The following is a 143521-nucleotide window of genomic DNA, read 5'->3' as shown; positions in this document are numbered from 1 at the left end:
TAAAATCTTTGGGAAAAAAAAGAAAATAAAAAAATAACAAAGTGGCTATCTCCTTACAATGCCTTCCTGAAATAAGAAAATAAGGATGGAACTTGAGATTTTATTAGTAAAAGGAAGTTCCAAGTAAAGGAACCGTGGCATCTCTAGTACAATTTACAATGTCAGAGAATTATCTAGTGTAGTGGAAAGTTAAATGACTTGACCTGGGTCATGAAGGCAGTATGGATCAGAGAAGAACTTGAAACCAGATCTTGACTCCTAAACTAACTCTTTTTACTCTACATCAGAAATATTAAAATCCCAGAGCAAAGGAGCATGTTGTCAGTGACATTCCTAATTGCTGAACCTGATTAAAATGTAACTGGGAAATATCTAACATAATAAATTAAATATAATTCAACAGAAAATGTTAATCTGTGGCTAAATCAATATGTAGCCTGTAGGGACATATTTTTCAAACTCAAATGTTTGATACTATTGATGATTTCTACTTCTTATATATCTCAAGTGGACTGCTGACAAGCACAAATTTGGACAATGATCTTAAGGAGAAACACCATAACATAAAGGTTTAACATAAAGAACAGGAAAAAAAGGAGAATATTTTAGGCTTATTGTAAAGGGTCCAACAATAGAATTAAGAAAAATCTCATGCTGAATATGTACTCTGAAACCTTGGCTTGGACAGCTCAACCTGAGAACCATTTATGATGAATCATTTTTCACTTAATGTTTGATGGGAGCTGTGTGGCATTTTTCTCTTTTTTATAATTATTTATTTTCATCCATCTGTTCATATTTATTTTTCAAGTTACAAAATTTCTTTCCATTCTCCCTTACTGCCCTCCCCCAGCAGCAAGCAGTCAGGTTAGCACTGTACATACATATTTTTGACAAACATGTATACAGTTATTTTCTACATGAGGAATTAGGCTTAAGGGAAAGAGATACATAAGAGATAATTTTTATACATCAGATTCTGAAGGATTGGTTGTGTGTGTGTGTGTGTGTGTGTGTGTGTGTGTGTGTGTGTTTTTTGTTTTGTTTAGTTTTCTTTTTCTTCCTCTGGATGGGGATAACATTATCTAAAGTTGGTTCAATACAGTTGTCCTGGCTCTCTGAACTGCTGAGAGGAGCTGCTTTCATCAAGGGTATTCATCTCACAGTGTTGTTGTTAATATGAACATTGTTCTCTTGGGTCTACTTCCTTCACTCAGCTTCAGAGCCTGTAACTCATTCCATGCTTCTCTAGAGTGAAACCATTTATGGTTTCTCATAGAACAATAGTATTCCATAGTATTCATGTACCACAATTTGTTTAGCCATTCCCCAATTGATGGACATCTTCTCAATTTCCAAATCTTTGCTACTATAAAAAGGAGTTCCTGTGAATATTTTGGAACATGTAGGACTTTCATATTTTTTATAATTTCTTCTGGACAGAGACCTAGAATTGGAAGTGCTGGGTCAAAGGGTATGAACAGTTTAATTGCTCTTTGAACATAGTTTCATATTGCTCTCCAGAAAGACTGGATCCATTCACATCTCCACAAGCAAAGCATCAATGTCCCAATCCTCCTACAACATCTCCAACATTGATCATTTCACCTTTTCTGTTCATATCCTTTGACCATTTGTCAGTTGAAGAATGACTAGTGACTTTATAAATTGGATGGAATTCTCTATCTATTTTAGAAATGAGACCTTTATCAGTATACCTTCACCTAATTGTGGATTGTTTCCAAGCTTTCTGCTTTCCTTCTGATTTTTGCAGTATTGATTTTATTATTGCAGAACCTTTTTAATTTAATATAGTCAAAATCATTCATTTTTGCAGTTTATAATATGCTCTAATTCTAGTTTGATCATAAATTTAACCCCTTTCCATAGATCTGATAGATAGAGTATTTCTTGGTCTGTTAATTTATCTATGGTGTTGCTCTTTATGTCTAAATCCAGTACCCATTTTGGCCTTACTTTGGTATAGGGTGTGAGATTTGGCTCTATGTCTAGTTTTTGCCATAATATTTTCCAATTTTCCCAATAATTTTTGTCAAATAGTGAGTTCTTATCCCAGAAACTGATGTGTATTTGGGTTTGTTAAATAATAAATTTCTGTAGTCATTTACTGTGGTTTCTTTTTGAGCCTATTCTAATCCACTGATCCATTACTCTATTTCTTAACTAGTACCAGGCAGTTTTGATGACTGCCACTTTATAAATCTGGTAGAGCTAGGCCATTTTTTTCATCAGTGCCCTTGCTATTCTTGCCCTTTTGTTGCTCCAGATGAATTTTGTTGCTATTTTTTTCTAGTTGGGTAAAGTACTTATTTGGTAGTTAGATTGATATGACACTGAATAAGTAATTTAATTTGGGTAGAATTGTCATTTTTTATTATATTAGCTTGACCTAACCATGAAGCATTGACATTTTCCCAATTATTTAGATCTAACTTTATTTGAGTGAGAAGTACTTTATAATTGTGTTCATATAGTTTCTGGGTTTGTCCTGGTAGGCAGATTCTCAAGTATTTAATGTAGTCTATGGTTATTTTAAATGAAATTTCTTTTTTCTATCTCTTACTCTTGGGCTTTGTTGCTCATATACATATACACATACACACACACACACACACACACACACACACACATATATATATCGTGATGATTTATGTGGGTTTATTTTATATACTGTTACTTTGCTGAATTTGTTAATTGTTTCAAGGAGTTTTTAAGATAATTTTTTCAGGTTCTCTAAGTAAGCCATCATATCATCTGCAAAGAGTGAAAGTTTTTCTTCCTCACTGCCAATTCTGATTCCTTCAATTTCTTTTTCTTCTCTAATTGCTACAGCTAACATTTCTCATACTATATTAAATAGTAATGTGATACTGGACATCCATGTTTTACCCCTGATTTTATTGGAAATGCTTCGAGTTTATTCTCATTACATATAATTTCTTATGGTTTTAGATAGATATTATTTATTATTTCAAGTAAAACCATTTATTCTGAAACTTTCTAGTGTTTTTAATAGGAATGGATGTTGTATTTTTCAAAGGCTTTTTTTTTTAGATTTTGCAAGGCAATGGAGTTAAGTAGCTTGCCCAAGGCCACACAGCTACTTAATTATTAAGTGTCTGAAGCTGGATTTGAATTCAGGTACTCCTGACTCCAGAGCTGGTGCTCTATTCACTGCACCACCTAGTCGCCCCATTCAAAGGCTTTTTTCAGCATCTATTGAGATTATCCTATGATTTCTGTTGGTTTTGCTATTGATATGTGTAATTATATTGAGTGTTTTCCTAATGTTGAATCATCAATGCCTATCTTGTATAAATCCTACCTGATCATGGTGTGTTAACCTAGTAATAACATGCTGTAGACTCACTGATACAATTTTATTTAAGATTTTTGCATCGGGGTGACTAGGTGGCATAGTGGATAAAGCACCAGCCCTGGAGTCAGGCGTACCTGGGTTCAAATCCGGTCTCAGACACTTAATAAATACCTAGCTGTGTGGCCTTGGGCAAGCCGCTTAACTCCGTTTGCCTAAATACCTCACTAGAGCAATAAATAACACCAAGTTATTTCAGAATTTCTAATTTGGTATTTAATTGGGGATATTTATTTTGTTCTTTTACTAACTTTATTAGTTGCGTACCCAATTCATTGATCTGCTCTTTATTTTATTCATATAGGCATTTAGAGATATAAAGTTTCCCCTAAAAACTGTCTTAGCTGCATCCCATAAATTTTGGTATGATGTCTCAGTAATATCATTTTCTTGCATATAATTATCGATTATTTCTATTATTTGCTTGACCCATTTGTTTGATTGACCCACTATTTAAGATTTTAAGTTATTTAGTTTCCAATTAGTTTTTAGTTTCTCTTTCCCTGACCCTTTATTACATGTTTTTTTTATTGCATCATGGTCTGAGAAGTATGTATTTATTATTTCTGCTTTTCTCCATTTGATTATAAGGTTTTTGTGCCCTAGAACATGGTCAGTTTTGGCATAGGTGCCATGTACTGCCAAGAAAAAGGAATATTCTTTTCTGTCCACATTGTTTTCTCCAGAGGTCTATCATATCTAAGTTTTGTAATATTTCATTCAACTTCTTAACTTTCTTTTTGCTTATTTTGCTGTTAGATTTTTCTAGTTCTGAGAGAGGGTGATTGAGGTTTCCCATTGTTAAAGTTTTGCTGTCTATGTCTTCTTGTTAAGTCAGTCTACTTTTTCTCTAAGAATCTGGATGCTAAACCACTAGGTGTATACATATTTAGTAATGATACAGCTTCATTACCAATGATGCCTTTTAAGAAGATGTAGTTTCCTTCCTTATCCTCTTTAATGAGGTTGATCCTTTATGATATTAGGATTGCTATTTCCCAGGTCATTTGTTTTCCCTAAAAGGTGCTTTGCATTTTCTTCAATTTTTTTCAGCCTTCTTATTTTGTTTGATGTAATCTTGTAGTCTTGTAGATTCATTGGTTTCTTTTCATTTAGTTCTAATTTGTAGGGTTTTATTTTCTTCAATTAGCTTTTGTGTTTTTCCTTTTCCAGTTGATTATTTTTACTTTTAATGGAGTTGATTTCTTTGGTCAATTTTTCATAATTTTCCTGCATGGCTTTCATTTCTTTTTTCCATTTTTCTTCTTCCTCTCTTCTTTGGTTTTTAAATTCTGTTTCAAGCTTTTTTTCGAGCTTTTAGATTTGTGTCCACTTTATAGACTGAATTGATACTTCCCCTGTGAGTGATTTTTCACTGCTTTCTTCTTCAGACATGGCATTGTTATCATTTTGTGTGTAAAATAATTTTCTATATTGAGCACTCTTTAAGCTTTTTTGCTCATCCTTCTTGTTTTAGCTCTGCTCCTGCTGTATAGGGAGTATAGATCCAAGCTTTTTTTTTTTTTAACTAGGACAGGATCGCTGGTTTGTTGTAGGCCAAGATGCTGTCTATGCACTCCAGGCCTTGCCTTTGTACAGGTTTGTTTCCTCCTTTATGTTCAGATTCTGACTTAGCCATGGTTTGTTCTTGACCCAGTCTTGTCTTTTGCCCTTGGTGTTCCTAGAATTTAGACTTTGTTTGGTGGTTGGTATCCTCCCTGCTTGCTTGTTATCTAGCTGCCAGGACCTCTGCTGTTGCTAAGCTGTTGGGATCTGGATTGCACTGTGGCTAAAAGTCTCCTGCTGACTTTCCTCACTCTCCTGCCTCCTGGATTTTACTTCTGTTTCCCCAAAGAGACAGACTTTCACTGAAGTTCCTCCATGATATCTACAGTTGAAAACTTCTTTGAATCTTCTCTTTTTCTTGGTGAGATTGAATGTCAGAGTAGAGGCTTCATTTATCTTTGGTAGGGAAAAAACTCCAGTTCCCCCCCCCCCCCCCACAGAAGGCAATTTTCCAGTCTTAACATTGTTTCTATGGTCTACATTGATCCAAATTGAATAGAATGAGAGAGAAATCATATCTTTATGGAAGAAACATAAAGCATAAGAGATAGCAAGATCAGACAATAAGATATCAGTTTTTTTTCTAAATTAAGGGTAATAGTCCTTGGTCTTTGTTCAAACTCCACAGTTCTTTCTCTGGATACAGATGGCATTCTCCATTGTAGACAGCCCCAAATTGTCCCTGATTGTCCCTGATGAGTGAGTCCATCAAGGTTGATCATTGCCCCCAGGTTGCTGTTAGGGTATACAGTGTTTTTCTGGTCCTACTCATTTCACTCAATGGCTATTACTTCTTAGTTTTAATGCCTTCCCTCTGAGATTGTCTCCAATGTATTCTGCATATAACTTGTTTGTACATAGCTGTTTGCATGTTGCCTTCCTCACTGGACTGTAAGCTCCTGGAGAGCAAAGGAGCAAAGACCTTTTTTTTTTCTCTTTGCCTTTCTTTGCTTTTCCAGAATTTGAACAGTTGTTAGTCAATCATTTTCAGTCATGTCCAACTCTTCAAGACCTGCTTTGTTTGGGTTTTCTTGACAAATGAGGAACTAAGGAAAACAGAATTAAGTAATTTGCCCAGGGTTGTTTTTGTTCATGTTTTGTTTTCAAAGATGACTAGTAGAGCCACTAAGTATCTGAGGCTGGATTTGAACTCATGAAAATGAATGTTTTTGACTCCAGGTCTGGCACCCTGTCAGTCCACTGTGTCATCTACCTGTTCCTCATTTAGGACAACATCAGATAAATAACAATTACTTCTGCATCTTGGAGTCTTTGGATTTCTTCAAGACTCAACTCAAGGCACAGTGATTAGAGTTTCACACCTAGAGTCAAGAGAACCAGAATTAAAATCTGGCTTCAGACAGTTCATAACTGTGTGACCCTGGATAAGGCACTTAACCTCAATTGCCTCCAAAAGGAACAAATTAAAACTCAACTCAAATAATTTCTTCTAATTGAAGTCTCTCCTGGTTGTGTCAAATACTAACATTTATCCCTTTACATTATGTTGTCTTATTCATTAGAAGACAAACTCTTTGATGGCAGGGATAGTTTATCTTTTGGTTTTTATATCCTTTTGCCTAGTATATTATGTGACCCATAGCAGGTACTTAATAAATGCTTGCTTGATTCCAGCCAAATGACAGAGAAGCCAGGTACTGTTTTAATCCTTAGAACTGACATAAATCAAGCCTCTTAACAGATTTTGGAGTGACAGAACTCACAAAAGAACAGAGTTGAACATCTTCCAGCAAAATATGTTATGGGGAGTGTGGGCATGTTCAGGGAAGAGAGGAGAAATCCAATGCAAGGGTGGCAAGTGAGGCAGAGAAGAAACCTGAAAAACTCAGCAGTGGGAGTGGTAGCCTTTGTGTATGTGGTGGGCAGACTAGGAGAGTTCTGGCATAGCTACCCAGGACACACATTTGGCCAGCCTGGTGGTTGGCATGGACAGTCTGAAATGGGATCCCCTGTTATTCTTAGAGGAGCCCCTGGTGTTCCTGTGGGAGGGTCAGGTATACCTTGGTACAAACAAAACAGAAACAGTCCTAGGAGTTTGCAACTTTTCCCAAGGCCCCGAGTAGTGGACAATGGACTTTCCAAGGACTGACTATTCAGAAAGAACCTTTGATGTTTCCAACCCTGACAACCTAGCCCAGTAGCAGGATTGCTCTGAGGACAGCCCAGGGTTCTCAGGGTTCTCAGCATTGAGAGTCTGTGAACAAGCCCTCTCCCAACACAAGACCCCAGGGAAAGATATCAAATCCCAAATTGAAGAAAGGTCAGTAAAAGGCAGGGCCTATTAAGTGGGTAGCAGAGTGGATTCAAAACCAGAATCCTACAATATGCTGCGTACAAGAAACACATTTGAAACAGAGAGATACATACAGAGTAAAGGGAAAAGACTAGAGAAGGATATATTACGCTTCAGGTGAAGTGAAAAAAGTAGGGGTAGCAATCCTTATCTCAGACAAAGCAATTACAAAAATAGATCTCATTAAAAGAGTTAAGGAAGGAAACTACATCCTACTAAAAGGTATCATAGACAATGATGTGATTTCAATACTAATTGTGTATGCACCAAGCAATATAGCATCCAAATTCTTAAAGGAGAAGCTAAATGAGTTATAGGAAGACATAGACAGCAAAACTCTACTGGTGTGGGGGGGACCTCAGCCTCTCTCTTTCATAATTAGAGCAATCTAACCATAAAATGACAAGAAGGAAGTTGACAAGGTGAATAATCTGTGAGAAAACTTAGATATGATAGATTGCTGGAGGAAATTGAATGAGAATAGAAATAAATATAACTTTTTTCCTTTGATACATGGCATTCACACAAAAACTGACCACATATTAGGACATAGAAAACCTTACAATCAAATGTGGAAACACAGAAATATTGAATGCATCCTTTTCAGATCATGAAGCAATAAAAACCACTTAAAGGACCATGGAGAGACAGACCTAAAACTAATTGGAAACTAAATAACCTAATTTTAAAGAATGAATGGATCAAACACTAAATCATAGAAAGAATTAATAATTTTATCTAAGACAATGACAATAGTGAGACAACATACCAAAACTTATGGGATACAGCCAAAGCAGTTATTAGGGGAAATAAATCTCTAAGTACCATGAGTAAAACAGAGAAAGCAGAGATTAATGAACTAGCCATGCAACTAAAAAAAGATAAAGAACAAATTAAAAATGCCTAATTAAATAATAAATTAGAAATTCTGAAAATAAATAAACAATAAATAAAAATAAAGTTAATAAATAAATAATAGAATTGAAAGAAAGAAAACTATTGAACTAATAAATAAAACTAAGAGTTAACTTTATGAAAAAATAAAATAGATACACCTTTAGCTAATTTGATTTAAAAAGAAAGAAGAAAACCAAATTATCAGTGTAAAAAGTGAAAAATGTGAATTCAACACCAAAGGAAATTAAGGAAATAATTCAGAATTTTTTTGTCCAATTGTGTGCCAATAAGTTTGACAATCTAAGTGAAATGGATGAATATTTACAAAAATATGAACTGATCAGATTTAAAAAAGAGGAAATAAAATGCTTAATCCCTTCTCAGAAAAAGAAATTGAAAAAGCCATCAATGAACTCCCTAAGAAAAAATCTCCAGGGTGAGATGGATTCACAAGTGAATTCTACCCAAAACTATTTGAAAAAATAAATGAATAAGGAGTTCTGCCAAATTCCTTCTATGACACCAATATGGTGCTGATACCTAAACCAGGAAGAGTCAAAACAGATCAATAAACTTATAGACTAATTTCCCTAATGAACATTTGAAATAAAATTTGAAATAAAATATTAGCAAAGGGATTACAGCAAGTTATCACTAGGATAATATACTATGATCAAGCAGGATTTATCTCAGGAATGCAGGGTTGGTTTAATATTAGGAAAACTATCAATATAATTGACCATATCAATAAGAAACCTAGCAGAAATCATATGATTATCTCAATAGATGCTGAAAAAGATTTTAACAAAATATAGCACCCATTCCTATTAAGAACATTAGAGAGCATAGGAATAACTGGAATGTTTCTTTAAAAGATAAGCAGTATCTATTTAAAACCATCCACAAACAATGTATGTAATGGGGATAGGCTAGAAGCATTCCCAATAAGATCAGGGGTGAAACAAGGATGCCCCATCTCCATTTTTGTTCAATATTTTATTAGAAATATTAGCTTTAGCAATGAGAGAAGAAAAAGAAATTGAAGGAACTAGAATCGGTATTGAAGAAACAAAATTCTCACTCTGCAGGTGATAAGATGATATATCAGAAGACCTAGAAAATCATTTTAAAATTACTGGAAACATTTAGCAACTTCAGAAAAGTTGCAGAATGTAAAATAAACCTACATAAATACTCAGCATTTCTATATATTATGGGAAAAAAACACAGCAACAAGAGATAGAAAAGGGACAGCTAGGTGGTGCAATGGATAAAGCATCAGCCCTGGAGTCAGAAGAACCTGAGTTCAAATGTGACTTCAAACACTTAATAATTACTTAGCTGTGTGACCTTGGCCAAGTTACTTAACCCCATTGCCCGGCAACACCCCCCCTCAAAAGAGATAGAAAGAGAAATTCCATTCAAAATAACTGCAGACAACACAAAATTCTTGGAAAGCTATCAAGGCAGTCTACCTGTCAAAGAAGGCTCTGTATGAAAACAACTATAAAACACTTTTCACACAAAATCAAATCTAAATAACTGGGCAAAGGTCAAGCTAATATAATAAAAAATGACAATTCTACCTAAATTAAATTAGTTATTCCATGCTATGTCAATCAAATTTCCAAAAAAATTATTTTAGTGTGGCTAGAAAAAATGTTAAATTCATATAGAGGAATACAAGGTCAAGAATAACAAGGGAATTAATGGAAAAAATGCAAAGGAAGACAGCCTCGTTATATCAGATCTAAAATTAATAATAAAAAGTATCATTCATCAAAATTGTTTCGTGGCTAAAAATTAGAAAGGTGGATCAGTGGAATAGATTAGCTGCAAAAGAAACAGAAGTAAATAACTATAGTAATTTACTTTTTGATAAACCCAAAGATTCCAGCTTCTGGAATAAAAACTCACTCTGCAAAAAAAAAAAAACCCCAACAAAACTGTTGCAAGATAGTATGAAGAAACTAGGCATGGACCAACATCTCAACCCCATACCAAGATAAAGTCAAAATGGATGCAGGATTTATACATATAAAGAATATTATGAGCCAATTAGGCGAACTTGGAATAGTTTGCCTGTCAGATCTATGGAAAGGGGAGCAGTTTGTGACTAAAGAAGAAATAAAGAGCATTATAAAAAACAAACTGGATAATTTTGATTACATTAAATTAAAAAGGTTTTGTTTGAATAAAACCACTGCAACCAAGATTAAAAGGAATGGAGTAAGTTGGGAAACAATTTTTAAAATTAGTGTTTCTGCCAAAGGTCTCATTTCTAAAATATATAGATGAGTCAAATTTATAAAAAAAAATTAATCCCCCCAATTGACAAATGATCAAAGTATATGGAAAGGTAATTCTCAGATGAAGAAATCAAAGTTATCAATAATCATATGAAAAATTGCTCTAAATCATTATTAATTAGAGAAATGAAAATTAAAAATCTCAGAGGTACCACTTCACACCTCTCAGATTGGCCAATATGATTAGAAAGGAAAATATCAATATTGGAGGGGATGTGGGAAAATTGGGACACTATTGCATTGTTGGTGGAGTTGTGAAATCATTCAGTCTTTCTGGAGAGTAATTTAGAATTATTCCCAAAGGGTAATAAAACTGTGCATAATATCCTTTGATCCAGCAATACCACTACTTGGTCTGTATGCTGAAGAGGTCATGAAAAAAAAGTAAAAGTGTACAAAAGTGTACAAATCTATCCCAAGTGTACAAAAATAGCAGCTCTTTTGTAGTGGCAAAGAATTGGAAAAGGGGATGTCCATCAATTGGAGAATGACTGAACAAATTATGGTATATAAATGTTATGGAGTACTATTGTTCTTTAAGAAACCATGAATGGTTGGACACTAGAGAAGCTTGGAAAAAAGTACAGGGATAAGGAGCTGGTTGGTAGGTGGTATAGTGTATAGAGCACCAGCCCTGGAGTCAGGAGGACCTGAGTTCAAATCTGCCCTGACACTTGATAATTATCTATCTGTGTGACCTTGGGGAAGTCACTTAACCCCATTGCCTTAAAAAAAAGAAAAAATTACATGGATTGATATTGAGGGGAGCAGAACCAAGAGACCATTGTATACATTAACAACAACATTGTGAATTGTTGAACTTTGATTGATGTAGATCCTCTCAGCAGTTCAGAGAATTAGGACAAGCCTGGGAGATCTGTTATGGACAATGTTATCTACATCCAGATGAAGAAAAAAAACCAAAATAACAAAAAAAGCCATGACAAATCTGAATGAACAGAATCTGAAATGAACACAATGTTCACTTTTTATAAATTTGTCCTTTTTATGCATGTGGATGTGGATGAATGTTAAAAACTTACATGACATATAATTGGAAAAATAAAATTAAATATTAGTTGGAAAAATCCCACATGTATAAAAATAGCATCTCATTTTGTAGTGGCAAAGAACTGGAAATTGAGGAGATGCCCATCAATTGGAAAAAAATGGCAGAATAAATTGTGGTATATGAATGTGATTGGAACACTACCGTTCTATAAGAAATCATGAAGGTTGGGATTTCAGAAAAGCCTTGAAAGCCTTGCATGGATTGATGTGAAGTGAAATGAGCAGAACCAGAAGAACATTATACTCACTAGCAACAACATGGGGTGATGATCAACTATGATGGACTTGTTCATTTCAACAGTACAGTTATCAAAGACAACTTTAAAAGACTTGTGATGGAAAATACCTTCCATATTCAGAGAAGTAACTGTGTGGTTTATATAAAGAGCAAAGCTTATTATCTTTAATTTTTAAAAATTGTCTTATGTATTATGCAATTTTTTTCTATTTTCATTTGTCTATTTGAATTTTATTCTTCTCTTACAACATGATCAATATGGATCTATGGTTATATATGTGGGGCCTATATTAGATTGCTTTCTATCAGGGGAAGAAGGGAGGGAGAAAAATGTAAAACTCAAAAACTTGCAAAAATGATTGTGTTGCTTGTCACTGGAAAAGCAAATAAATAAAATATTAAAAAATTCAAAAAGTAAATGCTTGCTTGACTAAAATGTATGTCACTATTTTAATGAATCTTTGTTTTCTTCAATGTGGGTAGTCCCTTTGTTATTTACAGATTACAAACCATCTACATTTTCTCTTCTGCAATTTTAGTTTGTGTTCTAGACTCTACACAACATCTTAGAAGCCTTCTCTTAGGCCGTTTTATATTTGTGGGCACCAGCTTGGTCTGTCCATCTGCTCTCTTTTATTCTCATTCATTCTTTTCCTTTCATACACCTCCTTGATGACATATTTTAGGCTGTTTTGTGTGTGTAGGGCACTATTAGAAATATATTGCATTCTACTTATACCCTCTGTGCTTTACTATATTGATCTTTGGATCATTTGTAATTTTGACTTTCTTAGAAATTGTATCCTAAGATCAACCATCATACAAGATCATTAGACATGTCAGCTTCTGTTAATAAGATTTCTGTGCCAGAGAACAACTTAGTATTACTGAAAGCTTTGAATATATTCTCAAATGCAATTCAACATGCTTTCTTCTTCTTGGTCAATCCATGTTCCAATTCATTATTTATTTAAATGTTCTAAGGAACTAATGTATTGGATAGGCTAACTACACATCCTTGTAGGACATTATCCTTGTAGGACAATGAGCACATTCATTCATTAATTTTTCCAAAAAGAATTCTACTGTTGATTTATTTTCAGTTAATCATGGATCTTATCAAAGGATCTGCAATATTCTGCAACTTGGTATAACTGGCACATTACATTCTTCAAACAGAAGTAGCTGAACACTTCAGTCAATCAGTAAACAAACATTTTATTAGGTACCTTATATACACTAGTTTTACATAATAGATTTGCAGTTTCATATGCAATAATCTTCTTTATTGTACTATGTTATAGAAATACTTATTCCCTGAATTGAAAATAAAAATAATTAATTAATTAAAAATAATGTGTTAGGTGGGACAGCTAGATAGCTTCCCTTTCTGGAGTCAGGAAGATCTAAGTTCAAATCCAGTTTTAGATACTTACTAGAAGGGTGATCTTGAGCAAGTATCTTAACTCCTGTGGTTTTAATCCATTGGAGAAGGCAATGGGAAATCGCTCCAGTATCTTTGACAAGAGAATACAAACAGTATAAAGTATGACCATGGGGTTATGAGTGATTGACTGAACAACCAGTGTTCTAGTAATGCGCTAAATTCTAAGGATACAATGAAAAGAAAAAACATAGTTCTTGTTCTTAAGAAGCTCACTTTCTAAAAGGAGAAACTATGTAGATGCAAGTTATATGGTGTCAATAGAAAATAATCTTAGTGGGAAAGCAATAGCAGTGAGGAGTGAAGAAAGGCTCCCTGTGGAAGGTGGATTTGAGTTAAATCTTGAATGAAACTTGGGAAACTATGAGGGTAGGGGAGAGAATATTTGCTGTATAAGGATTATCTATAAAAAGGTACAAAGTTCAGAAAAATTTTGAATTTTGAATGTTAGGAATAACAAGCAGGCTAGTGTAGATAGATGATGGAATACATGAAAGAGAGAAGCTTGAAGACTGGCAAGGCAGAAAGGGGCAAGTTTATTAATGACTTTAAGAGCCAAATGGAATTTAATATTTGATATTGGAAATAATAGGGAATCATTGGAGTTTGTTGAATGGGAAAGTGAAGTGCTTAGACAATGTATTTGGAGGGAATGGTAGGTCATATATGGTAGATTTGTAATTTCATGTGGAATATTTTTTCAAAAATTTATTTACTGTGTTAGGGAAATGTTTTTTTGTTCCATGAATCAAAAATGATTTTTTAAAAAAAAATTTCAAAAAAAGAAAGAGGAGGCAAAAAAATCTTTAGCATGATGCTTAGTATGCAGGCCCAGATGACTGAAAAAGATGGAGGTTTAAAAGAAAGCTGCTCCCTATCTGCTGGTTGGTTGGTAATTGTCCTTTGTTATTGAAGAAGACCAAAATGACATCACTATGTTTGAGACAAATTACAGTGTGTCTGACTGTGACTGTGACTGATCAGACCAGTATGAGCTCAGACTGTTTTACTACAGGTCAGGTCCAAATAGTCCAGGTGAACACCTGGGGTGCTTACTCTAAACTTACATATGTCATGTTTTCTTTGAGTTACTTCAATTCTGCTCTTCACATAGAGTACAGCACCCTCACTGAAGAGGGCACGCCATGCTGGATGGTCCTGTGCCAGTGTCTCCCATGCTGTACAATCAATTCCTGAGTTCTTAAGGGACCTCCCAAGTGTATTTGTATTGCTTTTTCTGAACCCATTGTGAGCGCTTGCCCTGTGTGAATTCTCCATAGAGATCTCTTTTTTGGCAAACATGTTTCTGGCATGCTTGCAACATAACCAGTCCATAGTAGTTGCATATTCTGCAGGAATGTTGAGCTTCTCTGGGCAACCAAATTTTGACATAATTTTCCATAAGCCCTCAATGACTGATGGTATCAAAGGCCTTGGTCAGATCTACAAACATTGCATCTAGACATCTATTCTGTACCTGGAGTGATTTTTTTTCTGGAGTGTTGGGCACAAACACCATATCAACTGTTTCTTGACTCTTTCTGAAACCACACAGGCTCTCAGAGAGGTGACCATCTTCCAGGTGAAGTATCAATCTATTGAAAAGCACTCTGACAAGAATCTTACCTGTTGGGAGCCAGGGTCTCTAAGCTGTTTGACACAGTTGTGGCAAGAAGTCACACTGCCTGATGGAACAACATTTCCTTCTTCAATATATATAGGGATTCCATTTATACCCATATTTATAGGGCTATTATTGATTGCAAAACTTACTCATCCTAATAGTGGAATGACTATAAAGGAAGGATTTCAGAGAAATTCCTTGAATAAAACAGATTGTGAACTCTGTCCAAATTTAACAGGACTGCCTCTCCCTGAGACATACAAAAGGCTTCAACATTATGAAATCTTTGGAAAATACAGCACTGGGAGTTCCAGGGAGATGTCAGAATATATACAGGGAAACCAGATACAAGATGGGTCAGATAGAATTCCAGGGAAATTAACAATTTTGCCCCCCTTATCATACACAGGAATATATGATAAAGATGGTGAGAGAATAGTTAGTATAGGTAACCAATATGTGAACTCTAACAGCCTTAGTTTATTGGGAAAGAATAAAAAGTCATAGAAACTGTAGTGTCTACCAACAAGGGCTGAAAAGAAAATTGCTTATTGAAGGAGTCAATGGATGGGTGGACAAACATAACTACCCTCATTATAGGTTGTCAAGGGAGCATATCGAAAAACATTACATATGCGGTACAAAAACATAAAAGCATTCCATTAAACAAATTATATCAAAGATTATTATAAGGAAAGTTCTGTTTAATCAATAATTTTACTATGCAGCAACAAACTAAGCAACAGGCAGGTTGAGGTCATCACGGTCTGAGCAGGGACAAGAAAATTAACTACATGATTGATAATCACACTTGTAACCACTACATGATCAAACTTGTAACCATATGAACTATATGATTAATGATGAAAATTGTATACTTTTGTAACCAAGGAAATGATTTTAGTTTGCTTGTTTCATATGATTTTGAGACTATAAAAATAAATCTAAGCAGCTGACAGTCAGTCAACCTGCTTCTGCCTATACCCATTTGTTGACTCAACTCATTTCACCGACTCTGTCCCTCCTGTCAGGTTCCAAGAACCCCATGGAAGCTGGACCCCCGCACTTACCAGCAATGACACCCCTGTGATTGTTATAGGACAGTCTATCCCTTCACCTTTATAGAGACAAATGATAGAGACATCCTTGGATTCTTGAGGGATAACCTCTTCATACAAAATATCTTGGAATATTTCATTCAGTTTTTGGATGAGCAATGGGATGAGCAATGGACACCCCACCTTGTAGATCTCAGTACTTGAAAGGAACCTAATAGCATTTAAAACCTCTTTTTCTATTGGAGCTTAAGTAGGAACAGATTGACTTCAACTTGAGGTAAATGGTCAATGGCTTCTGCATTGATTGATGATGGTCTGTTAAGAATACTATAGAAACATTCAGCACTGGCTATATGTCCTAAACAAATCATTTAATGTCTCTCTGCCTCAATTTCCTCATCAGGAAAGTGGGTACTTCCTTCGGATCTCTATTTGCTACTTACTCTATGACAGTCCAAAGAACTTAGGCAAGCCTATATCTCCCTGCTTTATGCCTCATTGATGTTAATAATCAGAGTTTTGGAAGATAATTATCTCTATAGTTGAATTTTTAAAGGAATCTCAAATTATATTTTAGAGCAGAATCTGGATGGATATGTTTTGCTCTACCAAATTAAATGTTCTCTCTTTAAAAATTGTTATTGATACCATTTTTATACCAAGTATTTTCTGATATGCTCCCCATGTTGAATGATTCCTTTCAACAAAGAAGCCAAACAAACAAAATGACAGCATCCAACACTGTATACAATGTTCTGCACCCTTAGTATCCCACATTTCTACCAAGAAGAATGCTTCATCATCTGTTCATGTTGTTTTTCCTGAGCAGGTTTAGTTCATTTAATTTTTTTAAATTAAAAAATAAACATAGCTTCATACTTTCTGCTGGAATGACTTCCTTTATCTCTTATCCACCTCCAAATTTTATCAATCCTTTAAGACCCATTATAAATTCACCTTCTCCATAAAAAGTCTTTCAAAAATTCTAGTTCAAGGTGATTTCTCTCTCTTTTTTAATTAAAATCACACAGTACTTGTACAACTTAATTCTTCATTTTTTAGAACATTCTTTATGAAGTGCCTATTGTCTGCCTGATATTTGGCTAAGTTTTGTGGGAGAGAGGTAGAAGTATAAGACACACTATCCAGGCTTTCAGGATAGTAGTCAACAAATCAACCAGCATTTATCTGTATTAGGCATGCTTCTAATGTCTTAGGGCTTTTCCCTTAAAATGATGGCTGTAGGATCAACCAGCCTAGCTGTGGGAGAGGATGCAAAAGTGGCAGGAAGTCCAGGGTGGAATGAACTTCCAAAGTGAAGAGGTTTCTCTGATGTTGCAGAGAATATTGGAAGAATCCAGAGTGCAAGGATAGCAGCTGAAGAGTAATAGAGTCATGGTAGCCTGGAGGGACTCTTTAAAATGGAGGCTTTGGCAGGAACCAGTCAATCAGAGGGAGCAGCTGCAGGGGCAAAGTAATTGAAAAGGAGAAGGAAAGAGCAAAACATGTAAAAATAACTATAATGCAAGGTATTGAAGAATTACAGTTTTCAGAAGAAAAAGAAATTACTTTAGGAGAGGGCAAAGAGGAAGGATTGCTTTGTCATCTTTCCATGACTGATAATTTTGTTTCAGCTAAGGTGTAAATCCCTTGGGAGTAGCAGCCATACTTCTTATTGTCTGTTTTTTTAGTACTACCCTTATGTTTCCTCTCTTCCCCTCCCAGCTCAGTCAGTACCTAGTACAAAACAGATGCTCAATAAATGTTTTTCATGTTCAAGAAATAACTCCCTTCATTTCATATCTAAACCGAAGATGACTTCACTATAGCTAGGTTGTCAAAACCACAGGCAGCCCATCTCCCGTGACATAGTAACAAACATGCAATGTGTACATTTATATTGATATTTCCTTTTCCAGAAAGAGGTGCTAAAAGAGCCACCTTTTCTTGTAAAGTGGTATTTAAACCTAAAAGTTGGTCATACTAGATAGCTAAGCTGATTACCAAGCAGGTGTGATGGATTGACTCCCTTCCTCCAGTCCTCACTTTATGGTACCTGAAATAAGGGGACCTGTTATTGCATTGGGGTAAGGAGCTCCTATAGAGCAACTGTCTTTACTAGAGCAGGTTGGCATCTTTTCTACACTTTATAATCTTGGAGAGTTCTTAATACATGGAGAAGTTAAATGTCTCTTGAAAATATTGTAACAAATGAAATCTGGCATATCAGTTTATAAGCAATGCATTCTAATTGCATAACAAATCATGGCCAGACCCTGGCAATATGAACCTCAAATACAAGGGGAGGTAAATACGTATGCATTAAAAGTTAACAATAAGCAGGATGTATAATTAGGTCATCTGATTTCTAAATGGGAGAAAGATATGGGGCTTTCCGAGATGGGAGGAGAAGAGGAAACAGATATATCTTTTCCTGAAATCAGAAAAAGAGGTATCCTATTTCCCCCAAATATCTGTATTCAAGAAACTTGGAAACAGTAACTGACTGATCAGTATAGGGATAGTTTTCAGATAAGACATCTGGGTTGCTTGAGATGTTCAACTGTGAAAAAACTGCTTGCATTAATTTTTGGATCTGATTGGGTTTCTGGTTAGCATAACCTAGGTCCTTAGTTAAGGGTCTCTAAGCAACAAGAAGAGGTGGTCCAGTTTTCCAGTTATGCTGAGTTTAGGTTAAAGAATTGAATTAAGTTTTCTCAAGAGACAGAAAGTGAACTAGACCATAACTGAATAGAAAGGGAACTGAACTGATCCAGAACTGAGTCACAGTTTCCACTCAATTCCCATAATTCCTTCAGCCAGGATGTGAATTCAGATTTTCCTGGCTTCCAGTTCAGTTTTCTACCTACTATACCATATTGCTGGTATGTACAAAATAAATGACTTCCAATTCACAATGCCACTTTCATCACAGGAATCCAGAATGGGAGGGATCCTTGTAGCTTTTTAGTTTACCCCTAACCAGAAACATGATTCCCCTCTGTAATGTCCCTTTACCCCAAACCTTCATTCCCTACAATGAAAACTTCCAAAGACAGGAGGATCACTTCTTTATCCAGACAGCTATTTTTGAATAACTCTAATTTTAGGCAATTTAAAATTAATATTCAGTTGAAATAGAACTGTTACTTCTACCAGTTGGTGAACCCTAGGGCCAAGATGAATGAATCTAGTCTAGCTATCCCTGCAGTAACAGGGAAAGTGGCCAACACGGAGGGCAGCCTGGACCAGTTCCTGAAGGAGGCCTGGGCAAAAGATGCCTATACTGACTATGTCCTTTGCCATCAGTATTATGGTTCTGCCCTTAACTCCCTTAAGCCTCTATATCAAGTACACAGGTATGATCAGCCAGACTTTACCTTACCACTACTCTGTTCCTGTTTGAGAGGATGACAATATGCCTGACATCACCAGTCATCCACAACATCCTCTAGTGCTTGAAGAATCTGTGAATCCTTTATCTATTCTTTGCCCCTCCCCAATGTCCCTGGCTTAAAAAAATGAATCCAATTCATCCTTTTCCTGACCACCTGCCAAATAACTTAATCTTCTCCACCTCCCCCCAGCTAAATTCCTTCATTCCTTCAATTTATCATGTTGACTGGTTCGTGTCCTTCATTATCAAAGAAGAACAAAATGACATCACTATATTAGAGACAAGTTGCAGTATGTCCAGCTGTGCCTAATCAGACCAATATGAGTTTGGTATTTTCCTTCTAAAGTGTGGCATCCAAAGAAGTATGGTTTCTGGTGTCAGAAAGAACTTTTTTCTTCACATTTTCTAAAAATGTATCAAGTGCTGGGGCAATTAGGTAGTGCAGTGGATAGAGAACTGATCTTGGAGTCAGGAAGACGGGAGTTCAAATCCAACCTCAGACACCTGCCACTTAGTAGTTGTATGACCTTGGGCAAGTCACTTAACCCTGCTTGCCTCACTTCCAGAGCCATCTCAGACATACTAATCAGATCTTGCATCCAGTGCTGTCTCCAGTCATCCTGATTCATATCTGGCCATTGAACCCAGATGGCTCTGGAGGATAAAGTGAGGTTTGTAACTTAGCACAGTACCCTCTCACTCAAATTATTTTTTAATTTTATTTTTTTAATTTGAATTTATTTATTTATTTTTGAATTTTACAGTTTTCCCCCAATCTCACGTCCCTCCCCCACCCCCACAGAAGGCATTCTGTTAGTCTTTACATTGTTTCCATGCTAAACATTGATCTAAGTTGAATATGTTGAGAGATATCATATCCTTAAGGAAAAAAATAAAATATATGAGATAGCAAAATTATATAATAAGGTTACAATTTTTTTTAATTAAAGGTAATAATCTTTGGTCTTTGTTCAAACTCCCAATTCTTTCTTTGGATACAGATAGTATTCTTCATCACAGATACCACAATATTGTCTCTGATTGTTGCTGATGGAACAAGCAAGTCCTTTAAGATTGATCATCAGCCCCATGTTGTTATTATGGTGTACAGTGTTCTTCTGGTTTTCATTGTCTCACTCAGCATCAGTTCATGCAGATCCTTCAAGGCTTCTCTGAATTGCCATCCCTCCTGGTTTCTAATAGAACAATAGTGTTCCATAATGTACATATACCACAATTTGTTCAGCTATTTCGCAAGTGATGGACAGCTGCGTGATTTCCAATTCTTTTCCACCACGAACAGAGCTACTATGAATATTTTTGTCCAAGTGATGTTTTTACCCTTTTTAATAATCTCTTCAGGGTATAGACCCAGTATTGCTGAATCAAAGGGTATGCACATTTTATTTCCCTTTGGGCATAATTCCAAATTTTTCTCCAGAAAGTTTGGATGAGTTGACAGCTCCACCAAAAATATATTAATGTTCCAGATTTCCCACACCCCTTCCAACATTGATCATTGTCCTTTCTGGTCATATTGGCCAGTCTGAGAGGTGTGAGTTGGTACCTCAGAGATGCCTTAATTTGCATTTCTCTAATAAGTAATGATTTAAAGCAATTTTACATGTGACTATGGATTGCTTTGATTTCCTCAGCTGTAAATTGCCTCCATATATCCTTTGGCCATTTGTCAATTGGGGAAGAGTTTATTTTTTTTTATAAATTTGACTCAGTTTTCTATATAATTTATATATTTTTTATTTTTGCCAGGCAATGGGGTTAAGTGACTTGCCCAAGGTCATACAGCTAGGCAATTATTAAGTATTTGAGGTTGGATTTGAACTCAGGTCCCCTGACTCCAGGGCCCATGCTCTATCCACTGCACCATTTAGCTGCCCCCTCCCCATCTCACTCAGATTCAATGTATGTGCTTGTCATGGCATCACCTCCTTGATGTCATGTTCTTCTTTGAGAATGAAGGACAAACATCATCAATATCTTTAACTATGTACTGCCTTGACAAAGAGGTAATCACTTTTTAAATCAGGTTTCCTGCCAATTTTTTGTCTGTTTTGATTTTCTTTTCTTTGGGAGTGGACACTCTTATTCCTAACCTATTTCTGAATAATTACTTTCAAGTACCTGAAGAGTTGTCATTAGACTTAGTATGTTTATTTCAGAGGGCAGAACTAAGAACAGTGGGTAAAGTCACAGAATGACAAATTGAGGTCAGATAAAAGGGAAAGTTTCCTCATGATTTTTTTTTTTGGTGATTCTATTGTCTCTGGTCATGCATGATTCCATTTGGAATTTTCTTGTTAAAAATACTAAACTAATTTGCCATTTCCTTCTCCAAGAGGAAACTGAAGCAAACAGAGTTAAATGACAATAAGTTTTGTATCACACAACTAGCAAGTGTCTGATTTGAACTCACAAAGATGAGTATTCCTGATTCTAAGCTCAATACTCCATCTACTGTACCACTTAGCTGCATCTCCTCAAGATTAGAGCTAAACTGTCCAAAAGTTAGATGGGCTCCCATGAAGACATTCTTTTTCACTGAATAGCTTTAACTAAACAACAGATCACAAATCATACATATTGTAGAAGAAATTCCTGAATTGCTTCTGTTTTCTTCTTATTATTATGTGATCTTGTGAAAGGTAGCAAGAACATAATTACACAATGGGTCTTCTAATCTGTGCAGCTATATTCTATTCCCTCTCCTCAATTATTATTTCTTTTTTTCCTTTTTTTTTTGCAAGGCAATAGGGTTAAATGACTTGCCCAAGGTCACCAAGCTAAGTAAGTATTAAGTGTCTGAAGCTGGATTTGACCTCAGGTCCACTGGGGCAGGTACTCTATCCACTGTGCCACCTAGTTGCCCCTCAATTATTATTTCTTGACATTCAGAATGGGAGATTATGGATAGGTACAATCAGGAACTACTTAAGGCAAAACACTTGATGAGTACAAATTCAGAAATAGATGTTTTTATAAGTGCACATTTTAAAAATATTTATTTTTTCCATCTTCAATTTCCAATATACCTTTTCACTTTCTCCACTCCCTTTTACATACCTCACCACTTCATATAACAAATAATAAAAGAGGAAGGATAGGGGGAAGCAGTTCAACAAAAGTACACTTACCCAAATCTGACAGTGTATTCAGTGTTCCACACCTCTGGTCTTTCTGCAATGATGTAGGCAAAATGAATATGATTTTATGTAAGAAAATTCCATATTCTGTGATATGAAAAATCAAGTTGGATGTATGGAAATAAAGGATTTTGGTATAATTTCCTAATTTTAAGACACTACCAGAGCAGGAAACATCTGGTTTTAGCATCATCTCTTGGAGTACTAATCCTGTGTGATTTTATGCAGGTCACTTAAAATCTGTTGGTCTCAGTTTTCTCATATGTAAAAAGGGACTTCATATCTATGTATATGTATATGCATATGGAATACATGGGATAATTGTGTGATTTGAATGAAGTGATGTATATAAATATTATATCATTATAAAACCATAATCTATTATTGTTATTTGTAATTTTTTCCAGACAAGATCTCTAGACACTGAAAATAATTTAGCCTGTTCACCCACACAGGACCTTTCCAATACAGGTAGATTAAAAAAATTTCCATTGTACAAATTTCAATAGTCATTTGGATTAATATTATATAGGCATTATATGTATACTGTATATTATATAGGCAGAAGACAGTTGGACAATGAATTGGATTCAAAAAATTGGACTAAAAAGAACAAGAGAAGTATAGGCTGGATTGTTTTCAGGAAATTATGAAGCTCTTCTATGGGGCTAAAGCTTTATATGAAAGAAAATGCTAATCTTTAATCCTAACATTTTGCCAAGTATTGATTTATGACAGTGAGACATGGAACACCACTGCCTTTGAAGAATAAGACAATGGAGAACTATGTGTTGATTTGAATGGACTGCAACTTTGAAGAAGGAGCATAATGAGTCCTCCAGAAATTTTCCAATAGGAGGAGAAGATGAGTTGGTCACATTGTAAGGGGGAAGGCAGACGAAGTGGTTCCACTGGTACTGTCACAATGTCAGGAGAAGGTAAGGAAGGGCTCCAGGATATTTTTTGATTCTTCTAATGGAAAATTGAGAGGACATAGATAAAAGTCATGCAGGATTGGCAGTCACAGATGGGTTGAGACCTACATCCCAAACATTTGAAGACTATTATTAGAGGAAAGCACCTTATTGTTCTTACTCTCTTTGAGCTTGATTATGCCATTTAACTATCTTTTACTTTCCTTACCTAAAACGTAAGTAAATTGTGCTGAAATTACTTAATTTCTGCTATATATAAGAGAAACAAATGTGGCTCCTGATTGACTGAGAGACCACTGAGCCTGTGGCACTGTCTAAGAGTGGAGAAACTTTGGACAAATGTGGTAAAGAGATGGGTTAAAGAGAAGATGCAGATTTTTTTTGTTATCAATAAACTTTAGTTTATAACATTTTAAAAAGGGAAAGATTGATATTAATAAATTGTGTATAACTGGGAATAGTATCAAATGTAATCATTTAATTTTTGGTATCCATTCTGGGTTATACTTTTTAAAAATTATTTAAATTTTAATTTATGGAATAAAACAAGAATTTCCATAATTAGTATAATAAAAGATGATTGTACATGAAACCATAATTCTATTATATATAATTTGCTATTTCTCTTAAATATATAATAAAGTTATCATGTAAATTTTTTTTCTTTTTTTCTTTCCTGTCCCTCCAACTCAAGTGATAACTACCATTAGCCACAGATATGTATGTATGTCCACATATATCTACATATATATCCAAATAGACAGACATATGTGTACCATGATTCTATACATTTCTATACATGATTCTTTATTATTGAATGGCTAATGGGAACCCTAGAGCCATGGATGTGAAGAAGACAGTTATCAAAACTTGTCTCTCACTCTCAGTGCCTGCATGCCCACATACTACTAGGAATAGACTTCCTCAATGAAGTCATTCTTTTCTCAGTCAAACTGGCATTTTATCTTGCTTTTCATTCTTAAGACTTCATTTCCTTTTATATAGTCTGTCAAGTATTCTGATCTGTGTATCTTCCTTTTTCTGTTTATTGTTTGTTTGAATGTTTAGTGAGGGGGAACTAAAATGGTGAAATTAAATTATTACCCTTTCCTTGGGAATGACCAGAGAAAGTGACTATCACTATGAATCCTTTGAAAGTCCAGGATAAAAATATCTAAAATGTAATAAATAACCCTATGTCACTCTCAGAGATGGAGGAAGAGTGATGACCCAAACACTGTCCTAGATCCTGCCTTTCCCTCCTCAGCAAGGTTACTGCCAATATAACAACTGTACCCCTCCTGTTCCTTACACACACACACACAAATTCCCTTTTTGTGGCAATGAATTCTGAAGGTAGAATGCTCAAGTCCTGTGCATAACTGAACAACTGTCCAAATACAGAATAAACTTTCAAATTCTGATTTCACCCTTTGGAGACTTGCTTTTTTTTTTTAGGGTTGTTTTTGCAAGACAAATGGGTTTAAGTGGCTTGCCCAAGGCCACAATTATTAAGTGTCTGAGCCTGAATTTGAACCCAGATACTCCTGACTCCAGGGCTGGTGCTTTATCCACTGCACCACCTAGCAGCCCCCTTTGGACACTTTCAATCTGAAAGCTCCCTCAACTGGATTTTCCTTTACCAGTGATCATGAACTAAGTTTCCACTTTCACCATCCAAGAACTGAAAAGGGTGAGGAAGATTTCTCAGTTTTCTACTTCTTCTTAGTGGTCTTCCTTCCTCCTGCCCTATCCACTGCAAAACAACCCTCAAAAAATAAGTACATTGGAAAGTACACTGGAAACAAATTATCAAAACCTGAGAAAATTTCAGAGTATTTAAACTTTATTTAGTTGAGTTAAACCATGCTTTATGTTACTTAGACATTTTGATGCACATGAAAAGCATTGACTAGCATCTTCTTTGTACAATCTAATGTTTCTCCCCTTTTCATGAGAGATAAGCCTGAAAGAGACCTTTAACATTAAGTCATAATATGATCAAGCTAGAACTGGAAGAAAACTTCAAAAGACCATCTTGTCCAATTCCTTTATTTTTATACATAAGGAAACAGAGAATTAGAACAGTGAAGAGATTAAGTCAAAAATTTATAGGTACAGAGCACTCTTGACCCTTTTGATACTAGATGTGGGGCCCTTTCCACTATCCTGCACTGCTTTCCAATATGCAGTTCTTTCTTCTAGACCCTCCTTAGGATTTTATTTCTTTTTTGTTAATATTTTTTATGTTCCATCTTCCTGTCTAAGGGAGGGTAATGAATATCTTCATTTTGTTTTTATGCCATGGAGATCTGAAATCTTTCCTTTTCTTTGGTAGATCTGCCCCTTTTGGCATCTGGTCAAAACAGTTGTCCTGGCTATCTCTCACCCCACCAAGTTGGTTGGTGGTCCTGAAGCTTCTGCCCACAGGAAATCTCTTGGTTATGTGCATTCAACATTTTATTCCGTTTCCCTGAGTTAAAACACCAACCTCCATAACCACTTCCTTGGGACTATTCCCTCCCACGCTTTTGTATTTCCTGTTTCTTCTACTCTCTTGTTCATCACAAGTTTATCATAACTCTAGTTCAATCCATAGTCAGGCAAAATCCTTCTCCATCACACCTGACCAAATCTATCTTGAGCCTTTATTTGAAGATCACCAGTCAAGAGGAAGGTAGATTCAAGGCAGTCCATCTAACTTTTGGGATAACTCAAGTTATAACTAAATTTTACTGTTATCAAGCTCAAATTTCCCTACCTCCAGTTTCTACTTAATTCTCTTTGCTTTGACTTCTGAGGCAAAAAATAAAACAAAAACCCAACAATGGAATTTCTCTCAAATGTGGCTCAAATATTTGATGACAATTATTACCAGTTTCACAAGTTTTCTCTTTCCTAGCTTGAAAGGTTTGAAAACTGTTTTAGGCAATGGGTCCTTCCACCTCTCCTTTCTTTTCCCAATTTCTTCTCAGCACCATTAACCCTTCTGACCCACAATAGAAGCCCTCTTGACTCATTGTGGCCACCTTGCTCCAAATGTCAAATTAGAAACTTGGGAAATAGCTTCCCTGTTTTGCAAATTACTACTTGACTTTGGGGCAGTTAGGTGAGCCAAAGGATAGAGTGTCAGGATCCAGAGTCAGGAAGATCCAAGTTCAAAGACAGTCTGTGGGTCACAGACTCATAAGATCATTTAATCTTCATTGTTTCAGTTTCTGTAAAATAAGCTGGAGAAGAAAATTGAGACTACTCCATTATCTCTGCCAAGAAAACCCTCCATCCCAAAGATCACAGAGTCAGAACCAACCAGACACATCACTGGAAAAGGAATTATATATTTCTGGGTCTCAGTTTTTTCATCTATAAGGATAAAATAAAATTAAGGGACTAGACCAAATGATCTTACATTTTATGCACTCCCCTACTCCAAGATTCATGGAATACATTGATATGCTAATGACTATCCTCTCATTATCCTGGCAAGTCCTATTTCATTCTAGCACTATAATGGTTCTGTGTTCTGTGATTTGGTTATTACTCCTAAGGATTCAGATCTGTGAAGCACAACCTTTCCAAGTTTTATTTACATTAATCTTTACAGAATTTAAAATATTTCTGCCTCCATATTTACATTTTATCACATACATGTGTTACAGATTACTTCCTCACACCTTAATACAGTCCCATAGAGATGACTCACTTCTCAAATGAAGTTATTCTAGGTTTTTTTTTTTTTGAGGGGGAGTGGGAATGGGAGACTAGACCAGTGATTTTATTAGTATAAGGCTATGATTTTCAAAGAATAGTCTGGAGATTAAGACCAACAATTGTGAGAAAAATTGGTATTGGGAAATTCCATAAAGAAATTGCCTCTATTACATTAGAAGGATACCTATTCAGTGACATAGTATAATCTTAGGGAACTACCTAGGGGCATTGGGAAGTAAAAGACTTACCACTGGTCATGTAGCTGGTATGTGATCTAGATAAGACTTGAATTCAAGTCTTCTTGATTCAAGGCAAGTTCTTTACTATTATATCAAATTGCCTCTCATAATCAAGAGTCATCTTCTCAAATAACTACAATATGAAAAAAAAGAATTGTGAAAATTTTCAAAATTTAAGATTCTTGAGAATATTCTAGACATATTAATATATAACTATATTAATTATGAAAATTCCTAGGGTTTGCTTCCTTTTTTTAAAAAATGAGAACTGTATTTTGCTGAAATTTTTTGAAAAGTTAAAACAAAATCTCAATCCTCACAAAAACAGAATGTGATAATTTCAAGATGCTGTAGAGATTATGTAGGCCAGCTACCTTGAGAGAGATGCAGTGAGAAATCTACTTTGTTTCTAAACCTTTGTTGCCACAAAAAATGCTACTAGAAATATTATCATATATATTGAATCTTTGTCTTTGTTTTAGCTTGAAATATAAATCCAAGATTATGATTACTTTCATCTTCCTGATATAATTCCAAATTGACTTTCCAAATGATACTAGACCAATTCACAACTCCCACAATAGTGTATTAGTGTACCTATCTTCATTCAACTCACCATAATTAATTCCTTTTTGGGTCATCTTTGTCAGTTTGCTAGATAAAATGTCAGAATGTCAGAATTATTAAATTTTTAAACAATGTGGAAATGTTTACACATGGTCTTTGGTAGCTCACAAATTTTCCTTTCAAAATTGTTTGTTCCTGTCTACCTTATAATATCTATTAGCATGTACTCTTAAAATTTTAATTTCCCACTAGGTGGCAGAAGTTGTCTTCTTTGCTCCTGTAGCTCTTAACTGTATACCCACCTCCCCATCATTGCCCTGTCCCAGTTTAGAGATACAGATCTGTGAAGGGGATCTTGCAGGTTAGTTAGTTCAATCGATTCATTTTACAAATGAGGAAAGAGTACTGGAATTGGTATCTTTAAATTCAAACTTTAGGTCTTCCACTTTCTAATTTTGTGATCATGGGTGGGTTATTAACCTTTTTGGGCATGTGGGTTTTAGAGTAGAAAAAGTGTAGAGTCTTTTTAGTACTAAAATTTGTGATCTTGTGATTCTATGAAACAGACCTAGAGGAGTAAAATGACTTACCCAATATTTCACTGGTAGTGAGTAAAAGAGTTAAGATATGAATACAGGTTTTGTTGTTGTTCCATTGTTTTTCAATCTAGTGTGGCTCTTAGCGACTGTTTTCTTGGCAGAGATACTGGAGTGGTTTGCCATTTCCTTCCCCAACTCATTTATGTAAATGAAGAAACTAAAGTCAACAGAGTTAAGTGACTTGCCCATGGTCACACAGTTAGTAAAAGTCTGAGGCTGGATTTGATTTCAGGAAGATGACTCTCTCTGATTTCAGATTCAGAACATTATCCTCTGTTACCTAGTTGCCTTGAATTCAGGTTCTTGAATTCCAGATCCATCACTTTTTCCACTGGATAACACTACTTTATGTTGATTTGAAAATGAGCAAGCAAAGCAATAATGAATCAAAATTTTGATGAAACAATTACTTCTACATTTCTGTAGTGCTGTTGAATTGAGACTGAAAGGCTTAGTGAATACACTCAAGTTGTGGAAACCACAAATTATTCCATATCCTAGGGGAAGCTGAGAGTAATGAAAGGTCACCCGTGGCTTGTCTCTTGGTTTAGATTTGTCTTTCTTACTGTTCTCCTTAGATATATCCAAAGTGAGAATTCATTGTCTTTTATAAAGAGTGATAGAACTGAAACTGGTGAGAGGATGCTGTCAGAGTATAGAAGTATCACTGAAGTATATGACTAGGTAGATGACTAAGAATCTCAACTCTTAGAGATTATCTAATCCAGCTTCCATAACTACATAGCATAATCATATCAGAGATTCAGAACTGGGAGGATCTTTTAGGTAACTGATTCCAAACTGTTCATTTTACAGATGAGGAAACTGGAACCCTAGAGAGGGAAAGTGATTTGCCTGGGTCAGTTGGCTAGTTAAGTGTCTGAGGCAGTCATATAACAACCTATCAATGACATAATGCTATCTCTAGGTAGAATAACCCAGCAACTCTCTTTGAAAAGCTATTTTCCAACTCCTACTAAGACACTTCGAGTGAGGAGGCATTCAATTCCATTTTAGGATAGCTCTAGTCTAATAATTGGACAACTGTGTGGCACTGCTAGTAGTTAGTAAGGTCCCTGCACATAAATACTTGATGATGATATTGATTCAGTTAAATTGAAATCTATAGCAAACTTGAGTCTCGGTGCTACTGTGCTACTATAATTCAATCTAATTCAATTGAATCCAGTATATACTTTCTTTAAGAAATATAAACATTTTAGAACCAAAGAATCTTAGAGCTAGAAGGTATCTTGAAAAATGTCTAGCATGATCCATTTATTTTAAGGAAGAGAAAGAAGTCCAGAGTGTGAAGTAACTTAACCAAGGTCACTTGTTAGTTAATGGCACAGCCAGATATATAAGAAATACTTAATGAGTGTTGTTGAATGATTGAACCTGTTCTCCAGACTTGCTGTCCAGTGGTACAACTGAACCTCTTTAAATAAAATATTAGGGAGTCAAATTCATTTCAGTCAAAATTAGAAGAAAAAGCAGGAAATGAAAACAGTCTGGTTTTCTTTTAAGCTTCAACCAATATCTTGCACTGTATTCCACAATACATTTTAAATATATAACATTGATATTAAAGATCATAACATAAATTGGAAGAGAAACAGATCTATACTGTTAGAAGCTAACCTAATGCCTACACCTATCAGTTGAATTTTGATGTTAGGATTAAATGAGGCATTTGCAAGTGATTGAACAGTTAACAAAAGGGGAACAATGTTGGTGATCATAGTTCATCATGTAAGATGATTTATGATAATTTTTATTTTTCCCCTTTGTCTACGTAAACAAAAATCTAGGTGGTTGTTTTGGCTCACTGTGGGTTTTTTTTTTAATTAATAACTTGAGTTAAAAATTGCTGATTTAAAAAATTTTTTTGATTATGATTTTCCTAAAGCACAGATCCAAAAACATTTCCTCCATTCTCAATAAACTCCAGTAGCTCTGAATCAGGAAGCCTTCAGGATCTTTGAACTCTAGAATTAAAACACACACACACACACACACACTCTCTCTCTGTCTGTCTCTCTGTCTCTCTCTCTCTTTGATCCAGTGACGTTGGCCTCCTTCATGTTCCCCAAACAAGACTTTCTGTTTCTTGACTCTGAGCATTTTCTCTATTTGTACTTCATGCATAGAATGCTTTCTGTCTGTTCTCATCTTATTTCCTGGCTTCCTTCCAGTTCCAAAATTAAGTCTTTTCTAATCCCTCTTAATTATAGGGTCTTCCCTCTGTTGTCTATTTTCTATTGATCACAAACACACATGTGAATATACATGTTTACATATACATACATACACATTCACACACATATAGTTTGAACACATTTGCTTTCTTGTTGTTTCCTCCATTAGATTTTGAGCTCCTCAAAGACAAAGGCAATCTTTTGTCTTTTTTTTTTTGGATCTCTAGCACTCAACAGTGCCTTAACATAGTAAGTACTTAATAAGGACTTCTTGAGTGATACTGTTTTGGTTTTGTCTATAATTTCATGTGTTCTTATAGTAACTTTAAGAAAAATAACTTTTTTATGAATTTTTTTGGGGGTACCACAGGATATATGATGAGTATCAAGATTAGTAAAATCTAGATTATAATTGCTGTGTTCTTAGAAAATATTTCACTCCTTGCTCAGAGTGGGAAGATATATTTTCACAGGGTAAAGGGGGAAAAGATGTTTTCTGGTCAACTAATCTTCCCCTCACCAAGAAAAAAATATATACCTATCAATTAATGTAAACACAGAAAGCAAGAGTTACACTAGAGTTTTACTGAAGTTTAAATATACTAATGAAGTATAAAGACAGGCACCTGACAAAGTGTGGAAAAGTTTCTCCTTGATGGATTGAGGTTTTTCTTTTGGCTGCAGGAAAATTGGCTGTGCTTCTGCTGGCATTTAGAAAATTGAACTAATTAGCTTTGAAATTCATTTGGGGTTAGAAGTTGTGTATTGGAAAATGACTTCTCTTGCTCATTTTACTTCTGAGTCTCCCAGATATTGATCTGGCTGTGGCAATGTGTGTATTAACCTCATTATCAATATGTACATCTCTGGAAAGTATACTGCCAAGGTAAGTGAACTTATTCACTTTATTCAAATCTTTTATATTTTCTGTAATCACATTGGTTCCATGTATGGATGGTGGAATGGGTGAATGGAAACAATTTGTATCAATAGCCATGAAAGTAGCTATGAAGCTCTTAGAATTCAGTTAGACTTCAAAGTCTAGACTCCAAGGTCTTCCATTGCATCTAGAGCCCATCATCAATCTTCTTGATTCCTGCCACTGGATTGAGATGACTCTGGAAGAGAGTCTGAGGCCAACAACTTCATGCAACTGCCTCACTTAATCAATTTATACATGAATCAAAAGACATCACCTTATACCATTTTGCCATTTTTACTGATCTCAAAGTCCTGTGGTAATAGGCAAGTGATGAAGCAGCAGATGGATACACTGAGAGTTGTGGTCAGAATCCAAAACAGAGGTGACCCAGGACATAGGGTCATCTTTTCATCGAAGCAGCAGAGAGATTCTACAATCCTCCTAGCATCTGAACAACCTTGTAAAGACCATACTGCTCATCCCCTGGTGTGAGGAAGGAGTTAGAAAAGGTGCCCTAAAAATTTTCTGCTTACTTAAACCTGGCCTGATTACCATGGCAGGCAGGGATCCTACCATGGAGTTTAAATATTTAAAAAAAATGTTCAAAAGCTCCTGCAAATTGTTCTCAGTTACTCATACTTGAGGTAGATATCCTTTAACTCACTGATGGGTTTGAGACCCCTTGTTTGCCCTCTTCCTATCTTATCCCATCTGCAAAAATGGTTTGCTGAGGTGTGATCACTGCCTATACAATAGCCTCTTAGAGTTATTGGTGAAAGATAGATGGATCAGGTGGACATCTATAGTGAAAAGCAGATCTGAAAGGGCTTGGCAGTCCTCACATCAAAGGCACTAGTTTTCTCTGATCACACCCTATACCCCACTTCCCTTCTACTACCCTCTTCAAAACCAAGGATTCAATCTGAAAGTGTGAGTATAGAAATGGGGAAGAAGAGGTAAGTCAGATAAAGGGCTATTTTTGCATCATCTGGAACTTTTGCTACTGGTTCATGGATCTTTATTTCACTATTAGAATCTTTGTTGTTAACACTTATGCTTTTTTTCTGTCTTCAAATGTTACTATTCTACATCAAGACCAAAAAAATATTTAAAAATTGACAAAGAATTTAAATGTGCACTGAATTTTTTTATTAATTCTGAAAAGATAGGCCAACAATGAGTTAATTGTGCAACATATATCAATGTGCACAGAAAATAATTGGTTCCAGAGTAATAAGTAGTCACCTCTTAGATCTTGTAATTGAATTTGACCTGTCTCCAAAGGCTCTCTACATCAACCAGATGAACATGATTGTGTAACTATTGTTATTAACAGCAAAATAGTCAGTTTTTTTCCCTATATGTTTGTCTTCTGTTACATACTTTTTTCCTTTTATAGAATAGCTGGGTTTTGTGGAATTCAGATTTGTGTAAAGCTGCTATAAGGAAAATACTGAACATTTTGGAGCAGGGAAATGGTATGATAAAAATTGTATTTTTAGGAAGTTGACTTAGATATACAGGACAGTTTGAAGAGAGAAAAGTCAGGCAAATTCAGAAGGTATTGAAATAATTCAAGCAAGAGGTAATATGAGAGAAAGAGGGAGGCATTAAAAAACATTTTGGAGGAGAAATGATAAAATGTTTGTAGAGACTAATGGAAAAAGAAGATCCAAAGAAGACTCTGAAGTTCTCAGCCTGGAGTCTTTGGAGAATAGATGAGGGGAAGCTGCCTTCCAGATGCTGATTTCTTTAATCAATTTAGTTTGAAGTAATCAAAGGAAAAGTAGATGAAAATGACTGATGTTTGAAGATGTGGGTCAGAAAAGAAGAAATGAGTGGAGAAATAGATTTGAAAGTACTTGAATCCATAAGTTTATAAACTCTTAAAGGAAAAAAGGAGAAGCAGAATAGTGTATCCTATTTAACTGTTGTATTCTGTGGGTCTCTGGGATTTTGGGGTTGGGTGAATGAGAATCTAGAGGTGATTCTATCTTTTTTTTTTTAGGTTTTTGTAAGGCAAATGAGGTTAAGTGGCTTGCCCAAGGCCATGCAGCTAGGTAATTATTAAGTGTCTGAGGTCACATTTGAACTCATGTTCTCCTGACTCCAGGGCCAGTGCTCTATCCACTGTGCCACCTAGCTACTCAAGGTGATTCTATCTTTTGAATGGGTGGTACAACTCTAAATCATTATTGAAGGAAGAGATCTGGGATCCCCCTGTTTTCTATCACTGCCAATTTCCCTCAATCCTTCCTGGAGTCATGTCATATAAATCAAGGGAAAAGATAATAGAATGGAGTTGAGGGCAGAGATAAGGGCTAAATATAGAGCTTGGGGAATCATTTGCATAGAAATGATAAATGAACTCATAGAGCTAGGAGGAATGAGTATAGGACAGAGTCTTTTGAGATACATATAGACTTAGGGGAGTCAGAAATTAAAGGGATCAATGAAGGAAAGAAAGAAGTAATGATCATACAGATAAGAAGAAAACTAGGAAAGGGAAATGTCATGGAAACCCTGGGGAGGAGTAAGGTTATCCCTACCACATCACAGAGTTAGGGGCACTGTGCCCCTGAAATCTGGAAAATTTGTGCAAAAATTTTTTACCTTTTTCACCCAGAGAAGAACTGATTTTTTTTTACTCTTTTAATGGGGTTTTAATTATAAAAGTTGGGTTTAAATATTTGGCCATAGGCTTTATGTCCAACATGCAGTTTCTGCAAAATTCCCCCAAAGTTTTCATTTAATCTTTTTTTAAACCCATTTAATTTCATGTGCTTACTCTTATTAAAACTGCAATGGGAAAAGTTGTAATGTGGAAGGGATAACTGTATAGGATTCAAAAGAAGACATCAAATGCTAATGAAAGACCAGGAAGATGAAGACTAAGAAATTATACTTAGCAAAAGAACATTTACATTGTACTTAGCAAGAGATCATTAATAGTCTTGAAGAGAGCATTAGAAATTAGGTAGATTGGACTTAAGAAATGAATAGTCATTTTCATGAGTTCAAATCTTGCCTCAGATACAAGCTGGTTGTGTGACCCTGAATAAATCAATCATATTTGTCTCACTTCCTCATCTGTGAAATGATTTGGAGAAGGAAATGGCAAACCACTCTAGCATCTCTGCCAAAACCCCAAATGGGGTTTTAGAGAGTCAGGGATGACTGAAAAATGCCTTAATAACAAGAGGGTGGGGAATAGAGAGTGGGTGAAGACTAGCTCTTTCTAGGAGTTTAGCAATGAAGAGAGATATAAGATGATAATTTGATAGACAAATTAAGGCTAATTTTTTTAAAGTAAGGTGGAGACCTGAGCACATTTTAGACAGAAGGAAAGGAGGCAGAAAAATATGAAGAGACTGAAGATGAGAGGAAAGGAATGATTGATGGGAGCAAGGACTATGATGCTAGAGTATTTGAAGAATCATCAGTGTGAATTCATCAACAATGAGGTCAAGAGTTGGGGTGGACAGATAGGTTGAGTTAATTACTGAACTCCTAGAGAGTGAATTGAAGCATCCCCTGCCACCCCTACCCTATATGGCTATTTCTAGCCTGGGTTTCTTTTCTTTGATAACTTTATGTTTATATACTTAGACTACTTTTCAATTGAGGAACTGCCTTTTTTCTTACAAATTTAAATCAATTCCTTAAATATTTTAGATATATAATGGTAGGTATATATATATATATATATATATATATATATATATATGTGTGTGTGTGTGTGTGTGTGTGTGTGTGTGTGTGTGTGCTTATATAAACACATATATATGCTTAGATAATTTGGAAATGATAAATTATCAGGTACATTAATTTTATTTTTCTCAGTTTCCTCATCTATAAAATGGGGATAATAATAGTACCTACCTCCCAGGGTTGTTGTGAAGATCAAATGAGATAATATTTGTAAAGCTCTAGCTCTGTGTCCTGGTACATAATATGTGTTAGATAAATGCTAGCTATTATTATTTTCTAGCTATTTACCGCATCAGCTTTGCTTTATTGGATTTTTTACAAATACATTTTTTAATATTATATAATAGTTATTCAATATAATATTCTGCAATTCTCTGTATTCCTTGTTGGGTCATGAACTTTTCCTCCTATCTAAGATCTGGTAGGTAATTTTTTCATGTTTCATTTGTTTATCATATAACCTTTTATAGCTAGATTTTGCAACCTTTTGGAGCTTATCTTTACATAAGAGGGTGAAGAATTTGTCTTAATCTAATTTCTTCCATATTACTGTCCAATTCTGTCAGCAGTTTATGTTAAATAGTGAATCCTTATTCTGGTAGATTGAAATCCCTCCTAGGAAAAAAAATCCCTCCTAGATAAAAGCAGATCAGAGAAATTCTGAGATTATAACTCAAACCTATCAGAATGATAAAGGTGGAAAAAAAAAGGAAAATGAAAAATGTTAGGGAGCTGTGGGAAAACAGGGGCATTGATGCATTGTTGGTGGACCTGTGGATGGAAAGCATACTGGAATTATACACAAAGAGTTATTAAATAGTGTGTGCCCTTTGACCCAGATATACCCCCTGCTAGGCTTATGTCCAAAAGAGATCAAAGAAAGAGAAGGTCTCTCAAATGCAAAAATGTTCATAGTAGAGGCAGAGCCAAGACAATTTAGGAGGTTGGTAGGAAAGATCAGTTACACAAGGGTGGGAGAGGAGCACAGTCCAGCCCAGGTCGTGCCAGTCCAGCCCAGGTCGTGCCAGCACAGCCCTGACTCCAACAAACCAGGGTCAGACCTTGGGAGTCACTGGATCAGCACCAGCAGCGGCTGCCTCCAGAACTCTCAGCCCACAGACATAAGTTGATTGAACAATGAGTCAGAAGGAGATCTTTGCTAGCACAGAGACAGGACCCTGTTAATTTGCCCCTGCTTGGATTCTGTTCACATTCCTGGGTGGCAAGCTCCTGGCAAAGAGGAACACTCGCACATCAGAGCTTGCAGCTGCAGTGGAGCAGGGACCCTCCTCACAGTTCCAGAGATAAAAGAGTGATTGTGATCATTCACAGGTAAGAGAACAGGCAGGAAAGGAGTAAACACTTTCCCTTAGATCATACCACCTTGGAAGAACTGAAAACTTACAGGTTCCTAGAAGTATCGTCAAAACCCTAGAAACTCAGGACAATGCACTCTATCCTGGAAGCAGAGTCTTAAATTGAACAAAAAGTTCAAATAAAATCATAGGCTGGGATAATGAGAAAACAATAGAAGAAAAGTCTGACCATAGAAAAGTGATAATATATAAATAGTGATAGTGTGCCATAAAAAAATGAGAAAATAGATGGTTTTAAAAAGACATGGAGGGGGCGGTTAGATGGCGCAATGGGGGTGGCTAGGTGGCAGCAGTGGATAAAGCACCAGCCCTGGAGTCAGGAGTACCTGGGTTCAAATCCGGTCTCAGACACTTAATAATTACCTAGCTGTGTGGCCTTGGGCAAGCCACTTAACCCCATTTTCCTTGCAAAAAACCTTAAAAAAAAACATGGAAACACTAATGAGAGCAGAACCAGAAAAAAATCATATTAAAATATCAATATTATAAAATGAACAATTTTGATGACAATGAATGTAATTAGCAGAATCATTGTATAAATTATATAATAACAATCTAGATAGCTGTAAGAATTATGATCAGCACAATAACCATTCATAATTCTAGAAGACTATGATGAGATATGCTATTCTCTAGAGAAATGTGTTGGATGTAGGGTACAGAAGAGACTGTTTTTTTAAGGTATAAAACCATTGAGGGAATTTGTTTTGTTTGATTATGTATATTTGTTATAAGAAATTTACTTTTTCTTTTATTTTTTTGATCATGGCTTTTAGATAGTACAATAACTTTTAAATTATCTCTCCTGGATCTATTTTCCAGGTCAGTTATTTTTTTCTTTGAGGTACTTTTCATTTTCTTCTATTATTCCTGTCATTTGATTTTGTTTGACAGATTCTTGATATTTCATGGTGTTATTAGTTTCCACTTGGCCAATTATAATTTTTTAAGGATTTATTTTCTTCAGTTAGCATTTGCTCATCTTTTTTTTATTTTGTTATTTCTCTTTTTTAAAGGTACTGTTTTTCAGTCAATTTTTGTGCTTCCTTTTCCAAGCTGTTAACTCTATTTTCATAATTCTCCTATATAATACTCAGTTATTTTTTCAATTTTCCTTCTGTCTCTATTATTTGATTTTTAAAAATATTTTCTGACTCTTCCAATAGGACTTTTTGAACTTGAGACCAATCTATAATCCCCTTTGAGACTTCCCATGTAGGCATCTTGCCACAGCTTTCCTCTTCTGTTGCCATAGTAGCTTTCTATGCTTAGGACTCTGTATTTTTTTGCTCATTTTAAAAGTTGAGCTCTGCTCTTGGGACACTTGGGGCACAGTCCCAAACTTCTTGTGCTGGGGGTCAGGAGATCTTTTCACACAGGGGCCTCAGGTGCTGGGAACTTACTCCCTGACTTAATGTAGCCTGTCTCAGTCTACCCAGTGAGCCAGGATTACAGGGTTCACAATGTGCCTTTTATGCTGGGGCAGGGTCTCACTGCTGGCCTACTTCACTGCTGGCCTGCTTTACCACTGGCCTGCCTAGCCAGTTCCCAGGGACCTTGGTTACTAATCTGTGCTGTGGCTAAGAGCCTCCTGCTTCTCCTCACCTGCTCTGGGCTTTTCTGAAGTCTCTTCAAGATATCTTGAGCTGAAAAAAAATGCTTCCACTGTTTTTTTTTTTTTTTGTGGGTTTTGTTGAGATTTTTTGTAGAGGTTTCATTTAAATTTGTTTCAGAAGGATTGGGAAAAGCTCAGGAAACTTCATGGCTTTTTAAAAAAAATGTGATAGGGAACAAAGAGAAAAGAAATAGAAATATGAAAATTTAAAAAGTTGAGAGGTGGGAGGTGCTTGCATTTTCAAGAAATGAAGTAACTAGCTTGTTTTGCTTTAGTTATTACATGAGACCTCACAGAAGTGGAAACTCTATAAATATTTATAATATGAAAACAAAAGACATCAATAAGGATAAGAAAAATTAGAGAGAATGACCTGAAGGTTGAGAGTTGAGAGCAACTATCATCTGGAGATGGAATATAATGAGATGATGTCAACTTCAAAAGAAGAAAGATTACTGAGTAATAGTAGGAGAATCAAGATCTAGAAGTGGCAATGGAGAATAAGAAATGAATAAAGCTTCCTTTTTTATATATATTGCTTTTGCTCATAATCCTTCTATCTAACTATACCTATAATTTTATAGAAGAAGAAATTAAGGCCTAGAAATTTTGGGCTTTGCACAAATAAATTTAATCCCATCTTTTCTGCCATTAAAATTTTGTGCATAAAATATTACAACAGAATATTTGTACTATAGATATTTTTCAGTTGGAAGGAAGGAATTTTTGAGAAGTCCTAATTACAGCATTCTCCTTTTATTCTCTTTCACTCTCTGGACTATGGATGGTTTGCCATGGAAAAGAGAATCTTAACCAGAAAATCTATGAATATATTACTTCAAAAATATCTGGTTACCTGAGAATCCTCCTGGAGATTCTCAATCAATTATAAGTATTTATTAAACACCCGCTATATACCAGACCCTATTTTAAACAGAGGACACAAAGAAAGGTAAAAACAGTTTCTGTTCTATAGGAACTTGTATTCTTTTTTTAAAATTTTATTTTATTTTTAATTTTTGTAATAAAGCAAGCATATAGTATAATAAAAAAGATTGCATATGAAACTGCAGATCTACTGTGTATAACTTGCTAAACTAAAGTTATCATGTAAATTTATCCTTTTTCCCCTCCCATTCTTCCCCTCATCCTAGAGATTGTCACCATTAGACACAAATAGCTTTATACATATATATGTATATATATGTATGTATATTTGGTTTTATATATATATGTTAAATTATATATATATATATATATATTTCTATTTATCAATTCTTTCTCTGGATGTAAATAACAGGAAATTACAGGGATGCCCAGAATTGGGAAATGACTGAACAAGTTGTGTTATATGATTGTGATGGAATATCATTGTACTAAAAGAAAAATTTGGAAAGACTTGCACAAAATAATGAAGAGTGAAATGAGCAAAACCAAGAACTTACATTCTAACTGGGGAGAAACACATACATAAGTAGATATAAGCAAGTCACATCAATGGTCAACATAAGGTAACCTTGGAGGTGAAGGCACTAGTAGCTCAAGAGGACAGGAAATACCTTCTGCACAAAGGACATTAGGACTGGGTATGGGGATTTACCTCAGCATGAGCTGATGCTGAGCAAGATGAGCAGAACCAGAAAAACATTATATACCCTAACAGCGACATGGGAGTGATGATCAACCTTGATGGACTTGCTCATTCCATCAGTGCAACAATCAGGGACAATTTTGGGACATCTGCAATGGAGAATGCCATCTATATCCAGAGAAAGAATTGTGAAGTTTGAACAAAGACTAAAGACTATTACCTTTAGTTTAAATAAAAATTATCTTATTATGTAATTTTGCTATCTCATATTTATTTTTCTTCCTTAAGGTTATGATTTCTCTCTCATTACATTCAACTTAGATCAATGTATACCATGGAAACAATGTAAAGACTAACAGACTTCCTTCTGTGGGGGTGGGGGGAGTGAAGGAAGATTAGGGGAAAAATTGTAAAACTCAAAATAAATAAAATCTTTAAAAAAAAAGAAAAAAAGTCCATCATGGGTTAGCAGGGGTTAGCAAGGAGTACAGAAAGCCCAAACACATTGTTCACATGACTAGACATATCACCCAGTACGGTGTCATGGTCATGGTTGCCATATGTAACTATGTATAACGTTTTGAATAGACTAGTGTGCCTTCTGCTTTCATGGCAGCCATGAAACCCTGGTTATTTGGCCTCACTAGGAAGGAAGCACAAATGGGAGTAGAGACAAGGGAGACTTAAGATGAATTCTCCTTTAGGTGTCAACTTCATGTTCATCTGGAAATTGGACAACTGGGCCTCAATATAAATATCATTATGTGTTACTTATGGATTTGCTCTAATTGATTCAATTGAATTCTATTGGGTAAGAGCCCTGAACTTGGAGTCAGGAAAATTTGATGCAAAATTTTGATGCAAAAACCTTGCATCAACTGTATTAACCTGGGCAAGTCATTTAATCTGATGGTGCAATGCATAGAGCATTGAACCTGGAGTCAAGCAGATCTGAGTTGAAATCAGGCCTCAGACACTCATTTGCTGGGCAAGTCACTTCAGTCTTATTTATTCAGTTCCTCATTTGGAAAATGAGGAGATGGAAACAGCAAACCACTCCAGTATTTTTGCCAAGAAAACAAAGAATCTTATGCAACTGAATGACTAAATAACAAGAAGTGGTTTCAAAGTTTATGGTCTGAAGAAGAGCTTGTGAGGGTGATTGATCATTACATTAAAAAATCAATTATATCTTCCTGAAGATTTTCATATACAGGAGCATAAATGCTAACAGTCAGCAAGGGTGGGCTTTGATCTATGATACAGGAAAGCAGTAGTTGCTTCTTGCTTCCAGTAACCTGAATTATTCATTCTTCTCTTTCCAAGGCTACCTATAGATGATCTATAAAAGTTGAGTAAGCCTAGGTTTTGGGGATTTCACATTACAGAACTCCTGTGTTGTCAGGAGAGAAAACTAAAGAGCCAGGCAGTCTGGTTACTTAATGTGACTATCTCTGGGTTTTTGTTTGTATTTCTCCATGTTCTATGTGCCCCAAAGGAGAGTTTTGTAGAATGGACTGTTTTCCAAGATGCCAAAGGTAGGTCTCAAAACATATCACATCCCAAGAGCTTGGGAAGTGATGTCCCTTTGACACAAGATCACGGACTACTTCATCTGTGATAATGCCTTCAGAACCCTTCCCCATTTTCTAGTGTGTGATTATATAATAGTCTCTAAGGAAATGTAAAAAGTATATTAAATTGTTGGAGCTTCTTTAATTTGGGTAAATGATGGCCCAAAAGGCAGCATGGCATAGGAGATAGATGACCAGCCTTGGACTCCCTCAGACTCCTACTAGCTCTCTTAGACTGGTCTTATCACTCAACTCCCAATTATCCCAGGCAACTCTGTAAGTTACAGCTCTGAATCCATAGAGAATTTCCAGAGTGAGCATTTCCCTCACAAAATGAAATCCTAGTTCCTTCAGACAACTATGCCACCAGACTTCATTCTCTCAAGTTGGAGGTTCAATAGGCAGTGTACCTCGATTTGTCAGATACCACAAAGGTCATGTTGACCTACCTCATAAAGATTTCCCTAAGAAATGTATTTCTGCATTACAAAAGGAATGCTAGGAAGTCTTTGTCAAGTTGGTAAAAAAAATCCAAAGGCCTCCAGATACTTCCTAGGGCTCAGGTCCTTATTCCAAACAATGACCCATCAATAATTTTGTCATCCTCAGAATTAACTATGCATTGTGTAGCATTACTGTGCCTTCCCTCAGAGGCATTTGCCATCACAACTTTGTCTTTGGGAGCTGTCTTGAGTAAATCTATTAAAGGTAGACCAAGGTACATACTCTCAGTATAATCAGTTTATTGACAATGACATGTTAACAAAAGGGATCAGTCTGGTCACCTCAGTAAATCTAGTGACTCCATTGAAGAGAGTTTATTTATTGACCCCCTTTATTGAAAGAAGGGTTCTTGGCAGTTATAGAATATTACAATTGATTATACAAAGTGAGGTGGCCTGGCATTCAGTGAGGCTAATCACTCCTCTTTCTGACAATTAAGGAATTATTGTAATCTTTGCTAGAACAAAACTCCAAGACTTGCTATCCCTTTGGAAGAAAGAAAAAAAAATCTTTCCTAATTGCACAAGGATAGGCAAAGACAGAAGATATATTCTTTGGAGATGATACCAGATTAACTTGTGGTATTTAAAAATAACAAGTATCCCAGGAGCTATCAGTATGAGAGATGTCAAATTTTAAACTGTTTTTAAAACTTACTCAGAGGAAAAGTAGAATTCCTGAGCTTAACTCAAGGACATGGAAAGTAGCTTTAGGTAGATACTAATTCAATTATAAAGTTAATACAGCCAAAGAAAGTTAATCATAAAATTTATATAGTAGAAACTCAAGGTAACATTAATTTTGATCTTTTCAGAGCCCAAGATTTGGAGCTTACAGTGCAGAAAATAGTTTTTGCAATGGCAACATTAATTTTGAAAATCAGATAATAGTTAAACTTCCTGTGTAGGGTAGGGCATGATAAATTCTAATGATTAGGCATATCTGTAGATAGTGGACACAAAGGGCAAACCCCAAGTTGGTAGGAGAACAAGTGAAACTCCAAAAGCCAGGCCAAGTTGGTACCAGGGTATGTTAGAACATTGAAATGTCAGGGGACTGAGAATGAGTGATAAGTCACTTATTAAATGAAGGATTCAAGACCAGCTATCCAGTATTATATCAGGGAGCAATGGAGTGATCATTTGTCTAATCTGATTTCCCACAACTTGTCTTTTCATTGAAACTTTATTTGCTCCCTACCTTTTAAATGCATTTCTGCCCCAAAACAATGAGATTAGATGATTTCTCAAGTTGCTTCTAACATATTGAACAATTCAGTCAATTCTTAGGAACCTGGCTTCTTCTCTTGAAACAGAGGTCATAGTCTTATTGTTCTTTAAAAATAGTAAATTATATTTATGATAATTTTTCAGTATTGAATCAAGGAGAAAAAAGGAGTCAAGAAGAGACAGAAAAGTAGAGGGAAGAGAATAGAGAAGAATAGAAAGGTAAAGAAAAGAGAAGAGTGTAAGGGAAAGAATTCATTTAAAAAGAAAAGTTGATAAGGAGTTGAGTTTATTTATACAAGTTTATGGATATAGGAAGGACACTGTACCTCTCTGGGTCTAGGTTTTCTAATCTGCCAATTGAAGAGGTTGAACTAATGATCTCAAGTCAATAAAGATTAAGCACCCTATAATGTGCCCAATACTGTACTACATGCTGAGTATATAAATATGAAAACTATTTTTTTAAATATATAAATACAATATGAAAAATATTCTGCCTTCAAGGAACATACAGTCTAGTGGGGAGAAGACAGAACACAAAAGGAAGCTGAAAAAGGGAGGAGTGGGAAAGTGCCTGGAACAGGGGCATAATGAAGTCAAAAGGAGTATACTAGGGTGAAAAATTAAGATATGAAAAGACTGGGTGTTCTCCTTAAGGAAGGTTAGGAAGGAGTTTTTTACTTTGCCATCATATAATTCAATCTTCTCATTTTACAAATAAGAAAGGCTAAGGAAATTAAGTGTCTTAGAGTGACAAAAGCAAAATTAAACCCAGATTTTCTGACTCCAAAACCAGGGCTCATTCTATTGAATTTAAGAATTTTCTGGCTGCATTTCCAGAGCCTTCATTAGTTGCCCTCAAAGAATTTCAGGCTTTTAATCATTTGTTGAGGATAACTACTTTTCATGACCAACTAGGAACTTCTTTCCACACAATCTCCAGTTTGAAATGCATGGGTGGGTGATACAGAAGTTTCAAAACATACCCAGTAATCATCTATTTAGTTCTAAAGATAGAAACATAATTGATTTCCATTGTGACAGCTATGAAAGATGGATATGTCAATGGGTAATTAGATTCTGAAGGTACTTCAGAGGTCAAGCCGGATTCTATAACTGAAATATGAGCATACTCTCTTGTTTCAAATCCTCTGATACTATTTTTGTCCATACTTTTGTAACTCAGTGCTTTTGATCATGCTTCTGGTAACCCCAAACTCAAAGCCCATTGGTAAGGGATTCTTTCCTCAATGGTAGTGTTCAATGTCCCTCACATATCTGTGGTGTAGAGTTGGGAGTGGAAGAAATAATTCCTCAATCTTCCTCAAGCTTGAGAGTCTCTTCAGTGTCTTCTGGCTTCCATCTTCAAGAGAGAATATGGAAGATGCCAACTCCACTTCTGACTTCAGAAAGAAAAGATAGTGATCAGAAGCTAACATTTAGCTTGCTACACTAGTGACTTTAGGGAATTTCCCCTTTGGAGAAATTTAGGAGATAATTCAAGAATCTCTCTCTCTCTGTCTCTCTCTGTGTGTGTGTGTGTGTGTGTGTGTGTGTGCATGTCTCAGTTGAGTTGAGTTACTTTGTTCCACTCTATGTTGTCTCGTATGTACTCTCCTATGTATACTTTCTCTAATTTCTGTTTCACTACCAATTTGAATAAATAGACTTTTTGGCCAAGTGTTCAATGTAGAACTAATATTGCATGGAAAAGGAGTCAAGTCCTGAATATAAAGTTTGGGGTCCTGTCCCCCTGATAATGAGCAGCTATAAGAAGTTATATGGACTTGAAAACCATATTCCCAAAACTAACACTATTTAAGGGAGCATACAATATTAGTATAGCCTGATGCCTTCTCTCTCTGAAAGTAGCAGAGTGATAGTCTCTGACCCCAGTTTACTATTTTCCTTCTTGGAAGGAAATAAAATCACCCTTGGAAGATAGTGGGGAATAAAGATGTTAAAATGTCTATTCTGTCTCCCTTTGAACCATTCAACAACATGCTATGTAAGGGACAGCTCTTGCCACACTGATTATCCTAGAATACCTTTCTTCATTCTTTCATAACCCATCTTAAATGCTGCTTCTACCACAACCTGATAACTGGCATTTGCATTTATCTCATGTTCCAAGTTTATCATGTGCTCTGTTTCCTTACATCTGTCTATTCTCATAGTCTTCCCAAATACACATTGTGAAAGGTAACCCCTGAGATTAATATGTCTATTTAATAGGAGCTACTTTATCAGACAGTTGCACTGTACAGAGAATAAGCCTGTTTCCCAACAGTTAGCCTTAGTCTTGTTCACTCCCAGATCGAGTAACCTTGTTGAGCTATGCACCCCAAACCAGTCTAAACCAACCTTGAGGTCAACAGTTACTACTTCTGTGTCCCACTTGTTCCTGAGAAAAACTGTCCATTCTTTACCCTAACTTCTCCCTGAACCTCCCCTATGTGGTTTCAAGCATACATCTCCCCTGCCTCTCCTGGGCTGTGGGTTCCCTTGTATTTTGTACTGGGCTACTTCAACACTAGTATCTAATTTTCTAATAAAACTTTTCTGTTTCCAATTCATATTGGACTCCTCTGAATTTTAAGGGGTGGGCTTTGCCCAGTTTACAACATTCTTCCCTTGTAAAAATTACAGAGATTTTTTTCAATTGAGCCTTGCAGTAACAGATGGAATATGACTGGGCTCTCTAGTATTGCAACGTAGTGGGAAATGAGCATTTATGACACGTCAACCCCTACTTTCCCCCATTCTTTCTGTGAGCATGTACATACTGATTCTCCTAGAACCAGCAGGATTATAAGTTGCAATGATTATTATAAATTGCAAAGTTGTCAGAGACAAATCAGAACTAAGAATTTGTCAGGAATCTTGTTTAAGATTTAGTTCAGACATCCATCCTTTTGACAGCACTGGACAAGTTTTCCTTACCTCCCTTGTCTTACCTTTCCTGCTCTAGTCATAAAGGTACTCAATTTTCTTGAAATTTCTTACTTTCTTACTCAAAAAAAATCTATATTAATTCCCCATAGCTTCTAGGATAAGATACAAATTCCTTAGCCTGACATTTAAAGCTGAATGAAATGAATTTTAAAAAATAATCAAATACTCAATATTTGCCAATTATTGGGAATAAAAATGCAAAAGCAAACAGAGACTGCTCATGTTGCTATCATTTGAACAGGGAGAGAAATAGGGTAGCTGTGGCTTTAGAGGGACACTTTATGATTTCTATTTACCTTTCTAGTCTTATTTCACATTATTCTACTTCATAACATTCTATCTCCTGGTTCAATGTCTTGATACAGGCAGTTCTCAGTCTTAAAAGCAATCTTTCCTTTACCTGCCTTGTGAATACCTCGTGGAATTGCTAATTTCCTTCAAAGGACTTCTTGTATTATCTCCTATTTGGGTTCTTTTCTGGTCCCCCCAGCTATTAGTGCTTTCTGTCTTTTGAAATTTGAATTATTTTCATATAATTTGTGTTTTCCATCTCATTACCTGTTATACTCTCCAAGAGGAGTTTCTCTCCTCTCTCTCTCTCTCTCTCTCTCTCTCTCTCTCTCTCTCTCTCTCTCTCTCTCTCTCTCTCCCTTCCTTCCTTCCTCTTCCTTTCTCTTCTCTCCCTCTCTTCTTTTCTTTCTCTCTCTTTCTTCATCACAATGCGCACATGGTAGGCACCTAATAAATGTTGAACTATATTGCATTGGTTGAATAGGCACAACTTCAGAACTACAGTTAGGTGACACAGAGAACAGAGTGCTAAGTTAAGAAGATTCATCTTCCTGAGTTCAAAACTGGTCTCAGATATTAACTGTAGGTCCCTGGACAAGTCACTTAACCCCATTTGCTTCAGTTCCTCATCTGTAAAATGAAATGGAGAAGGAATAGTAAATTCCATTATCTTTGTCAAGAAAGCCCTGAATAGGATACAACTGAAATGCCTGAACAGCAACAAAGAAACCTTCAAACTCTTATTACTTTCTTCTTGATCTCTGGTATTAAAAAGTTAATGAAAGTGGCCCTCTGAGTATAGGGAGATTTAGAGCTAGAAGGAAACTCAGAGATAATTTAGTCTAACCCAGGAGTTTTTAATGACTTTTTTTTGTATGTCCTGAACCTCCTTAGTAGTTATGCTAGACCTATAGATTCCTCTGAAGAATATTTTTAAATGCATAAAAATACAGAAAATAAAGGATAAAGGAAACCCAGTTTATTGAAAAGCAGTTATCAAAACATTAAGTAAAATTCATAGATACTAATTTTACAGCTAAGGAAACTGATCTTCATTGGTGGGGGGAATTACTGGGAAATTTCCCAATAGAATCACAAATCCAGTTCCTCTTTACTTAACCCTATCTCACATTTAGGTATGGGAAACTCAAGACTTCTGGATTTCCAAATGTCATATTCTAGTAGTAGATTTACATATATATATATATATATATATATATATATATATATATATACATGTAATTTTGTCTAGAGATTATGAAATTTTAAAAATTATATTTGCTAGTACTTTCTTCTAGATCTCCCTTCCTATATTTATGACTAGTGGACTCTACTAGATCTTGGATCCCAGGGAATACAAATTCCATAACTCCAAAAACATAACTAAGGAATTTGAACCTGAGACAAGGAATAGAATGAATAGACATTCACCAAAGAGTCCCCACCCTTATTCCTTTCTTAGTGGATATAAGGATCCTTTCTGGAATGGGCATGGGGGCAGGGGGTAGGAGGCATCTCAACGTCTATGTATTATTTCCAGTGGCTATCTTTAGGAAAGTCTTGATGTTATAGCCAAAATTCTTCTACAAATTCAAGATCAACTAGATTCCATAGCTGCTATAACTTTACAGAACATATAGGGCCTGGACCAACTGACTGTTTGCACCTGATTGAGGAATACTGTTTCTTTCTATATAGACCAGTCTAGATACGTCTGTAATGCTGCTAAAAAAATTGATTGATAGAATCTTATAAATTAGGGAAAAACCAACTGACATCTGGTTCAGCTGTTTCCAGTCTTCCCAATACTCTCTTGGCTTCACCCGCTAATCATAGTCATTTTGAAATTCCTCTTAGGTCCTCCTTTCTTCTGGGTGCTTACATCCTTCATTCATAGGACAGTGACCATTGCAATATCACAGATCACCAAATCCATGATGATACTTTGGGCTCAAAAATACCAATAGATTCACCTTTACCCATCACTGTACCTGAGGAAAAGTGGCCCCTGTTCAACTAGAAGAAACTGCAGAAGAACTGACCTTTGATCCCAATCCCCCTTTGTAAAATTAAAACGAAAAGGTTGGACTGTTGGATCCAGGCCTGGGTTTCACTCTTGCCCAGTAGAGCCCTGTTGAGTATTGCTTCCAGGGAATCGAAACTTAACTGAGAAAGAGAATATTACCCTCCGAAGAAACTCCAAACAACTCTCCTTCTCCAGGGAGAACTCAAACAATCCACATCCTCTATAGAGACTCCAAACAACTCTCAATCCCTATGGAAACCATAACACCCTGTTTCCTATATCACATACTCTATAAAAGGCATATTCTCCCAACTGCCCACTGCCCGAGTCTGCTCAAACCAACCTGCTGTTCAATAAAAATTCTTGCATTCACCTCCATTTGTATTGCTGTCCTCCTTATACTTTTTGACCTTTCATCTCTTTGATCTAGATTTTAGATTAGATTTTAATTCTGATATTCCTGGGAGTTTTCATTTTGGGGTTTTCTTTCAAGAGGTGATCATATCTTTCTATTTCTACTTTTCCCTCTTGTTCTGATCTATCTGGGTAGTTTTCTTTCATGATTTCTTGAAATAAGATATCCAAACTGCTTTCAGGCAGTCCATTGATTCTTGTTATTTTCTTGATTTGTTTTTGAGGTCTTTTTTTATGTTCAATACCTTATATGTTCTATTTTTTCCTGTCTTTTGACTTTATTTTAATATTTCTTCTTATCTAATAGAGTTATTAACTTCTATTTTTGTCTCTTATTTTTCAGGAAATCCGTAGATTAAGACTTTGTAATTTTTGTGCTAAACTGTTATTTCTCTGTTCCACATTTCTAATTTCTTTTCCAATTATTTCCTCTAACTGCTGCTCCCAGTTCATTTATAGTATTATTTTAAAGCCATTTTATAAAACTTTTTGCTTCATTTCTTCTAAGAATTCTAACTGATATTGTGGTCAAGCTATGTTTTTCTTTGAGGTTTTACTTGTGGGTGTTTTGTAGTTATTCTCTTCTTCTGACTTTGTTTTGGACATCCCCGAATCATTAACATTCTTCAGCTCTTCATCTTTCTTAATTATTCATTCTTCCAACCTTACTTCCTGGACTGGGGCTTTGTGACAGGGCTAGGCTCAGAATATTTCTGGTAGACTATCATGGTTTGTATGATCTTAGTCTTTTTTTAATCTGGTTTCCTGCTTTGGGGATAAGAATGATAATCTACAGCCCTGTTCTGTCCCAGGGGCTCATTTCAAGATACTCTTTCTGGGGTCAGAGTGATAATGCAGGATTTGACACAGATCTCCTATCCTAAGTTGAGTGATGGCATCATGATCCTTATACTCAGGATCACTTCTGCTCCAAGGTCTGGCTCTGAAATCCTAGTCATTTCTGTTTTGCAGGTCTCCTGTTATTGTCCTAGTCATGTGCCTGTGAGTTTGCTTTATTGAGTTAGAAGGATGATCCATTGTAGTTACTCAAGATTTCTGAACACTTATCTGACTCTTGAGATTAATTTCTTTAAGTATTGATTAATTTGACCTCCTTTCTTGCCTAAGGACTCTCAAAGTCTCCAGCACCATAATTTTGTAGTGCTCAGCTTTCATTATAGTTCAACTCTTACAGCCCTACATTGCTATTGGAGAAACCATACCTTTAACTACATGGAACTTAGTTGGCAAGATATTGTCTACTTTTTAATATGCTGTCTAGATTTGCCTTAGCTTTCCTTTTTTTTTTTTTTTTTTTTTTTAGGATTTTGCCAGGCAAATGGGGTTAAGTGGCTTGCTCAAGGCCACACAACTAGACAATTATTAAGTGTTTGAGGCCAGATTTGAACTCAGGTACTCCTGACTCCAGGGCTGGTGCTCTATCCACTGTACCACCTAGCCACCCTCCTTAGCTTTCCTTTCAAGGAGCAAGTGTCTTTTAATTTCATGTCTGTAGTCATTGTTTGCAATGATTCCAGTAACACACTTATATAATTGAATATCTGGTTCAAAGTTAGAGAATCAAATTTGTGTCTTGGGGCAAGTTATTTTCTGGTTGGTCTTTTCCTATGAAATTGACTTTTCAGGACTCTCAAAAGGAGTTGGTCCTTGAAAAGGATTCTTTCTAAGATATGGATTGCCTCTAGGGCATCTCAAAGAACTCCATGGCTACATTTTCATGGTCTCTCTCTCTCTCTCTCTCTCTCTCTCTCTCTCTCTCTCTCTCTCCCCTTTATGCTGTCTAAAAAAGGACATAATATGACTTCAATTCAATAGAATTCAATAAATATTTATTAAGTAGTTACTACATAAAATCCCTCAATATTGGGAAAATAAAAATAAAATTTCAAAAATTAAACTCCTAAAGATCCCACTTTACTGTGATCTTTCCTAGAATGTTATAAATATCATTATCTCTTCTTGTTGTAAACATCAAGGAAAAGAAAATTATGTAGGACTTTGCCAAGGAATTTGTCAATGAATTGGACCTATCATCTCAATAGCTTTCCCCTGGCTCACCACTTCTAGAATTATCAGAGCAAAAGGGATAAGGAGAGGGAAAGGAGGTGTTAAATTTGCTTAATGGAAGTTATGAAAAGAGGCTTAAAAAATAAATCCATTATGAAAAATTCACTAAAACCACTCAGGGCACAGATGAAAACCCAGTTCTGTTCCAAAATTGTTTAATTGACACTATAAGAAAATTTACTGACTTTAGCCCAGGCACCCCTGTTGGCGCTGCTGTTTTAGGTATGTACTTTATCAGTCAGTCAGCTTCAGATATCCACAGGAAACTCCAAAACTTAGAACTAGGCCTTAAAACCCTATTACACAAGCTACTGGAAACTGCTTTTAAAGTGTTTAATAATAGAGACAGCACTATTGTGGATGACAGAGACTGCAGAGCTAAGCCTAAGGCACAGGTTCTGGTAGTTACCCATGGAGCTCAAAAGGGCTATTGCTTTCAGTTCAAGAAGCCTGGATATTGGTCAGTGCATTTTTGAGGAATCACTCAGGTGGAAGCCTCCTGGTCCCTTCTAGGTTCCTGTCCCTCCTACATCCCAATGGCCCACTTTCTGGTCCCCTCATAGGTGAGAATGACAGGGCCCTGGGAATGACCTGTTTCCCTGCCAAACCCAGGTGACTAGCAATGAGGCAGGTAATCCTATCAGTTTCCTCATAGACATGGGAGATCACTTTCTCTTTCCTGTCCAGCACCCCAGTCCTACTAGTGTCTCCAAGCAGTCACTAGTGGATCTTGACAGCAAGCCCAGAACAAATAGGAAAACTTTCCCTCTGTCTTACCAATACAAAATCTTCCTTTTTGCCCACCACTTTCTTAATTTCCCATCTTGCTCTTGCCTTTTATTGGGATAAGACTCATATTAAACTAGTCTCCAGAATCATTTTACTACCCCCTGCCTCTACTCTGAGTGCTTGCTTGGCCCACTTATCCAATATTCCTCCTGAGGTCAGGAATTCAGTGGAACCCACAGTTTGGGATACCTGGGATACCTGGTCAAGCCACCCATGCTCTCCCCACTTCAATAAAACTTAAGGATCCATATTCCTTTCCACACTGTTGCCAAAACCAGATCTCTAGAGTCTAAAGCCCCTTATGGATAAATTCCTTCAACACAGTCTCTTAGTTCCATGACAATCTACTTGTAACACACACATATCTCTGATAAGGAAACCAGACAGAAACTGGCATATGGCCCAAGACATGAGGTCTATAAACAAGGTTGTCATTCCTCTCCATGCCGTTGTCCCAAATCCCTATACCCCTTAGCCCAGATACCCCTAAACACCCACTGGTTTTCAGTCAGTCATCTAAACTAGGACCGTCAAAAATGCAGTACAGGGGTGGCTAGGTGGCACAGTGGATAAAGCACTGGCTCTGGAGTCAGGAGTACCTGGGTTCAAATCCGGTCTCATACAGTTAATAATTACTTAGCTGTGTGGCATTGGGTAAGCCATTTAACCCCGTTTGCCTTGCAAAAACCTAAAAAAAAATACAATACAATTTTATGCAGCCCCCTGTGAGTTTACTAAATGCTTTAGTAAATGAAGTCAAGCTACTGCAGAGCTCTCACTAAAATGGCAAATCAAAATATATTGTCTATTGTTTCAATAAAAACCGTTAAAAGTAAGGTTGGACAGCCCTAACCTAAAGGATGCTTTCTTTTGTGTCCCCCTGCATCTTGACTCTCAGTTTCTCTTTATTTTTGAATGGACTCCCTTGGGAGACCCAACTTAACCCCTCCCAGCTCACCTGGACTGTCTTTAGGGATAGCTCATTTGTTTGATTAGGTCTTTGGAAGACATTTGCATGATCTTGCACTATCTCAGGTTATGCTGATCCAGGATGTAGATGACTATTGAACTATAGCTCTTCCCTTGAAACCTCTTTAATAGCAACTACTCAAATCCTAATTTTCTCAGGTCACACAGTCACAAGGCAATTACACCTAAAGTACAAATAGCCTGTCAGTCTTAAACACTTGTGACACTAACTCCCACTTCTTGATCCCTTATGATTGAGAGGAAACAGGTCCTCCCCCTGCAACTCCACATTTTCCTTGACATAACAAGATTCTGCTGAATTTGGATTCCCAACTTGGGCATCCTGGCAAAACCTCTTTATGATTCTATCCAGTGCCCTAACTCCTTACCCCTTATCAGGGGGCCTGATCAGATAATGTGGCTCTCGCCTCTGCTTCTGCATTGGTCTTCCAAACTTTGATAAGCCTTCCTTCTATGTTGATGAGTAATGGATGTGGACAGACACTTGGGCTACTTATACAGTCTTTCGGCCCTGATCTTCACCCCAGATTTGCTCCGGTTGCTCTCTTGCAGCTCAACCATCTCTTTGCACTCTTTACCTCTCTTTGAGTACAGAGCACAGTAGAGTCTAGAGGCCACCATTGACTTTCTAATGATCAACTCACTAAGAATAGGGTTATCTTAGAATCTCCTTACCTCTCCCTCTGTGTCACCCTTCACTCTTCTACTTCTGGAGAGTCTGCCTGCTCCAAAAGGGTTAATTTTGAAGATCCTCCTCTAAATAACTCTGATGAGCAGTGACTCATAGATGGATCCAGCTTCACTGATTATGGAGCTAGAAAATCAGATTATGTCACAGTGTCCCTCCATAGCAAAATAGAAGCAAGACCCCTTCCCTCTAATAATTCTGCTCAGAAGACTGACCTCATCATCCTCCTTCAAGCTCTGGAATTGGGGAAAGGTAAATGCCTTAATATTTATACAGACTCCAAATATGCCTTCTATATTTTATATGCTCATGGATTGATTTGAAGAGGAGATAGTCAACAACCCACAAATTGCCCATGAAACACAGTAAAGAAATCTTACAACTCCTTCAAGCTGTGCATGAGATTGCTGTCATATATTATAAAGGGCACCAGCATGTAGATTCCCCTCATTCCAGAGATAATTCGTTCATAGATAAATCAGCCACCTGTCAGTCAATTGTTGAAGCCCCTACCTTCAGCATTACTGTCTCCTAACTATACAGACTCTGCGTTCCAACAGACCCAAGAATAAAGCCACATAGTCGAACCCTCTGGGAGATATAAAGGTCTTGTTGGCCACATTCAGTAGAAATTTTTCTCTGGTCTTCATCAATCCATTCACCTAGGCAAAAATGTCCTCCTTAGCCTCATAAAATCTATTTTTACAGGACACAAACTGGATGACACTGCTCACCAATTATGCAGGTCCTCTCTGTGCTCAAACCAAGCCTGAAGGGCAGCTTACTCCCATCCCTCCTTAAACCAATATAGAGAAAGAGTATCCACACTAGTGAAGACAGGCAGCTAGATTTCACCCAAATACCACCTTGTGGAGGTTTTGAACTCCTTTAAGTTTTAGTTTAGTACTTATAGACACATTTATGAATTAAGTGGAGACTTTTCCTTGTGGATCTGAAAGTAGCCAGAAGTGGTCCTTAAAGAAATACCTCACTTTGACTTGCCTTCAGTCCTTAAAGAGTCACAATGGCCCTGACTGTGTCTCTCAAATTACCCAGAATACAGCTTCCACTCTTGCACCAATTATCATGTGTACTCAGCATGGCATCCATAATTATCTGGAAAGGTAAAAAAAAAATGAATCACATCCTTAAGAGAATTCTAACTAAATCTGCTAAGAGACCACAATTGGATTCACCTCCCCATAGGGCTCCTAAAAACTCACATCACCCCAATGAGCTCCCCTCCCAACATTTTGAACTGCTCTGAATCCTCTTGTTCCCCTTGCTAAATCCAAACATTCAGTTATGACTTAATTACAAGCTCTACTGACTTTTCCCCTTTGTCTTCTGACTACCCTCTTATGAGTGCCCTCTAATGATCATGTGCCTAAGGCTGTCTTCATTCTTGTGCATATACAACTTTTAGGGAGGTGGGAAGGGAGAGTGGTAGAAAAATGTGTAACATGCAAGTGGATGAATGCCGAAAAACTTTCATAGCATGGAACTGAAAAAATAAAATAAAATATCAATTTTTTAAAAAAGATTACCTTTGTGCTTTACTTTATATTTTTTTAGGTTTTTGCAAGGCAATCAGGGTTAACTGGCTTGCCCAAGGCCACACAGCTATGTAATTATTAAGTGTCTGAGACTGGATTTGAACCCAGATACTCCTGACTCCAGGGCGGGTGCGCCACTTAGCCACCCCTATATATTGTTTCTTGAGGATTCCCACCTAAGAAAGTCTAAGACCTTTCACTTAATTACTTGTTCAGGCTGTTTGCCTCTTATCAGCACCTGGTCTGCCTAGAGTCCCCTTTGGCATCCAAAGCCCATCTTAACAAGCATGTTTATAACTTCATTCAAAGTTCTGCCCTTTCTAACTGCCCCTTATTGACACCAGCCATCCCTGGGGCCACTTCTGGCATTCAGAGTTCACTTTGATAGATTTAATCATTTACTAGAAACATTTTCTTCTTCCTTTTTCTTTACCCTATCTAAAGAGCATCTCTTTGCTAGAGCATCTCCCAGATATACCCACTGTACTATTGCAGTGCCCCATAAAGCCTACTTGTTGGGAGACAGCCTGAGTCACAGAATTCTTTCTTAGGCATCTTACATTGAACCCCAACATTTGAGCCACTGAATTGCCCCAACAGCTTTAGGTAAAGGTAGTCCATGGATCTGGAAACTCAAGCTATGGTGACCTTAGAGGCAAGATTCCAGGATACACACACACACACACACACACACACACACACACACACACACACACACACACACACACACACACACACACACACACAGAAAGAGAGAGAGAGAGAGAGAGAGAGAGAGAGAGAGAGAGAGAGAGAGAGAAAGATATGCTTGTTATCCCTCCCATTGGAATGAAAGCTCCTTGAGAAATAATACTTCAAGACCCATGAGCCATGGGGTGTTCTTGGCAAAGATACTGAAGTGGTTTGTCATTTTTCTCCAGTGTATTCCCATTTTATAGATGAGGAAATAAGGCAAATAGAGAGTCTCTATGACTTGCCCAGGCTATACAACTAGTAAGTATCTGAGGTCGTATTCGAATTCAGATCTTTCTGACTCTAGACCCTATCCACTATGACACTCGTTGTCCCTGCCTGACACCTAGTAGATGTTTAATAAGTATTTGATTGACTCATTCAAATTCTAGTTGGGCCAATGGAAATGGAAATAGGGGAAGAGAATAGGTTTTTAAATAGTGTCTACTATGTACCAGATACTGTGCTAAGTCCTTTGCAAATATTACCTCATTTGATCCTCACAACAACCCTTTAAGATAGACACTATAACTTGCCCCATTTTTCAGCTGAACAGACTGAAACAAACATATTAAATGACTCACCCCAGGTTACACAGGCTGGATTTGAATTCAAGTCTTCTCCCAGGTTTATTGGCTATAGGTCTTAGACTGTGGAAAAATAATTACCATATATACTTTCAGAAATAGATAGGCACCCCACAAGAACCAAGTTTGCAAACAATTATCACATGGGAGCATAATGCTCAAAAGAAAAAAGGCACAACAGTCCTCATATCAAAAACAATTTTAAATGAATACCTCAATGTAGTTATTTGAAGACAGCTTCCAAAGAAAAGTTTAATTTGTACTTTCCTCAATTCATCTCTGGATTTTCCTTAACCTTCTACCCTCAAACCCAAACATCAATCAAAAATGTTTTGGAAGATTGACTGGGATTGCAGTAAAGAAGGCATACTTGTGGGAAGAGATGTAACAAATGACTTTTAGTACATTGGACCTGTGAGTTAAGCCTTTCCAAGAATCTCTAGCTTTTAAGAACAAAAATTTGTTTTGGTGACTTTTTTATATCAGAGAAAATACCTGATCTTGAATATGGCAGAATTGTATTTTTCTCTTCTGGTTTCAGAGATGATTTGCTGACTCATGCAAAACACAGACACATCTAAATAAACCCACCCATACCCACACCCTCTCTTACCCCCACCCCACCCCACACACTCACCAACCCACTAACATACGTATACATACACACACACATACACACACACCACACACACAAACACACATCACACTCCAAACAAAAGCTAATTTTTTATCCTTTTTGTTACCAAGATCCTATGAACCTTCAGTGGCTCAAAATTCACATAAATAGTCTCTAGCCTACTTCTCCAGTCTTATCTCTTGCCACTTTTCTTGACCTACTTCTCCATTCCAACTAAAATTGAATATTCACTGACCTCTCTTTTCGCTGTCTTTTTTTATTCTGTGCCTCTTTTATGAAGTTCTTCATTTTCTTTTCATAATCTTGTATTGCTGTCATTTCTTTTCTTAATTTTCCTGTCTTAGTCTTCTTTGCTTTTTTTTTTAATTGCCTTTTTGCTTTTTGAAAATCTCTTCTAGGAATTCTTGGGCTTGGTTTGTATTTTTCTTTGAGGTTTATCTTGTCATTGTTTTCATGTTGTTTTTATCCTCTGAGTTTGTGCCCTGAGCTTACATCACCATCACAGCTTATTATTTTGTTGTTGTTTAATTTTCTCCATGTATTTCTTGACTTTACATTAGATTTGGACCTTGTCTTACCCTGGGATGAGAGTTGGGGTCACTTTCTTGAGCATTAGGCTATTTTGCTTTGTTATTTATTCAGCTATTTTTTGAGGTTTGTAAGTTTTTGGTGCTTTTAAGGTTCTTTTGTGATCTCTAGAAAGATATGGTTATGGCTTTCCTGACCTGAGCTCTGGATTTTAACCAGGTAGAGGTCCTGTTCTCTCCTTTCCTCTCTGGAACTATGATCCCCACCATAGGGAGGGCCCCTGCTCTCCTCTGACTACAAGTATCTTTCTCTTCCCTAGAACTGCAACCCAGAACTGGGTAATGGGCTCCTGGATTTGCAAATCAGTGATAGCACAAGGATCCCCCTGGAATCTCTTTCTGACCATTTTTAATGTGTTTCATGTTTAAGTGTTTAATGCTCTTATCACCTCTAGGTGGTAAAAGTCCTAGTAAAGTCCTAGTATCATTGTTGCCTCCATTTCCAGAGTTCATAGCTAGTGTGGTTACAGCACTGCACTCACATCTAACCTCTACTCTACTGTCACAAACACAAACCTCTGCTTCCGTGCCCATAAGCATTAGATTTGATGCATTATTTTAAAATTGTTTAGGGGGGATTTCTGGGACATTTTTAGTTAGAATATTCCTTTACTCTAACCTCTTGATTTTTCCCTTTCAATATATGATTTAAAAACCACTTTCCTTACAAAAATCCTGCGGGGTAGTGGGGCAAAGGATACAAGTTCTATTATTTCCATTTCATAGTTGAAGACACTGAGGTTGAGGAAGAATAAGTCATTTATCCCAGTTTTCACAGCTAGTAAGCACCGGGATTGAGTCAAGATCAAATCTGAATGTAAGAAGAGAATTCTTTTTTTAATTTTTTATTTTTTTAAGAGAATTCTTTAAACCACACCTCACTACTTCCCCTCAAACAGTTGGAAAAATAGATGTGATCTTGGAAGAAGTCTGTTGAATCCTAACTGACTTACTTCAGGGTTCCCTTATAGATGTTTGATATGTTTTTCTAATCTTTGATTTCAATGAATATGTAAATGATATCCTTATCAGATTTGAAGAAGATAGGAAACTAGAAGAAATAACCAAAATATTGGATAAGAAAGCCACCATCCAAAAATGTCAGCAGGTTAAAATGGGGGGAGGATGAAGGAGGGGTGAATCTGATTAAATTAAATTTAAGGAAGAGGAATATAAAGTCTTGCCAGTAGATTCCAAAAAATTGACACTTAAATTAAGATTGTGGGAAATATGGCTTAATAGTATTTCATGTGAAAAATAACAAAAACAAAAAGAAGACACTAGTGGGGGGTGGCTAGGTGGCACAGTGGATAAAGCACCAGCCCTGGAGTCAGGAGTACCTGGGTTCAAATCCATTTTCAGACACTTAATAATTACCTAGCTGTGTGGTCTTGGGCAAGCCACTTAACCCCATTTTGACTACAAATTCAGGATTAAGATATAACTTGGTTATCAGAAAATGGAATACTATTTCTGGCATATTAATAAGAGAAAGTTACAGTAGGCTTTATTAGTAGTCAGTCTCCTCATCTGTATAATGAGGGCATATAGGATCTCAAGGTCCCTGAAATCCATCACTGGCAATTCCTCTAAGAGTCTGTGATTTTGTGAGTTTGGAGCCTAGAATGAGGGAAAATGCCCTTTTCTGCTCAGGTGGCTTCTAGAATAGCAAGTTCCATTCTAAGCACCCTATTGTAAGAAGGATATGAACATACTGGTCATCCAAAAGAGAATGATTTGGATGGAAGGGATAGTGGTGTCTCAAAACCAGGTCCTTGGAGGAAAGCTTGAAAGCACTATAGAAGTTTAAACTGAAATAGAAAAACAATTGGGAAAGACATGATAACTATTTATAAATATTTGAAGGACTATTATCTGGAAAGGGTCCCCAAAGGGTAAAATCAGGACCAATGTGTGGAAGTTCTAGGGAAGCAGACTGGCCCAACATAAGAAAGAACTATCAATTAGAGCTCTCTAAAAGGAGTAATAGGTTAGCTCATGAGGTAGTAAGATGATTGTCTCCAAAAGCAGACGCTTGAGATTTTGCCAAAGGAATTCATACATGAGGCAATGGGGTCACACTAAATAACTCAGGCTCTTTCTTTAACTTTCTTTTTCGCCTTTATGATGAGCTGTCTGAACATTGATGAACACAGTTCCCCTTAGCAGTTTGGTGATCAAGGACAATCCTAAAATATCTGTTAAGGAAAATGTCATCCACATCCAGAGAAAAACTGAGGAGTCTGAATGCAGACAGAGCACACTATTTTCACTTTTTAAAACTTTTTAATGTTTTTTTCTTTCTCATGGTTTTTCTCCCCCCTTAGTTCCAATTTTTCTTTCATAACATGATTAATATGGAAATATGTTAAACATGATTATACATGTACACTTATATTAGGTTGTTTTCTATAACAGGGAGGTGGAAAAAAGGGAGGGAAGTAGAAAACGTTGCTCAAAAGCTTGCAAAAGGATGAATGTTGAATGCTCTTTGCATATAATTGGAAATTTTTTTTTTAAATTAAGAAAATTCCTGAAGCTTTTCTGATATTGTCAACTGATTTTGCTCTTCCTCCCAATCCTACTGTGTATTAAACTACTTTTCATATATTTATGTTAAACTTTACATTGATTTATCTATCTATCCATTCATTTTTACTTGTGATCTTCTTTAAGGGAAGGAAAAGTGAATTGCATTTGGTCCTTACAACAATCCTGGCAGGTTCTATTTACTATTTACTATCTCCATTTTACAGATAAGGAAAGTGAGGTGAAAAGAAGTTAAGTGACTTGCCTCAGAGTCACACTGACTCTACCCACCTGTCTCTAGATTGAATTAGAATTATATTAGGCTATAAGAAATTTATGTAATTTCATTGGACTTGTGCCTAGGCACCACTATCACTTAGTAAGCACCTAATAAATACTTAATGATTGATTTTATAATCATCAAAAGATGCCCAGATCTTGCTATCTGAAATTCTATTTGCAACATAGTCTATTTATGAGGTGCAATGACAACTGACATTTACAGTGATGATGCTGGGGGCTATCAATTGTTCTATAAATGTGAGCTGAATTTAGTTAATTTAAGCTGCTCAGAGATGGTTTCTACCCAGATGAAATTTGCGATGTTATCCCCTCTCCATTTCTTCTGACTGCTCCTAATCCAAATAATTGGTGTGGTTACAGTAAAGATTATATTTGAAGTTCATTTTGATAACATTTCTAGAAGTCTTATGGTACAGAGAGTTCTTAAAATGGAAAATGCATTTTCAAGAACAGTTTTTCAAAGACAGGGGCAATGTGGGTGATGATGATGTCAAAACTTGAGCTTATCAGCAAGAAAGATCCTGTGTTTTAACTGATAAGAAATATAAAGAAAATGAATATAGGGTGGATGTTACTTGCCTTAGAGAAACTGGATTTCAGAACAATTGCTTTATTGCCAGAAGTAGAAGAAAGCAACTGCTAACTTTGGCTGATGGTAAGTTTGCTTCAGGGTAGCATGATTTCTCTGTTTTTATAGTGCACTTTTCCAGATAAGTTGCAAAATGAAACAACTCTTGCAGATAGAGAAATAATATTTGCAATGGATCTAATATTAGGAGCAATATGGCCTAGGTGACAGAGAGTTGGTCTCAGAGCCATGGTTTCAATCTCTGTATGACATTGGGTCATTAAACTTTTCTGTGCCCCAGCAACTTTAAAGTTTTACACTGTAGAACAGGTGTTAATTTTCATTGGTAAAAGATTCTTTTACCAAATGCTAAGGGCACTGATGAAATCATGAATCCAATGCAAAACAAAAATCTATTATGTCTTTTAAAAAAGTTAGTGGTGTTAATGATATTGGCTCTGTTTTTACAGATGAAAAAAACCCCAGGTATTTGAATGGAGAATAACTTCAGTGTTTCATTGATGAGGAATTCTGGTCTGACTCTTATAAAAATGTCTGGTTAGCTTTCTCTATATATTCAGGACTATACATATTTAATTAGTTTGAGTTTGTTTATTTATTTTTTTGGTCCCAGGATGGAAACTTTCTCTACTAATGTAGACTGTCAATCTTTATCTAATATAGTCTTAGATTATCATTGAGGTGTTAAATGATTTGCCCTATGTCACATAGGTCAGAGAAAAGATGAAATTTAGGTCTTGACCTTGTCTGCCTTTCAATTACAACAAGTTGTCTTTCTAAGGAAATTGAAGTACATAGAATATAATTCTCATGGAAGCTTAAGATTGTTAAAAATTCTACCTATCCTTCTATCAAGGTTGTTAAAATGTTTAGAATAGAACTCATCCACATGGTGAAAAATCAATCTGAGTTAGAAGGGATTGAGTAAGAGAATAGCCTTGTTAAAATCCAGAAAAAGACTAAGGAGACAATGAGAAATAGCTAGAAAGTAAGAAACCAAAAAAGGAGGAAGACTGGAGCAATGTTGTTCAGTCATATCCAACTCATCTTGACCCCTTATGGGGTCTCCTTGGCAAAGACACTGGAATGGTTTGCTATTTCTTTCTCCAGTTCATTTTATAGATGATGAAACTATGACAAACAGGGTTAAATGACTTGCTAGAGTCACACCAGCAAGTGTCTGAGGCTGGATTTTATTCAGAAAGACTCCAGGCCCAGCACTTTATCCATTGTACTACCTAGCTGTATTTGTAGTGGTGTTAACTGTAGAAAATAACAAGGATATTGGATGAGTCGACCAGATAGATAGAAAGAGCTGGATTCTGAGTATAAGGTCTACATAAACCACAAAAACATCAGTATGGAACGTGAAAAAGCACATTCCAAGTCCTAGGAGCCTTTAAAGTAGACTCTGCTAAATCTTGCATAATCCTGCATGTAGTTCCACAATTTTTGAATCGTTTTTTTTCTGACTGCTTGCAATATTTTCTCTTTGACTTAGGAGTTCTGGAATTTGGCTATAATATTCCTGGGAGTTTTTATTTTGGGATCGCTTTCAGGGGGTGATCAGTAGATTCCCTCAATTTCTATTTTATCCTCTTCTAGGATATAAGGGCAATTTTCCTGGAGAATTTCTTTAAAAATGAACTCTAGATTCTTTTCCTGGTTATGACTTCCAGATGGCCCAATAATTTTTAAATTATCTCTTTTGGATCTGTTTTCCAGGTCAGTTGTTTTTCCAGTGGTGTTTTTAACATATTCTTCTAGTTTTTCATTCTTCTGGTTTTGTTTTATTGTTTCTTGGTTTCTCACAAAGTTGTCAGCTTCCCTTAGCTCCATTCTACATTTGAAGGAGTTATCTTCTTGTGAGAACTTTTTTATCTCCTTTTCCATCTGACCAGTTCTGCTTTTCAAGGAAGGTATTCTTGACCTTTTGGACTGCTTTTCACATTTGATCTAAACTAGTTTTTAAGATGTTATTTTCTTTAGTATTTTTTTATATCTCCTTCACTAAGCTGCTGACTTGGTTTTCATGATTTTCCCACATCACTCTCATTTCTCTTTCCAATTTTTCCTCTACTGCCTTACTTGTTTTTCAAAATCTCTTTTGAGCTCTTCCATAGCTTGAGACCAATTCATATCATTTTTTGGAGACTTTGGATTCAGAAACTTTGACTTTGTTGTCTTCTGAGTGTGTATTTTGATTCCCCATGGGACTAAAGTAGGTTAGATTCTTTCTCTTTTGTTGTTTGCTCATTTCCCCAATCTATGACCTGATTTTAACTCTTTGTTAAGAGGTACTGCTTTCAGGTTGGAGGACACACTTTCCCAAGCTTTTGAGAATTTTGGGGACATCCCTCCCCCAGGGGCCTAAATTCCTTCAAGCTCTTATGAGAGGCTCTGACTGCTCTTCTGGCCTGGGCTCTGTGGATGACCACAAGTGCTCCCCTCTGACTTGGAGCTGTGGGGAAGGTCCATGCTTCTCTATAATATGGAGCCCCAGACCATGACCTGGATCTGAGTAAGGGCAAAGCAGTAGAGTCCTGCTCCAGAGATAGAAGAGAGACTTTTGTAGTCTTCCTCAACCCCCTTACTGTCTGTGGGTTGAGCACTCTGGAAGCAGCTGCTGGGTGGCTCCACAGGTGCCTGGGGTCTGCACTGAGGGCTGGGTTCCATGCTTACTCTGGCAGAGTTTTCCCAATGACCTTCCAAGTTGTTCCTGGCAATCCCTGAACTGAGAGGTCTAGAAACTGCCCTACTACCATGGACCCAAGCACCCCTAAGGACCCAGATGCCCCAGGGCTACTTCTGGAAGGTTGGAACTGGTTTGCTCTGGTGCTGTGGCCCTTTCCAACCCTGGTAGAAGAGATCCTTCCCAAGAATCTTGTCTTAGGTCAGAAAATTGTTTCACTCAGTCTTTTTGTGGGTTCAACTACTCTAGAATTTTGTTAGAGTCAAAATTTTAAGGCATTTGGAGTGTTTGGGGGAAGAGTTTCCTTGCCATCATCTTGGATCCTCCCTGGAACCTGAAAAAACAAAAAGACCTTTCACCAGACTGGTCAAAATTCACAAATATTGTGTGTGTGTGTGTGTGTGTGGGGGGGGGTTTCCTTTGTGCCTAACATCTTTAAATGTGGCAGAGTCTGTCTTGTGTCCCCCCTCCCAATGTATAATGGGCATATCTGGGGTGTAGCAAGCCCTGTCTCAGGTTGTTTGTCTCAAAATTATTTTCTTAGGTTCCTCAAGCATTTAGATTCTAACACACGGTAGCTGTGTGAATGGAGATGACACTTTACCTCTCATACCCTTGACTTTATATTCCCAACAACTACCATGGTACCTAGTGTTGAATAGGAGGAGGTGTTGAATAAATTCTTGCTGACAAAACAACAATTTTTCTCAACGAATAAGGAGTTGGACTGACTTCTTGTTTTATTTTGTTTTGGGGTTTTGAAAGGTAATGGGGCTAAGTGACTTGCCCAAGGTCCCACAGCTAGGTAATTATTCGATGTCTGAGGCCACATTTGAACTCAGGTCCTCCTGCCTCCAGGACCGGTGCTCTATCCACTGTGCCACCTAGTTGCCCTGACTAATTGACTTCTTTAAAAAAGTCTTCTCCAGGGCAGCTAGGTGGTGTTGTGGATAGAGCATTGGTCCTGGAGGCAGGAGTACCTGAGTTCAAATGTGGCCTCAGACACTTAATAATTACCTAGCTGTGTGGCCTTGGGCAAGCCACTTAACCCCATTGCCTTGCAAAAATCTAAAAAACAGAGTCTTCTCCAAATCTAAGATCACTTGATCATAAAAGTTACCCTTTAATCAGTTTGTTCTTCAACTTTTCTTTACCTCATGCTTTTTTTTTTTTTTGTCTTTACTATATAAAGATTCTAAGATAGCTGGCATTTCTAGACACCATTAAGATTTTGAAAATATTTTACATGTATAATCTCATTTGATCTTTACATTAATTGCATGAAATAGGTGTTCTGATCTTCCTCATTTTACATATGAGAAAACTGAAGCAGGCAGAGATTAAATGATTTGCTTAGGATCACATATATTGTGTGCAAGGCAGTATTTTAACTTGTCTTCTTGGCTTCAAGTATAGTGCTTTATTAATTGTACCTAGTTCTCTTTCTATAATAAAATCATTATTAAAATATTGGAAATCTATCTTTTTTGGTAAGTCAAATACAATTTTTTTCACAGATGATTTATCATTATCTCTTACTATTCTTGTTGGTAAAAACCATTAAAACTTTTTCTAAGATCTAATTATTCTCTGTCTAGTAGTCGCTTCACTATTCTGATGAAGTTGATTAAAATTCTCTCTACAACTTATTAATGTTGTAGCCAATCTGTAGATGAGCCTCTACAGACTCATCTAGGATGGTCCTTAGATGACAGAAGTAAAATTTGTCAACAGACCTATTCTTGAAATCTTTCTGGCCAAGGAACTTCTGCCAGAATGCTATTACGGTCTTCAAGACACCTTCGTCATTGACAGGACAGCATGTAGAACTAGAGGACTACTAAAGTTGAGGGACAAATAGTTAATGATGCATTTTTAAAAATTAGTTTTAAAAATATCTGTGCTTTACAGCCTAGACCTGCAATATGGGATTGATGAGATAGATGGTTTGTTCTTGAACCTGGAGAGATATAGAATACTGAAATTTTTACTCAAAATATAAAATTTATGCTTATATAATTATATATGTATGAAACATAAATATAATAAATATTTAATGACAAATATATAATTATATTAATATGTAATATAATAAATATATAAATATAAATTATCTTCTCTATATACCAACAATCAAAAATGGTTTGAAAATTGAAATTTGAAAACAGATTGAAAATCATTTAACTCCCATGTATATATAGATTTCTGATCACTGGTACACATATATGTTTTATATATCTATACAGTGGTTTGAATGCATATATAGATATAGAAAGACAGTTCTTTAAAGGACTCTGGAGTGAACTATTTGGTGAAGCAAAGAATCTTCTTATGTGTGCAGACCTAGGGTGAACTTTAAAACCCTAGGTTTCACCTGCATCCTAAGCAAACCAGTCCTCATGTGCAAGTTTTAAAAGTAACCCCTAGAGACAGCATTGTAAAGACAAGACAGGGTCTCACTACCTGCTTCTGGCCTTATGACCCCATTTCTAAGGACACGCAAATCAAATGGTGACTATTTCAGTATATTTTATTTTATTTCTTTTACTTTTTTGAGTATGAATAATAAAAAACCATATATATATATATATATATATATATATATATATATCATATTGTGTTTGTGTGCTCTTCTCTATTAAATTAGGTTAGTGCGACTGAATGAAAATGCAGTACAAAAGAAAATATTTGTACTTTTTTCTCAGTAGATGAGAGAATAAACCATAAACCTCTCATTAGTTAATACATGAATAAATAAGAGAAGGAATGCCATCTATTAAAGGGTGGTGTTAGGGGACAGAAACAGAAAGCTTAATGAGAAACAAAGAACTTAGTATTTTTCTCAAGCACTCTCTGGTGTTTTGCCTGGTCCTTAATTTTGTTTGTTTGTTTTTTTAAATTCAATTTTCTTTTTATTTAACAAAAATTGATATACTTTCCCTCATGTCTTTCCCTTCCCCATTTAAGAATTCTTATTGGTATTGTTCAAAAAAGTTATGTTACATTATGTACCTCAAGTTTCTAAACTTTTTGTCAGGAGTTGAATTCACAAGACATTCAAAATTGTTTGTATAATGGTGTGTTATTATATAAACTGTTTTCTTACTTTTGCTCTCTTTACCCTGCATCACTTCATGCACATCCCAGGTTTTGTTGAAACTACTCCCTTTATGATTTCTTATGGCACAATAACATTCCATTATATAGAGCTATTATAAATGTTCAACCATTTCCCAACTGATAGGCACACCATTATTTTCTACTTCTTTGTTAGTATAAAAAGATTTGCTAGAAATATTTAATACATATTTATCCTTTTTCTTTGATTTTTTTTGAAGCTTGGTTTTTCTGAATCAAAGAGAATGCACAATTGAGTGACTTTCTAAACTAGCAATACTATATTAATTCACAGTTCCCACCAACAATCATAAATGCACTTGTTTTTCAACAAGTCCCTCTAGCATTTATTATTTTCCTTTTTTTGTCAATTTGGATGATCTATTGTATGGGAGGTTGCTCTTGTCTGAGCTGCATTAATTGCATTTTTCTAATTATTAATGTTTTGGAGAATTTTTCTTATGAGTATCGATAGCTTGAACTTCTTCCTTATAAAACTCCCCATATTTTTATACTACATTGTATAGCCAATTATCAAACCATCATCAATAACAGGTGAGCTTGCTTCATATAATTAAATAGAACCAAGAAAATTCCCATTAGTGAAATATAGAAGAGGAAACTGAGACTAAAGGAGATGATTTTCTAAGCCTGAGGTCATACAGATACTATGTGTTAGAACAGGACTTCAAACTCTGGTATTTTGATATAAAATCCAAGATTCAAGGATTCATATTTTCTTCTCTCTTTGTTTATTTCATTTGTCATTATTTATTTTGCATGTAGTTTTGTTTGGGAAAATAATTTTTTATTAAAAAAGTAAATGAAGTAATTAGTGAGAAGAGGATAATTTAATGCAAGGGAGAACAGAATCAACAGAATCAAATGTAGTTGAAACCTCAAAGATGATAACTGAAAAAAAGTATTGTTTTTAGTGATTAATATGTCATCAGTGACATTAGAGAGTAGTTTCAGAAGATCAGCAGCAGTGGAAATTGGATTGTAAAAAGTTCATGCAATAGTGGGTGGAGAGGAAGTGAAGACATCCAAAAAAGATAATTTTTTTCAAGAAGTTTAGTAGTGAAGAGGAAGAAGATGGGTTTGTAGTTTCTTATATTATAAAGTCTAGAGAAATTTTTGTAGGACAATGGGGTGGGGGGAGCTTAGACATTTTGATTATGCATGTAGACATATGAGAAGAAGCCAGTAGAGCATTTAAATTGGAAATGCATAAAGGAAAAGGAATGGCTGTTCAAGTTAGAAAGATGAGATCAGGATCAATGGTCCATAAGAACGATTAGCTTTAGGGATGTTTGATCAGACAGAAAGAGGAGAGAATAGATGATATGGAAATCTTTTGAGGAATGAAGAAAGGGAACTAAGGGGAACTTAGGTTGGAAAACCTCAGTATTCTCAATGAAAGAGAAGACTAAATCAACTTCTGTAAGTATGGGGTTTGCCGTGTGGTTGTGGGTTTAAAGGTGAGGAAAAAAATTTAAACTCTTGCTGTGGGGAATTACAAAGGAATACAATATAATAGTGAAGGAGAATTGTCCTACAATAATCAGAATCCAGAAGAGATTTCAATGAATTTATATTGAATGAAATTGGTTTGATTTTATCATTCTTTCTAGTGATGCTCTGTAAACTCTAAGTAGGAGAAGAAAGTTAGTCTACAGGTAGCTTCAACTGATGGGAACCAGGATGTTGAAGGACCTCAAAAGCATTTGATACATGTACTAGTCTAAGAAACTAGGAATGTTTAGCCTGCAGAAGAGAAGACTAGGGGAAGGAATAATAGGTCACCTTCAAGTATTTAACATGTAAGATGAATAGCTTCTTCTGCAAAAAAGGCAAAAATTAGAAACAATGGGTGGAAATTTTAATGTGGGTTTGATGTAAGGGAAAAAAACTGTCTAACAATTAGATTTATCCAGAAGTAGAATGGACTTCCTCAGAACAGGATCATAAATTTAGAGTAGGAAAAGACCTAAAAGTCTGACTTCCTCATTTTAAAAAAAGTTATAAACTTAGCAAACATCAACAAATAAAAAACATTTCAATATATAGAGGCAAGACTATATATGAAATTGTTAACTTTTATATAGTCTAGCTTGTTTTTCAAAGTATGTATTAAATTTAACTTAGTAATAATTTGACCACTTCATTGTGTTCCTTTCTGAACTTCCTTCTACTGTCTTCTGTAAACTTTTAAAGATTTTTTTTACTTCTGGAGGTTAGCTTTATAATACATTGCTCCATTGTCCATTGAAAATAGAAGTCTTATCCTGTATATATATATATATATATATATATATATATATATATATATGTATATATACATATATATACACATATATGTATATATATATATGATCATAGTCAGGCAAAATAAATTAACATATAACATGGGGAAAATATGACTCATTCTGCATTTCTAGTCCATCACCTCTATGTCAATAAGGGATAAGCATATTCATCATCAACATTCTGATTGGTAACTGCAGTGATTAGAGTTCTGATATCCCATTTAGTAATGGGGATAGTTTAATATTAAGTCCCTTATGATTTTCCTTTCCTGTTTATCTTTTTATGCTTCTCTTAAGCATTGTATTAGAAAATTAAATTTTCTATTTACCTTTGATCTTTTCACCAAGAATACTTGAAAGTCCTTTAGTTCATTGAATAATCATTTTTTCCCTTGAAGGATTATATTTAGTTTTGTGGGTGTTTTGTGGTTGTAATCTCAAGTTCTTTACCCATCAGAATATTATATTCCAAGTATTCCAATCCTTTAATGTAAAAACTGCTAAATCTTGTGTCATACTGGCTATGGCTCCACAATGCTTGAATTGTTTCTTTTTTGGCTGCTTGCAATATTCTCTAATTGACCTGGAAGCTCAGAAATTTGGCTATAATATTCCAGGGAGTTTTGATATAAGGATCTCTTTCAGAAGGTGACAGTATGGATTGTAACAATTTTTATTTTAACCTTTGGTTCTAGAATATCAGGACAGTTTTTTTGTTATTTTTATTTTTCCAACTGCCTGTCATGAAAGCCTTTCAATATTCATCCACTTGCATATTGAGAAGGTACACATTTTTGCACCACCCTCCCTTTCCATCCCCGTTCCCCCAGTGGCAAAGTCTGGTTTAACATATTAGCCATTTTATGCATGAGGTATTAGGAACAAGGAAAAAAACTCATGGGACAGGAAGGAAAAACATAAAAGCTGTTTTTTAAAAAAAAAAAAAAGAACGTAGTATAAATTCAGATTCTATGGTTTTTTTATTTTTTGTTTTTCCTCCTCTGGATATGAATGGCATTGTCCATAATAAGACTCTCACGGTTATCCTAGATTTCTGAACTGCTGAGAGGAGCTACATCCATCATTGTTGATCAATTCACAATGCTGTTAATGTGTACAATGTTCTCTTGGTTCTGCTCCCTTCATTCATGCAATTTTTTTCCATTCTTCTCTAAAGTCTGACCATACCATGTTTCTTTTTTTTATTTTTTTTGCAAGGCAAATGGGGTTAAGTGGCCTGCCCAAGGCCACACAGCTAGGCAATTATTAAGTGTCTGAGACCAGATTTGAACCCAGGTACTCCTGACTCCAAGGCCGGTGCTTTATCCACTACGCCACCTAGCCGCCCCCATACCATGTTTCTTATAATATTCCATAACATTCTGGACATTCCCTCAATTTCCAATTCTTTGCCACTACAAAAAGAGCTGTTATATTTTTGAACATATGATTTTTTTTCTTTTGAATATAGACCTAGTATTAGTATTGCTGAATCAAAGGATATTATCAATTTTATTGCTTTTTGGGCATAGTTCCAGATTGTTCCCCAGAATAGTTGAATTAGTTCACAACCAGTTCAGTTTTCTCGATAATTTCTTGAGAGATGATGTGAAGGCTTTGTTTCCATTAATTTTAAAATTATCTCTCCTGGAACTATTCTCCAGGTCATTTGTTTTTCCAATGAGATATTTCACATTATCTTTTATTTTTTCATGATTTCTCATAGTCATTAGCTTCTATTTACTCAATTCTAATTTTGAAGGAATTATTTCATTGATCCATTTTCATTTGTCCAATTCTCTTAAGGCATTCATCTCATGGACTTTTTAGACCTCTTTTTTCCTTTTTACCTATTCTGTTTTTTAAGGTATTATTTTCTTTAGCATTTTTGTGTGTGACTTTTTTCCCCATGATTTTCTTGCATCACTCAGTTTTATCATTTTTTTCTTCTATCTCTCTTACTTTATCAAAATTCTTTTTTAACTCTTTCATGGTCTGAGATCAATTAATTTATCTTCTTTTGGAGACTTTGGGTATAGAAGCCTTGTTTTTTTTAATTTCATTTTTATTTTAGGCAATGGGACTAAGTGACTTGCCCAAGGTCACACAGTTAAGCAATTATTAAGTGTCTGAGACTAGATTAGAACTCAGGTCCTCCTGACTCCAGGGTCAGTGCTTTATTCACTGGAGTACCTAGCTGCCCCAACTTAGTTACTTTTTAAGTGTATGATTTGCTCTTCCTTGTCATCACATTAACTTTCAATAGATTTTTTCTGTTGTTTGCTTATTTTTCCAGTCAATTTTCTGATATTTTACTGATTTCTGATATTAAAATTCTTTGTTAAAATGGGTTCTGCTTCCAGGGCACACTGTTCCAAAAATCAAAGGTTTTGTGCCTTTGTTTTCAGAGAAACTTCTAAGGATCTGTAAGTTTTCAGTTCTTTCAAGGTGATATGATCTGAGGAGAGATGTGTTTACCACTTTCCTGTGGTCTGGAGCTCTGGTGTGCTTGAGCTCCTCTTCACCCTGAGACCCAGGATGGTGACCTAGATCTAAATATGACAAAGCAACAGACTCCTGCCAGAAAAGAGACCCCTGTAATCTCCTTCTGATCATTTGTTTAACCTCCTTGCCATTTGAGGACATAGCTCTAAAAGCCAGCTCCCGCCACTGTTAATTTCTAAGACCTTCTCATTGCCTGGGGACTGGTCTATGCTGAAGTGGCCTGAGCTGAACTGTGCTCTACTCTCACCCAGTGCAAAAGTACTTTTCTGTCAATTTTCTAATTTGTCTTTGACTGGAAAATTATTTTATCTCATTCTTTTGTGGATTCTGCTGCTTCAGAAATTATTTTATGGAATTATTTAAAGATTATTGGAGGGGTTTTGGGGAGACCTCAGGTGAGTGATTGATTTTTCTCCACCATCTTAGTTCCTGTCTTATTCTCTAAAGTGTCTTCCAACAGTGAGATCCTGTGATTCTATTATCCTTTGATTTCTGGCATCTAGCTCAAAAAGTTGTGGTATTTTGAGAGTATTAATCATGGGGAAAGAGTGATAAGTGAGGGAAAAGGAAACATCCAAAATTTATTCTCAAAGATTTTGATTTGAATTTGATAACTATGGACTTGAGAGTAAAGAAAGGATATATATAACTTAAGGAATGCTGAATTAAAAGACTTGTAGATCCTAAATTCAATTAAAAGAAAAAGTAATTATTTGATACATTCTTTATCTAAGGTACTGGGCTAGGCACTTGGGGATCCAAAGATAACATTAAAAATGTTGTAAGGGGGGCATCTAGGTGGCACAGTGTATAGAGCACTGGCCCTGGAGTCAGGAGGACCCGAGTTCAAATCTGACCTCAGACACTTAATAATTACCTAGCTGTGTGACCTTGGGCAAGTCAGTTAACCCTATTGTCTTGTAAAAACTAAAAAAAATGGTGTAAGGAGTCTTTCATCTAAAGAGTCTTTTCTAAAGGAGTCTTTTCACCTAGTCTCAGCAAGGAAAAGGCTGCTTGCAGATCGACTCCTCCTAGCACTCTGCACTACCACTGCCATCACCGCCAACATTACCTGGGTCTCAGTCAAGGGATCTGCACCCTTCATACCATAGTCAGGCACCATCACCATGGTGAAGTTAGGGAAGGCTGCTAAAACTCAAGCTGAACCAAAGAAAATGGTTCCTCCCCCAAAGGAGATAGAAGACAGGAGGATGAGGACATGTCAGAAGATGAAGAAGAAAGCAGTGAAGAAGTTAGGGTCCCTCAAAAGAAGAGCAAGAAGATTGGGCTTACACCAGCAAAGAAGGTATCATCAAGCAAGAAAGCTGTTGTTACCCCCACACCGGCCAGGAAAGCAGTTGTGACTCCTAGTAAAAAGGCAGCCACCATGACCCCTGCCAAGGAGGCTAGAAGACAGCTCCTTCAGCTAAAGCAGCTGCTACCCCAGTCAAAGCAGCAGTGCTCCCAATCAAAAGGGAAAAAGACAGGAAGAATGCCAAGAAGGAAGACAATTGAGTCTGAAGAAGAGGATAGTAAGGAGGTGGAAGACAAAGAATGACAAAGATAAAGAAGATGAGGGTGATTGAAGAAGAAACTATGAAGATACACTCCTGCCAAAGGAAAGGCTGATCCTGTGAAAGCTGCCTCTGCAAAAACTGGGAAGGTCAAGGAATTTGAGGAGGAAGAGGAAGATGAAAATGAGGAGGAAGAAGGGAAGGGAGCAGATGAGTAATAACTACTAGTGAAACTACCATAAAAGAGGAAAAAGGAAATGGACAAACAGAAGCCTCTTGAAGCCAAGAAACAGAAATTGGATGTTAAAAGCATTTACAAATTTCAGTCTCTTGGCCGTTAACCTGAACTTCAACAAAACTACTTCTGAGCTAATAATCAGCATCACAAACTTCTTAGCTGAAAAGGACCTTACTGTTGTCCACATCCATGTCCATATTGGCACCAGCAGGAAGTTTGACTATGTGGCATTTGAATTTTTGAAGACATGGGAAAAAAACTGCAATTCAGTGACTCCAAAGTGCAACTTGACCCTGAAATTAAGCTAGAAAGAACAAAAGAGAACAAGAAAGATGCTTTTTTTGTCAAGAATCTGCTGTATAAAGTAACTCAAGAATAGTTCAAGAAAGTGTTTGAAGACTCTATTGAGGGCAGCTAGGTGGCGCAGTGGATAGAGCACTGTCCCTGGAGTCAGGAGACCTGAGTTCATATCCAGCCTCAGATACTTAATAATTGCCTAGCTGTATGATCTTGGTCAAGTCACTTAATCCCATTGTCTTAAATAAATAAAATTTTTGTAAAAAGACTATTGAGAGCAGACTGGTCTGCATCAAGGATGGGAGCCCCAAAGGAATGGCTTACATTGAACTTAAGACAGAAGCAGATGTGGATAAGGCCTTGGAAGGACTGACAGCCCAATGCTCATTCTGGACTACCCAGAGGAGAAATGCCAAGGACAAGAGAATTCCAGAGGAGGTTGGGGGAGAATAATTCCTGGGGTGGAAGCAACAGCAAGTTTCCAACTTCAAGACCCTGGTACTGAACAACCTGGTCTACAAAACTAGAGTAGAGTTAGCAGGAAGTGTTTTGAGAAGAAAGTGTCCATCAATCTGCCTCAGGTGACCTAAAGAGTATGTGTTTATCAAATTTGCCTCCATGAAAGATACAAAAGAAGCTTTCAGTTCTTCTAATAGTATAGAGATTGAAGGCAGAGCCATCTGGATGGATCTGAAAGGACAGAAAGCCTCTAATGCTGCCCCAAGGAAACAGTTCTATAAAATCTTCTTCAAAGACCTGTCTGAAGATAGGGAGGAAGAAATGTTAAAACATTTGTTTCAAGGTTCAGTATGTGTGAGGACAGGGAGACGGGGTCTTTGAGAAGGGGGACTTCAGCTCAGAGGAAGAGACCAACGTTGTCATGAAAGAGGCCATGGAGGATGGAAAGATCAATGTATACCTGGACTGGGTGATTTCAGGATCTGTGGAGTCGGCTGTAGTGGCTTCAGTGACCAAGGACACAGCAGAGGTGGCTAAGGGGGCTTTGGAGGCTGGGGCGGTTTCCAAGGAGGCTGAGGAGGTGGAGGCAACAACTGTCAGAGCCTTCTGAGGACATTCCAAAACAGACAGACAGCCCCTGGTTGTCTTGGAACAGCCTGGTTGACATTTCAAGGAAGAGAGCATGGTGACTTTGACTTTTTGAAGAGATGGGAGCTAGTTGTGGGAGTTCATGTTTTTTGTGTCAGTTGTGTTGAGTTTATAACATCCGATGTACAAAACCATTTCCCCCTATCAAAAAATGCTATAAGGAGCTTAATAACTCCCCCATCCATTTTCCCTATACCTCCACCAAGCGGAATCAGCTGTTGGGACAGAAAGAGAAAATTTTCTTTCTAATTCCAAGTGTTAAGATGAGATCTTACAGAATGAAAGTCCTGGTTCTGGAATCTCTAACTTTTTCCAGGTTTGATGTGGACTGTTTGGCATCAGTCAATAAACAAACATTTATTAAGCTCTTTGGCTAAGTCTTGGAAAATAAGAAACGCAAGAGACAGACTTGATTCTGAAGGAATTCACACTGTAATGGGGGAGACAACATGCAAACAGCTAAATACAAATGTTTTATATATATATATATATATATATATATATATATATATATATATATGTATGTATAGTGCAGGGGAAATTGGGAATTGTCCCAAAAGGAAGGCATTAAGAATAAGACAATACTCAAAAGGATTCTTGCAGAAGATGCAACTTTAGCTAATATTTGAAGGAAGCCAGGATGGCCAGGAGACAGAGATGAGGGAAAAGAGCATTCCATTCAAGGTATGGTGGACAGCCAGTGAAAATACAAGGAGTCAGGGGAATGGAGCACCTTGTGGGAGGAGAGCAAGGTATGCTAGTAATCAAGCCTTCATGGCTTTCATTCCACTGGTCCTTTGCCTTTTCTAGGAGGAGGATTTTGTTTACTCTTCTATCTCTCATCCAAACTCAGAGGAACAGATGAGATCCAAAGCTGACAATTTAAAATGATCTAGGAACTTAAATGCTTCCAACTCTGCATATTATGTGTACACACTCAAAAAAATGATTATTTTTTTTCCTTTGCAAATACCTTTGAAATAGAAGTTTCTCCTGGCAGTAGCAATTGTAGAGAAGGGAGTTGCCCTGTAAAGATTAGTTTCCAGGCACTAACTCCTCCCATCAGTACATTACTGATGTTAGAATGATCAAATGGGTCTAGTCATTCAGAGAGTCCATTCTGAGAGTTGTCTGGGCTGCCTTTACAAAATATTACTTTGCAGTTTCCCAGATCTTTTACATTTCAACATTTTTTGTATTATCATCAGAATTGTAAACTGTATCTACTTCTATTATCAGATCACAGCATTTCAATACCAGTAACATTATAAATACTTTTAAGTCAATGCAACACTCATCTTTTCAAGGGTTTGCTATATGATTAAGAAAGTCAACAAAATCAGTATTGTTAACTTAAGCAATAAATATGCAAAATTGTATTACAAAATCAGAAAGATTATATTAAATAATACAGGATACCTAATAAAAATATTTAACTTTATTTCAATGCATTAGAAATAAATTCAAGGTCATAAAAAAACAGTATTGCATGGGATAATGACCACAGGAATCAAGAGTTTGGAGTCTAGAGGCAACTAGGTTGCAGAGTGGATAAAGCACCGGCCTTGGAGTCAGGAGTACCTGGGTTCAAATCTGGTCTCAGACACTTAATAATTACTTAGCTGTGTGGCCTTGGGCAAGCCACTCAACCCCATTTGCCTTGTAAAAACATAAAAAAAAAAGAGTTTGGAGTTTGAGTCAGAGTGCGGAAGGTTTCTTTTTTCTTCAAAGAAAAAGGACAAATTTGCAAAGTAGCATCAGCCAGGGAGTGCTTAATATAGAAGCTTACAGGTCTCTTTTATAATAATAATAATAATAATAATAATAATAATAATAATAATAACCCTGCCTCTAAATTCTGTTTTATCCTACCAATGGCTGGTAAGACAAGCTCACAGTCCTTTTACTAATACTATCTAACTGACATAACAAAGCAAATTGCAATCCTCATTATCATAATTAATTAGTTATTAATTATGAATTAATTATGCATTTCTGTCCTATTGGAAAGCTAAAGTTTTCAATCCCTTATTACTATAATTATTCATAGTTAATATATGCCTTATAATAAGTGCTGTTCTGCAAAAACTCATTATGCATTTCCTCTGACCAAATTTGGAGATATCCAATCAAAAAGAGAATCCATCCAACTTTTCTTAAAATTACCCCATTTTCCAAGAATCACAGGTACTATGAAAACCAGACAGTTTTACCCTCCCAGTAAACAACAATGATAAGCAGGTATAATATATATTCAATGAAGAAGCTTTACTGAAGGTCATTCTCATCATTGTGTATAAGAGTTTTTATAAGAAAACTTCACTGAAGGCTATCCATACCTCACATAATTAATAACATTTTCTTGTCAAATCAGCATATAGCTATTAACATTCAATGAATTAAAACATTTGTGCAAGTATTTCAAGGTCATACTTCATTAATTTAACTTATCAATTAGTAGCAATAATCAGCCAATAACATTATTAAACATTACTTTGTCTCAGGCACTGTCCTAGATTCTGGAAAGACAAAGAAAAAAAGTAATAATAATTTACACAATATTTTTATAGCAGTGGGTAGTTTGTAGGAATAATGCATTTTTTCTGAGACTTGGAGATGATACCCACAAAAATGGAAAATAAAATTGCCAATAAAATAAGATCTTCCCTGGAATAAATAATATGTATCAAAATGAGTACCAAAACATCTGAAAAATGCATTCAAAAGGAGATGTTGCAATGCTAGTTTATGGCAGAAAAATAATTCCCAAGTAGGGAAGGGAGTATTCCATTGAATGCAAAAGTAACTGTCAAGTTTTAAAAGCTAAAGTAAAATTTTAAAGGTCACAATGAAAAATGATCAATGAAAAAGCACAAAGGTATTTAAAATTAAACAACTGAGACATGTCAAGTGAATGAGACAAAATTCCTTCAAATAAACACAAGCTTGAACTATAAATGGTTATTAATAATAATAGGCACAAGAAAGGATTAAAATGATCTTTCAATAAGTAATCAAACAAACAGTTACTATTAACATATGAGGGGAAAAATAAGGGGAAAAATCCAAATAAACCTTCAAAAATTAATTGCCAAAGATGTGGTCTCTGGGGATTTTTCCAGGTAGCAAAGAGTCTTCTTTTCTGAGTTTATCTTGGTTTAACTCCAAAGGCTTACTTCTCTTAGGTCTAGAATGAAAGGGAATGCCAGGAAGCTGGGGTAGGTTATGCAATCAAAACTAATCTAGTCAGCATTCTTGAATGCCTACCAAAAGGAGTGAATGACAGGCTCATCACAATGAGATTGCTACTTCCAGTAAAACATCATGCCATCTTCATCAGTGCCTATGATCCTATCATGATGAACATTGATGAAGTAAAAGAAAAATTACATGAAGACCCGGGGACCCTTATCATCAATACACCCAAAGAGGCCAAGCTTATAATTCTGGGTGACTTTAATGCTAGAGTAAGCTCAGATTACCAGACATGGCAGGGAGTCCTTGGGAAGAATGGAGTTGGAAACAGCAATAGCTATGGTCACCTTCTACTGAAGACTTGAGCATCTCATGACCTTCTCATCACAAACACTGTCTTCTGCTTACCTAAACACAATAAAACTTCCTGGATGCACCCTCAAAGCAAACATTGGTATCTATTAGACTCTGTGATTATAAAAAGAAGAGAAGACAGGATGTGAGTGTGACAAAGACAACAGGTGGTACAGACTGCTGTACTGATGACAGACTCATTCTCTCTAAGCTAAATAATCACATTCAACCAAAGAGGCTGTCCCAAAGCAAAATGAATACTAGAAGAATTAATGCCAAGAGATTAGAGAGTCTGTCTGAGGAGGAACAGTTTTTTGCTAACTTGGGAAAACTGAGTCAACACACATCTGGCAACAGTGGCGCAGTGGGCAGCTTTCTGAGATCTGGTGTACAGCACTGCATCTGGGTCAAAACACTGGCAAACACTAAGACTGGTTTGATGAAAATGATAGGGAAATATAGAAGCTGCTAAATGATAAACAAGAACTCCACAGGGTTTACCAGCAGGATAGCTCATCCATTTCTAAGAAGGTAGCATTTACTTCCATCAAAAATAAAATTCAAGCAAAGCTTAGAGAGATGTAGGATTCGTGGTTCAGTAAAAAGGCAAATGAAATTCAGTTTTGTGCAGATCGTAACAAACCAAAATGCTTTTATGATTCCCTGAAGTCTATTTATGGATCAAAGACATATGGTGCATCTCAACTACTCAGTTCTGATGGAGTCATATGGATTAACAATAGGGAAACGATCCTAAAGAGATGGGATGAACATTTACATAGTGTTTTTGGCAGACTATCATCAATCAATGCAGAGGTTATTGATTATTTACCCCAAGTTGAAGTCAATCAGTCCATAGCTGAAGTTCCAACTAAAGAAGAGATTTTGAATGTCATTAGGTTTCTTTCAAGTGGTAAAGCACCTGGTGCTGATTCCATTCCAGCTGAGATCTACAAGGTGGGGGATTCATTGCTCATCCAAAAACTAAAATTTTCCAGGTAATATGACATGAAGAGGTTATTCTCCAAGAATTCAAGGATGCCTCTATCATCCATCTCTAAAGGTAAAGGGAGTAGATTGTCCTTTGACAATCACAGGGGTATTTCTCTTTTAGATATTGCTGGTAAGATTCTTGTAAGAGTCCTTCTCAATAGGCTAATCCTTCAACTGGAACTTGGTCACTTTCCTGAGAGCCAGTGTGTCTTCAGAAAGGGTCAAGGAACCATTGATATGATGTTTGTGCCCAACAACTCTTGGGAAAATGCCAGGAAGAGAACAGAAGTCTGTATACAACATTTGTAGATCTGACCAAGGCCTTTGATATCCTGAGTCTTGAGGATTTATGGAAAATGATGCCAAAATTTGACTGCTCAGAAAAGTTCATCAGTACTGTACATCAATTTCATGATGACATGTATGCCTGGGTTCTGGATAGTGGATGATGCTCTCAAGATATCCCAGTCACCAGTGGAGTAAAACAAGAATGTGTCCTTGTTCCCAGTGTGGCTTCAGAAAGGGTCAAGGAACAATCTTTATGGTGTTTGCTGCTCAACGTCTCCAGGAGAAATGCCAGGAACAGAACAGAGAAATTTTGAGTACTCTGGACAAGTTCATTTACCTTGGCAGTATCTTTTCCGAGAAGATACACTTTAACAATGAGGTTGACACACACACATTGCCAGAGTTAGCTCAGTATTTGGGAGGCTCTGAAAGAAAGTATGGGAGAGAAGAGGTATTAGACTGACTACCAAACTGAAGGTCTACAGAGCAACTGTGCTGACCTCATTGCTATATAACTGTGAAACCTGGATAGTTTAACAGTTCTATGTCAGGAACTGAATTGCTTTGTCTTAGGAATTGCTTTAAGAAGATTCTGAAGATCATTTGGCAGGATAAGATACCAGATACTGAGGTCCTTTCTCAAGCTTTCTCAAGCTAATCTGCCTAGCATTCCTACATAACTGCAGAGAGTCGTATGATATTACAATGGGCTGGATATATTGTTAGAATATTAGATGTACCAAAAAGCTATTTTATGGAGAACTCACAAAGGCCAAGAACTCACAAGGGGGTCAGAAGAAGTGATACTAAGACATCCTGAAGATCTCACCTGAAGAACTTTAGAATTAATTGTACAACATGGGAGACATTGACACAGGACCACCCCGCATAGTGTGACCTCATCAGTGAGGGTGCTGCATGAGGAAGGCAGAATGGAAGCAGCTCAAAGGAAATGAGACATCAGTAAGTTTAGAGTACCCACCCCAAGTGTTCATATAGGTTATTTTGCCCAACCTGTGGTAGAGCATTCTGAGCTCATATTTATCTGATCAGCCACAGTTGGAAACAGTGTAATTTGTCTCAAACATGATGATGTCATTTTGATCTTCTTTGATAACAAAGGACAAGAACTGAACCAGAACTGAACTGAATCGCTTAGATCTAAAGAATCTCTCCTTATCTCTCCTTCTGATAGACTCTCTTTTTTATGGAAATTTACCATTTCTTAGAAGAATGATTTCAATGTACTTTCAGGATGTTTTTGACTTCCTAATGGGATAACTGGGGTTTTTTTAAAGTTTTTTGGCAAGGCAATGGGGTTAAGTGACTTGCCAAAGGTCACCCAGCTAGTTAATTATTAAGTGTCTGAGACTGGATTTGAACTCAGGTGCTCCTGACTCCAGGGCCGGTGCTCTATCCACTGCACCACCCAGCTGCCCCATGGGATAACTGTTTGCCCCTCCTCCTTCCCTATGTTTTACCCTCATTAAAAATTAGAAAAATTCAGGACTTCTGGTGCCAAGATGGCAGAATGAGGAAGGAACCGACTGAAACTCTCCCAATTTGCTCTTCAAACCATTAGAAAATCACATCATAATTGATCTAGGAGCAAGGAAACAGCTTACCAACAGGGCAGAAAAGATCTATCTCACAGGGGTGGAAGGAAAGTGAGGTCCAAGAGCAGCAGCAGCAGCAGCACAATCAGGCTCATAGCAGGGGGTCTGCAGCAAGGTTTTATACCTGTAGTAATCTACCAGCAAGGTCCCATCTTCCTGCAATCAGCAATCCCCTAGACAAGTTAGTAGTCTATACAGCACTGCAAGGCCCAGCACAAGCCACCAGAAAGCTCTGTCCCAGGCTGACCAAGACTCTAATCTTGGGGCCTTTTGGCAGAGAACATTTCCATAGCAACTCAGCAACAGGATCCCATCCCTGGGGCAGATCATCAGATAAACTCTACATTCAAGGGAGACCAACAGGGAGACCCCCCCCCTCCCATACAAGATAGAAAGGAACACTCCCTTCCAGAGAAAGCAAGAAACTAAACCCTGAAGTCCAGTGAAAGCCCGCAGTAAGACTCAGAATCCCAATACAAAAAGCCTGAAAACATACAGGACTAGAGCTCAATTCTCACATAAAAACAGTAAGTCACAGAAAAAGGGCAGGAAAAAAATGAGCAACATCCCCCCCCCAAACAACAAAAAAGAGATTGACTTTAGAAAGTTGCTATAGGGAGGATCAGTGTATAAACCTAGAAGCAGACAAATAGGGCCAAAATGGCATATATATATGAAGACTCAAAAAAAAAAATGTAATTTGGTCTCAGGTCCAAAAAGAATTCCTAGAAGAGCTCAAAAATATTTTAAAAAAGCAAATTAGAGAAGTAGAAGAAAAATTAGGAAAATAAATGTGAGTAAAGTTAGAGAGTTATGGAAAAAGGGATAATTTTATTGGAAAAGATGCAAAAATTTGCCAAGGGAAAAGAACTCTAAAAATAGAACTGGTCGAATAGAAAAGGAAGTACTAGAGTTCACTGAAGAAAATAATTCCTTAAAAATTAGAAGTGAACAAGTGATAACTAATGACTATGAGATATTAAGATCCTATAAAACAAAATTTAAAAATTAAAAACATAGAAGAAAATGTGAAATTTCACAATGGAAAAAAAAAACAATTGACCTAACAAATAGTTTCAGGAATTATAATAAAGAATTATTAGATCATGGCTTAAAAGCCATGATCAAAAAAAAGAAAGAAAGAAAAAGAAATTAGCAAGGAAAACTGCCCTGATATTCTAAAACCAGAAGGTAAAATAGAAATCCCAGAATAAAAACTCCCAGGAACAGTATAGTCAAATTCCAGAGCTTGCACAAAAGGATAAAGTATTGCAAGCAGCCAAAAAAGAAACATATCTTGGAGCTTCAGTTAGGATTACACAGGATTGACAGCTTTCACATTAAAAAAACTGAGGACTTGAAAAATGATATATTACCAACAAGAATCACCTACCCTAGGAAAACTGAATATAACCTTGGGGGGGGGGCATTTACATTTAATGAAAAAGAACACTTTCAAGAAGTATTTATAATTAAAAGACTAGAGCTGAATAAAAAAACTACCTCCAAATACAAGCTCATGGTAAACATAAAAAGGAAAAATGAAATGAGAAAACATAAGAAATTCAATATGGTTAAACTACATATATTTCTATTTGGCCAGATAATATTTGTGAATCAATTTTATTACTAAAAGAGCGATTAGGAGGATTAACGTAGACAGAGAATGTAGATAAAATCCCTGGGCTGATGATACCCCCCAAAAACAAAATAAAGGGATGAAAAAGAAAAATGCACTGGAAGAAGGAGGGGAGATTTAATGGGATTGAATCAAGATTGAATGAATTATTCAACATAAAAGAGGCATGAAAGAGGAGAATATAATGGAGGGGAAGATGGGGGGAGAGGTGTGATAGGTAAAATTCAAACTTTTCTTTCATCAAAATTGGCTCAAAGAGTCATACACTCACTTGAATACAAAAATTTCTCTTACCTAATGAGGAAATAAAAAGGGATGGGAATAAGAGAAGAAGATGGGACTGATAATAGAGAGAGTATACTGGGGAAGGTGGTGATAAGAAGTAAAGCACTTGTTAGGAGGGAAAGGGTAGAAGGAGTAAGAAGGGTGTGTGGGGGGGTTAAACAAGCAAAAGATAACATAGAGGGAAATAAAAAATTAGTTATATCTTTAAATGTGAATGGGACAAACTCATAAAGTGGAAGTTGATAGAATGAATTAAAAAATCAGAATACTAAAATATGTTGCTTACAAGAAATACATTTGAAGCAAAGAGACACATACAGGATAAAGGTAAGGTAATGGAACTAAATCCATTATGCTTTAGTTGAAGCAAAGTAAACAGGAGTAATAGTCATGATTTCAGACAAAGCAAAAAAACAGATCTAATTAAAAAAGATAAAGAAGAACAAAATTTTGCTGAAAGGTACTCATATCAATATTAAATGTATGTACACCAAATGTAATAGCATCTAAATTTCTGAAGATGTTAAATGAACTATAGGAGGAAGTGTAATAAAATTATACTAGTGGGGGATCTCAACTTTACCCTCTCAGAGGTAGATAAACCTAACCAAAAAATAAATAAGAAAGAAATTAAGAAGGTGGATAAAATTCCGAAAAATCTCACAACCAAATGCAGAAAAGCAGAAATAGTAAATGAATCCTTTTCTAATTGTAATGCAATAAAAATTGCATTCAAAATTGACAATGGAAAGAGAGATTAAAAATAACTGGAATTATATATTATATAATCCTAAACCTTACATAATATAATCCTAAAAATATTTGGATCAAAGAGCAAATCGTAGAGACACTAATTCATTAAAGAAAATGATAACATACTAAAATTTAGGGGTTGCAGGCAAAGCAGTATTTGGGGCAGAAAGGTGGTGCAGTAGATAGAGCACTACCCCTGGAATCAGGAGGATCTGAGTTCAAATTCAGTTTCAGACACTTAATAATTACCTAGCTCTGTGACCTTGGTCAAGTCACTTAACCCCATTGTCTTGCAATCACCAAAAAATAAAAGATAAAATAGAGGAAAAGCAGATCAATAAATTGGCCATGCAACTAAAATAAACTAGAAAAAAATCCCCAATTGTACATCAAAATGAAAATTATGAAAATCAAAGGAGAAACTAATAAAATTGAAATAAAACATTGAAATAATAAGCTAGAAGTTGGTTTTATGAGAAAACCAATAAAAATAGATAAACCATTGGTTAATTTGATTTTAAAAAAGGAAAAGAAAAAACAAATTATAAGTATTAAAAATTAGAGGGTGAATTCACCACCAATGAAGATGAAATTAAGAGAATTGTTAGGAGATATTTTGCTCAATTATATGACAATAAATTGGACAATCTAAATGGAATGAATGACTATCAACAAAACTATAAATTAGCAGATTAACAGAAGAAATAAAATACTTAAATAACCCAATTTTAGAAAAAGAAATTGAACAAGCCATCAATGAACTTCCCTAAAAAAACTCCCCAGGACCAGATGGATTCATAAATGATTTCTACCACACATTTAAAGCATGATTCCAATACTATATAAACTATTTTTAAAAATAAGCTAAAAAGGAGTCCCAAATATTTTTATGACTCAAATATAGTGCTGATACCCAAACCAGGAAGAGCCAAAACAGAGAAAGAAAATTATAGATCAATTTCCCTAATGAATATTGATGCAAAAATTTTATATAAAATATTAGCAAGGAGATTTTAGCAATTTATAATGAGAATAAAACATTTTAACCAGGTGGGATTACCATCTAAGGTAAACTTAAAACTTTAAATAAAAATGTTAAAAAAAGAGAAAAATCCAAATCTTTACCCAAATTTTTAATCACTCCAGCATTAATCACATGAAGAAGGATTTAGCAGCTGCTAGAATGTCTTTCATTTAATAAAGAGTGAGAAAACAAATTACCACAATAAAAGTACAGTTAGCAATTGGGGAAGAGAGGTCATTTAGATAGGAAGCTTGTACTTAACGAGGCTGGTTGTATTAAATTGAATCAGTTTTTTTTCCCTGAGCCAGGTCTCTAAGAAGGGAGGATAAAGCCTTTATTAAATACTAGAAATAAGAAACTTTGAGTCAATTGATTTTTTTTTTTTTAGGTTTTTGCAAGGAAAATGCGATTAAGTGGCTTACCTAAGGCCACACAGCTAGGTAACTATTAAGTGTCTGAGACCGGATTTGAACCCAGGTACTCCTGACTCCAGGGTCGGTGCTTTATCCACTGTGCCACCTAGCCACCCTGAGTCAATTGATTTTTTTATAGTCAAGTTGGGGATTAGAAAATTTATAGTTCTCTCTCATGAACATGCTCACCATTCTCAGCCCAGGGTTCAGGGAAAAGCCTTCTCCTAAGTTCTCGATATCTTTGTTTAATTGAAGCTTATTGACTTATAGAGCAAGTGGTGGTGCTGGTGGTGGAGTGGAACCAGCACCCAGTGATTAGGTACTTCACTTGGTCTTTCCCACCTTCCTCCCATTAATAGAGAATCAAAATGGTACTTTATTATGGGCTTCTGGTTTCTTTTTTCCCAGAAGTCTTAAAAAACACATTTCCAGCACTCCAAAACACATCATCAGCTTATACATTGTGACCTAGTAATTGCTCAAATCTCTCATTTCCATGGCAGCATTGACAATGCAGATGTTACATTGAGATATAGTTATAATTAATATAATTCAGTTTCTCATTAGTATATATACTTATTAATCATTGATTGGGGATTTCACATTTAGAGATCAACAGTTAATCTAATGTTTATAGATGGCCTAAAATGTTGTGATTCTTAGTATCATTTGCCTTTTTCCCGCCACTCTGCTACCATCACTGTAGAAACAAAATTAAGAGCCATTTTGCATTTTTCTTTGTTTCATTAGATACCTACTCCAAATAATTCATCTTTATTCACTTCTTAGTGTCTGTTCTTACTAGGCTGATACTCAGAGAGTATACACAGTATTTTAATGGGACAGTATTCTAAACCTATTTCCCTCCCTCCCTCCCTCTCTTCCTCCTTTGCTTCCTTCTTTTCTTTCAGAGATTACTAGAAGTGGGAGTTGACTTTTGATGGATGAGTTTTTAGGTAGTCATAGGGATAGGAACCAGATTTCTGAGGATTGAAAAGAGAATGGAAAATGAGGAAGTATAAACACTGAAGGTTAGGGACCTCAATCAATTTTCAATAATGCAGAGCAGGTGCTGATCTGCATTGTTAGAGGGAGCTTTGTCATTGTTAATAACAATTTCATCATCATTACTGATGATGATGAATCCTATTTCACTGTCACCATTTACATTTTTTCTTCTCATTCCCAGACTTCCAAGTATTTCTAGAGAAAGTCATGAAAAAAATGCCAAATTACTACTTTAAATCCATGATACTTAAATATAATAGGGTACTCACTTCTGTATAGCAATCCTATAATAATCATGATAGTAATATTTAATTAATATTATTAAACAATTAATTAAATAATCAATATTATTAATAATGCATGATACAAATATTATATAATATTAATATATAATAATGCTAACAATATAATTATGATGAAATAACATTAGCAAATTTTAAATTGATTGATTACTAGTAAATAATTATAATTATTGTTATGATGGTTATAAGATGATGGCTACAATCTTGTACATGAAGTAGTTCTAATGATGAAGAAGTCTAAAGTATGGCTATACCATTTTGGTAGCTATAATCAGGTTGAACATATGAGTAAGGAGACATTCATATGAATAAGGAGACATCTATAATTTACTAGATAGCATTCAAGACCTGAATAAATGAGATAAGAATGTAAATACAGTCAAAGGTAATCTCCACTAGTTTATACTAGAAAGGAATTTATTTTAACTTCTTAGCAATTTAAGTTTCCCATTAATGTGCAAATTCTACCATGCTAAAATATTAGTGAACAATGTATAAGTTAAATTAATTTCTTTTAGGTTTTTGCAAGGCAAATGGGGTTAAGTGGCTTGCCCAAGGCCACACAGCTAGGTAATTATTAAGTGTCTGAGGCCAGATTTGAACCCAGGTCCTCCTGACTCCAAGGCCGGTGCTTTATCCACTACGCCACCTAGCCACCCCTAATTTTTAATACAACAGTTGTCCTTATGACTAACATAAAACTACCTGGGCAGCTAGGTGGTAGTGGATAGAGCACTGACCTTGGAGTCAGGAGGATGGTAGTTCAGCTCTGGCCTCAGACATTTCTTACTAGCTGTGTGATCTTGGGCAAGTCACTTAAACCTGAATACCTTGGGGCAGCTGGGTAGTGCAGTGGATAGAGCACTAGCCCTGGAGTCAGGAGGACCTGAGTTCAAATCTGCTCTCAAACACTTAATAATAATTACCTAACTGTGTGACCTTGGGCAAGTCACTCAACCCCATTGCCTTACCAAAAAAAAAAAAACCTGATTACCTCACATCCAGGGTCATCTCCAGTCATCCTGATTCATATCTGGTCACTGGATTCAAATGGCTCTGGAGGAGAAAGTGAGACTGGTGACTTAGCACAGCAGCCACTCGCTCAAATCCAATTCATATGCTTGTCATGGTATCACCTCCCTAATATTGTGGTCTTCTTTGAAAATGAAGGACAAACATTAATTAAGTAAAACCACTTATAAAAATCATTTGCATTATTTGAAGTCATATGTAAATGAGTTTTTTCACATCATTAGATATAAGGACAGATGTGAAAAAGTGCAGAGGTTCTTTTATTCACATGTCTCTGACAGGATAAAATTCTAACTTGTTTGGTGCCATGAAGGGGTTGTGAACCTAGAAACTGAGGTTAGGAGCAGGAGACCTGACTTTCACTTATAAGCAGTCCTCAGCCTCAGTTTCCTGAGTCATCAAATGGGAATAATTCTGCCCTGCATCCCTCAAAGAACTGCCATAAAGATTAAATGAGAATTTATGTAAATGTTCTTTGTAAACTACAAAAAATGCTCTAATCTTTTGAATTTGGCATTGAGTATAATCATTCTCTAACAGAAAAGTTTCCTAGTGCCAAGATACCACACTGTAAGACTGGATGATTGATAAAACACTGTAATATTATTATGCAAAAATTCTTGTTGGTGTGCTAGATAGGGGAAACTTTTTTAAAAAATAGTAGAATGAGCATAGAAGAAAAATTGACACACGTGCTATCCAGAAGAAAGAATAGAAAGGATACGTGAAAGGACATGTTACTTTGAATTTTATATATTCTGTTGAAGTAGAGAAATGTTGCAGTTTTTTTTCCTTTTTTTGTATTGAGACAAATGTTATAATCCTTTTCTTTAGCTGTATTGTTATTATACTTTTCTTATAAGCAAACCCCTTTAAGCAAGGAATGTACCTACCAAATAGACACTCTTAAAACAATCTTTTGAATCTGTTAAACCTTCCCTCTATTGACTCTAGACTAGTCTGCTATGTAATTCTATTTAAACTAGTATCTCCAAGTTATCTCATCAGACCCTCCTAGTTATACATCACAATTACCTTGAGTAATAAACACAACTATCTTGTGTTAATAAAAACCCTAACTCCTAGTCAAACTGATATCTTCAGCTAAGATGCAATAAAGTCTTAACTTTAATTTAAGAATTTATGGTTAATCTAAAACTCAGCTCCCCTCCAGGCATGTGTAGCAACCCAACTTCAAGCATTAAACTATTCCTATGGGTCCCTGATACCGCCCAGTTCTGCCCCTAACACGCACACATACTCTCCAAACTGCAGAACTCAGCAGGTCTGAGCCAATCAGCTGGGGGCCAGCCTACTGCTGGTAGCTGTTTTTTCTCCCCTCCCCATTTCTCCCTTCCTACTCTCCTTGATGTTCTTACCAACCCAGCTTGTAACTGTTTTTCTTTGCTCATACTTTACTATCTTCTTAAAAACTCACTCTCTTTACCTTGCTGCTTCCCTAAAGAACTCTGTGAATTAATTTGTAACTTTTTGCAGTAACCTGTGCATTAAAATTTATGACCTTTTCTTTCCCTCCTGAGTAAGAGAGCTTTCAAATCTTGCAAGACCCTTCCTCAAACAATTCTTCTGCATACACTATTATGTTAGGTAAAATAAACACATTCATTAAACAAATTAGGGCTAAGCTCAAAACTATGTAATTCTAGATGCAGACAATTGTTCACAGGATCAAAAAAATCAGATTTAGAACTGGAAGGAACTCTTACAAATCATTTTGTAATATCTCTTCACTTCTTTGAGGAAGACACTTGGGTTTTCTTGCAAGATTCAGAATTTCCAGAATCCTTTTCCATCAAATTCTTCCTAAAATACCACCATTTGGATACAGTCTTCTCTGATCCAGTTAAACTGGAAGCATTCTTCCTATACTCAGAAAGGGAACACTTTTATCTTTATCTCTCTCTCTTGACCAAATTACTCCAGATCTTCTTAGTGGAAATATCTTGTCATCCTACCCTTATCTAGTAAAGCTCCTTAAACTCCTTTAGGGTGAGGACTATTTTTTTCAATTGATTTATCTTTGACAGTTAAAAAATATCTCATCATAGTGGTAAGAGCTTCACCTCATGGCTCTGTGCCAATATCAAACTTAAGACCTGACGGCTACTATTTAGTTGTTTGGAATGCAGGACATAATATGTTATGATTTTCCTGCTTGTATCCAGTCAAAGAAACAGAGTTCAATGAGTCATGTTCACTGGAGGAGGTAGATTTCTCTTATGAATAGTGCAGGATCTTTTTGAGTCAAAGCTGACTTGTCCTATTGAAAAAGTCCCTTTTCTAATCAGAGGAGGACACCTTGAGTCAAAAGTAACTTGGCAATTTCAATTTGAAATTCCAATTTGACAAAGTTTGGATTGCAAAAGCCCAGAGAGAAATTGGATTGGTTGAAGTAATATAGCTAATGTGAGAATTAGAATTTCTCCACTCTGCTAAATGTCTTCTTACATCAATTGTAGACATAATATTTTTCATTATTTATAATATTTTCATTGCTTCTTAAGTTTTGCAAAGCATTTAGTATACATTATCTCACTTGACCTCCTCAAAACCTCTGAAATACTACGGAACTATCTACATTTTTGAACTGTTAAAATGCCCTCAGATCTAATACTAGTTAAGAGTCCAAATTTTCAGAGTTTTGCTTAACATTCACCCCAGCCAATGTCATTGCTGCTTCTTATACAATAAGATAAAATGATCACAAATCATAAAAAAGATTACTAGATTTTTTTTAAACACATGAACACTGTATTCTCTATGATTATATCCTTTAAGTATATCAGCTGGGGAATGGAGTAATCCTTCCTCTTAAATTTGATTAGTCAAGTTTAAACAATGTGACTTCAATCAAAGAACAAGTATTTAGAAAGCACCTACTCTTTGCCAAGCTCTGGGCTAAGCACTAGGAAGGCAAGTACAATGCTAGAGGGTGCTATGGGGAGAGCACCAGGCCTGAAGGCAAGGTGACATCCTCCTGAGTTCAAATCTGGACTCAAGCACTTATTCCTTGTGTGACCATGAGCAAATCGCTTAACCATGTTTACCTCATTTCCTCATCTATAAAATGATGTGGAAAAGGAAATGCAAACTGTTCCAGTGTCTTTGCCAAGAAAATATCAAAAATGGTCATGAAGAGTTAGAAATTACTGAACAATAACAACAAAGAATGAAAGAATCTGCTCTCAAGGAATTTATATTTTAATGGAAGAATTTTTATTCTCATGGGAGAGGAAGCAAATACACATTAAAAATAAGCACAACATAAATATAAATTTAATACAAATATGTCTCAACAATTTAAATATAAAAATAGTTTGGAGGGAATACATTATCAGTTGAGGTGGAGAGGATGTGAATCAGAAAAAGATGTCCTTCCAAGAATGGTGTAAGTATGCTTTCCAGATATGGGCAATGGTTAATGCTAAGGCAAACTGATAGAAGATATAGTATTTATATGAGAAACAGAGTATGGCTATAGCAGGAAGGAGAAATGTTTCACTGTCTATCATGCTCAAAGAATCACAGCATGAAAATCTGACTCTGTTTTGATTTAGAATGAAAATTTCAGAGCTGTAGCCCAACCTCTAAGCCTAATAGAAAAGAACAATGAGAACCATAGAGGTTAAGCAATTTGCTGATGTCAACCTAACTAGTTAGTGGCAAGGTCAGGAAATGAATTCAAGTCTTCTGACTCATAGGTCAATATTCCTTTTTTGTTTTGTTTTGTTTTGTTTTATTTTACTGTATATTATCAGCTCAACTGGTAAGAGCTTCCTGGCTCATGACTTAAGTTGTTCATTAGAGTTGGAAACAGATGGTCAGCTGCAATATGGCACATTTGGCAGTTAGGAACAATTTTGATCAAGATGAGATATAAAGACTTTCCTAAGTATATCTAACTGAGGACATGCCCTTGAACATTTAAATTAGTGGAATTTTTCTGATATTTTCTCTAAGTAGTAGAAGATAGAAAGCTAAAAGTCAAAATATAGAATCCCAGATGTGGTCTTGGGAAGGAATATTCTTTTGCTGAAACATATCCAAGAAAAAAGATTTATATTTCAATAGAGATCACCATTGATGATGATGATGTTTGTCCTTCATTCTTGAAGAATACCATGACTTCAGGAAGATGATGCCATGACAAGTACATGTATTGGATTTGAGTGAGAGGGTGCTGTGCTAAGTCACCAGCCTCACTTTCTCCTCCAGAATCATCTGGGTCTAGTGACCAGATATGAATCAGATTGATTGATTGGAAATTGCTCTGAATGTGAGACCATCAGGGTTAAGTGACTTGCCCAAGTTCATACAAATATTAAGTGCCATGTGTCTGAGGTCAGATTTGAACTCCTGCCCTCCTGACTCCAAGGCCAGTGCTCTGTCCACTGTGTCATCCAGCTGAGGCAATCTGGGTAGCACAGTGGATAGAGCACTGGCCTTAAAGTTAGGAGGATGGAAGCTCAAATCTAGCCTCAGACACTTGAGATCACCATTAAATAATTTGTAAATGCAAGATAAGAAAAATCTGGCTTAATTGTGATAGAGTAAATTATATCCACTCTGAAGATCACATGATTGATTTTTGAACGTCTAAGAGAGAATGAGTCACCAAGAATGGAAAAGAAAAGACTGGATGGTTCATCCCCAATTATTTTAGGAGAAAATGAAAATTTAAAGAAGCACATATTAGAAAGTCTTGACTTAGCATTGATAGACTGAGCAGGTTTAAGCTGTTACATTAATTGTATTACCAATAACTGATCAGCTGTACTCTAATAATCAAAAATTAAAATTTGAGAACTTTTTTCTTCTTCCTTCAGAACAGGTATTAGAGGATTGTAAATACCTTGGACTGTTTGATATCTCACTTGCATTTATAAGAAGGTAAGTACAATGCTTGACAAGAAAGGTCCTGAGAAGTTGTTTATCATTCTTAGAAGGGTTAACATATCTGAATTCTATTTGAAACTTTCATTTATGAAAAAATTCTAATACACAATTATTTTAAAATCTTAGGATATTTAATGTTTGGCATGGCATCCTGTTGGATGAAATGGATTTGTCTAACCTGGGAATAAATGTTTTTTGGGGAATCCATTAGAATTTTGCTACTTTGAAATGAAGTTTTATAACTGATGAAATTAATTGCTCCAAGAAAATTTTGTTTATTCCGTAAATTGCTAGTATTCTGTCAGGGAAAATAATCTGTATCTCTCTAGATGGGTATAAAGTAGATGCTTTAAAATACAGGAGTTAAACGAGTATTCTGACTAGCAGTCTTGATGTTTTGACATTGATTTAAATAAGCATTTTGAGAAGTATATTGAGTAGATCAGATACCACTCTGAATTTCTTGAATTTTTATGATTGTGTTGCTAGAAAAATATAGACAACAAAAAGTTTCAGGAGTTCAATTGATTGAATATGAAAGAATTCACTTAAAAGATCATTTCTGACCCAGAAGAATTTAGGAACAAAAAAAAGTTTATTTAAGTATTTCTGTGGTTAGCAGAAGTTAAGAGAGAGAGAATAGGGGATTAGTAGCAGCAACCACCACAAGGGAATAAAAAATAAATAAGGATGTAAGGGCATGAGGGGTTATCTGAGAGAATCATGCTCCCCAAGAGCTGATTGGCCTCCCAAAGGAAGACAAGCAAATGAATTGAATAGTAGTTAAACTTTTAAAGGAGCAGGAATTTGAGATAATTAGTTATATGTTGATGCGTGCAATAACTCAGAGAACAGAGATGAGGTAATTCGGGATTTGTAGATGAGAGGTCTAGCTCAAAGATCAAAGATGGGTTCTTAAGAACATGTAGTTGAGGGGCTGTAACTCAAATATTTCATCCTTTCAGAGTAGGGCAAGGATTCACTGTTTTGTTGACAGGGACTTGTCTTGTGCCTGGGGGCAGGGATTTACCCTAGAGACTTTGCCAGGGAGGTGCAAAGTACATTACTAAAAGTTCACTGACCTCATCTTGACAGCTTGGCAATGGGATGGGGGTCAATGTTAATATAAGACCAGGTCAAGAAGGGTTAATTATTTGATGTGGTCATCAAAGAAGGAACACATTAATTATAGAACATATTTCTTTGTCCAATATTTGCTCTATTACAATTTCATTGGAATGACTTTAAAAATTTCAGGAACTCCAATAACTATGTTGACTCAAAGACTGGAGAACATTATTAATATTCAATAGCAGGTATTTTTAAAAATACAATTCAATTAGAATTTGATCAATGCCAACTATATGCAAGGTATTCTTCTAGGTGCTCAGATACTATAAAGATAAAAATGAGATCATTCCCTCTTATAGTTTATAAGGGGAATAGATATGTATACAAATATTTGAATATATAGTAAATACAAACGGTTTTTTCAGTTGTTATGATTTACAACTATGAATTCATTGTTATAAGGCATTCTCTCATAAGAAAATGTTATTCAATTTATAGTGCCATAGAATTGTCTGGGAACACTAAGAGATTAGGTGACTCTCATAAGAATCTACTATCACAATATTGAATGGAATATTCCCAATAAAACATTTCAGGGTTAATATTCCTATTGACGTCCTCTCAGGGTTAAGAAACATTAAAGAAAGAACAAATTATTGTTTTTAAACTATTTCTAGAAGAAAGCCTCTTGATATTCCAGATAGGTGGCTCACTCTCCTAACTTTTGATAAGACTACTTTTACTGACTACTAGACTTTTTCCCATGAGAAAAACCTTGCATTCCAAAGAATCTCATAAGACTCCTCTTGTTTGATGATAGACTGTTCCTAGACCTTGCATTCCAAGACAAGTTACATTGCTTCAATAAAATAATTATAATCCTGAAGATTATTCTCACCATCTGGATGGTGAAGTAATATTTTATGAAAACCTTTCATTCTTTTCTTTGTTGCTGGAGAAGATTTTCACAAATAGAATGTAACTCTGAAGAAGAACCAATGAGTTGACAAAGAGGGATGATGGGGAGGAGGAAGGAATTGAATTAGGCCATAAAAACTTGCTTGATTGTCAATTCAGGGCAGCTCCTTGATCTTCACTACCTTTGTGAGACTTGGAGTGTGCCCTTTTCTTGAGAATAGCCAAAATAAACTTTTTTTCCTTTTTTGCTCAGAAGGGTCTCTCTATTTCTAAGTGGATTTTTATCCCACACAATATGAAATAGGTAGGACTCAAATTTAGGTTTTCCTAGTTCTAAGGGAGACCATGAGACCAGATTGTCTCTTTTATTCAAATTAAATTCAATAGAGTGAGATTTCTGAGAGTTTCAGGAAAGGAAGTATCGAGTAAGTGAGAATTAAAGTTCAGGAGAAGTCAAAAGACAAAGTAACTCTTCAAAAACCAGGACCTTGAAATGGAATTACAAGTACAAAATTCTTTTCATTTCATCATTCCCTTTTGTGACTTTTCTTAGCAAAGTGTGTTGAATTAAATTATACTGATTTTTGAGCTGAGGAAAAAGAAATACTGTAGGATTCACCTGTTTGTAATTTCCTCTTTATGGTGTTTTTGAGGGTGAGGTGGCAATCAAGTAATGGGAAAAAGAGAAGTTGCTTAGTTAACTTGTTAGTAATGAATATTGTTGGAACCACCAAGAGTCTGATTCCTGATTGAGCCAGCATTATAGAATAACTATATTACCCTTGTTCCAAATGCACTGAAACTTACTATGATCTTTTGGATAGTGTTCAGATGTCAAGAATCTAAACAAAAATCTAGGCCTGGGGAACTTTAACTCAAGATTGCCCTGTGATATTTTCTTTCATATGAACTTTGAGTTAATCTACCATAGCATCTTATCTTCTCTTTTCCCTTGCAAAAATCAATCAAATAATCAACAAGTGCTGTTGCTACATATCTTCTGTATGCTAAACATTACATACACTCGTGAAAAAGAGAAAAAATCTTTCCTCTCAAGGAGATTATATTCCATAGGAGAAGGCAGCACATGTCTATATTAGCATACACATACATCTTACATATACATATCTGTGTATTTATGTAGTTAGGGAAGGTAGACCCTTGCCACTGGGCAGATCAGGAAAGTCTTAATTGTTTGAATTGTTCAGTGTAATAGAGACAGGAAGGGAAAGGAAGTAGAGTAGTAGATAGGCACCAAGATGGAGAGGAAGCAATAGAGTAAAAGATGTATTGACAATTGGAAATTAAGTTAGGCTCAAGACAAAGGGTCAAAGAAAGGTCAGGAGTTGGGGAATTCAATAATCCATTAAAAGAAGTTTAGCAAGTGGAGAATGGTCAAAGTCCTGAAATGGAAGGAAGTCAAAAGTGGTAGTCTCATGATAAACCAAAATAACAGCATAAGGACATTGGTCTGCATTCTTTGTGACCAAACTACATGTACTTTCTTCTTAGGAAAAAGTATTTCTTAAAACTGAGGTTTGGGAGCGCTGGGATATTGCTGAAAGAAAAACTCAAAAAAAATTTTTGGTAGTTATTTTGTCCAGTTGGGAGAGTTGTTTGGTGTCAATTTCTGTGAACCAAGAAAAGTTTAACTTTTGTGCCCAGTTGTCTCCTATTATTATTTTTCCTTTGTTTTTGATTTTCTGTTACTCAAAATCCTGGAGTCTGAATGCTAACATCTGTCTGTAAATGGCCTGCCCTCCTAAGTATCAAGTAGTTCCTTTTACTTCCAAATTGATGTTCATGCTTATTTATTATGTTTCTTTTTTATGGCACTGAAATTTGATGTCAAGTGAATTAGGTCTAGGATGTATAGCTTGGGGCATTAATTAGATATACTTCTCAACACTTAGCAATCAACCTTTATTAATCAAATACATGTTAATATTACTTTATATTATCTATTAGATAATACAATAGATAATGTAACAAATCACAAATCTGATCTCCTAAGACTTCCCAGTAAGTGTATCTTGTACTTAAATTCTCAATGACAGCCAAAGCTCATATCTCCCTATCCTAGAATAATTTTATACTTGTTCTAAGAACTTAAAGATAGCAGTGACATTTTTTTTTATCTCTTTCCTTGATTCTATACTATGGAGTCATTTTTAGGATGGGAAATACTACTGGCAATATGTAGAATCTTCTCATAATAATTAAGCAATTATTTTTTTATTTTGACATTAATGTAAAAATTTTTATTCCATTCCAATTATTACTTCATTTGAACCCAGGATAACAGTAATTCAATACATTTCCTAGGCCAATCTGAGACCTTTAATTTTCTATTTTACCTGTAGTGAAGGAGGTCTGGGGTCTCAGAATCTCTGAAACCATATGTTTAGGTCTAGATTTGGTGTTTCTTTTCATGTCCTTTATTTCCTTTTCTGTATCCGGTATTAGGATCATTTATGAATCAGATCTAATATATGGTGACCTCAATTCTAATTGTGCTGTTTCATTAATTTGTTAGGAGAAGTTGGATAAACTTAATAAGATGACAAATAAAGTCCAATGCCAAAATTAAATCCTAATTTATCCTAATTTGTCAGAACTCATAGGTGATAGCTTCAATTTGGTTTGATTGATTTAAATTTAAAATTGTGGAAATGAAAAATTTCCTCAAATTTTCTGCAATACTGTCCTAACTCCTAGGCATTTCTTTTGGTCCACAATGGAAGATTATGACAATTGACATAAATGAAGTTTTTACCCTATTTGGGCAAAAAAATATCTAATTTTATATTTCTGTCATTGAGAAAGTAAAAGTGAATTCCACTTAACTTTATTTTTCTACTTTGAAGAACACCCTTTTAAAATTTGCATTGTCTTTTTTAAAGATATCTTATTTTTAAAATTTTTGTTATTTACTTAAGGCATTGGGGTTAAGTGACTTTCCCTAGGTCACACAGCTAGGCAATTATTAAGCTTCTGAGGTCGAATTTGAACTCAGGTGCCCCTGACTCCAGGGCTGGTGCTCTATCCACTGGGCCACTTAAATTTCATACCAATGTCAAAACAAAATTTTTATTTTAATTCTCTCTCTTCTGACTGATCAATACAGAATAGATTTTCTGAATTACAAATTTTTAGTTCACATTATATTTTGATTCAATATTCCACTTTTCCCCCCAAAACTGCTACTTACTCTATTCTCTACCTCTGTGTTCAAAATCACAAATCAAACCATCTTGAGAATTACTTTCCTTGAACTTCACTGAATTTCTCCTTTGAAAATTAGTATACTTTTCCTATGTATCTCAAATTCATTGCAAAATTTTGTTTTTCTCATGATCAGAGATTCAACTTTCAGGCAGTTTTTCATTGTGCCAAATAAAATGATCTCATTTTGATTTCTTACTTAAATAATAATAGCACTATCTAATTTAATTCCTTTTTAGGTTCATGTGCTTCTACTTTACCTAGGTAATCAAAATAATCTGCTATCAATGATAGAAAACCATGATGATTTTGTCAAATGAAATTTTATTTTTTTCCAAATGATTGTTTTTTGATTCAAGCAATCCTCTTCCTTCCCAAGTTGGAGAAATGAGTTAATTGTTTCTTTAGGAAGACTTAAACCCTACGTAAAACTCCAAAACTTCAAAGTGTAAAACTGTTTTGGTTTTTATTTTGTTTCTTTGTTTTATCCCTGCTTTTGAAGTTACTTTTAAAATGTCTGCAGTTCTACTTTAAAAACTGATTTGGTGAAGACACTTAAATCTTTCATTCTCCACAGAAAGAAGAGAGTGGCAGAGAAATCTAGGGCCTATTTGTATACAAATTAGATTACATTTCAGTCACCAAAAAACTACATCCCCTTGAGAAGAACAAAGATAGGAAAGGTAGTCAGACTGGATCAAGTAGAGGAAATTGGAGTTGGAGCTGACATTGTTGTGAAGACATCACTGAATCAAAAGATATCTGAAAGAATTTAACACAATTGGTAAGCAAGGGGGGAAAAAACTCCCCAAACCTAAAACCTCCTTAATAACAACAGAAAAAATTTCTTTTTTTTTTTTTTAGCTTTTTGTGAGGCAAATGGGGTTAAGGTGGCTTGCCCAAGGCCACACAGCTAGGTAATTATTAAGTGTCTGAGACCAGATTTGAACCCAGGTACCCCTGACTCCAGGGCCGGTGCTTTATCCACTGCACCACCTAGCCACCCCCAGAAAAAAATTTCAAAGGAACATCAAAGATTACCTCTTGCATATCATATCTATACAAAACTATGAGAGAGATCATTGTATTAGGTGCTTAATTAAATGTTTGTAGAATTGAATCAATTGACAGAGACATTCCTTTATTGACTACTTATTTGAGTTGCTGCTTAGGTAGCTTTGGATCATCAGAAGATCTTAGATTGACAGCTAGAATAGTTTTTTTTCATTATCTAGTTTAACCCTTTCATTTTACAGATAAAGAAACTGGTCCAAAGTGAAGCAGGTGGAAAGAAAGTAGCAGGAGACAGTGTTTGAATACAGAAGACAGTATTTGAATGTAAAACTTCCCATTCCAAATATCATGTATGAGCACCATACTAGTCTGGGGAAATTCACTCTGATTTACCTTATCAGGAGAACTGTAGGATTCTCTGAGGGCTGGGATAACTAATCTGTTCACTCTTAATATATATGTGTATATACACATATATATTCCTAATTTATAAAAAAGCTTTCTTCTGTTTAAAGGAATTTGAGTTCAACCTATTGAAGACTGACCTTGACTTCTTTGAATAAAATCATTCAGTGATTTCAGTGAATCATTTATGAGTTACCTCTTCTTCCATAGGAACTTCAGCTAGGGATTGATTGACTTGGGTCTTTCTTAAAAGGTTGATCCTTCACCTGGAAGATGGTTACTTCCCTGAGAGTGTGGCTTCAGAAAGGACTGAAGAACAGTAAATATGGTGCTTGCTGCCCAACAACTCCAAGAAAAATGCTAGGAAGAGAACAGAGATCTGTATATAACATTTGTAGACCTGACCAAGGCTTTCGATACCATCAGATGTGAGGGTTTATGGAAAATTATGTCAAAATTTGGTTACTTGAAGAAGTTCTTCAGTATTGTATGTCGATTTCATGACAGCATGCTTACCCAGGTTCTGGATAATGGATGATGCTCTTGGAATTTCCCAGTCACCAATGCGGTAAAATAAGACTTTGCACCCATGTTTTTTAGCATGACACCTTCACTGAGGATGAACATGGCTTCAAGGACAGCTACTGCACTGATGGAAGATTCTTCAACTTGAAAAGCCTACAAGTCAAGACCAAAGTGGAGGGAGTGTTGATGCATGATCTGTTTGAAGATAATTTTGCACTCAGTGCAGCTTCTGAAGCTGAGATGCAACAAAATATGGACCGATTCTCTGCTACTTTTGCTAATTTTGTTCTAACAATTAACACCAAGAAAACACAGGGGTTCCATCAGCCAGCACCACACCATCCATATGTAGAACCATTGATTACAGCAAATAGAGAAGTTCTGAGTACTGTGGACAAGTTCATTTACCTTGGCAGTATCTTCTCCGAGAAGATACACTTTAACAATGAGGTTAACACACATATTGCCAGAGTTAGCTCAGTATTTGGGAGGCTCTGAAAGAAAGTATGGGAGAGAAGAGATATTAGACTGAGTACCAAACTGAAGGTATACAGAGGCATTGATTGCTGAACTCATTGTTATATGCCTGGACAGTCTACCAGTGCCATCACTTCCATCTAAATTTCTTAGGAAGATTCTGAAGATCACTTGGCAGGAGAAGATACCAGATACTGAGGTCCTTTCTTGAGCTAAACTGCCTAGTATTCCAACATTTCTACAGAGAATGCATATGATGGACTGGACTATTCTATGGAGAACTTACACAGGGCAAGTGCTCACAAGGGGATCAGAAGAAATGATACTGAGACACCCTAAAGGTCTCATTGAAGAACTTTAGAAGTGATTGTACAGAATGAGAGATACTAACACAGGACAGTCCAGCATGGTATGTCTTCAGCAGTGAGGGTGTTGCACTCTAAGAGGAAGATAGAATTGAAGCAGCTCAAAGGAAACATGATATTCATAAGTTTAGAGTACCCACCCCAAGTGTTCACATGGATTATTTGTGCCTGACACGTGGTAGATACAGTAATTTGTCTCAATCATAGTGGTATCATTTTGGTCTTTTTTGATAATCAAGGACAAGAACCAACCAATCATCCACATGATTTACATGAGGAACATCTCCTATCTATCCAACTCTTTTTGTATTTTGTTTGCAACAGAATTTAATATATCAAAGGGGATGTGTGCCTAAAGAAATACTTGCTTTTCATTCCAGGAAAAGGGAAAGATTCTGTACCAGTCCTTTGGGTGGCCTCCAGACCAATTTCTTCAAACTTGATCCAGAAATTCAAAATAAGAGTAAATTGTCTAGATAAACAAATATTATTTAAGGCAACTGACCAGAAAGAATTGAGACATTTTTGTAATTTACTAAAACAATTTCTAGATGTTGATATTATATCTTAAGTGTTTATATTCTAAGGGAAAGAATTATGGTGTGAACCAAGAGAACAATAGACATATTAAGAACAACATTGTGAGATGATCAACCCTGATGGATGCAGCTGCTCTCAGCAGTTCAGTGAACTAGGAAAACCCTATTAGATCAATTGTGGACAAAGCTATCACCATCCAGAGGAAGAAAAAACAAAATGAAACAAAACAAACAAGAATACTACATTCACAGGGCAGCTAGGTGGTGTAGTGGATAAAGCACCGGCCCTGGAGTCAGGAGTACCTGGGTTCAAATCCAGTCTCAGACACTTAATAATTTTACCTAGCTGTGTGGCCTTGGGCAAGCCACTTAACCCCATTTGCCTTGGGAAAAAACCTAAAAAAAAAATAATACTACATTCACAAAAAAAATCTCATGTATTTCTTTCTCTTAATCCTCATACCAAAAACAACTAATCTGTAAATATGCTTAACACAAATGTATATGTAAAATATTAACCTGATTGTTCACTGCTGAGGGGAGGGGAGTGGTGAGAGAGGGAGGAAATACATTTTGTAATTTAGAAATATACATAAGCATATGGATGAATGTTGAAAAACTTTCATAACATGTATTTGGAAAAATAAAACATCCATAAAAAAAGAATTACAGTGTATCAGTGTTTTTTCTTCATGCTAGAGCAACATTGATTTTGGACTAAAATAAACTTTAGTGGGAAATTTTGTAGGCGGGTAAATGGAAATGACATGGGAATGAAGAGGTTTTTAATTTAGTTGTTTCCCATTTAAATCCCGAGAAGTGGTGTCTAATGGCTTAGAGTAAGAGTCAGAAAATTTGGAAACTGTCCTTAGATGGATTAGTTAATATCAGTGCATTCACTTTGGTTCCTTAATTTGGGTGAGTACAAAATTGTTTTCTGTATATAATATAAATCTAGTTAAGAGGAATAGTGATTTCAGCAATTTAAGAGAAAAAATTAGAAAACTTTCAAGAACTATTATGGTATTTTAAAACTGTATGTATTTCTACTACTGAATTCGAACCTCTAATATCACATTCTCATATTCCCACTCATACTATTTTAAAGGGGGGAGTACATTTTCTCACAAAATTTCTTCTTGACAGGTGTACCAGAAGCAAAAGCAGCTATTCTGAAGTTTGGTGAGTGAAAGAGGTACAAATGATTTTTGACACAAAGTAGTTTGGATGATTCAATTTGCTTAAAATGGGGGTGCTCCAAACCTTTTCACTTGTATTTATACTTTGGAAATATGTTTGTGTGTATATGGTAGAGGGGAAGGAAGAGAAATTTATGAGTCCCTTGGAGAGGGTTAATGAAGATTGGATTTACAGTCAGGAGAAAAACATGGGTTTGAAATCCAGCATTAACATTTTCTAACTGTAGAAACATGGGAAAATCACTCAACTTTTTCTGAGTCTTTGTTCTATCATTCATAAAATGAAGCTAAAAATACCTGGGATACCCACGTAATAGGGTTGTTTTGAGGCTCTTAATGCAAAATATTTAGCAGGGAGGTACTCTGGAAGGGTTTGCAAAGATCACTGACAGGATTCATTTATAAGTAAAGAGATTATGAAGTTCTCTGATCCAGAAGTGTAAGAAAGGGTATAAATGGGGCAGCTAAGTGGTGCAGTGTAGGCCCTAGAGTCTTGAGGACCTGAGTTCAAATCCAGTGTAAGAAACTTAATTGTCTAGCTGTGTGACCTTGGTCAAGTTACTTAACCCTATTGCCTGAAATAAAAAAAAACAAATTTAAAAAGAGCATAAATTTAAAATCACAGGTTATTGCAAAAAAATTTCAAATTAATTTACAGAGTTCTTTAAGGAAGCAGCAAGGTAAAGAAAGTGAGTTTCTTTTTCAAGAAGATCATGAAATTTGAAATAGATAGGACACTTGCATATTCGCAATTCAGCTGAGGACAGAAGCAGGGCAGTCAGGCTTTTAAGGGGGAAAGAAGAGAAGGTTGGAACGGTTGTTAGTGGTTGGTCTGAGTCTAGAAGTACAGTAAGGAGGGGACAGATCTTTTTAAAGGAAGTCTAAACCACCTTCTGTGCAGGAAGAGAGTCAGGGGGAGGGGTCAAGGAGTGGCCAACACCTTGCATACACCTTGGCAGGGGAAAGGGCAAGGGAGGAGAGTAAGAGTGGTTTAGTGCACGATGTGTCCAGGGAGTTTATCTTTCTAGGGGCCTTAAGGAATTTTAGTATCTTAACTTGGAGGTACCACATTGAGTTATTTTTATCTTAGCTTGGAGGTACCAGGTTCAATTATTTTACCTTAACTTGGAGGCAGCAAGTTCAGGTGTTTTACCTTAGCCTGGAGGTGCCAAGTTTGGGTGTTTTATCTTAGCTTGGATATGCCAGCTTCGGGAATTTTACCTTAACTTGAGGGATACGAGAGACTACAGATTTGCTGGGAATCAGAGACTTTGTTAGCACAAGGTAGAATACAGAAGGATTAACAATTTTAAAGATTTTAACACAGTGACTATTTGGTGTTAATTTAGGAGGGGGGTCTTGTTAATAGGAGGTTTGCTGTAAGTGAAAGGTTAATAGAGAAAAGGATTCTAAGAGTATAGGGGAAAAAAAGGAATTATAACATTTGTCCAAATTGTAATATTTGTCTCTAATATAGAAAAAAAGAAAAAGATTAAAATATTTCTCTCTCAGTCCAGAGTTGCCCTGCTTTGCTCTGATAAGGCAATTTATGTAAATTTCCTTGTAAACTGTATAGCTTATATTTGTCAATTATTTTTAAATCATACATACACAATTTGTCTGAATAATTTCTAATAATTTCCCCTTGACTCTGAGAAATTTTTTATCTATGAAAGATTTGATAAAAGTTCGATGGGGGCAAGAAGAGTTATCATATTTTCCTTTACAACACTTGTGGTCAGAAAACCTAGCTTCAAACCCTAATTTTTCTGCTTATGAACAATTGGACATTCACTACTTAAACTCTCTAGAATTTGGTTTCATTCTACAAAATGAACATTTTAAACCCTGCAGTATCTACCTCAGAAGGGCTTTGTAATGATCAAATGAAATAATGCATATAAATTACTTTTAAAATTGTAAAGTGTTTTAATTCTTTCTTAATATATACTTTGTCAACATTTTCAACACCCTAAATGTAAGGGATTAAGTCATTGAAATACATCCATAGTCAGAAGAATCAAGGGATAAAAGGATCATTGATTTAGTTCTGGGAAGGACCTGAAGCTCATTCGGTCCAATTCCCTCATTTTCCAAATGAGGAAACTGAATGACAGAAATTTGCTCAGGTCCAGGTCAAAAGCAGGCTTTGAACCTATAGCTTTGATATGAAAAGTCTAAAATGTTGCTTTGTTGGGCCAGCAAGAATAGAATTAATTCTGGGTAGATGAGATAATATTGGGGTAAATCAAAATACATTTTTAAAGTATCTAATATATTTCTAAGGCACTATTATAAGCTTTGAATTTACAAAGACAAGAGATAGACTCTTCTCTAAAGGAGCTCACAGTCTAATGGAGGAGGCCACATGCAAACAACTTTGGATGAACAAGTCAGGGAAGCCAAAAGGTAGAACTATGAGAAGGAAGAAAATTCCAAGTATAGGAGACAACCAGTGAAAAATGCACAAAATTGAGTTATAGAGTGATTCATTCATTATTCAATATGAATATAATTTCATACATGATAACTATTATCTCCATCTCAATGATTTTCATGTGTGCAAATATCATTTCCTATGTTCTATAGGCCTTGCAGTGCACTCCAGCAATCTGGTAGCTGAAGACCTTTGCCACCACATGTTACCAGTTTCTTCTAGTGTTCATTATTTAATTGAATTGTACTAATTTGAACAAAATGGAGTTTTGGTACTTCCTGACTTTATCAGCTCTCTTCATAGCAGGAAATCAAGGTAAGATTCTGTCTATTGATTTAAAAAAAACATTTTATTTGGCCTTAAATAAAACTAAGTTCAGATATTTTTTACTTTATGTTAGAGTATTTACTAGCACTAAGTTGGCAAAGCAAAGATTCTTTTGTGTTAGATAGTTTTCATTCAGTCTTGTTGCTTTGGGACAAGAGACCAATTTGAATGTGAACTCCAGACCTAACTGCCATTTGTGATTTTGGACAAGTCACTCAAATCAGTCATTTTACTTTTCTGTTCCTCAGTTTTCCCCATCATAATAGAGAGAGCAGGTCTCTTTTAGATGTCTTCAGCTCTAAAATCATTTGAGTCTTAGAAAAGCAACTTTTCCATTGAAATGTTCCAGTGAATCCAGTTACAAATTATGGTGGCATCACAGCACTAGAACTGGTAGAAAACTCAGAGACCCTCCAGACCAATACTTTTATTTTCCAGATGAAGAAAGGAAAAAAGCAACCATCTATTAAAGTGCTTACTCTATGCCCATTTTTAAAGCACTTTGCAAATATTACGTCTTTTGATCTTCACTAATCCTTTGAGGTGGGTGCTATTATTATTTAATTCCTTTTTAACAATTGAGGGAACTGAGTTAAAGGACTTGCCTAAGGTAACATAGCTTAGTCTAGATTTGTACTTAGGTTATGCTGATTCCAGATCCAGTGCACTGTCCTCTCTGACACCAATTTGCTTCTGAAGCTTAGGACAATTAAGTAAGTCATCCAAAATAACACAAATTGAAAGCATCAGAAGCTGAATTTGAACCTGGGTCCTCTGACTCCAGAGCTTATGATAATTATGCCTTACACTGTAACAGTACACAGTACCAGCTGAATGATTATTTACCTTGCCATTCTTTAGCATCCTTTCATAACTGGATTGCATTTTCATTTCTGATTCAGCTGTAAATGAAAATTCTAGCAGGAAATATTTTTCAAAACTATATGGAGAGGGGTCAGCTAGGTGGTGGTGGATAGAGCACTGGTCTTGGAGTCAGGAGTACCTGAGTTCAAATCTGGCCTCAGACACTTAATAATTACCTAGCCGTGTAGCCTTGGGCAAGCCACTTAACCCCATTGCCTTGCAAAAACTAAAAAAACAAAACAAAAAAAAAAACCTATATGGAGAGGAGGCAGCTAGGATTACACAGTAGATAGACTGTTATGACTGGAGTCAGCAAGACTCATCTCCTTTAATAGCTGAAAGACACTAGACAATTCATAACCCTGTTTGCTTCAGTTTTCTTATCTGTAAAATGAACTAAAGAAGGAAATTGCAAACCACTTGAGTATCTTTGCCAAGAAAATCCCAAATCATGAAGAGCTGGAGATGACCAAAATGATTCAGCAGCAACAACATTCACAGTGGAGTGTCTTTTTTTTTAAATATGTGATTTTGTTTAATCTGTTTTCTTCATTTATAGGTAAAACCTATAATGCAATGGAAAATGAGGCTTTAATTGTGCCATGTCTTGGCTCAAAAACACTTAAACCTGAATACCAAGTTTATTGGACTTACTATAAATCTAATAAAAATATTACTACCATAAAAAGAAATAGGATATATTCCTCGGGGAATGAACTCAAATTTCTACCAACTTCAGTGAATGACTCTGGAATATATAATTGCACTATAAAAAGGTATGTAGACCTAAGAGGAAAATAATAAAATAGGCAACCTTTAGGCAATCAACTTATGAATGTCATTTTGATTTCTGTCTTGGTAAGATTCTCTCAGATAAAAGAAAGCAGAAATAAATTGATAGAGATTCTGCCTTGCAGTCAGAAATACTGGAGTTCAAATCCTGCCTGTGAGACTCATGGAAATCTATTACTCTCTCAGTGCCTGAGACAACTCTGACTGCAAATTGCAGAAAAGGTAGTGACTGGCATTGGCATAGGGACTTTCTTCATCTGGTAAGATTCATCTTCTTGAGTTCAAATATAACTGTGTGACCCTGGGCAAATCACTTTACCCAGTCAGTTTCCTCATCTATAAAATGAGTTGGAGAAAAAAAATGGCAAACCACTCCAGGACCTTTGCCAAGAAAACCCCAAATGAGGTCATGTAGAATCCAACATGACTGAAAAAAAAAGACTCAAAAACAATTGGTAAATTGGTGAAATTAAAGCAGTCTCTAATCCTGGCATTCTCTCATTCTTCTTCTGGCTATTTCTTTAAGTAGTTTCGTCTTTTCTGTCTCCATTAAACTGAACCTAAAACTAAATTCCCTTCTGAACCTAAAATTATTGTAATTTAAAACCACCTCCAGGGATGTTGCCAATAAATCTTGAAATAAATGGTTTTTACCTGAATCTGAATGATGTATGTGAAGCTTAGTAGAAAAAGAACCTAGCTTTACCAATTACTGAGGGACCTTAGAAAAAAACTTAACTTTGAATTTGGGGAATAAATAAGAATGAAAAAATAAGGAAGTTCTGAGGGACAAAAATATAAAAAGCTGGTAAACTTGAATTTGGAATGATCAAAGTAACACTTTAAAACAGATTAAGTTCAGTGAGGTAACATGAGAAATATTCTATTGTATTATATTTTTTCATTTTGATTTTTATCTATTCTGTATATGAGAAAGATAAGCATGTTTTTGAGAAAAGTAGATAGAATGTTATCTTTAGGTAATAAAAGAATTACTTATGCTTTAAAGATTTAAAAGAATTTTCTTTGCTAATCTACTGTCGCTTGCTGACCAAAATGTCAGTTTGAGATTTTGTATTTTGAGATTTGTGTATTTACATTTTCATTTTTTTCTTTTGTTAGTTTGGGGACTATTCTATTTCTTTTGTTTAAATTTTTTTATTTACTTTTAATTTGTGAAATAAAACAAGTATTTCCATAACATAATGTGATAAAAAAAGATGATTGCACATAGAACTGCAAATCTATTATATACAACTTGATATTCATCATATCTATATCTATATCTATATCTATATCTATATCTATATCTATATCTATATCTATCTAATCTATATCTATCTCTATCTATATGGGTGGCTAGGTGGCGCAGTAGATAAAGCATTGGCCCTGGAGTCAGGAGTACCTGGGTTCAAATCCGGTCTCAGACACTTAAAAATTACCTAGCTGTGTGGCCTTGGGCAAGCCACTTAGCTCCATTTGCCTTGCAAAAACCTAAAACAACCCATTTCATATCTATCTATCTATCTATCTATATAATAAAATTATCATATAAACTTTCCCCCCTTTGGTTCTCTTCTCCTCCCCATGCTAGAGATGTCTACTATTAGAAACAAATATGTATATCTTTAAATTCATCTATACATACTTCTAGTTATCAGTTATTTCTCTGAATACAGATTTATTTCATTTACTTAGTTACATATGTTATCAATATAACAGTACTTAGCTAGTAATTCCTGATAGTTTTCTTAATTTATTTTATATTTGTTATAAGTTCTGATTTCAAGTTTGGGTTATTTGATTTTTCTCTTTCCCTTTATAAAAATAAAATCTTTCCATTGTTTCATTGGTAATTTTTTTTAAAAGCTCCCATCAAACTTCCATTAGTTTTATTGGTTTTGTTTAATCAATTTAATTGTTCTGTTATTTTCTATTTTATTAATATCTGTTTTGATCTTGATGCTCTCTCTCTTTTTCTGCTTTCAATTGAGTATTTAGTTCACTTTCTAATTTAAACAGACTGAACTCATTGAGGAATTTAATCCTATGAATTTGCCTCTAATTCAGCTCTTATCCCTGCTTAGTTGGAGCATTGCAAATTTCTCCTAATTGATTTCTCTGCTTCCAATCTTACCTATTTCCAAATCATCCTCCAAACAACTGCCAAACTGATACTCCTAAAACACATGTCTGACATTATTATTCCTTTGATCATCAAGAATTCTTCAGTAGCTGCCTATTGTCCCTACCAATGTATTTATCATTCATTAGTTAGCCAGAGAACACAGTTGTCTTTGAACCATGGCTTTTACTGGCATAATATAGTCAATCTTTTTGGTTCCTGGGACTTGTTCCCAAACTGTATAGTACAAGATCATGTATACATTTTGCTCCAAATATAAGAGGAAATTAATTGCAATATTAGTCATGTTGCAAATTATAGACAAATTTAGAAATGAAATCTTAAATAGTACATGAAGATCATAACACAATAAAGCTAGTGATAAGAATGTGATCAAAAAGTACGTGGATATCAATACAGTTTTTGCTTTAAGAAGCAATTATTTGGAGAGGGAATCATGAGGGAACTTTAAAAAAATTGAGTGTCCCAGTCACATTGAGAGTGTCAAACTCTAAGTACCTCATTTGTAAATTGTTCAAGGGTATGAGTGAGACTTTGTATATAAAATGATTATTAATGGACTTATTTGGTGTACTTCTCACCAGGACACATCTGTGCTATGTTGGGCATGTTTCCCTGTCACTTAGTCATGATCTCCACTTTCTTGGGAGCTTGCCTCTGGTACTGCTGTGTGCACTTATGTGGCATGGATGAGACTTTAGTCAAGATAGATTATGAAGGACAAATCAATTAGTTGCTAGAATTAATGGAAAATTAATTGAATTGTGGAAAGAGCTAGATTAACCTAAAAGAATCAATTAATCAAATCTGAACCAGAATGGTTCCCCTCTTTTAAATTCTGACATCCTACTGTGGGCACAATCTTGAGCTACTCCCTAATCATTTTAGAGACAAAGTCACTCATACCCTTGAACAAGCTACAAATGAGGTACTTAGAGTTTGACACTCTCAATGTGACTGGGACACTCAATTTTTTTAAAGTTCCCTCATGATTCCCTCTCCAAATAATTGTTTCTTTAACCAAAAATTGTATTGATTTCCACATACCTTTTGATCACATTCTTATTACTAGCTTTACGATGTTATGATCTTCATGTACTATTTAAGATTTCATTTCTAAACTTGTCTATAATTTGCAACATGACTAATTTTGCAATTAACTAATTTCCTCTTATATTTGGAGCAATATATAGATATGATCTTGCATTATTTTCATATATTTATTAAATTTAGTCTCTTTAAATCTCTATTTAAAGATGTATCATATATTCCAAATTTATGCTATGTTACATTTACCATATTTGTAGAGTATAGTACTGTAATCTCCTACTATTATTAAATTTCAATCTTTTTATTTTTCAGAAGACAATAATTAACTTTTTCTTTATATGTTTAACCATTATTCAAAATTAATATATTTTTAAGGTACCTTTGTGCATGATATGATTTCTTTTTTTTAATTGCAAGATATCTTACCTGAATTTACATATTTCCTTGAGTAAATTGTAATGTGATGTTATAGTCTGTAAGATTAATTATCTTGATATCTTTTGGTTTATCTTGTACTTATCTTGTTCTCTTTTGGCATTAGACATATTTCTTATAGGGAATATATTTTCTGAGTTTTATACATTCTTGTGATTTTTATAAAGTAGTTTAATCCTTACATAACTTTAGTGTTTTCAAATTTATCTTCTTCTTTGTCAAATTGTAATATAATTTTTCAAAGGAGATTCCTTAACTATAGCACTTTATTTCTTCTACCATTTCTGATTCTATTAATTATCACTATTCACCTTTTACAGTATCTTTTTCCTGCTTTTCTTTTCCCATAATATATTTTTTAAATCACATTAATTTGTTCATTGTCTCTTGGGTGAATTTTCATTTTCTTGTAAGGATTTTTGGCAATTGTTCAGAATTTCAATTGAGTTTTTTTCAAAGGCAGATTATAAAGAGGCAGATTTGATTACAAATTTCTTCTTCAACTGAGTACTATTTTCCCCTTATATAAGTTTCATAAAGGTAAAAATAATGAATAATGCCTATGTTAGGTTTATTTCCTTTCAGAATGCTCAGTAGCCACTTTGGGTTAAAATATTTGATTTTGATTCCTCTTTTTTTTAACAGCCCTAAATTCTCTATTGGTAGATATGTGAATATTACAATATATTCCAAACCTCAAGGTTGTAATGTCCCCAAAGACCTGTTATATATGCAAGCAACAGGAACATATATAAGATCAATGATATTTTGTCCTACAGTTGAACTCTATAATGAAACAGCACATGTGGACTGGTTTAAGGTAAGCTAGAAATAGAAATGACATCAACTGATTCTAGATAATTAATTTAGAGAATTAAGTCTAGCTACAAATTGAATACAATTTTATTTTTCAGGATTGTAAAGCCCTCAAAGGACAAGATTACTTTGCAAAGGCAGATTACCTAATCATTAAACGTCCAACAGCTGCTGATGCAGGCATTTATACCTGTAAATTCATTTACAATGAAAATGGAATCAATTATAATGTCACTGCATCTAGGCCACTTATAATTCAAGGTAAATTGCTATATGTTAGTGAAGTCTTTGATGAAAATAGTTTTTTTAATATGCTCTTTTAAGTCAATTCCCTTCTCTAACCCATGTCATGTTCCTTGACCATCTCTAATGCTATTATTAAGAATGGGTGTCTCCAAATCATAATTATTATATTTTCCATACCATTTGATTTCATCAAGCTAAGTGGTTTTAGTAGTTGAGCCCCTCTAAACTAATTGGATACCTTATCTTGCATATTGGGAAACTGAGGCTAATAAAGACTAAATGACTTGTCCAAGGTCACAATACTTGTAATTAGGTCTTTTGACTCCAAATCCATCACAATTGAGTTTGGTCATAGTGAAGAATGAATGAACACTAATAGGATTTTAGTTAAATAAGTATTGAAAAATGAATTGGCTTCAGTTTTTATAGGATCATGAATGCCAGGCTAAGGAATTTATATTTTTAAGACATATTTTATTTTTCAAGGAATGGGAAAACAACTAAAGTTGTTTAGTAGTCATGGTCATAGCCATGCATTCAGAAGATTCCCTGACAACTATGTGAAGGATAATTTGAAGAGAAAAGAGAGGAAATGAATTAAGAGAATAATACAGGTAGGAGGTGGTGGTTAAGAATTCAACTATGATAGTACCTGTGGTAGTAGATGAGAAAGGGCAAAAGAAAGAGATATTGCAGGGCAGCTAGGTGGCACAGTGGATAGAGCACCAGCCCTGGAGTCAGGAGTATCTGAGTTCAAATACAGCCTTAGACATTTAATAATTACCTAGCTGTGTGGCCCTGGACAAGCCACTTAACCCCATTGCCTTGCAAGAACAACAACAACAAAAAACAAAAACAAAAAACAAAAAGCAAAAAAACCCCAAAAGATATTGTGGTGAAATTGTCAGTATGACTTGGCAATAGGTTGGGTGAAAGGATAAGGAAATCATAAGTCAAGAATGACTAAGAATTTGAATCAGATAATGATGGGGAGTTTAGAAGAGAGTAGATAATGAATTAGGATCATGAGGAAGATAATGAATTCAGTTTTGAATTTACTAATGTTCTGGATATCCAGATGGAGATATCCAACTAACAGAGGTCAGAGCTGGAGATAGAGACATGCATATCATCTGATAATAGGGATAACTAGTCTTAGAACATAAAGTTTCAAAGCACAAAAATTTAGAAATCAAGACTAAGAACAAAGTCTAATAAGGAGCCTCATCTCAGACACTTACTAGCTGTGTGAGTCTGGATAAGTTAACCTCAGTTTCCCCATCTGTAAAACAGTCTTTAAGAAATAGTAGAAAGAAGATCCAGAAGAGATGAAAACCACTCTATTGTATCCTAGAATCTTAGAGAGATATGAGAAGTGATGAACTGTATTGAATACTTTAGTAAGCTAAAAAATAAAAACAAAAGTGAGGACTAATAAAAGATTTCCTTGGTTTTGGTGGTAAGAAAATCATTAATGATTTTTTAAAAAAAAGTTTCTATATAGTTGTAGGAAGGAGAGTCCAATTGTACAGAATTGAATGAATGTGGTAAGGGTATTAAAACTGATTGTAGAGAATTCTTCCTAGAAGTTTGGCAAGAGAAGTGAGATCTGATGATTGCTTAAAAGGACATCAAGGTCAAGGAGATGTTATCTTTGGAGATACTGTATAATTAGATAGAGTCAGGAGGACCAGAGCTCTAATCTAGCCTTATACACTTACTAGTTGTGTGACCTTGGGCAAGTCTCATAACCCTGCTTGCCTCAGTTCTTCATCTGTTGATTGAACTAGAGAAGAAAACTGAAAATCCCTTCAGTATCTTTAACAAGAAAACCCTAAATGGAATCATGGAAACTCAGATATGACTAAAATGATTCAATGACAACAAATGATAAAAGGAATTTTAAAAAATTCACTTTAAGTTTAAATATGACATTATCCTCTAGAATTTTCAAGAGGAATGAGGAAAAAGTCACGGCGGAGTGTCATGAATTTCAGGAAGGCAGGTTTCACTAATATAGTCTGGTCTATAAGATTAAATCATATCATCTGATATATTTGCCACTTATTTATGAAGACGACAGGGTATAGCAGATGGAGGGCTCTTCTTAGAAAGGAGGCACCAAAGGTAACTAGCACTTATTAAGTGACTATTATAAGTTAGGTACCCAAAACAACAGAGTAAGGTAGGTGCTATTATTATGCCCATTTTTACAGTTGAGGAAACTGGGATAAACATAGGTTAAATAACTTGCCCAGGGTCACACTTCATGTCTGAGGTCAGATTTGAACAAAAATCTGGACCCAGGGCTTCATCCATTATACCATCTAGCTGTCCTGGTATTGGAAAGACTTGCTTTCAAGTTCCACTTAAGAGATATATTGTCACTGTGATCTTGAACAAGTTAATTAATCTTTTAGAGCTTCAAATAACTCCTCTAAAACTCTTAAATTGCTGAGAAGTTGCCAATGTGTATCAGTAAATTGTAGAATTTGAAAATGAAAAAGACCTTAGAAATCAGCATCATCATCATAACTACTCTTTTGCAGATAAGGAAAACAAATTCTGGAATATCTTGGTTATGGTTAAACGATTGAAAATGAAAGAACTGGGAGTTCTATGCTAGAAATTTCCTATAAGAATAAAATCACAGGTAGACCAAAATGAACAAACAGACAAAAAACTTTAAAATGAAAACAAACATTGGAGACCTTTGCCTTTAATTTCTTTAAACTGATCCATTAAATCTCCATTAGAGCCTTTGACAGTGCCTTTTATAACTTTCTAGATTCAGACCTAGATTTCAAGGATTAGCAGTTAAATGTTGTAATTTGTAATACTGAAAACCAAAATTTCAAGGTTCTCTTTTCCTTTACTTTTGAGGTGAAAGTAATTACTCTATGCTTCCAGAAATCATTTACCCTGTGAACCATGGCTTTGAAGAAGTAGAGCTTGGTAAGAATTTCTGCAAATGTTCATGGTGGACTGAAAGGTTGAGGATTATGTCTAATAACTTCTAGGTTACTGAGCAGGTTCCTCACAATTGCGCTACTAGGAATTAGGTAATAATAATGTCACACATATTGGAAGTCTGGAAAATATCAGAGCATTTCCTGATGTCATTTGATATAGCATGAAAATAATAAGTCTTAGTTCATATGACTCCAAATGAATGAATGAATAAATTAAAAATAAAGCATTGTGCAAAGCCCTGTGCTATGTGCTGGGGATTACTGATACAATAGTTAGACAATCCCTGCTCTCAATTAGCTCACATTCTAATGGAACATGAAAGGAATCAAAAGGCTGCCAGAAAATAAAACTTGATAGTAGCTGTGGAATATACCTAACACATTCTTCTGCTCCTTATTAATGGTTTGTTTTTCAAGGAAATCTTTATTTGTAAACTTGCTTCGGGCAGGTTATCTTTTGACATGCTTCATGGTCTAATTGGAAATTGTAGTTGCAATAGTGAGTAGTGCCAGGGTAAAAATGCAAGGGATTTCTGCAGTTGACATTATTTTTAAAATATATTTTTGTTTGAAATAAAGTAAATTTGGTGCCAGTGGTGGAAAAAAAAATTCATGAGGATTTAGTGGTAAATCTAGAAGGGACCTTTAAGACCTTCTAGTTTTCAGTCATCCTTAACCCAGGGGCCATGGAAACCTCTTGAGGCCCATTGAAAAATTGCAGGCAGTCCATAAACTCACATTGAAAAAATGATACATTTTTATTTTTACCATTTCTAACTGAAGGTTAGCTTTTCCTTCAATTTTGAATATAAACCATTATTCTGAAAGGACTCATTCAGCAGATGACTCAAGGAATCTATAACATATCAAAAAAAAAAAAAAAAGAAAAGTAAAGAAGTCCTGTTCTAGTCCAACTCATCTATCATTTTTTTTTAACATAAGAAAACTGAGGCCAAGAGAAGAAAAGTGATTTGTCTAGGAGTGACAGCTATTAAACAGTAAGTTGAGGATTAACATGTGGGATTTTTAGCTTGAAAATCCAGTGTTCTTTTGGGGGGAAAGTAATTTATGCCTTTTATTATTATTATTTATTAGATGCAATATGGAATAGTGGGGAAAAAGACTGACTTTGAAGTCAAGAACAACTAAGGGAATCTCTCAGACAGCTAGGTACAATGGAGAGAATGCCAGGTTGGAGTCAGGAAGACAGAGTTCAAATCCAGCCTCAGTAACTTATTGAGTGACCTTAGACAAATCACTTAACCCTGTCTGTCTCAGTTTCCTCATCTATAAAATGAACTGAGGAGGAAATGGCAAACCACTCCTATATCTTTGCCAAGAAAACTCCAAATGGGATCATGAAGAGTTGGAAACATTACCACCAACAACAATAAACACAATATGCATAAACATATGTGTATATAGTCTTTTCCCCTTCAACTAGATTAAAATCCTCTCCAGGTCAGGGACCATATATTAAATCTCTGGGTATCCCCAGTCTTTACCACAATACTCTATCCCACAGTTGCTTATACAAAAAAGAAAAACAATTTGTTATTGATGAAGAAATCCTAACTCCGATAGGACAATCTTTTAAAAGAATTACAAATTTTAAAAGAATTCAAATTACAATTTGAAGTTTGAAGGGGCTCTAACAGTCTTCTAGTCTAATTCATACATAAAAGAAATCTCCATTATCACATTTTGCAAATGATCACACAATGAAGAGAAGCACATCACTTCTCTAGTCATGCCATACAACTTTCAGAGAGCTTTAATTGTGTTAGGAAGTTTTCCTTTACATAAAGATTAAAATTTCTTCCTTACAATTTCCCCTCATTATTTCTGCTATTATCCTCTGGGTCAAAACAGAACCAATAAAATCCCTTTTAAAAAAAACAAGAAAACAGCTCTCTCATCTGCCTTTGTGAAGATTCTGGTTGTCCTTCTCTGGATATTCTCCAGCAAATCAATGTCTTTCTTAACCTGTGACTTTGTATTAAACAAAATAATTCAAATATTATTTGATTATTTTGGAAACTGGGCAACTAGGTATTCTGGAGGCAGGAAGACCTGAACTCAAATTTGACCTCACACTTTCTAATTTGTGACCTTGAGTAAATCACTTAACTCTATTTGTCACAATTCCCTCATTTGTAAAATGAACTAGAGAAGGAAATGGCAAACCACTTCAATATCCTTGCCAAGAAAATCCCAAATAAGGTCATGGAGAGTCTGACACAACAGAAGCAATAGAACAATGAGAGAGTATAGAAACACTATAACCTCCCTATTCTTGCAAACCGTGTACTTCTTAATGAATTTTAAGTACAATAAAACTTCATTTCAGAATATTAAACCCATTCTTCACTTTGAAGGGTATTTGTAGAAAATGTTTAAAACAGGCATATTAATATACTCTTAGTGGAACTGTAAATTGGTACAGACATTCTGGCAAGCAATATGGAGCTATGACCCCAAAGTCACTAAATTGTACATCCTCTATGACCCAGAAGTACCATTATTAGGTCTATACCCAAAAAGACTAAAAAACAAAAATGAGGACAAAGATCCATATGTAAAAAAAAGGGGGAAAAACATGTATAGAAGCCCTTCTTTGACAACAAAGAACTATAAATGAAGGGAGTACCCATCAAGTGTCAAATTGGCTAAAAAAACTTAAGATAGATGAATGTAATGAAATCCTCATCATAAGAAATGAAAAAAGGAATGCTCTCCATGAAACCTTAGAAGACTTAATGTGATGTGACATAAAGTGAGCAAAACCAAGAGAATTTAAGCAATAATACTGCAAAAACGAACTATTTCAACATTGTTATTGTCAAAAGACAGTGGCTCTGGTCTGTACAATGGTCTGTATTGATTTCAGACCATCAATCAAGTAGAAGAAATATTGGATGCACAGGTAGTTAGGTGGTACAATGGATAGAGCACCAGTCCTGGAGTCAGGAGGACCTGAATTCAAATTTGAACCCAATGCAGAGGGGAATAAAATATAAAACATATTTTCTGTCCAATATTTCTCCTTTTCCCCCCAATACTGAAGAATATTAGCCATGCTTTGACACAGAGGTGTTGGATTCAATATGAAAGAAAAAGATATACATTTTTGGACCAATGTGGGAATTTGTCTTGCTTGATCAAACATATATTTTTTAATATATCTTATTTCCCTTGAATGACATGTATTTATTTATCTATTTGTTTATTTATCTATTTATTTATTTTTTTGGAGGGGTGTTTTGCAAGGCAATGGGGTTAAATGACTTGCCCAAGGTCACACAGCTAGGTAATTATTAGTGTCTGAAGCCACATTTGAACTCAGAACCTCCTGACTCCAGGGCCTAGGTTCTATCCACTGCCCCACCTAGCTGCTCTGAATTGCATGTTAAGACAATTTTTAACTTAAAAAAAAGTTCTGAGTTCCAAATTCTGTTCCTTCATCCCTTTCTCCCTCTCCTCCTTTTCCCTGAGATGGTAAGTAAAATATAGGCTTAATATGTGCAATCATGTAAAATATTTTCAGATTGGTCATTTTGTACAATAAAACTCAAATAGAAAAAGAATGAAAGAAAGAAAACTAAAAATAGCCTGCTTCAGTCCATATTCAAACAATATCAGTTCTTTCTCTGGAGGCAGATAATCTGCTTCATCATTAATCTTTTGGGATGATCTTGGATCATTGTGTTGTTGAAAATAGCTAAGTCATTCATAGTTCTTCATTGTACAATATTGGTGTTACTGTGTAAAATGCTCTCCTGGTTCTGCTCGCTTTGCATCAGCTCATGTAAGTCTTTCTAGATTTTTCTAAAATCATCCTACTTGTCATTTCTTCTAGCACAATATTTCATCACAAATGGCAACTTATTTAGCCATTCCCCAACTGATGGGCATCTTCTTGATTTCCAGTTCTTAGCCACTACAAGAAGAATTGCTACAAATATTTCTGTACAAATAGTTGACCATTAATATTTGTTAACATGAGTTTTGTTTTTCTCTCCTTACCTCTGTGAAGAAGGGGAAAGCAAAACATAGAAAATAAAAGTTTGTTCATTTAAAAATGAGATAAAATGTATGAGGAGAGAGAGAGAGAGAGAGACAGAGATAATGAATGCATCAATGACACTTTTTATTTCTGTCTAGGCACTAATGTGAGTATGCCATGTAAAGTTTGTTTTGGAAAAGGCTTACAGATGATAAAGACAGCTGGATGGTGTATTAAAGAAAAGAACCTTATTAACTGCAACAAAAATTCCCGATTTCAGGAGGAAAAGAATGAATCAAAGTAATATTTAGTTGTACTTAAATATTTTTCCTTTCATGAATTTTGCAACTTACAGAATAACTACTAAAAGTAACAATTTGGTTTCTTAGGTTGAATGAGAATTTAAACTGTATAACCATCATTTTAAAAATATCCAATGTGAAGAAAGAAGACCTTTCCTTGGAATTTAATTGTTGGGCCTTGAATGAGCATGGAGTGAAAGAACATAGCATAAGAATCAGAATAAAAAAGACAAGTAAGAAGTAAAGTCTACTGATGTACCTGTAGAAGTCTTGGGGATATTTTTGACTCTTGTCATATATTTGTTTCTTCTGGGCAACAAGCTTGGTTTAGTTCCCTCCTTAGGGCAAGCTGTGGACATTTTTTTGACAGCTAACATTTTTTTGACAGTATGGTTATGAAACAACTAACGAATGCCAGGAAGCTTTGGGAAGACAGTTTTCTCATAGCTCAGGTTACTGAACATATTTTGTGGATCTTCCTCTGAATTATTTTTTTTTTCCTACTTCTCCTGGCCCCTCAGCTTTTACATCATCTTTTCCTTCTTCTGGGTTTCCATATTCCTATTCTCTCTGATTCATTATCTGTAGCAGGTAGCTTTCTTGTAATATTTATGCATATACATTTATACATTATCATTGTATTTTAGCTAACATAAATTTCCTCAACAAATATATGCACACACACACACACACACACACACTTTTTTGGTTGTTTCTGAAATTAACATGGTTGTTTTACAGTTGAATTAACCTATTCTCACTAACTTTGGCAAGCATCATGGTCCAGTGGAAGAGTTCTTCTTGTGAAAATAGTAAACCTGGATTCAGATCCCCACCTCTTACACTTATGAGCTATGTGACTTTGGATACTTAAACTCTTTGGGATTCAGTTTCTTCATTTATAAAATTGGGAGAAGGAGAGTGTCTAATAAGATGAAGAGGCAGCTAGGTGCCATGGTGGCTAGAGTGTTGAACACAGCTTTGATAGCTGTGAGTATTAAATAAAAACCCAGTGATCTGAAACTTTATTCCATCTTAGAATTCTTTGTCTCTAATCATAGAATAAAAAAAATTGCAAAAATCATCTTTTCTTTTTTGAAAGCAGAAATTATAAAATACATTGTCTGTTTTAATACTTCAACTGTTTAATATTTGTGGATGTAGTTTTATATTTCTTATCATAACATATATGTACTTGATGTATATGTATGGGCATGTATAAAAATACTATATATATAAAGCCATTTAAATAGAGCTTTAACATTTGTGAAATATTTTACAACTATGATCTCATTCTATCCTCACAACAGCCTTGTGAGGCAAAGTGCCATTATCACCCCCATTTTATAAAACAGAGAAGTTGGAGGATTTGCTCAGGGTCATAGAATTAGTAGTATGTCAGGTCAAATTTATACCATTTTCCTGATTTCAGATCCGATGTTCCTTCCATTGTTCCTGTTTCATTTGGTGTATATCTTCTCACAGAATTTACTCTCCTTTCTAGAGAATTGGTAAAATTTGAAAACCAATGTGAATTTCATCCATCTTGGGACACAGTTTATCTAAAATATATACCCCACTTTAATTTTGTTAATGCTCAGATTATTTACTATTCAAAGAAATATTAGAAATATAAAAGTAAGTCATTTTTAAAATGCCAATCATTTTTTACATAGTATGCTTACATTCTAAACTTTGTTTTTCAACAATCTAATTGTTTGCTTGATTATACTGATTTGGGGACAGGTAAGATGTAAAAAGGAGTGAGGTAGTACCACTTGCTGATGTCTCTTAATAGAGAAGAAAATATGATGAGTCAAGAGGTGGTTCTGTTAGTGGAAAGTGTACTGCTTGCAATCAGAATTCTAGGGTTTAAATTTTGTCTTTAATAGACACCAGCTGGGTGATTATAGGAAAACTACTTTGTGTCTCAGTCTCAATTTCTTCCCTTATAAAATTGGATATAATAATATTTCTAACTAAATAGGGTTAATGTGGAGAAAATTTCATTAAAAACCTGAAAACAACATGAAAATGTGAATTATCCTTAGTATTCAATTACTTTGATAGGGAAATTAGTTGGGCTGCCAAGGGAGTGACTCAGATCCCTGCTGCCTCTTCTATTTGAGGATACTTCTTCGCAAAAAAAGTGTCTCCTTTTCTTATAACAACAACCACCACCAGCAAATATAATGAGCCATCATTCTTAGGAACCAACTTCTCCTTTACCTCTATTGCATTCTTGTTAACCTAATCATCTAAAATCATTTCTGCAATAGGAAAGTAGATTTCCCAGGGTAATGAATCTACTCTCTGTGATTTGTATGTATATGTTTTATGCACATATTTTATGCACATATACACATAGAGTGAGAGAAATCTGAAGTAGTTTGGGAGGGAGGGTACTAAATTTTAAAATTTATTTATTTATTTTGAATTTTACAATTTTTCCCCAATCTCACTTCCCTCCCCTCACCCCCTACAGAAGGCAGTCTGTTAGTCTTTACATTGTTTCCATGGTATACATTGATCTAAATTGAATGTGATGAGAGAGAAATTATATCCTTAAAGAAAAAAATAAGGAATAAGAGTTAGCAAAATGACATAAGATAATGGCTTTTCTTTTAATTGAAGGTAACAGTCTTTGGTATTTGTTCAAACTCCACAATTCTTTCTCTGGATACAGATGGCATTCTCCAACACAGATATCCCAAAATTGTGTCTGATTCTTACACTGATGGAATGGGCATGCTATTAAAGTTGATCATCACCCCCATGTTTTTAGGGTGTACAATGTTCTTCAAGTTCTGCTCATCTCACTCAGCATCAGTTCATGCAGATCCTTCCAGGCTTCCTTGGAATAATAGTGTTCCATCACATATATATATATATATATATATACCACAGTTTGTTAAGCCATTCCCCAACTAATGAACATTCACTCAATTTCCAATTCTTTGCTACCACAAACAGGGATGCTTTGAATATTTTTGTACAAGTGATGCTTTTACCCCTTTTCCTAAACTCTTCAGGGTATAGACCCAGTAGTAGTATTGTTGGATCAAAGGGTATACACATTTTTGCTGCCCAGAAAGGTTTCTTTTAAAAGGTTGAGCTCCACCTTGAAGGAAGAGAGGAACCCTATGGGGAGGGGATATGCATTCTAGGAATGGTAAAGAAGACTACTCTTGTTGAATAGCAACTTCAACTTTCCAGGGTGCAAATTTGGTTTTTATAATCCTTCAGGTCTCTTAGAAAACAGAGCCAATCAGTAGCATTCTGTGGCAATTTAGCATAGATAAGAAAAGCATTTCACAGGAGGGGGAGGGGTAGACAAAGAAAGGGATCATTCAGTGTAGAAAAGGGGAGTATTTGAAATGTAACTGGTAGAATTTATTATAAAATTCAAAAAACTGATCCATTCAAAAACAAAAGAAAAAGGAAATTAACCAAATATTTTTTTTTAATTTTGAAGGAAGTTCTTTTAGACAAAACTTCAGGGCCCATTATCCAAGGAGAAAAAATAATTAGAACAAAGCATTTACTTCCCATATTCATGCATAGTTTGTTAATATTTTTCTTCTCTTCTGATAGTAGTTTGCCACTTTCTAAAATTAAGCCCCTATATAATTGGGGTATTAGTCTAGCAATATGCTGCAAAATAATTGTGGTTCCTCTTTTTACTCCTACAGTTATGCACTACTTATATTTGTTGTTAATGTCATGATTACTTTGAAGGCAGTCACTATATATTTTGTATATGTATATTCTGTGTATTGCCTAGCACAATAAACATTAAATAGCAATTAATATCATTTAAGAAAGTGGTAGGGTTGAAGCCTGGAATGGGTCATTGGACTCTTCCATCAACCATATCTTGGAGTTGTCTTAGGCTCTTTTCATTCATTCATGACATGCCACTCCATTAAGCAAAAGACTTCAGACTTCCTCCCATCTACTGATTAAGTTTGAACTCCTTTTCCTGACATTCAAGGATCTCTAAAAATCTCCAAAATTTGTTACCATCTTACCTGTGCAATCCTCTCTCCTGTCATATATTCCTCATACTCTATATACTCCAACTAACCTGAACTCTGTCTTCATTACAATTCTCATACTTTCCCATTTCTCTCTCATTGTTCATTGCTGTGCCTGAAATATTATCCTTTCCCCTTTTTGCCTTTAACATCTCTATCTGTTCTTTAATGTCTATCTTCTATGTCTGCAAAGGTCAGCTAGGTGGATCAGTGGATAGAGCAATGATCTTAGAGTCAGAAGGACAGGAATTAGAATCCAGCCTCAGACACTTGACACATACTGGCTGTGTGACCTTGGACAAGTTACTTAACTTTGATTGCCTTGCATCCAGGATCATTTCCAGTCATCCTGATTCATATCTGACCACTGGACCCAGATGACTCTGGAGGAGAAAGTGAGGATGATGACTTAGTACAGCATCCCCTCACTCAAATCCAATTCATGTTCTTGTCATTACATCACTTCCCCTGATATCATGGTCTTCTTTGAAAATAAAGGACAAAAAAAATCATCATCTTCTATGTCTGCAACACTGAAAGTGTCTGAATGAATTAAAAAAGACTTGCAAATGACTACTAGAACAATCCATATCAAATGATGTCAAACTATTTATATCAATTTTAGAAGCAAAGACCTGGGAGGTTTGGAAGAGAATTAGTTGCAGAAGAATACATTTGTTGTTAACTATCATTTGTTTAGTTGCTAAATTAGGAAGAAATAGTGAGATAAACTTTGTCTTATAAGAACCATTAAGGAGTATTTGAAAATGTATCTTTTGATTAAGAAGTCATTTTGAACAGTACCATAAAAATTAATGAACTAATGGTTCTTTGAGTAATGCTTTTTTTTCTTCTTTATGTTAACTCCCTTGCTCAAAAAGGAAGCAACCAACCAACTAAAACAAAAATCAAAACAACAAAAAACCAAACCATCTAGAGTCAAGAGGATGAAATCCAACCCTAGGCTGGCATTTCTGATCCTTCATAATCTTGACCATATCCTATTTGTCCAAATTTATTTCCCCAAAACAAAACCTTCATTGTAATCAAGCTATGTTACTCCTTTCCCCCAAATATGTCTTTCTACTTTTATCTATTTCATTATCCCTGATTAAATGATTAAATGTCCTTCATCCTTTAAAACCCACTCAAGTCTTCTTTATATTTACATCCCCATCTCTTCATAATGCCTAGAACCTGACAAACAATTAATGAACTCTCTCTCTCTCTCTCTCTCTCTCTCTCTCTCTCTCTCTCTCTCTCCCCCCCCTTCCTCCAGAGCAGAATTCCAGACTAGAATAACATTTTTTACCTTTGAATGTCTCTAATTTGGAGACTGGTGTCATAGTTTATGTATGATATTAAGGCTGCCTTAGTTTATGTAGGATATTAAGGCCCCAAGCTAAAATGGACTGTGGGTCAGGAAAGGGGAAGAGAGAAACAGGAAGATGGAATGGACAGAATTTTGGAGCAATGAAAGAATCTAAAGAATCAAAGATTTATTTACATGTTTGGCTTCTATGTATACTTAACTTTTGTTAAATTTGTTTCTTTTTCACATGAAACTAATTTGTCATCTGGATTCTAATTGTCTTGGCATTAGCAACTATCCTTGCATTTCTTTGCCACTTCTATTCTTGCCAATGCCTAACATACATATTTTTTATTGACTGATACCCTTATAGACCATGGAAAAATCTGAATAGATAACAAATATGTTATTGTTAGTGAAGACCAACTGTTAGTTGAAATTTAATTTTTTTAGTGTGATGTAATTCATTCTATCCTACTTTGGTGGCAATAACATTTTTTTCCTCAATTCTTTATCTCTTCTCTCCCCACCCTTTTTCTTTTCAAAATAGCTGGTCAACAAAGCACATACTACATGCTTGCAGGATTTAGTACATTGTTAATCTTAATTATTATATTAGTAGCAATATTAAAAGCATTCTGGATTGATTTTATTCTGCTGTGGCGAGAGGTAACTAGACCTTATAAATCCAAGAATGGTGAGTATTAACTTTAAAATTTCTCCTTTTTTTGAAAGTTTTCATAGAAGATTATATATTATTTTCAGATGCTTTATTAACTCAATTAAAAGACTGTATGTTGATATTTTAATCATGAATATACTGCTAAAAATTTACACAGCTATACTCAGAGACCATTCACTAAGCTTAAATTACTATTCAAAACTTTCATCTATTTCAAAGTAGATTTTTAAAACTTTTTTCTGAGATTCTCATTTGCAGAAACTGATTTAATTTCAGAGCTATTTAAGAAATTGTGAAACATAAATGCTAGTACTTAATACCACAGGGTTATTGTGAAGATAAAATGAGAAAATATTTGAAAAGAGCTTTGCAAGCCTTGAAGACTATGTAAATACTAGTTATTATTATTAATATTAGCAAAATATCATGAGAATAAAATTAATACAGATTCTATTTGTGTGTCTACTGCTCAAATGTGAATGGAAGGCAATGAATTAGTGAACTGGCAGATTTAAAATATTTGTTAACAACAATTTCATGTATGTCCACACATATGAATACATTAGCAAACATCCCATTGGCAGCTATATGATGTAGAGGCTAGAGTTTTGACCTTGGAATCAGGAATTCAAATTCCCATCACTTAACTTCTCTCAATCTCGCTTTCCTTATCTGTAAAATGAAGACAATAATGGCACTTACCTTACAAAATTATTGTATCAAAGTAAATAACATACATAAAATGCTATGAAAACCTTCAGACATTATACAAATTCTATGATACTTATTTAGAATGTACAGAATCTGAGTAGGAGAGAATCTAAGAACACTTCACTTGAAAAAGAATATTCCATACAACAAATAACACAGCCTATACTTAAAGATGTTTAATAATGAGAAAGACAGTGGGTATTTCTTTGCTCAAAATGCAAATAATTCCCCACTACTACCAAACAAACAAATAAAACATCTTCAGTAATCACTTAGAGACTACAGGATAAGATCCAACTCTAGCCTGGTATTCCTGGCTTTTCATAATACATTTTACTTTTGGACCAGTTTACATCAAGCTAAAATCTGTCTCTGAACAATTTCCTCATTGCTTCCCTTTACTCCCCAAGAACAAATCATATCCCATTTCCATGTGATAGTTTTTCAAGTATATGAGGACAGCGATCCTATCTACTTTTATTCTATTTTTCTTCTCTTGGCTAAACATACCCCAGTTCCTATAATTGATCCTTGTATGACTTGCTCTCCTGTCCCTTATATTGTTGTGGTACAGTCTTTTCAGGCATGTCTAACTTTCTGGGATGGACCCCTGAGTTTTCTTGACAAAGACATTGAAGTATTTGCTAATTTATTTTCCAACTCATTTTTACAGATGAAGAATAGGGTTAAGTGACATGCCTAGGGTCACACAGCTAGTAAGTATCTGAGATGAGATTTGAACTTAGGAAGATGAGTTTCCCTGACTCTAGGCCTCACACTCTATCTACTGGGCAACTTAACAGATAAGATTTATTCATTTAAGCTAGATTCATTCATGTATTCTAATCACTTAGTAAATAATTACTATGTTTTCAAGTTGTCCCCAAGTCTTAAAAGCCTTCTCCTCTCTCTTCTCTTTTTAGTGTTTTCATGAGCACACCTATGAGGGGAAAAACGAAGAAAAGGAAAGATGGAAATTTACATTAAAAAATTTAATTACTTTATATGAACTCTTTTACAAAATTGAATGACTATCTTATTAATTAAGAGGGCTCCCCCTAGAATTTGTTTATCCATAATTTTCATAATTTTCTATTAACAAGAGTAATCAATACCATATAGTTTCCTACTTATTTCCTACTCAGTTTTTTTCTATCCTCAATTATATTATTAAGAATATTAGAAACCTGTTGGTGCTTTGATTGATTAAAATCCTTTGAAGGCATATCTCTATACTCTATTTGGTGTGTGGGGGGTATTCTCCATAGCTCTAAGAAAATGATGGACTTATAGTGAAGTTCACTGAACAGTTTTTAACAGTTTTTAACATATCTGTTAAAAATGATCTCATATATATATATATATATATATATATATATTCTCATATAAGTATATGACATACATGCTCATAGTTAGGTGGTATAGAAACTAGAGAACTAGCCTTTGGATCAGGAAGATCTGAATTCATATCAAAGTTATTGACTGATAAATACTTGTGGAATGATTAGAAAATCCAGATTAATAATCAGATGATTCAGTCTGGTTTACCTCAAACAGACCACATTCTTGATTGTTCTCTACTCACTGTATTTAGTTGAAGACACTAAAAAATATGAGAAATCTGTGGTTAACATATTTTTTTAGCAGCAAATAGCTGTTACAGTGATATGCCTAACATATTTTTTGTAGGGCTGACAACACTCATATACAACTATAAAACAACTGATGAACACATATATGTATGTACCCAATATCCCTATTTCTCTCACACACACAAATGTGTGAATATATATATATATATGTATATATATATATATATATGTCAAATAACCATTTAAGCTCATTAATAGAATTTTGCTTTTGTTTTTAGATGGAAAGATATATGATGCTTATATCATCTATCCCAGAAACCACAAAAGCAGGACTGAGAGGGTTAATTGCATGGAATATTTTGTTCACCAGATTCTACCTGAAGTTCTTGAAAAAAAATGTGGATATAGCTTATGTATCTGTGAAAGAGACCTTCTGCCTGGGGAAGGTGAGACTTCTAATATATTACAATGGTTCAATTTCATTATTATAAGATGTCAAATATAAATGATCATTTCATCTCATTCTCTGTTGATAGATAACTAAACAAGATAACCCTCCCACAATTACTTCTGTACTTTGTTCTTCAAAGTACAATCAATCAGAAAGTTTCACTGTAACTATATCTAAATTCTGTCAGTAGTGAAAATTCTGGAAATTTGAATTTTGACAATACTTGACTGCACAATCTCCCTTCTTTTCTGCCCCTCACTCTTTCTACCACAAATAGGAGAGTCCTGTAATCTCCTGGTATTGTTCTGAAGATTTGAAGTGGTACTTACAACTTATAAGTTGTAATAAAAGTTTTTCAGAAGACTGGTGGATAGAAATTACAGAAATTACAATAAAGATATCTCAAAAGTCTTTGGTGCAGTTTTAATAGCATTAATAACTTAAAAATGCACCAGAACTTTAGGTATTCTCCATACATGATACTTTCATATTTAGACAATCTATGATTTTTTGTTTTAATTTAGTTGTTTCTTCTTTGAATCAACCAGAAAATCAACTGTGTGCTTAGTATTGTACTAGAGATATGAAGACAAAAATGAAGTGATCCTTACCCTCAGGAGTTTATATTCTATCAGTTTCATGATTTGTTAAACAATGTTATGAGTTTTTGTGACCATTCTTCAGCTGATGATGCTGTCTAAACTTAATGAAGCTTGTCTTTGGATGACAGACATATAAATATATATATATATATATATATATATATATATATATATATATATATCACCATCTGGCATTTATAGACTTTTTCAGCTTGGAAAGATCATTTTTTAAAATTTTATCTATTTAAGACAATGGGGTTAAGTACTTGCTCAAGGTCACACAGCTAGGCAATTATTAAATGTCTGGGATTGGATATGAACTCAGGTCCTCCTGACTCCAGGGCCAGATGCCTCATCTTAGAAAAATCAAATGTACTATTAGCATAATACTAACAACTTTTAAGAGCCCAAGGTCACCTATTTATCATAAGTTATACAAGTAGAATTTTCTTTCTTTTCTTTTTTTTTTGAGACAATCAAGGTTAAGTGAATTGCCCTACTTCATAGGTAGTAAGTGTCTGAGGTCAAATTTGAACTTGAGTCCTTTTGCTCCAGGCCATGATCTATCTACTGTGCCACCTAACTGCCCCTCAAATAGGACTTTAATAAGAAACAGCATGTGGAATATGTGTATAATTGAAAATATCTGAGCAGAACCAAGAGAATATCTATCTATCTATCTATCTATCTATCTATCTATCTATCTATCTATCTATCTATGGAGAGAGAGAGAGAGAGAGAGAGAGAGAGAGAGAGAGAGAGAGAGAAAGAGAGAGAGCAATATTATTTTAGTTTTCTTTCTTTTTTTTTTGACAAGACAATGGGACTAAGTGACTTGCCTAAGGTCACACAGCTCTGTAAGTATGAAGTGTCTGAGTCTATATTTGAACTCAGGTCCTTTTGACTTCAAGATCAGTGCTCTATCTACTGTACCACCTAGCTGCCCCAGCAATATTATTTTTAGAATGACTGTGAGTCATTTTGACTATTATAAATATACAATTTAAAGATCAAGGACATATGAAGATAGATGCTTCAGACAGAAATAACCAATAAATAGAATTTTGTTTAGAATAATTTTACATATAACACTTTTGTATACATATATTGTATTTTTTGCGTCTAATGAAAACCATCTAGGTGAGGAAGGAGGAAAGAAGTATAAAAAAGAAATTTGCTTGGTATCTTTGTTATATATTTTGAAGGAAAAATAAGTTGTACTTAGCAGATTTGCAGTTTTATGTGCAATTCTCTTTTTTTACTGTACTGTAATAGAAATGCTTATTTTGGGTCATCTAGGTGGTACAGTGGATAAAGCACTGGCCCTGGAGTCAGGAGTGCCGGAATTCAAATCCGGCCTCAGACGCTTAATAATTACCTAGCTGGGTAGCCTTGGGCAAGTCACTTAACCCCATTGCCTTGAAAAAAGCTAAAAAAAAAAAAGAAATGCTTCTTTTGTTTCATGAATTGAAAATAAAATAAAATTTTAAAATCTATTTGCAGTAATAGCTTCTGGGATATTGTAACAGATTAAATACAGCATCATTTAAACTTTTAAACTTTTCTTTTAAAATTTATGTTCCTTATTTCTTCGTGGATAGGTTTTTCTTCAATCAAACTTTTATAGGATTTGCTAGTATATCCCAAAGTTACATGACTAGTACTCAGTCAATTGACATTTATTAATAAAGTCACTTATCTAATTGCTAGGGATCCAAAAAGAAGCAAAAGATAGTCCCTGCCCTCAAAGAACATAAAGATAGCAAGCAATAAAAATGGGAATTGAGCCCAAATCTTCTAAATCTAAGTCCTGTATTCATGGCATTATTCTTTAGAGGCATCTGTTCTGGATTAGGACAATTCTTATTCCAAATGTCCCCAGGTATATCCTAGCTCCAAACTCAGTTTGTTATCTACTTTACCATGAAGAAATATAAGAATTTTAATATGAATGTTCTTAGAAATAGCTAACATATAATGAGACCATAGTTTTTTAGTTTGATGGAACCTTAGAAAATATCTAGAAAGGCAATGTGATGTTGTTGATAGAGCACTGGACACTGAGTCAAGAAAATTCATGTTCAAATCCTTCAACAGATGGTTATTAGCTATGTGAACCTAGGAAAGTTACTCAAAATCTTTTGGTTTCAATTCCTTATCTGTAAAATGAAGGGGTTAAACTCAGTTTCTAACTAGATCTATGAAATGGGTCAATTCATTCATTTTACAGATGAGGAAACTGAGATCAACAGAGGTTACTTTCAAAGGTTAATAGAGGAAATGGTAGGTGTCAGAACTGGGATTAGAATCATCGGTTCTCTGACTTCAGTTTATTCTACTTTTTCACTCCACTAATAATATTCCATGTAAATATCGGTAAATATCACATTAATGAACTGAACATATGGTTGTGAAGTCTATGCCAAATCAGAGAAATACTGTTAAGAAAATTTCTTTAACATCTAATGCTCAGAGTACCATTGAGAGAAATGATTATTTCTTATATCTATAACTAATTATTGAATCAAGACCAAAGTTTCTTACCTTTTCTACTTCCTAATCCAGAAATCAATCAGTGTGAGAAATCATAGGCAAAGACTTAACAGGTAAAGATTTAACCAGTCATTAAAAAATTTCTACCTTTATGTTAATGGTTGGATTCTTGTTTATTAGGTTTTCTCAGACAGGTCTGGAAAAATATTGATTCACCTTTTTGTCAGACAGGTCTCATGGAAATTGATGTCTCTTTGACCAAGACTGGGTTATCCAAGTCATATGGACCCTCATTAAGTGATCAAGTCATCCAAGATCCTCATTAGGATGAACCCACATCTCATTATAATTTTAATTTCCTTATTAATTATTAACCAGTCAGAATTGATTGCCACCCTCAGGAGCACCCATTCTTCCAAGGGCATATAAACTTTGAAACCACTGTTGTTAAAGGGGTTTTTGGTATATAAGAGGGCCACTGACTGCTTTTTATTAACAAATAGGTTTATTAATAAAATGACTAAATTACCCAGAAATTATGTTTCTTGAACTTTTTAAATGCCACACTGGGAAGCACAGGAAATATCATTTCTCTCTTTTGTTAACAGATGCAGCCAGTGAAATGGTAAAATGCATACAGAAGAGTCGAAGGCAAATTTTCATATTGAATCCACAGGTGGAGCATGGTGAGGAATTTGCCTATGAGCAACAGATAGCTTTATACTGCTCTTTGATGCAGAATGATTCCAAAGTGATTCTCATTGAAATGGAGACAACTGGTGACACCAGAGAACTGCATGATTCTCTCAAGCACATTATTAAACACCAGGGTACCATCAAGTGGAAGGGAGAATATGTCATCAGCAAACAATCAATTAATTCCAACTTCTGGAAGCGGGTACGATACCTAATGCCAGCGAGAAGCAAGTCCTTAAATCCACTTCACAGTGGAATGTGAAGACCAAGACATCATTGTTGTTTTTTCCAAGGTCCCACATATATTGTTATTTCTCTTTTACTGTTGAAAAAATCCACATGTATTCATAATAGCTAGCATTTTACGAAACTCTTTAGAGTTTGCAAAACTCTACAGAATGTATCTCCTTTAATCCTTCAAATAACTCTAGTTAGGTAGATGTTATTATTATCCCCATGTTGTAGAAGAGGAAACAGAGACAGATATTACGTATATTGTTCAGGAACACTCAGTAAGCGTCTGAAATATGATATATAGGTAGGTCTTTCTGATTCTAGGCCTAGTGCTATCCACTGTGCTATCTAGCTGCCTCTGTAATGGGTAATTTAGTCATTTTATTATGACTGTGCTATCTAGCTGCCTCTGTAATGTGATAATAATTTTAAATTTTCTTATTTGAGTCTTGTATTATCCCTATGACATAAACAAAGTATTATTGTCCTCAGCATGAGACAAGTCCTATAAGACTTGTTACTTGTTCAAGACACAGACAAGTAATAGCTAAACTTGAACTAGAACCCAGGACTTTTGTCTTCTCATTCAGTGATCTTTCCAACATAACCCAGTGCCTCCAAGATGTAGGATTTGGCATTGGAGTATCAGGATTTGAATACTGGCTCTGAAACCACCTTTAAGGTTGGGTAAGTCATTTAATTTCTTGGAGCCTCAATTTCCTCATCCATAAAATGAGAGTATTGCATCCTAGAGACTCTAAGATCCCTTCCAGTTCTTAATCTACAATCCTTTGATTCCTAAACAGATACTGTGAAGAGAAGAGATACTCTTTCAAGATTTTCAAGTTGGATTGTTGTTGTACAAAATTGGAGAGTAATTTGTGTTTGTCATTGGAACTCTTCTATCTATCCTTTCTCTTTCTTGAAATAATATCCTCATCTTAAAATGTCTTAAGTTTCCTTTGCTATAAAAGGGGTTAGACTAGATTGAGGTTCTTCACCTAGGGTCCATGAATTTAAGAGATATTTTTATAGCTGTATTTAAATGTGATTGGTTTCCTTTGTAGACCTATATATTTTATTTTATACATTTATAGTCATTATTCTGAGAAAGGGACATTACATGACTGTTGAAGAAATCTATAACACAGAAAAAGTTAAGAACTTTGAAGTAGCTGATACCTAATAGCTAGGTGGTTCATTGGATAGAGTACTGGACCTAGAGTCACGATAGACCTGATTTCAAATCCAGCCAGACACTTACAAGCTGTGTGACCCTGGGGCAAGTCATTCATCCTAGCTTTGCCTTACTCTACTGGAGAAGGAAATGGCAAACCATTCCAGTATTTTTTCCAAAACAAAAACTCCTGTGGGGTCACAAAGAGTCAGACATAAGCAAACAACATCTCTTTCAGTTCTAACATTCTAAGAGTCTATAATTTTAATTCATATAGGATTTATTAATGTACCTGTCCTATTTATTTCACAGGATTGTCAAGGGTCAAGTGAAATAATAAATGTCAAAAACTTCCTTCACCCAGAACTTGTCTATAACATGTTCCCTATGAAAATTTCTTTGCTCTGTATTTTGACCCCTTAGGAACTAAGTTATCTAGTAAGTGATTTGCAAAATTTTTTCCTACTAGTCTACTGAGAGATACTTTGAGGAAATACATTAAATATTAACTGGGTCTCTTATGAAAACTTTGTTGACTGACTCATTTTATTTCTTTTCTTTTCATTTTTTTATTTAAGTCAATGGAGTTAAGTGACTTGCCCAACATCCCATAGCTGGGGAATTATTAAGTGTCTGAGTCTGGATTTATACTCAGGTCCTCCTGACTCCAGGGCTGGTGCTCTATCCACTGCGCCACCTAGCTGCTCCTTGACTGACTCATTTTAATTTAGCTATATGATTTTTAGGCTATGTTAGACTGATGAGAAGCGTTTTTTTTTTTAGGTGGATGTTTGATCAAATTGGGTCTCTCACATTTTGCCACACTCCACAGCAATTGACTACCATTTAGTAAAATTGCTTCTGTTGCCATACATTACCATAGTTTCAATACTCTCATAACTCAATTTCTTTTCTAATGCTGCCTATCAAGTAGGGTAGAGTTAGAGGATGACAGGAAGTTTTCAGGAAGGACTTCTACTTTATTGAAAAAAATTAAAACCTTCTCACATGGCATTGTTTGGATTAGGGCAATGTCCTTGATCTAATTCTGATATCACCTCTGGAACTAACCATGTATTTTCTCTAGGCATCTTCAATCTCTCTATCTCTGTTTCTGTCTTTGTTACTTTCTGTCTGTCTTTCTCTCTCTTTTGCTCCCCTTTCCTCCCTCTCCCTCCTTTCATTTCCCTACTTTGCTCTGTCAATGCTTAATTAATATAATTAACAACTTCGTGTTTAATTTTTTTTCACTTGTTGCACCTATTATTTTCTGGTTCTGCTTATTTCAATCTTTGACAGGTTATATAAGTCTTATTTAGCCATTCTCCAATCGAGGCACATACTTTGCTTTTCGTTTTTTGGGGTTTTTTTTTTGTCTTTGCTACTATAAAAAAGAGCTATTATGAATATTTTTAGGTAAGGGATCCATTTTTGACCTCCAGGACATATACCTATTGGTAGAATCTTTGACTCAAAAGATATGGACATTTTATTTTCTTCTTAACAAAATTCCAAATTGATTTTCAGAATCAAGTCACATATCTACCAACAGTGTATCACTATCATAGCCCTTCCAACATTATTTCTCTTTTGCCTTCTTTTGAAATTTTCTGGACAGCTAGGTGGCACAGTGGATGGAGCACGAGCCCTGGACTCAGGAGGACCTGAGTTCAAATTTAGCCCCAGACACTTAATAATTACCTAGCTGTGTGACCTTGGGCAAGTCACTTAATCCCATAGCCTTACAAAAAAGCAAAAGAAACCCTTTAATTCTTTCAAATGAATTTTTAAAATTTGCTTATCTCTATAAGGTATTCCTTTAGTAGTTTGGTATGGATAATGCCAAATTTGTAACAATTAAAAATAGCGTTATTAATTTTGTTATATTAACACAGTCCAATCATGAGCAATGGTTAGTACTTCAATTACTTAAGACATTACAAAGAGTGTTTTGTCATTGTAATGATGTATTGAACATATCTTTTTAGGTTGATATCCAGATATTTTATATATTTTCTAGTTACCATGAATGAAATTTCCCTTTCTATTAATTCCTCCTACATTGCATTAGTACTGCAAAAAATTCTACTAATTTCTGTGGATTCATTTCATAATCTATGCCTTTGTGAAATTATTAGATATCTCAATTAGTTTCTTTGCTTATTTTCCAGTTTTATCATTTTTATGACCTTTCTTATGATGTATTTGCTTAGAATAATGTCATTTCAAGTGACTTCCTTCCTCTAGGAATACAAATGAATTGATATTACTTGTTAGGAAAAAATACATAGGGACAGACAGCTAGGTGGTACAATGGACAAAGCATTGGCCATGGAGTCAGGAGGATATGAGTTTAAATCTGGTTTCAGACACTTACTAGTTGTGGGAACCTGGGCAAATCACTTAACTTTGAGTGCCTAAAAAAAAGAATATATATATATATATATATATATATATATATATATATATATATATATATATATATATATACATATATATGTATATACATATATAGAATCTTATTTATATAGAGTGAGGCCAAAATGTTAAAAACTATAAGCACCTCTATCATAGGGCTTTTGATCTTTTAATTGAAACAATAATCCAAGGTTATTTTCCTAGCAATGGCATCAGTTTAGTGACAGGATTTCTAGGAAAATCTTATATCTATAGTCGGTTACTATTCTGTGTATTGATGTAGTTACAATTGATTCTAACTTTATTTTGCTTTTTACTTTTAAGGCAAATTCAGAAGTCCTCTCCAAATATAATTTCATAAGTAAGACTCAAATAATCCTAGAGCTCTTGGGACTATAGGTAAATTCTTCCATATTCTACTTATCTATTATCTTCTTCTAGCCTCAGTTTGATCTTCTGATATAAAATGGGCTAATATCTTTAGTACTCACTTAGAAGCATTTTATTGAGGATCAAATGATGCAATGCATATATGGCACTTTACAATCTGCCAAAATTATCAATCCTCTCTCTCTCTTGCAAGGCAATGGGCAAGTGACTTCCTCAAGGTCCCATAGCTAGGTAATTATTAAGTGTCTGAGGTTCAATCTGAACTCAGGTCCTTCCGACTCCAGGGCCACTGCTCTCTGCACTGTGCTACCTAGCTGCCCCTACAGTGATCTCTTAATAGGAAATATATTCATATATGCATGTGCATTTAATCTAATGACCTTTTCTCAATTCTTATCAATTCCCTATAACATTTGTCACTGTTAATCATCTTTTCCTTCTGTATATGCTCTTCTGTTTTCTCTGTATTGTTTTCTTTCTATTTGTTCAACTGTACCTTCTCAAACTCTTTTATAAATTCTTCATTCTTATAGCATCCACTAAACTGTGGATTTTCATCAAATCTTAATCCTGGACCTCCTTTTTTATTCGGTACTAATTATTAGCAAACATTTTCTGTAAAGGGGCAGATGACAAATATTTTAAATTTTATAGGTCAAGAGGCAAAATGGAGAATATTTTTTGTTGTTTTCATCAACTCTTTGTGCCCTTATTTGAGATTTTCTTGCCAGAGATACTGAAGTAGTTGGTCATTTCCTTCTCCAAATAATTTTACAATTGAGGAAAATGAGATAAACAGGGTTAAGTGTCTTTCCCAAGGTCATATAGCTAATAAGATATAAGATCAGATTTGAATTAAGGAAGAGGAGTCTCCTGACTCCAGACCTGGCATACTAGTTTCTGCAATATCTAGCTACCTGGAGATTACTACATAGGTATTAGTACAATGAAAAAACAAAGTTCCAAGTTGTTTGGACAAAATTCAAACTATAATAACAATAACAATAACAACAATAATAATAATAACAGTATAATATTTATAATATAGGTCTACCATTGAATTCTTTTAACATTTTTCTTAAATGAAGTTCAAAATTAATGTTTCCTATCATCAAAATGGATTACTTATGTTTATCTGTTAATGTTGATCTGTAATGAGTTTTGTATTTCATCTTTGAAAATGTTTTTCAAATAGATAAGTACTAGCAAATATTGATATCAATACCAACTACCAAAAATTGAAATCGGGAGCATATGATTTTCATTGAAGATATTTATCCCTTGGAAGATTTTTGAAGAATTATTTTAGAATCTTCTCTTGTAGTTTGCCTTTTCCATGTCATTACATTGCAGATTAATTGCTTCTAGATGAAGATTAGGTGCAAACTATTCAGTTGCACAGTAAAAGGGATTTTGAAAGGAGGAAATTTCTTTTCACACTTTCATGAAGATCCAGAAAAGTTCCTAGAAATGTGGTTTGACATGAGAAAATATATCTACTGAAAATTTGTATGCTTCTTTTTTTTTTAACTCTGACAATATGGGAAGTGGTGACTTTGCACAGCCTCCCTCATTTAGATTGACTTCACTTGCTTGTCATGACATCACCTCCTTAATGTCATGGTCTTCTTCTAGAATGAAGGGAAAACAATCTCTGAGAGTAGTTGCCATAGTTATCTTCCTCCCTCCTTCCTTCCTTCCTTCCTTCCTTCCTTCCTTCCTTCCTTCCTTCCTTCCTTCCTTCCTTCCTTCCTTCCTTCCCCCCCCACTCTCTCCCTTTCTTTCTCTCTCTTTCTTTCTCTTTCTTTTCTTCTTTCTTTCTTTCTTTCTTTCTTTCTTTCTTTCTTTCTTTCTCTACCAATCTCCCTTTTTCTTTCTCTTTCCCTTTTTCTTCCTTGCTTCCTTCTTCTCTCTCTCCTCTCTCCTCTCTCTCCTCCTCTCCTCTCTCCTCTCTCCCTCTCTCCCTCTCTCCCTCTCTCTCCTCTCTCCCTCTCTCCCCTCTCTCCCTCTCTCCCTCTCTCCCTCTCTCCCTCTCTCCCTCTCTCCCTCTCTCCCTCTCTCCCTCTCTCCCTCTCTCCCCTCTCTCCCTCTCTCTCTCCCTCTCTCACTCACTCTCTCTGTCTGTATCTCTTCTCTCTCTCTCTTTCTTTCCCTTCCTTGTGGATACACTTCCCAAAGTTATAAAATTTTGATTGCTGAAACGTAGTAAGATATCTTGGAATTTACAGGTTCCAAATCAGTCTGTCTCTTTTTGATTGGCCAACAATAGGTCCCAGACTAAACCCCACCTTATCAATATTTGGGCCATGATTGGATCAGAGTGAATGTAAAAAACAAATTCTTCCATTTTAACCAAAACCCCTGAAGTTTTCCCTCTCAGACTGATTTTTTGGTGGTGGGGGGCAATAGGAAGGTTGGGTAAAAGTGACCATTCTTTGCCTTATCTCTTACCCAGTCTTAATCACTGAATGAGCATTAAATTTATAATTTATAATTTAGCTTCAATTTTAGCAAAATTAATTAGCAAAAGCTAATTTCTAAAGTCATTCAGTGCCTGATAATGACTGAAAGTGGCTGTTCTTGTTCAGGATAATTTTAATATCAACCAGGAGCTAAACACTTTATAACAATCCTCCCTTTTATTGTTTTGATAGGATAGGATGGATATAATAATGAAAAAAAAATGTTGTTAAGATAATATGTTGTCAAATTCTAACTGGATCACTGCCATTTTTAGTTTGCTGAGCACCAGTGTATAGCAAAAAGAACATCTACATACAGTCTCTATCCCAACTATACAACTCTGCCAATGTAGCATGAAAACAACCCTGAAAAAAAAAAAGTAAATTCATGAGTACTTTTGTGCTACAATAAAACTTAATTTAAAAAATGTAAAAACCATTCTTAACTTCCTGGATAATCAAAAAATGGTGTTGGTTATAGTTTGGTCAGCCCTGCTCTAAAATTTCTCACTTGGGAATCTCATCAGGTCCCACGAGTTCTCTAATTCCAACTGTCTTTCTGCGGAGCTATAGTCACCTTTGATTTATCTCTTGAACATATCAAACTGGTTGTTCCATTAGTGCTCAAAATCAATGTCCATACAGTATTCATTATTTTTCCCCAAAATTTTTCTTTCTTCTGAGCTTTCTTACTACTCTAGAGGATACCGCACAACACCCCCCCCCCCAGGCGAAGAGTACCCTGTCATCAACTCAAGTCCTGATCAGCTGTATCCTTCCATTTTTAGGAGCTTTTGACTATTATCCCTTTTTCCATTTAATTAAAAATTAAGTTTCTGTAACTTTTGCAAAGGAATATTATTTATGGCAGGATGAAAGCAGAACCATTTTCCTTTATGTATGAATTGGGGAATGGCTGAATAAATTAGGATGTATAAAATTTTATGGAGTACTATTTTCTATAAAAAACCATGAGGGGTCAGACTTTAGAGAAGCATGGAAAGACTTACATGAACTGATACTGATTGAAGGAAGCAGAACCAGGAGAACATTGTACACATTAACAACTACATTGTGAGTTGATCAACTATGTTAGACTGCTCTTCTCAGCAGTTCAGAGAACAAGGATAAGCCTGGGTGACCTGTTATGGACAATGTCAACCACATCCAGATGAAAAAAAAAACAAAAACAAAAACCACAGAATCTGAATGTATACTGTGTTCACTTTTTTAAACATGTTTTTCCTACCTATCCCTAAGTCCTAATTCCTCTAACGCAAAATGATTAACATGTCTAACAGAACTAACTAACATGACTAACAGAAATGCACATGTATAACTTTTACCAGACTCTTCACCACCAATAGGAGGGGGAGAGAAGGTGATAGACAAATGTTTAACATAAATTTGCAAATGGATGAACGTTGAAAAACTATCAAAGCATGTAATTGGAAAAATGAAATAAAATGTATTTTTGTTTTCCAATAAATAAATAATTTTTTAAAAAAGAAAGAAACATTTCTCCTAATACTGAAGCAGCATATTTGCCCCATACAATTTCAGTCTCTTGAGAGAGAATTAGGCTCATAGCTTGGCTCGGTTTTTACATACTTTTGATCCCATTGAGTTTATGTCCAAATGTAGTGTGACAGCCTTGTAAGTCCTTACATAGATTTAGGGTTTCAGTGGTCATTTCCAAAGATCTTTCATTTTAACTCAGGACACAGGAAGGCTAGGTGATGCAATGGATAGAGCACCGGCCCTGGAGTCAGGAGGACCTGAGTTGCCTAGTTGTGTGTGGCCTTGGGCAAGACACTTAACCCCATTTGCCTTACAAAAAAAACCCTAAAAAAATGTAACTTAGGACACCAAAGCTGAGCTAGTTGCAAAATCCAGCCTGCGTTTCAATTCTTGAATTCCTATGTCTACCTGCTTTGATCAAGATTAAAGATTCTATATTCCCCTCATCTAACATAGAAAAAACATAAACAAAAAGTTGTAGCACCTGCAACTGTCCAATTTGTAAGAAAAATTACTGAGACAGAGCTACAAGTCAATGGCTTTTCATTAAAGGGTCTATGACCCCTTCCTTCCTCATAATCTGAGATTCCCATGGTTACCACCCATGGACCTTGTTTTTATAGAGTTTGATGCTTAGTTTGATTCCTGGACACTTTGGAGAAACAACACAAAATACAAAATGCCATTGATTTGAGCTAAAAAATGGCATATTAGGTTGAGGGGAGGGTCGTCACAGGTTGAGCAAAGTATGGGATATCTCCAATGACTAAGTGATCAAAAGATGGTCACCTGCTCATGATAGGCAAAAGAGGGTAATTTGAAGTACCAAAAGTACATTGTGGAACTTGCTAAATAATTAAGGCATCCTATCCATGCTGGTTTTGGACATGGAATTTGAATAAAACAGAATGGAGATATTTTGTCAACATTTTTGAAGTTGTGCATGTGAAGCTTCATAACTGATAAGCAGTGAAGCCTACTGAGTCTACTGTATAGATCTACTATAAAACTTATTTTAAAATCCCTATATGATTTATATGAATTATCAGATTTATTAAAACTGATTGGAATAGAGTAGGGGTCCAAGTGAGTTATTCCTCACAAGGTGCAAGTCCAAGTCCAAGATTTGTCTTGAAAGATAATATATTTTCAGAGGGAGCAAAGGTTCTGAGGATTTTTCCCCCTGCAAATTAATATATAACTAGATCCTCTGAGAAGAGTCACCAAACTCTTCCAGACTCAAATGAAGAAAAAAACTGGTCCAAAATCAACTTAGTCCTTTCAGAAGATGCTGACAGTTTGGGTTATATAGTCAGTTATCTAGAATTGAGCATTTTGTTCCTATGATCTTTGGAAAGATGTGTTGAGGATTATGATAATTTTGGGTGAGAAGAGTAAGGAGTCAGGGAAGAATGATTTTAGAATTCTTGGGAACCCAACCATGCTCTCAAAATGGAGATGTATAATGCCTAAAGGAATTGTACTGGAATACAATATCATTTGGGTCATGTGGTTTTGGAAGAATTCATCAGAACATGATCCAATAGTGGAATGATGATTTCTGTTATTTCAAAATCATATTAACCTTATACTAACAGGGTTTCTGAGAGGTTCAAATGAGATGATGTATGTAAAGTAACTTGCATACCTTAAATTATTAATACTATTACTGCTGCTGCTACTTCTGTTGTTGACATTATTATTTTACCATTATCACTTTGCTGCCTCGATTCATAATCATAATTGTGTAGGAAACAGAATTTTAACATCACATAAAGTATCATAACACTATAACACTATGCCAGGCTCTAGAGTGGCAAATAAAATTGTCCTGACTACAATAAAAAAAACACTGAGCCAATAGTACTTTATTAAAGAATTCATGGTTCCCTCTAATGAAATAAACCCAAGATCTTCCTCACAATCTGAGATTGTTCAACCCAAAGAGTGAGAGGGAGACCAGAATTTGATCAGTTTGGAGATCTTTAATTTCCGTGACTGTCAGGGGATGAAGAGAACCCAAACCAGACAGTACCTGAGTGTTCAGAGGATAGGGTTTTTATAGTGTTTTGAGGGGGGGATACTGAAAGCAAGCAGGATACAGAAGCAAAGACAGCTAGATATATTGTCTTGTCATATACATATGTGGACATAGGGTTCTGTCTAGGTAGGGGTGAGAAGGGGTCAGGGTCTTTGTGTAATGTTTGAACATATTTTCTGAGATGGAGGGAGTCAGGAATATACTCTCTTATGGTTCCAGTCATATCTGGGAAAGGGGAGGCAGTCCTGGGAGAAAGCAGGAATTTTACAGATACAGCAAGATAATTAGGCTAACAAGGGGACTTTCTGAATCTTAGCCAAATTTATGGTATATCTGTGACTTCCAGAGTCAAGCATTTAGGTCCTGTCAGATTATTTTCAGACCCAAAGCCACCTAGCCAAATTCACATTTCTAAGGAATTTCTCAGGGCCCAGAAGGATATCAGGGACCTCTTTCTATACAGGAATTTCACAAACATTGATATTGTACTTCAAGATGTCCTCTCCTTCTACAACCCGACTTTTATAGGAGTCTGATATCAACACATTCCAGAATGGCTATATGATGCATAGGCAAAAATAAATGTCAGCAAGGTCACACATTGGCTAGGATAAGGAATATCTCCATTGACTAGGTTGATTGGTTATCACTATGTTTGAGATAAATTACAGTGTGTCTGACTGCAGTGGATCAGACCAATATAAGTTAGGAACACTCTACCACAGGTTGGGCACAAAAAGTCCATGTGAACAATTGAGGTGGGTACTCTAAACTTATGGATGTCATACTTCCTTTGAACTGCTTCAATTCTGCCTTCCACAGCACCCTCACTGATGAGGTAACGCTATGCTGGGTGGTCCTATGCTAGTATCTCCCAGGCCATACAATAAATTCTAAAATTCTTAAGAGAGACTTCAGGATGTCTTGGGATCATTTCTTCTGTCCCCCTTGTGAGCACTTGCTCTGTGTGAGTTCTCCATGAAATAATTTTTTTTTTAACAAGCATACATCTGGCATTCTAACAACGTGTCCAACCCACTGAAGTTGCACTCTCTGTAGTAATATTGGAATGCTTGGTAATTTAGCTTGAGAAAGGATCTCATTGTCTGGTATCTTCTCCTGCCAGATGATCTTCAGAATCTTCCTAAGACAATTTAAATGGAAGTGATTCAGTTTTCAAAGTGGGGGAGGGAGCCCAAGGTAGCATTAACCTCATGCAGAAGCAGGTTTCACCATCATATATCAATGAGGTCAGCACAATGTAGACCTTCAGTTTGGTAGTCAGTCCAAATACTTTTCCTTCCACACTTTCTTTCAGAGTCTCCCAAATTCTGAGCTAGCTCTGGCGATGAATGTGTCAAGCTCATTGTCAATGTGTATCTCCTTGGAAAGGACACTGCCAAGGTAAATGAGCTTGTCCACAGTACTCAGAACTTTTTGATTTGCTGTAATTGCTGTTTCCACGTATGGATGATGTAGTTCTAGCTGATAGAGCATCTGTGTTTTCTTGGTGTTAACTGATAGATCAAATTTAGCATAAGCAGTGAAGATTTGATCCATGCTTTGTTGCACCTCAGCTTCAGAGACCACATTGAATGCCTGGCCATCTGCAATCAGATCTGTAAACAGAAGATCATGTACCAACATTCTCTCCTCTTTGGTTTTGGTAGCCTTTTCAAGTTGAAGAATTTGCCAGTGGTGCAATAGCTGATCTTGAGGCCATGTTCATCCTCAGGGAAGGCATTTGATTATATTGCCTGAAAACTTCATGCTAAAAAATATGGGAGCAAGGACACATCCATGTTTCACTCCACTGGTGACTGAGAAATCTTGAGAGCATTGTCCACTATCCAGAAGCCGACCTGCAGGTGGTTGTGAAATTGACTAGGTAGATGGTCACAAAATGAATGGGCTTCTCCTTAGGTTAGGCAGGAGGAGGCGGAACAGGCTACACATACTAACTAG

General features: G+C 35.4%; 1 protein-coding gene and 2 pseudogenes across 2 annotated transcripts; all 3 read left to right on the top strand.

The window, feature by feature from the left end:
* Positions 1 to 60988: 60988 nt before the first annotated feature.
* Positions 60989 to 135132, top strand: IL1RL1 (interleukin 1 receptor like 1). Of its 2 annotated transcripts, XM_074192214.1 has the most exons (13): positions 60989 to 61074; positions 92537 to 98604; positions 102292 to 102327; positions 104934 to 105096; positions 106532 to 106748; positions 111041 to 111215; positions 111310 to 111472; positions 114341 to 114412; positions 118594 to 118735; positions 118825 to 118970; positions 124637 to 124783; positions 127350 to 127517; positions 131226 to 135132. In XM_074192214.1, the coding sequence occupies exons 4-13, from the start codon at positions 105042 to 105044 to the stop codon at positions 131573 to 131575; spliced, it is 1635 nt and encodes a 544-aa protein (XP_074048315.1). In that variant the 5' UTR covers positions 60989 to 61074; positions 92537 to 98604; positions 102292 to 102327; positions 104934 to 105041; the 3' UTR covers positions 131576 to 135132. The 2 variants fall into 2 exon arrangements, with proteins under 2 accessions (XP_074048315.1, XP_074048316.1); XM_074192215.1 differs by lacking the exon at positions 124637 to 124783.
* On the top strand, positions 71026 to 73960 carry LOC141491354 (uncharacterized; annotated as a pseudogene).
* LOC141492301 (nucleolin-like) lies at positions 73888 to 74749 on the top strand (annotated as a pseudogene).
* Positions 135133 to 143521: the final 8389 nt, after the last annotated feature.

Source organism: Macrotis lagotis, chromosome 6 (genome assembly GCF_037893015.1).
Source record: "Macrotis lagotis isolate mMagLag1 chromosome 6, bilby.v1.9.chrom.fasta, whole genome shotgun sequence".
Classification (NCBI taxonomy): Eukaryota; Metazoa; Chordata; class Mammalia; order Peramelemorphia; family Peramelidae; genus Macrotis; species Macrotis lagotis.
This window is presented reverse-complemented; position numbering and strand designations above follow the sequence as displayed.

Coding starts and splice junctions, on each gene's coding strand:
- IL1RL1 (XM_074192214.1), top strand. CDS start 105,042: ATGGAGTTTTGGTACTTCCTGACTTTATCAGCTCTCTTCATAGCAGGA. Junction 114,413..118,593: donor CTTTGAAGAAGTAGAGCTTG/GTAAGAATTTCT, acceptor ATTTCTGTCTAG/GCACTAATGTGAGTATGCCA. Junction 118,736..118,824: donor GAGGAAAAGAATGAATCAAA/GTAATATTTAGT, acceptor TTGGTTTCTTAG/GTTGAATGAGAATTTAAACT.